The sequence below is a fragment of the Scatophagus argus genome, chromosome 19, assembly GCF_020382885.2.
Source record: "Scatophagus argus isolate fScaArg1 chromosome 19, fScaArg1.pri, whole genome shotgun sequence".
Lineage (NCBI taxonomy): Eukaryota > Metazoa > Chordata > Actinopteri > Scatophagidae > Scatophagus > Scatophagus argus.
The window spans coordinates 20,627,695-20,762,873 of NC_058511.1; the positions used below are offsets into that span (position 1 = coordinate 20,627,695).

The 135,179-nt window shown below is 42.3% G+C and overlaps 5 protein-coding genes across 5 annotated transcripts; 3 read left to right on the forward strand and 2 right to left on the reverse strand.

Annotated features, from left to right (window-relative positions):
- The first annotated feature begins 4,047 nt into the window (after positions 1-4,047).
- On the forward strand, positions 4,048-11,174 carry LOC124050975 (angiopoietin-related protein 2-like). Its single transcript, XM_046373977.1, has 8 exons — positions 4,048-4,170; positions 5,622-5,630; positions 7,885-8,008; positions 8,109-8,251; positions 8,348-8,560; positions 9,956-10,226; positions 10,316-10,466; positions 10,944-11,174. The coding sequence occupies exons 1-8, from the start codon at positions 4,048-4,050 to the stop codon at positions 10,975-10,977; spliced, it is 1,068 nt and encodes a 355-aa protein (XP_046229933.1). The 3' UTR covers positions 10,978-11,174.
- Positions 11,175-11,372: 198 nt separating this feature from the next.
- On the forward strand, positions 11,373-15,508 carry LOC124051032 (hemicentin-2-like). Its single transcript, XM_046374059.1, has 6 exons — positions 11,373-11,565; positions 12,869-13,150; positions 14,015-14,341; positions 14,440-14,676; positions 14,820-15,047; positions 15,145-15,508. The coding sequence occupies exons 1-6, from the start codon at positions 11,514-11,516 to the stop codon at positions 15,417-15,419; spliced, it is 1,401 nt and encodes a 466-aa protein (XP_046230015.1). The 5' UTR covers positions 11,373-11,513; the 3' UTR covers positions 15,420-15,508.
- A 3,952-nt stretch (positions 15,509-19,460) lies between these two features.
- Positions 19,461-81,548, forward strand: kcnk10a (potassium channel, subfamily K, member 10a). The gene is made up of 7 exons (XM_046373247.1): positions 19,461-19,972; positions 22,218-22,603; positions 45,808-45,925; positions 63,340-63,500; positions 64,146-64,338; positions 76,990-77,132; positions 80,339-81,548. The coding sequence occupies exons 1-7, from the start codon at positions 19,918-19,920 to the stop codon at positions 81,014-81,016; spliced, it is 1,734 nt and encodes a 577-aa protein (XP_046229203.1). The 5' UTR covers positions 19,461-19,917; the 3' UTR covers positions 81,017-81,548.
- Positions 81,549-91,624: 10,076 nt separating this feature from the next.
- Positions 91,625-111,600, reverse strand: serinc1 (serine incorporator 1). The gene is made up of 10 exons (XM_046373069.1): positions 111,061-111,600; positions 105,621-105,782; positions 105,332-105,525; positions 102,452-102,531; positions 99,328-99,465; positions 98,770-98,939; positions 97,519-97,609; positions 96,368-96,509; positions 95,954-96,178; positions 91,625-92,719 (listed from the first exon to the last, which is right to left on the reverse strand). Exons 1-10 carry the CDS (start codon positions 111,097-111,099, stop codon positions 92,581-92,583), a joined length of 1,380 nt encoding a protein of 459 aa, XP_046229025.1. The 5' UTR covers positions 111,100-111,600; the 3' UTR covers positions 91,625-92,580.
- Positions 111,601-116,413: 4,813 nt separating this feature from the next.
- On the reverse strand, positions 116,414-126,519 carry nus1 (NUS1 dehydrodolichyl diphosphate synthase subunit). The gene is made up of 5 exons (XM_046373467.1): positions 125,944-126,519; positions 124,031-124,162; positions 122,939-123,091; positions 120,397-120,496; positions 116,414-117,234 (listed from the first exon to the last, which is right to left on the reverse strand). The coding sequence occupies exons 1-5, from the start codon at positions 126,341-126,343 to the stop codon at positions 117,144-117,146; spliced, it is 876 nt and encodes a 291-aa protein (XP_046229423.1). The 5' UTR covers positions 126,344-126,519; the 3' UTR covers positions 116,414-117,143.
- Between the last annotated feature and the right edge of the window lie 8,660 nt (positions 126,520-135,179).

Here is a 135,179-nt window from a genome sequence, read left to right on the forward strand (position 1 = left end):
ACGGAGGACTCTGGTGTATTTAATTATTTATTTATCTATTTGAGTTGATAAGTTAATGGAGCACACAGTTCTTATTAGTTGTCCCTTTTGAAATTAAATGAGCATTTGTAACAGGCTTTTTTATTTTCTGCCTGGCAACAAAGACTACATGTAATCATATAACAGTATGATTTCTGCTTTCACCAAGTAAACTGGGCTTTGTGTCATGTAGGCAATTTGACTTGTTCTTTTTAGACTTTTAGACTCAGTATTTTTATTTTTGTATTATTTCAGTATTCTGCAGGTTGGTTACGTTTAGGCAACAAAAGTACTAGGTCCTTGGGATAGGTTTTGAAAAATATAGTTTCAATTTGCCCTTAAAATAACTGAACCCAAATGTCAGTCACTTTTTAATTTGAGTATTTTTTTTTAACTGAGTCTATTTTTTTTATTCTAATTTAAGACAAGTTTGATTTTTATGTTCAGCAACATTTGACAAAATTCAAAATTTGACAAAAATTGACAAAAAGACCCATGACTCATCTCATCTGTTTTTCCATTAGGACCAGCCATTTCCCAAATAACTGGAAAAAAGCAATCACTACACCGCAATCTTCAAAGCAGGGGTTTATGAGAATTGTGATCTGATGTCTAACTATCCTTTTTTTTCTCTTTTTCTTTTAACCACCACCCTAATATGCTGTGGGCATAGCATAAAATAACTCGCATACAGCCAGTAAATTCTCAGAAAAGGGAGGCTAAATTAGTAGATTTACTAGTTTTTATATGTTACAATACCATATTGTCGTATGTACTGTAGTTACACTCAATATCACTGCTATGGTTGAGAAACAGTAAATATAGTTTATCAGTACATTTAACAAGACTATCTGGCTATCCAGCCATGTCATTTTCACAGAAGCAACAGGATTCAGCAGAAATGAATAAAAATGTACCATGCTCTGTGCAATTAAACAACATAATTGAATGTTCAAATGAAATTGAGGATGACATCAATCCATTTTACAGTGTCTCCAATGTTGGAAGCAATAAAACATCTCTGACACAATGCTCTTCAACCTCCTCTGCACGTTTAAAGGCCGAAGCTGAGTTGGCAGCTTTAACCATGAAGAAAAAAAAATTGGAGGAAAAACAAGCACTGGAAGAAGAGGAGGAATGGCTGCGTAAAAGGAGGGGAAAGCTACAACTGGATGCTGAGAAAGCAGATAAAATGGCAAAACTTGAAATTCTCAAAACACATAGTACAACAAGTGGAAAAGGGACATCAAAGGTTTCAGATGGAATGTGCTCATATCTGGCAAGACGATCTAACCAGCCACTCAATGTCAATGCAGATGACTTCATTCCATCAGCACCTGAACAGAATGAAACAAATAATAATGGTAAGTCATCCAGGAGCAAAACCAAAGGTCAAATATACACCTGTCACGGAAAATATACAACCCTCAAACATCAAACCCTTACAATACTTACAATGTCATATGGTCCCAGTCAATACACAGTATCCATATGAGCAACATGAATTCAGAATCAGAATCAGAATCAGAATCAGAATTCCTTTATTAATCCCTGGAGGGAAATTCTTGTTTCTACAGACAATTGCACATGCAGTATTCCCGACCAAGAAAGGAGAAAAGTGCAGAGTATAAAAATAGGATAAACAAAAACTAAAATCTCAAGTACAGTAGTATTTACAAAAACTGTATTCAAAATTTTTTAAGAAAATTTAAAATACAGGTATGTACAATGTGTAAAAGTAGCCAATATGTACATTGTATATACAAGTGAGTGTGTCCGTCACAGTGCTGAGTTTAACAGTTTGATGGCGACAGGCAGGAATGATTTCCTGTGTCGCTCTGTGGTGCATCGTGGCAGTATGAGTCTGTTGCTGAACGAGCTCCTGTAGCTGATCAACACATTGTGGAGAGGGTGAGAGGGAAAGTCCAGTATAGTTCTTATTTTGGACAACATCCTCCTCTCAGACACCACTGTCAGAGAGTCCAGTTCCTCTCCCACAACATGGCTGGCCTTCTGTGGGAGAAGAATTCAATACAAATACAACACAAAATGGATTTGGAAACCAAAAATAATGTTACAAAATGAAGTAACAACACTGCTGACACAGAAGCAAGGCCTTTCAGCTCTACCAAAGAGAGAGATCCCAATATTTGACGGTGACTCATTAAAATACCACACCTTTATCAGAGCCTTTGAGAATGGAGCCGAGAGGAACACCACTGACAGCTGTGATTTTCTGGAACAACATACTAAAGGTCATGCCAAAGAACTTGTGAGGAGCCATCAACACATTAACCCCGAACGGGAATATTTGAAAGCAAAAATTTTATTACAGGAGTAGTATGGACAAAGTCTTTTTATGGCCTCCAATTATTTCAGCTTCTTCCTCAGAGGCTGCTGTAATACCATGGAGGAAGTGCAGTATCTTCTTGATTTGGACTTATCTTCCAACATGTAGAGCATCATTAAAAAACTGCCTTACAAGCTCAGAGATAGATGGAGGAGCCAAGCTTGTGAGCTGCAGGAAAGATACAATCGGCAAGTGACAGGCAAGTGAAAATACTGACAGAATCTGTGTTTGGAAACATACAAGATTTCCCATCAGTAACAGGAAATAAGTAAATGAACACACCTAAGTCACAGCTTCAATCTGGAAACAAAGGTACCAGCTTTGCAACCACTGTGGGCCCTGTGGAAAACAAATATCAGTCTGTAAAGAAAGAGAAGGAAATCAAACATACAGCAAGAAAAATGTTTATTTGCTGTGGAGGAGGACATACATTAGCTGTATGTGTGCAGTTGGGAAAAATGGCTCATAAGAAGAAGATAGGCTTCTTAAAGGAAAATGGCATCTATTTCGGCTGGTTGTGTACAGGACACAGCAGTAAAGATTGCTGTAAAAAGATTTCCTGTTCAAGGTGTAGCCTTAAGCATCCCACAGTACTCCATAAGCAACCTGGTAATGTTTGTGAGCAGGCTGAGAGGAACACAGTGGTGTCTGTTGACAATATACTGGTGTCAAGTGGTCTTACAGGGGCTGGAGACCAGCACTACAAGCTGCCCATTGTTACGGTCCAAGTGAAATCTAATAAAGGAAGAAAAATTGTTACAACTTGTGCTTTCTTGGAACAAGGGAGCACTGCAGTGTTTTGTACTGAGAGCCTTATGCACAAGCTCAACCTCACAGGGAGGAAGGGGCGAATTCTTCTTAGAACCACAGGGCAGGAGAAAGTTGTATCAGGACTGGAGGGATAATTTTCCTGAGCTGCCGAAGGCTTGTACACAAGAGTCCATGCCTGTGCACCAAGTAAATATTCCGACTAAAAAGGATATTAAAAAATGGTCTTATTTAAAATACATTCACTTACCTCAGATCGACGTAAGAATAGAACTTCTGATAGGAATGTTCCCAAATAACTGGAGCCATTAGAGGTGGTGTGTAGTATAAATGATGGACCATATGCCATTAGGACTAAGCTGAGCGGGACTGTTAATGGACCACTGACAGGAACAGTCACAGATAACTTTTAACAGAGTTCCAGCTGTGAAGCTGGATGAGCTCTGGCAGCAACAATTTAAAAATGACTTCCCTGAAAACCACCTTGATGATCAACCTGGAATGTCAAGTGAAGATCAAAAGTCCCTGGAGTTAGTGAGCAACTCAGCAAAACAGGTGGATGGCCATTACCAGATTGCATTACCTCTAAGGAACATCAGTGTCAGCATGCCAAATAACAAGAAAATTGTTGAGGAGCATTTGCATCTGAAAAGAAGGTTTCAGAAAGACTCAATGTTTCATGCTGAATATAACACCTTCATGAATGAGCTTCTGGTTAAAGGCTATGCTGAGAAGGTGCCTGAAGAGGAGACACCACAGAGTTTATCATCCCACTAAAGGAAAGATCATAGTAGTATTGACATGACTGTGAGCAAGCTATCAAGGAACTTCACTGAATGGTCAGCTCCTAGAGGGCCCTGATGGTACCAGCTCTCTGAGTGACCTGATTAAGGAAGGAGTCGGTTGTGATCATGGCTGACATTGAGTACATGTTTCACCAGGTAAGGGTCTCCCCTGATGATACAGACCTGCTCAGGTTCTTCTGGTGGCAAAAAGGGGATATGGAACAACAACCTGCTGAATACAGGATGAAGGTCAGTGGCGGTTCTACATTGAATTCCACATTAGGTTAATTGGTTACTCTAAATTGCCCCTAGGTGTGAGTGTGAGAGTGTGTGGTTGTTTGTCTTTGTGTGTTGGCCCTGTGATTGACTGGTCGATTGACTGGCGACCAGTCCAGGATGAACCCCGCCTCTCGCCCGTAGTCAGCTGGGATAGGCTCCTGCTCTCCCGTGACCCTGACTGATAAGAGGTATAGAAAATGGATGGATGGATATTCTAAATAGCGCAAATCCTTCATCACACAAATAACACACTAAAGAAAATCTACACTATTGCACTAAGAATAGAAAACACAATCTAAAATTAAAACCTGACCTTTCTGGAATTCCTTGGTGCAAAATCCAGTTCTCCAATCCTCCAATTCTATGCTTGGTACACTTTTAGTTATGACTGGTTACACTATGTTTTGTCACAAAATAGAGTTGTAGCAACGTTCATCTTTGAAACTATCTACACATATGAAAATTCCGTTGGCTAATTACAGGACCCAACGTGATGGAAATAAATAATAAGTGAACTTGTAACAGTTTTGTTGCAAAGCACAACCTTATGGTGAAATTAGATCTGGTGTTTGTTAAGAGGAATTACTGTTGTATAAGCATAGCAAGCATCGTAGCAAGAAGACTAACAAACATATACCACCGGTTAATATTAGCCCTTCATTCATGACATGGACACTGTAATCATACAGAGAGAACATGGCATACCTTTATCTTTTGCTCGTTTCACCTCTCCTTTTCTTTTTTTCTAAATTGGCCACCTGATGGCTTTTTCTGTCCATCTCTGCATTTATTTGGCACTCGACAATCAACAAATTTCCCAACGCTGTCACTCACGACCAGGGGCCTGTTTCATGAAGCAGGTTATGTGGAAACTCTGAGTATGTTAAGCGTGAAATTAGCGAAACCCTGAGTTAACCGTTTCAATAAGTGAGGTAAGTTAACCCTGAGATCGGGGTAAGTTACGGAGTAAGTTAAGCCTGGTTCATAAAGCGAAGTAACTCATACTCAGAGTCTGTTGCCACGGTAACTTAGTCTGTGAACATAACCTGGTCGGGAGCGAGTTTTATTCCAGAAACCCAGAGTTTGACTCTGACTTCTCCCTTTTACAGAGCACATAAAGCTGAACCGTTTCCTTATTCATTGAGTCTCCGTCGAACCTGCAAAGTTCACGAAAATGGCATGTCTGTTTCTGGAGGAGCCTGTGGACGAAGAGGCAATTCTGCTTCGCAGAGAATTGAGATTGCGTCGGGCGAGGATTTCCCAAGCACGTTTGGATAATTTTTCATACTCTCCCGACTTTTTGCCATGCACTCATCACTGAACAAATGCTTTGCGTTGCTCTACGTTTTGTTGCAAACAGGAGTGGTCTGTACAACATTGGAGATGCAGAGCACATAAGTAAAGCAACTGTTTGCAGAGCTGTCAGAAAGGTGAGCCTCGCTCTGAAACGGTTTCTTTCAGCTTTTGTTGTTTTTCCTGGCCACAAACCTGTGAGAGTCATCAAAGAAGAGTTCCATGGGATTGCAGGTAAAAAATTTCAAATGAATAATAACTTTTTCCTGTTAATAACATGTCGCTGTGACCTCTGGGAGCAAAAATTTGAATGTCTTTTAGGATTTCCAAATGTGATTGGCTGCATTGATGGCACTCACATCCCTATCACTGAAAATGAAGGAGATTATGTGAATAGGAAGTCCTCCCACAGCATTAATGTGCAGGTACATACATTGACTAATTGACATAATTGTGGCATGTGTTATTCTCCATGATATTGCGACTATTAGAGGAGAGCAACACCCTGCCCTACAATTAGAAGACCATGAGGAAGACCCCATCCACCTCCCAGAAAACCAGGATGGAAGAGAAATCAGAGATCTCATATGCAATAATCATTTTCCAGGTTAACTCAAAAGCACAACCACACTGTCACACATTCATTTTATTTAGTCTTCTTTATATCCTACAGACAAAGAGAACATTTTTCTGTTAGTTTTTTCATATTATTCCAATAATAAATTAAATTTACCTGTGACTGCACACCCATCTCTAACTTGTATTTAAGTATCTCGATTTCCAGATCTGCTTGTTGGATCTGGTGGTCCAAGTACATCATTTCCTTATCTGTTTTTTTAATCTTTTTACAGAGATGGACTCTGTACAACTCCTTGACTGGTAACTGGAAATCCATAAGAATGACATTAAGTCATATTGTTCTACATGTGCAATTGTACAGAATTAAACTGTGTTTACTGAAACTCTCACTGTGTCCATTTGTGCTGCAGGATTTGATGGACCCTCTTCATGCTGTCCAGTTACGCTCTGTTAAAAAAGGATAATATGTCAATATAAATCCATACAAGAATGTCACATGTACATGTAAAGCTGATCTAATATGATACCTCTGTAGGCTTTTCTGTGACAGCAGACACAGTGTCTTCATCTTCATTATCCTTTGAAGACATGCATTTTATTCTTTGTTGAGTTACTTACAACAGGCTGGAGTTGGGCTACATGAGGCTCCAATAGGTGGAGACTTCCCTCAGAGTCAAGAACAAACATCCTGTCTCTAAAAGAGGCTTCATAAAAAATAGAGGAGTGGACTTCTTACATGTTATGAAGACACATGTGTCCTGAGGGGTGACTGACTCAGATGAGCTGCCCCCTGGGATTCCCTCAGCCACTGGTCTTCCAGTAGTTTGGCTAAGGGCCATCTCAAAGCAAAAAACGAAACTAATAAAAGTAGTCTCCCTCTGTGCACTACTGCGACAAGAATCGACCACAGAAAACAAAACAAGCCTACTGCAATTACTACTGTTTAGTCATTGTGGTGACTATCCAAAATCTCAACTTAATTAGTCACATAATGGTGGGTGGAGGATTGAACTTGACTCATTTCCAGGTAAAACAAAGTGCTGTGCAAAGCTGTTCTCGTTTGGATGATGTTGCCATTTATAGCAACAAAAATAAATAAAAAACATTACATTACAAAACAGAACGTTACCATGAAAGTTGACGTGAAACTGAAGCTCAGGGCTCGCAGGGCCAACACACAAAGACAGACAACCACACACTTTCACACTCACACCTAGGGGCAATTTAGAGTAGCCAATTAACCTAATGTGCATGTTTTTGGTATTGTGGGAGGAAGCCGGAGTACCCGGAGAAAACCCACGCAGGCACAGGGAGAACATGCAAACTCCACATAGAAGGGCCCAGACCGAGATTCGAACCTGGAACCCTCGTGCTAACCACTGCACCACTGTGCTGCCCACCAATTAAACAGAAACAGAGATATACTACATCCTGGTGGTCAAATAAGGTGTTTGCACTAAACATAAATGAAGAATGGCTCCTACAGTCATAATTTATTTTAATTCTGTAACTACTATGACTACAGCTACTACCATTATTGTTACTACTGTTGTTATCATAATAGTACCTATGTACTTCATCATTATCATTATCCATAGTTCCAATACTTCTGGTTCTGTTTGTGTGTGCCTTTTCTCTCTCTATCTCTCTCAGTCTCTCTCAACCCAACCGGTCAAGGCAGATGGCCCCCCCACCTAGAGCCGGGGTCTGCTCAGAGGTTTCTGTTTTCTAAAAGACAGTTTTTCCTCACCACTGTTGGGAATGTTGGGTTCTCTGTATTACAAAATCTTTCTTTTACTTCAAGACTAACAGCAGAGTAACAGCATGAATTCTCGCATTGCCCAGCTCTATGCCCAGCTGCTACATGAAGTCATACACAAGAAAGACCAGGCTTTGGAGCAAAGAAGGGTGGAGAACCTCCTACTGAATGCTACAGCGCAGGAGAGCAGAGAACTGCAGTTCTTGCTGATTCATGCAGCAAAGGTTCTGATCATTATCAAACCCATCCTTATGTCTTGCTGTGGGTGGTGGAACGTTGCAGGCATTGCAGGTCTCCAGTAACTACAGGGAACTGGAGAAACAATATGGAGCCCTCACCTCCATCATGAGTTCCCAGAACCAGTTTATTGCTCGTTTGGAGAAGCAGTGCCGCTGCAGGGACTCCACCCAGTCCTCTCCGGTATGGAACAAACTATGGTCTATGTTTTGCAAATTCATCTAGGGATTTTACACAGGAAGTGAGAATGAACTGTGTTCTCTGTTTTGGTTTTCACAGGTGACGACAGAGCCACCAAAAAGCCTATCTAACATGCATCCTAATTACAGCTCTGAGGTCAACGAAATGACCAATGATGTTCAAAGAGACCAAAGTGCTCTTCCACCACAGCAGGAAAAAACAGCCCATCCTCTCGCCACCACTACCGCCAACACTCCTACAGACCCTCCTTTCATTAGTTTCCCTGTAACAAAGACTCCAGGTACATTAATTTAAAGCAGAAATACTCAATTAGATTTGAACCTGTGAGTATAAGCATATCAGTCTTGTGTTAGAGTTATTTAGCTGGCTAGATAAGGGGAGGCTGAAGGAGTCAGTGACCTGCTGGTAGGAGCCCTGTTTCTCTGGAAATGCCTAAACAAGGTCAATAGCAGCCAGCAGCGTTTATCAGAACAGGGAGAGGATTTTATAATGCAGACACACTTGTAAGCACACATATGACAAACAGCATTTGTTGGAGCCTCAAATGACACTGCTGCTGTGTATGTGCACAACTGGAATGTTTGAAATGAAAATGGGGATATTTGTATAGTTTCAGCACATCAGCAAACTTAAGTGGTTCCACCACTTCAGTGACTCACCGCTTTGTAAAGGGCCTGAGGAAAGACTTAGCATTGCCACATCTCGTTTGTGTGAGTAAGTGCATAGACTACAAACGCTTGTCAGAGAAGACCATTAGGCGTGATCACTATGTACAGGAGACCCAGTACCCTCGTCAAAGAGCCGGTCTGTGGTGTTTACAGGCATGAAATGACCCCCACATGGTGGTGGGATTGCAGATTGCAATCAAATGAACACCGCTAGTCACATTCTCTTCTGGTCATTTTTGTTTGTCTGCCTGTGCTTCTGTAGAAACATAAAGGACCTGCTCCATCTGTTGATAAATGGCTCATTTTAACGTTATGAAAACACAAAATACAACATTTTCATTTTTGCTCCTAACTTGGCCTAAATCCTACACACCGGACCTTCAACAGGCACTCTTTTGTGTTTTTTAAACTTACACTACCGAGTTAAAGTTGACGCAAAATAAATCCCCTGAAGCTAATAGCTCTATTTCATGTTTATTTTGAAAAAATGAAAAATTACAGGTTGGTAAGATCCACTCTGTCTTGATTGGACTCATTTAGAAAACTCGCTTGCTCCCCAAACTAATTACCACTTTCTGAGTGCTGTTGTCCATGGCGTCATCATTAGCAATGAAGTAACACATCAAAAACTGAAGCACTGAAACACTTTGCATTTCAGTATAACATCTTAATGGTTTGTAGTACAAAATTTCAAAATGTCACAACATATATGTGCATATTGTTTTTCTTTCTGACGTCTGCTACACCCTCACTTTTCTCTCACCTCAGGGCCGTGGTGGGACTGTCAGCATGTGCTGGAAAAGTCAAGGGACATGTTTACCAAAGTTTCCTATCATCATTAATAAAATTGCCAAAATTTAATGCCAAACCAACTTAGTTGGATGGACCAACAGAGTGACAATGCTAATTCTAGAGACGTGCCGCTAACTGGGCTAAAAAAAATACAATAAATCATCAAAAAGAAACAATGCAAAATCACAGATTTTCTTCAGATTATTCTTGTGTTGGTGTATTTCAGCAAGGCTTTGGAAACCTAGATGGGGAGTACTGGCTTGGCCTGGAACACCTCTACTGGATGACTAAACAGACCCAGTATAAGCTCCGGGTGGCTCTTGAGGACTGGCAGGGACGGCAGGTGTTTGCAGAGTATGACAGTTTCTACCTGGAGCCAGAAAGCGACTGGTACAGACTACGTTTAGGGCAATACCATGGCAATGCAGGGGACTCCCTTTCATGGCACAACAACAAGGCCTTCACCACTCTGGATCGAGACAAGGACAGCTACACAGGTCTGCACTCCCTCGATCCTGTTTGTCAGCCCTCTGTTGGCAGTTAGACCTTTTCAGTTAATCAGCCTGTTCTTCTGTCGTGTCACCAGGTAACTGTGCTCATTACCAGAAAGGAGGCTGGTGGTACCACATGTGTGCCCACTCTAATCTGAACGGTGTGTGGTATCGAGGTGGACACTATCGCAGCCACTACCAGGATGGGGTCTACTGGACAGAGTTCCACGGAGGGTCTTATTCCCTTCAGAATCAGAATCAGAATCAGAATTCCTTTATTAATCCCTGGAGGGAAATTCTTGTTTTTACAGACATTGCACATGCAGTATTCCCGACCAAGAAAGGAGAAAAGTGCAGAGTATAAAAAATAGGATAAACTTAATAAAGATAGGATAAACAAAACTAAAATCTCAAAGTACAGGTATTTACAAAAAAACTGTATTCAAATTTTTAAGAAAATTTAAAATACAGGTATGTGCATGTGTAAAAAGCCAATATGTACATTGTATATATACAGTGAGTGTGTCCATCACAGTGCTGAGTTTAACAGTTTGATGGCGACAGGCAGGAATGATTTCCTGTGTCGCTCTGTGGTGCATCGTGGGAGTATGAGTCTGTTGCTGAACGAGCTCCTGTAGCCGATCAGCACATTGTGGAGAGGGTGAGAGGGAAAGTCCAGTATAGTTCTTATTTTGGACAACATCCTCCTCTCAGACACCACTGTCAGAGAGTTTCCATGATGATCAAACCTATATAACGTAGTTTCATTATGGGCATGTGAGAAAACAATGCAAATGATGAGTTAAATTAGACGCACGCAGTATTTTCATAAAAGGCCATGATTTTTTTTATGACTAACATGCTGATATGTCTGTCTGCTGTGTTGCAACTTCCTGACAAAATTTGATGTTTTCCAATTTGCAATGTACTTTTCAATAAATTTATACCACATTAGCTCCTGAATGACAGTTTTTTTAAAAAATACTTTAGAAAAGATACATTGATTGATTGCACAAAGTATGGGAGGCTACTGGAATAACGGACAGAACTGTGGTTGTGGTGTCATACTTCCATTTTCTCTGCAGTTTCCTGTTCACCAGGGCGTTGAACCTACTTTCATTTGTTGTCCTCAAGCTCATGTAACCATCAGCAGCACATCATCATCATCATCAGGGTCGGCTCTGAGCCAGGATTTGTTTTATTCATGTACTGAAGCTGGACTTTTGTGGGACAATCCTGAAACGCACCTCACCTTCTTCCATTCATCTCCTTCTTTCCGCGTGCTGATCTAACATGCGGCATCTCAAGATGTTGGGCGCTCTCATGCTCATGCTTTTACTGTGTGGTGAGTGTTAATGATAATCCGCTACAGCTCAGTGTGAGTCTTACTGTTAAACATTAATTTATGTTGTAGTGTTGGAGTTTTCTTGCTTTCAAAGTTTAGTTTTGGTATCTCTACCTCAGTAGCAAATGGAAAAATGTATGTTCAATTATTATATTTTAAGCAATAATTAATCTCCTTTTGGTGATGTGTGGTTTGCCGTTGTAAAAGAGATGGAAACAAGACAGAGTAATTTTGATATATGTATATATTTCTAACAGAATAAACTGAAACATAAACAAGTGTGATATGTATGGAAAACTTTGAGCGTTGGGAGCAGTAGGTGCTACAAGTCTGGTAAAAACTTCTGCTATCTGTGACGGTTGACGCAGGTCAACCGCAGTAATTGCACAGGGTGTGTTTGTGGGTGTAGTGAATGAGGGACATCATTTTAAGTATTTAATTTTGATTTATCAGATCAGCTATGGTCCTAGAACATCACAGATGGTTTACAGACAGTTTATCACTGTTGGTGAGAAAATGTCTGTACTACAATGTTGAAGAAATTATGCTGGATCTGGACGTCTTACGCTGAAAGATTTCTTGAACTGGAGCGCTCAAGGAGAATCAGGAGTCATCAGTACAGGATGCTGGGTGTGATGTCCCCCAGTTCTGACCTGAGAGACACTGACACGAGTCTTTCTTACAACTTAGAGAATGCTCAAGGTAGTTACATCCATTCTTGGCAAAAACCCCAGAATAGATGATAAGGAAGGGACTGAGGTGAAATAACCAAAACAGGACAGCCTGATGCACATAGTCAAGACTCGCCCAGTGAGCATCCAATCATCTGCCACTGTCGAGGCCTTGGTATCAGCTGGCTCCCCAGCGCCCTCTGGGAAAGACACCTGGGTGTCTGCCATTGAGATTCTGGAACAACAGCGATGACTAAGCTCAACCGCTAACGTAAAATAGAATGAGAGAGAAGTAAAAGAATTCTCTTACAATCACTGGTGTGTATACTACTTGAACTGAATTTCTACATATGACAGGTGCTGTATAGCTTTTAAAATCTTAAAACGAGTTATCTATCTCAAGAGATCATTCCACCACATGACATTACTAATCTTTATCACATTTTTTAACCTTTCCCACTGTAGAGTAGAATCATATTTAATTTTTTATGTTTAAAAGCTTATTTTGAAATGGAGCAGGTGTGTTGCACTGTAAGCAGTATGCAGTAACAAACTGACCAGGGTGCAGTAAATTCTTTTTTAAAACTCTAATAAAACTATGTTAATATGTTGGGTTTTTATTTAATCTACAGATGCAGACAGTACATGCCCCGCTGATATGAACCCTCTCATCCTGGATCCTCCTGAGGTTATAGGAAAATATGAAGAGTCAGTCCCAGTAAACTGCTCAGGCACAGATCCATATCATGATGGGATGTACTGGACAGTTGGAAACACAACGTATGAAATGCGAGATGAAAAACAATTTTTCATGGAGTCAATATCACTTTCAAACTGGGATCAAACGGCTCAGTGCAGTATAAAGCTGGACGAAAATACTGAATGCAGCAAGGACCTGAAAATCACTATATACAGTAAGTGTAATTTCACATTATTATAATGTAATGGGGGAAAAAACATTAAAACAAGAGAATCTCTGTAAAAATAAAACCCCATCCTGGCAGCAAGCAAACATGTAATTTTTTTTTATAGAATGTTGTACCAAAAGGAAATATGGAGGATATGATGGTGTAAAATAGCTTGGAATAGAACAAATCCAAATGTTGGCATTTTTATGTGGAAATGAAATGGGCTCAGGTATAAAAAAACATTAAACAAACAAAAACAAAAAACAACAAGCTTTTTAATTTACAAACATTTATGTGTGCATATTTACAGTAGTGGAAGAGGTACTCAGATCTTTCGCTTATGTAAAGGTAGCCACAGCACGATACTATTACGAGTAAAAGCCATGTATTTAAAAACTTACTTAAATAAAAATGCTAAAGTATTATCATCAAAATATACTTAAATGAACAAAAGCACTCATTATGCAGAATGGCAGATATCAGAATAATATATATATTATTGCATTCTAATGCATTAATGTAGACACTGGAAATGTGGTAGTAATTTTGATTACTTTATATATTTCTGGGTAGCTTGATTTATAATAATGCTTCAGTTTATTAGCTGATTGTTTTTTAACCTCAATTAACTGAATCTGCAGAGTAACCACCAAATTACAATATTTGCTTTCAAAATGCAATAGAGTAGGAGTATAAAGTAGCATGAAATCAAAAATATTAAAGGAATATAAGTAAGTGAGTGAGTCAAGTATTAGAGTAAACGTACTTGTGTTCCCTCACTGAATATTTCTGGTCAAGTTGTGGTTACAATGTTAGGAATATCGACACAATCCTTTTTCTGCTAATTATTCCCCCCTGCTTCATTCACAGAGACTCCAGACACTGTGTCAGTCTCGACCCGGGATGATGGTCAGATGATGGAGGGCGGAGATTACTCGCTTATTTGTGATGTTGTCAATGTGGCTCCTGTGCAGAATCTCAAAGTGAAGTGGTACCACGGCAATGAAACGGTGCACACCGAAATGTTTGGTGGCACCAGTGTGACCCCAGTCAGTGTATCCTCCACCTGGAGCATCACCGCTCAGAGAGATTACAACGGAGAACTTTTCAGATGCGAGGCTGAGCTGCATCTTGGACCAAACGGACCGGAGTTCATCCCTACTGTGTCCTCGCCAAATTACACTGCTGTCGTTCTCTGTGAGTTTTCGACTTAGCTATTTATTATTGTGTTTACTCGCTAAACAGACCCCACTAATATGAATTTCTGATCGATTTTTGTTGATGTTTAATTGTAGATAAGCCACTGATGAAAGCTTGTGCAGACCATTATGTTTACGTGGAGCACGAGTTCAGTATGGACATGTTGCCCTGTAAAGCTGATGGGAACCCTCCACCCACTGTTCAGTGGTACCATGAAGGAGAAGTGATCGATGCATCTGAGCCTCTCACCAGGACTCAGTCAGGAACGTACACAGCTGAAGTTGTAAATGCACTTGGCAACAGCAGAACTTCTGTTGACATCATAATCGAATGTGAGTGCATGTTCATCCTATTATAATATCAATAAACATGTCATTGTTGATGTTTTCCACAGGCACTGTGCCAAAGTGCTTATGATTTCGTATTTCTTTATCCACTGATTTATTCTGAAATGCACTTTGCACAATGTTCACAGGTAGCCCTTCATTTACCTGCAGCAATCGCTATAAGGTTCGAGAGGGCGATAACCTCCAAACTTTGTGTGAACCGGAGGGACTGCCTAAACCTGACACAACGTGGTTTAAAGATGGAGAAATGGTGGCAACCTCACAGCACTTGAGAAAGCGTGATAGTGGAACATATTTACTGAGCGCAACCAACAAACATGGAGCAGCCAATCACACGCTGTATCTTAATGTTTTGTGTAAGTTTTATTGTTTGGAATTACAAAATGAATCTTTGCATGTTGTTTTGTAGACTGGGATTATAAATACATAAAATACATAACTTCTTCCCCACAGATGCCCCCGTGATGAACGAGAGTGATTCTGTTTTTAAGGTGGCCCCGGGTGGAAATGTGACTTTAAGTTGTCATGCTGAGGGGAACCCTGACCCTGTAATCTACTGGAACAATGTCTCTGCACAGAACGTGATGGTGGCCCGTAGGGGGCGCCAGACAGACATCAGCGTCATGGGAGCCACGTCTACCAATGCTGGTGTTTACATCTGCGTTGCCACAAATGAAGTTGGGAGTGTGACAAGATCTATCACACTGGCAGTGGCGGTCCTATCCTGAATGGCGCCCTGGGCGAACAGCCCCTGTGGTGCCCCCCCGCACTGGCTCACGCCCCCACCAACCCAAAGAGAACATCGGGTGAAAAGTATATGTATAAACTTTATTAAGATAGATATACAATAAAACAAACTAAACATTAAACAACCAATTTAAAGTGCACAACCATAAATATATGCAAGATATATATTGTTTTTACAGTGCTTTATAAATAAAGCTGAATTGAATTGAATTGAAAAAAAATACACATTTCATATCACAAGCATAGAAAAGCACGACAAAGAAATAAGGATAATTGAATATAAATAACAACAATAAAAATACAAGTCAAAATACAAATCCTTCACACACACAGAACTAAAACCTGACCCTTCTGGTGACAACATCTCCCATTAGGAAAAAAGAAATCTGATGCCACCTAACTTGGCCCTCTGTGTACCAACTCGGTCCTCATGCTGTGCATCAATGTAAACATGCATGAACGGCACACTGAAATACATTAGCTATCACTTAATGTCATTTACTATTACATGCTATTAACCTCCAGATTAACCAACGGGGAGAAATGCTTCATTGCCCAAATTCTATTAACATTATACTGAGACAGAAAATAATGGGCGAAATGTGGGCAATGTCCATCTTTTTAAGGCTAGCTTACTGCACGGAAAATCCCGACGTCCAAATACAGTACGCAGCGATAACCAAATGGCCACAAAGCAATGACAGCAAGGAGCTGATAGCTTAATTGTAGACACAGTTATTGGGATAATGTTCAGGTCAACTATAACTAGCGCACAAAACAGCAAGTTAATGACCGCTAAACAATTAACGTTAGCCCCTTTTCATAACGTAATTACAGTCGTACGCTACAGAGGGAACATTAGCTACATACCTTTGTCGTTGGACCGTTTCTCCTCTTCTTCTTTCCTTTTCTTTCTGAAATAAGCACCCGATAGCTTTGGCCTTTTTCTGTCCATTATGTTTATTACCTGTACCAGAGTCGCCTCGGGAATCAACAGGTTACGCTAATGCCAATGCCCTCTGACGTGACGGACAGCAGGGGTCAAGACTAAACCAACACATTGGTGGTGTACAGATCTCATACACTCATATCATTTTTGAATAGTAAGGCTGTATTATTGGCCTTCGCACAACCCACAGACAAAAAATAAGAGTGTATGGAATTTGAAATAGGCCTACAGTAGGCAATTATCTAGTGTTATGAATGAAATTTACTTTGAGTGCTTTTTGATTCCATAACTGTGGAACAATTAGGAGGATCCCCGTTCCCCCTCCTCCTTATTCCAGTGGTTTGACCTCGGTGAGTGACCCTACCTCCACCCCCACCCCCCTCTTGCAGAGATGCAGTAACTGCAGCAGCGCTCTCGGGGGCCGTAATTACAACGCCAGGGGGGCGCCAATTATTAATTATTAATCCTTTTTTTTTTTTTTTTGTGGGCGGGGCGGAGGTCCTCACATGCCACCCCCAGCAAAGTGCCGCCCTGGGCGGCCACCCAATTCGCCCATATGAGAAACCGCTACTGGAGCAGCGTGTTGATGATGATGTCACCTTTAAAGTTAGTTTTTAACATCTTCGCCTGTTCGCTCTGTTTGACTTTGGTGGCGTTTTGGCCTTTTGTAGCGTCAATTCCGGGTCCATTTGTAGCTGTTCAGATAAGTGTTTGTTCCACAGATCCACCACAAGCCTGTCCCTCACCATCTCTTCATGTAGAGCGTCAGACAGTGCAGCGCCACAATGAAGCTGTTGGCCGACTCGCCCGTTTTTTGATGCCACTGATTAAACTTTACCCTCTCAAAGATCATATTCCTGCGAGCTATGAAGTGAGTGTCCAGTTTCTCTTTGACAGTTGCGTACTCACTCGCTTCTTCCAGAATGAGGTGAAGGGAAACCAATATATCCTCCGCTTCCTCGCCCATTGTATAAATCAGCGCATTGACCCGATTCTCCTCTGCTTGCGACTCCAAACCAGAAGCAATGCGGAATCTGTCGAAGCGTTTAATCCATTTGGGCCGGTCTTCAGCCTTGTAGGTGAACTTTTCTGGCAGGGAGACTTAGAACTGGGCCATGACGTCGCTCTATTATGCTAACTGTCATAGGTTAGATAGCTCTGTAGACAGTCTTCCGGTATCGCAAACTTTCCCGACTTAAAACTAGACACGTTTGTGTCACTATATGCAGACTGGCTTTACTTCTGACACCATGTTCAGTTATTTATCAGTATAACCCGAACCACTCAACCACACAATTTGCATGTCTCGAGCAACACTTTAGTAATTTCCCCGGCAACACAATACAACATGACATCAGTTCCTACCAGAGTGGCTGGGACCTAACACTACACTCACGACCATGCTCCAGTCTTTGTCCTCTTGCTGTACTAGCGCCGTCCTTTCCAACACACCAATCAGCCACCGCGAGTCGTCGTACCCTCTACTCATCCTGAAGATTTCACCTCTGCTTGTACTGCTCTCATCCTTCACCCGGCCTCCACCTTGACTAAACTCCCAGCGACGCCTGTGGACCTGGAGCACAGGAGGTGGCCAGCAGTCTGTTCTACAAACACAGGATGCACTTCCTCTGGTTTCAGAGTTCGCCACAGCCTTCAGCTAACAATGCATCGGTCAGGAACTCACAGACTTTGTGCAGAAGCTCCTGCTTTTGCCACTTCGTGTCCAAAGGCCTCCTGCACCGTTGCTGGTGTCTCTGGTCGGCCATCGAGGTCCTCTTCCGCCACTGCTCCCCGGTGCATCACCGTCTGCTCGGAATCAGCCCCCCTCCCCGCAATGTATCAGTCAAGGACTCACAGCTTTTGGGCAGAAGTTCCTGCTTCTGCCACTTGGCGTCCAAAGGCCTCCTATACCGTTGCTGGTGTCTCTGATCGGACTTCAAGGTCCTCTGCCACCACTGCTTCCTGGTGTGTCAGCATCTGTTCGAAGAAAAAGCGCACCAAATACCATCCATCCATTTTCTATACCGCTTATCCGTCAGGATCGCGGGGGAGCTGGAGCCTATCCCACCCTGGACTGGTTGCCAGGCCAACACACAAAGACAGACACCCACACACTCTCACACGCACACCTAGGAGCAATGTAGAGTAGCCAATTAACCTAACATGCATGTTTTTGGTATTGCGGGAGGAAGCCGGAGAACCCAGAGAAAACCCACGCAGGCACAGGGAGAACATGCAAACTCTGGAAACCTGGAACCCCCTTGCTATGAGGCGACAGTGCTAACCACTGCACCACCGTGCCGCCCTGCACCAAATACCAAATACACAAAACACAACACAACACATATAAAATATAATATAAAAAGCAGTGTATGACCCTCAGCATGACAGACACTCTGAAATGTTGTTAAATCTAACACCAAAATTGTTGAATTGGTACTCAGTGAACAGCGATTCTTTAAAAGTCGATCTAAAAAATTTGTTGCCTAGCAATGAGTTATAACTGTTCCTTGAGCCTTTTGCACAATTTAATTTTTAGATGTTTCCAGAGATAATACATTAACGTAAATCCAGTGAAACTAGTAATATAGTCGAATTTAAGCAACATAACAGTAACCCCTGATCACCAAAGATTGGTGTTTATGCACTTTGATATTTAATGTGCATATCAACCATTTGAGAGAGGCTTACAAAGTTTTAAAAAAATGTTTGCAATAGTTACTGTCCAGGGAACTAAGAAATGCTAAACAGTTAACGTTTTGCTCCAATTTTTCATGGTGATACACATTTATGGAACAGCTAAAACACATAGAGCTACATTTACATTAATAACTTATTATATTGCTTTTCGGGTGTATTCTGTGTGATATATCATGTGCCAGTTTTAACCTTGAGATAACCCTCATTGATAACCCTCACCCTGTCTTTGTAGCCTGTATTAGACTTTATATTACAAATATATCTAATAAAAGAAGTGGGGAAAAGAGAAATGTAAAAATTGAAACACCAAAACATTATTGCCCAAATTATTCAATTTCCTTGTTCTCCTCTCTTTTCTCATCCAGACCAACTTTTATTTTGCAGGAACACGTAGCCGCCTGGCAGGCTGGTGCGCCACGGTTTTGAGACCCAAATAAGGCGCATGCAGTTTTGCATCGCAGAGGTGGATCCTGTCAGCTCGCAGTGCAGAGTCGCTGATCCGACGTAGAAAGAAATCCGTCATAATGTAGCTTTTTAATTCGTTTTTAATGGAGCTCTCCCGATGCGTGCGCCGAAGGTGTTTACTGCATGCAACGCAAACGGTGTTGCAGCGAGTAGTGGGTGTGTGACCTGAGGACTGCCGTGAGTGAAGAGACAAGAGGAGCTGCACTCAGCCAGTATAGCAGAACAATACGCCACGGTTGATGTGTTTTAGCCTCTGCCGTGCTCCACTCTCTCCGTTAAAGTCGACGGGATCGAGCGAAAACACCCGCAGATATTAAAGACGTTTATTTCAACCAATATAAGTACCAAGAAACAAGGGAATCAAGATGAAATTTCCGACTGAGAATCCAAGAAAACCTGGGAACATGAACCCCCCACCCGGTATTGTCAATTAGTCTTTTAAATTATCCATTTTTCTAAGGCTGCGATGTGTCTTTGGGCAAAAGATTGCTGTCCAGTCTGCATTTACATACTAGATTGTATCCCGATTTTGAGGAAGTTCATCTTAAGGTCATCTCGTCACTACGTGTTTTCAGCTGAAATGCTGCAGTCTGTTAATACAATCTTAATAGCCTTTACCTGGTCTGCCAGTGTACTATGAATGCTTTAACAGGGCTACCCCAATAGCCAATGAAATATTAATTCTGACCAGAGGGTGATTTTTCAGAGACATGTGTTTCAGTATAGTCTTATTTTGCATACTGAAGTTTACTATGGGAAAATACTGCAGCTGCGTTCTGAGGCAACTGTGGCGTCACCAGTGTTCAACAAAACATGAGGGGGGCATGCGTTGATTTATTGATAGGCCTCCTGATATAATCATTTATTCAGAGGAAAAGGGGGAAATGACAGCATTCAAACTCTAAGCCTACATCAAGGTTGTGTTGTCAGTCAACAAAACAATGTAATGCAGCAGAGAGACGTACACAGGGTCTTGTTAAAACGTTAACTCATCCGCCTCCGGGTATGCCCCCCAATCCTGCATGAATGTCACGTTCTCAGCATCAGGACGCGTTGACTAGCTCATACACCCTCCACATGTGCTCCATATGTTCAACACATGACCATTGAGAGAGTTAAGACAGCATTCTTTCATTTTCATGTGCTTACCCTACACTATTATATGTTTTCTAAAGGGTGCCGTTCATCACTGTTCCTATGTGACGAGAAGGGCACATAAAAACGTAGTACTTAGGCTTCATAAATCAAAGCAGTCGATTCTACTGTTTTTAATACGAGTTTCAGTGAGCTGTACAGCAGCCACGATTACCCAATCCTCTGTTACATAACGGTATTTAGTGAATATAGGATGTAAACATCTACCTCTTTCTGTTCTGCTGGTTGTCAGTCACACTGAGAGCTAATCAACACTTTGGCTGCAGTCTTAACTACAGTCAACAGATGGTTTTAAGAGATAATGGGCAATATGGCAGGAGGGCTGGAAATTAGCAATACTATTCCTTTTTTGTTTGCATTGAACAGTTTTCATGAAGTGAAGCCAGGTAAAACCATGTGCATCTTCCATATAAACAAACAAAATTCAAAAATAAAATTCTTTTATCTCAATGAATCCTGGGGGAAATGACTTATGGATGATTCAGTGATAAAATCACAAGTGGACAGCTCCAAGTACAGATAATAATGCATCCAAGATCCATTTAGGATGCAATCGGATCTACATTCTTTTAGCATCTGGAGCGTACTGAAGGACTGCCTACTCAGCTGGCAGCTAACTGTACGTGCCATAAGCTATTTAGTTCAGATAGTCATGTTAGCAGAGCTTGCGCAGGGTAGTGTTGGTGTTAACGCAGCTCGTACAGAAGCTGTGGACTGCTGGGAGGAGAATAATTCAATTTACATAAGTTAAGTTTTGTGGAAATGATTTGGGTTAAAATATTTCAGCTTCATATGGTTAACTAACTCTGGTCTGCCATGTGAAACTCTTCACCTCATCCCTATATGTACATTGTTGCTCTTAATAAAATATTTGTCAAAGCAAACTATGATTTTTTCCTAACCATAACCAAGTAGTTGTTGTGCCTAAACCCAAGCAAACAGTTTTGGTGTTGTAGATCTTTTCCTTAACCTAATAAATTGCAGTTTCACAACATTTCACAACATTAATATAATGTGCAACATGTTTGCTTGTTCACTGGTTCATGTACCATGTCCTTAGTACCTGAAATACCTCACAGCAGTTAGCTTTAGTTTTCGCCAAAGTAAACACTATTTGTTCATTAATCAGTGAATAAAGTTATAAAATTGTGATTTTTATACTTTAATAAGAGAGGCCAACACCGAAACACTGAAACAGGCTGTTTTTCTAAACCAATCCAAATCTTGTCTCACTGGTGGTCTTACAAACAGTACACTCAAATCAGTAAATTATCAGTAAATAAACAATCAAATTACAGTGAAAAAGAAGACATTTTGTGGAAATTTGTGAGAGAGCGGAAGTTTTAGATTATTAACAGACATATAATTAGAAAAGTATCCTTGCCAGTGCTCATGTAAATGGTCATTCATGCTGTTTACCTGTTGCACATCTGAGTATTCATCAGCAGGAAACAGCACTGTATCATGTACACACTGCAGCACACAGTTATTCTTTTGTCCTTTGTTTCAGTGGCAGTCCAGACCAACCTGGTTCCTCCAAAAAAGGTGCAACCAGGCATGCTTCAGTCCAGCCTGGTGCATGCCAGCGTGGCCACCATGCAGAACCCAATGGGCTGCGCTCTACCACGGCTCTCTGTCTCCTGCCGTCCCCCCAGCATGGTGGCCAGCATGGAAGCAGTGGCTGATGGCTCGGCCCCCTTCACCATGATGAAGTTGAAGACAGTGCTGGCAGTTTTTGTGGTGGTGGTGGCCTACCTGGTGGCGGGGGGCTTGGTGTTCCAGGCACTGGAACAGCCCTTTGAAAACAATCAAAAGATCACGATAACAGCAGAGAAGGCAGCCTTCCTGCAGAAACACCCATGTGTGTCTCCAGATGAGCTGGAGGCTATCATCAAGGTAAGAACAGCCGCTGATCAATACACCAGCCTTTTCTCAACCCTGGAGGTGGTTCCAGTGGGGACTTAGGTCTACTGAAATCTGAGCATCATATCAACGCTGTTCAAGCTCCACACATACTCTATGCTCTGCCAGCCATCCTGGAATTGGATACAAGCCAATTGAACTGTCTAGTACATACAAAGTGTAGATGTCTTAATGAGACTGAAACTTGAAACTGATTGAAGTTGTGTGAATCTGAAAAACATCTTCTCCTGGGTTGTTTTTGTATGCATGGAATAGAGAATTATAGAATATTATACTGGTTGCTTCTATGAAGTGGCAGCTTCTCCTATCAACTTCTCACATGAGGACATTTATATACTCCAAAACCATAGCTTAATAATACACAGCAGAGCCTACAAGGTTTTTATTTCTTGCAGCTGGGAAGATTTCCATCCAAGAGAATAATTATTGTTAGCAGCTTGTATCAATAGATACACGTTAAAACAAATAATTTTGTACTGTGCATAACCAGACCAATTCCAGACTTCAATTAGTATAACAGCGGAAGAAAATTCTGTGGAACTTAAAGCCGACAACACGTCACAGTCGATTTTTATGGGTAGGTGTAGTCTTCAATATCTGCTATATAGCTTTGATTATTTATTTGGCCACTAGATTTTACTGTTGACAGCTCAGTGGATGTGATATATTAACGGAGAATGTGCAATCATTTTAAAGCCAATTCATGTTGGAAAAATTTAGAGAAATTACATGGATGTAGGTAGACTAATAATGTTAGAACTAACTCTAACAGGTTCCTTATCAAGAAAGTAAATAAAAATAAAACTTGCTAATTTAAAAAAAAAACTGAATTGAGCCTTTTTTAAATATAATCAGAATAGAAAATTGAGCAAGATGATGATACACAGGTGATTTTCTATTGCTTTTGATTGCATGACACTACAACTTTGGTTCTTTTGATTCACAGACATGGACTTGGCTTAGGAATTTGTGTGTGTGTGTGTTGAAATCTTTACATTTGGGGGGAGAAGATGCTGAATGTTATTGAAACATCTTTGAATAAGGTATCAAGGAAATGGTAAGACTATTTATAAATTACTCAAGTTAGGCACAAGGTGCCATCTGCTCATCAGGAGTGATAACCATTCACCATTTGCACAGACACTCACACACTGATGAAAGAACAATTTTAGGTTCAGTGTGTGTTGTTGCCCCTGTTGTGTACATACTAGGAGGTGACTTTTTTCAGGTTCTGTCCTGTTAGTGAATCACTATTATTACCACTCTTTGTTAGTGGCATCGCGCGTATTGTCAAATTAAAACCTCACTTGCGGGCCTGATGTCTCATAGTCCATTACAGGTTGTCTTAAACCATAAAAGGTTTATTTAATCATATGACCAGCAACCACATTTAACATTATACTGTATATGACAGTATATATACTTTAACTGTTAGTGTGTGGTGGAACAAACACTAAATCCTTGTTCATGTTGCATGTGTGTATATGTAACATGTACAATCTCATGTTAATCTCCATATGTATGTATGTATGTACGTACATATGTATAGACACACACATACAGAGTCAGCCAAAATAATACACCAGGAAAAGAAAAACATGCATAAATATTTAATTTGTATAAGTACTTCTATACTTATAGATACCTCTTTAGAAGTTTGATCAAATTACGATAACTCTGTGTACTGTTGTACAATGTTTTCCCAACAGATGGCATTACCCCTTTTTTCTGATGTGTGTATATATAATATATATACATATATATTATAATATATATATATATATATATATATTATTTTTGCTGACTGTATATACATATACATATACATATATACATATACATATGCATATATATACGCAACACAACATTATTTGATGTTTTACACCATGAATTTTATTCATTTTTCAAAGTAAACACTTCAATTTTAATTTTGATTCTTGCAATACATTTCAAAAAAATAGTTGTGACAATAAAGCATTTGCCATTTTGTAATAATGTCATTCCTTTTCACAACACTTAAAAGACGTTTGGGGACGTTCAGGGACTGAAGACACTAAATGTTGAAGCATTCCAGGTGTAATTTTATCCCATTTTTCCTTCAAACAAGTCTGAAGATGTACAACAGTACAGGGTCTTTGTTGTCGCATTTTGCATCACATTTTCTGTTGGGCACAGGTTGGGACTGCAGGCAGGATAGTCTCGCACTCACACCCTGTTCTTTCGCAGCCATGCCTTTGTAATGTGTGCCATATGTAGTTTTGAATTGTCTTGCTGAAATATGCATAGACTATTCTTCAAGATGTTGTCTTGAAGGCAGTGTGTGAAGTTACCTTTGCCAAGGGCACTGACACAACCCCATACCATTACAGACGCTGCCAAGCAACAAAGTCCGAAAGATCAATCTGGATGATCCTTTTCTTCTTTGTTTGCTCTGAAAGGACTAGATCTTTTCTGATTGCTGCTTTTGTCTTTGCCATGTCTATATGGAATTTGATTTTTGCACAGGTGCATAGTCATACTCGAATAAAAAAAGGTCTTCTCCAAACTGCTGCCACAAAGTTGGAAGCATAGCACAGTTGGAAGCATTTCCCTTCAGTGGAAGTAAGGGGCCTTGCCCAACCCCTGAAAGACAGCCCCATTACAATACTCTTGTCTATATAGTGTATTGCGGATTCATCTTTTCCCCTATCCTCTCTGATGAAGCTTTGATCATTTCATCATTTCAGAATGAGAGAAATACAAAGTTAAACACGTAATCCAGGCCAAACATGACATATTTGCAGCTGCCAAATGTTGGAAAGACAGCTGAAAAATAAGAAAAAAAACACATACAACATCATTGGATAAATATTGTACTGTCTATATCACTGCCCCATAGGACACTAGTACATCTGTATAAATACATTTGTGTATTCCATTGAATTAATGTGCTCAGATGAATTCTTACGTTTGTATGACAATTTTAGCCTCATTCTTTCGGCTGCAACTAGTGGTACTTTAATATCGATCTATAAGCGCAACAAATGCAACTCAACAATACAATGAAATGTGTTGGATGAGAAAGTAAGTGGTCAGCTCAGCCACAAATTGCTCATTCTAAAATATATAGAGAGATAAAATGGTGGTATGATGGTATGTTCATATTTGAGAGTTCAGAATTTTGATATCCTGGTGGTAAAAACTGTCCTTTAATCTGGTGGTACTGCAGTTATGCTCCTCTGTCAACTGCCAAATGGTAGCAAGGAGAACAGTCTGTTTGCTGGATGGCTGTGGTCTTTGATAATGCTGAAAGACTTCCTGAATGTGTTGATGGAGTATCTCCTTGAGAATTGGAAGTCAGCTGCCAATTATGCACTCAGGCTTATGTATAGGCTGTCAGTGGTGCACCTGTAAAGGTTAATAAGGATATTTGACTTCATGCTGAACTTCTTCAGTCTCCTCAGGAAGTAGAGCTGTTGTGTGAAGAAAGCTTTCTTCACAGAGGTGTCCACATGTAGTGACCAGGAGAGGTCCTCTGCCTCCTGCAAACTAAGGATACTGAAGCTGCTGACTCTCTCCACTTCAGCAACTCCAGTCATGATAGGTAGGTGACTGACTCAGTGTTTCCTAAAGTCCACTATCATCTCTTTAGTTTTGCAGATATTAAGAAAGAGGCGGTCCTCCTGACACCAGCTGGTAAAAGTCTCCACCTCATCTCTGTAGGCTGTCTCATTGTTGTCTATGATGAGGCCCAGGATGGTTGTGTCATCAGTAAACCTGGTGATGCTGTTTAAGGTGTGGTTGGCAATGCAGTTGTAACTGCATAGATACTACAGGAGGGGGCTGAGCACACATCCCCATGGTGCGCCTGATGAGGAGGTGTGAGAAGAGGTGTGACTGTCAATTCTCTTTAATGAGGCCTGCCAGTCAGTAAGTAAAACATCCAGCTGCAGACAGAGGTCCCCGGTCCAAGATATGTTAGCTTAGATGTGAGTTCTGAAGGAATAATATTTTTGAATGGCAAGCTGATGATGAAAAACATTCTTATATGTGTATGTATTATTTTTATCCAGGTGAGTGAGTGCAGAGTGGGTTGCCAGAGCAATAGCATCATCCTTGGCCTTGTTTGTCCTGTATGGGGTATAAGGGGTATAAGGGAAGAACAAATGTGTGTTTTGATGAGCTACTCAAAGCAATTCGTGTTGACAGACATCAATGTGATGGATTGATAGTCATTTAAGCCGGTAAGCAGTGGTTTTTTTTTTTCACAGGAACAATAATGGATATCTGTGCAAATGGTGGGGACCTCAACCAATTTGAGGGAGACTTTGAATATATTGGTGAATACTCTCGCCAGTTGCTGAGTACAAGGGGCCTGGTGCCTTGTGGGGTTGACATTTGTAAAGGACCTTCTCACCTAGCAGGGGTAGCGTTAGCTGCATCGAACCAAGAATAGAAGTTGTTGAGCTTATCTGGAAGCATTGCAGTAGACTGAGCAATGATGCTGTGGATGATATCTAAATGTACACACTGCTACGTACAACAACAGGCTTGTCTCGGGAGACATGACACTGCCGCGCCCCTAATCTCAGACCAATGGCACAAATACAGAGGCACTACGATCTATCTAGGCTTGGGAGGGGTATGCCTTGGAAACACACAACAGATACGGTACAGTACTGTGTTTTTGTATAAAACCATAACAAAAATAGAGTCCTTTGTAATAAAAAAAAAAAAAAAAAAAGAAAATAAAGAGTAGTCCCCTTCAGGTCCGCCTCCTTGACTGCCCACAGTCTCTCTCTAGACTTGGTTCGCCATCACTGGATCATCTCATTTATGTCTTGTCGCTCAAAACAGTGGTGAAAAAAAAACAACCTACATAAATAGTGCAGGATTGTAAGTCACACTGTTCTCCTTCTGTTTCTAACATAAGCTATCATCAAGCATTATCTTCATTTACAAAACAGAAATAATCAAGGGTATTTTGACTGCAATGAAATTTACAACAATATATGAATACATCACAGTGATAGTTAATGTTTTTGGCACTAACAATTGAATTATTATCACATTTCGTTAACCAAAATTAGTTCAACACAATCAAACTTAGCCAACTCCACCATCTGAGTGGCTCTAATGCTCCACTTCACTATCCAGTTTCACTAAGCAGGGCTAAAAGTCAGCATAGCTATTCTTTCAGAGCATTCATACAATGACATAGTAAGTATCAAAACACATTAAACATGATACAATATTCCTACAACCTGGTTGGTTTTTAGAAAAAGTATCTGGACACAGACTAATAAACACTATGTATTTCACGCACCAGAGTTTCAACACAAATATCTCGGGAAAAACGTCTTCTTCATGCTGACAATTGAAACTTGCTAGTCAGCTCACAGCACGTTTTCAGAATGATTTTTGTCAGGAAGTGATACTAAGGGGAAAGAAGGGAAAGTAGATCCACTATTATCCCTGTACTGAAAAGACCAACCCAACCTGCTTTATTAGAGGCCTGGGCTAATTTTTAGGACTCAATTTCGTTACATTTACTTCAAAGGATTTATCTTAGTTATTCAGCATATATGCCATAATGTTATGTGGTAATACCATTTACCATTTAACAAAAAATATTTTGCTTATTATGGAATTCTTACATTCTCACATGTATCTCACTGCCAGTAGACATCTTATCACATTTGTGTAGTGGAGTCTCTCTGGAATCTGGTAATATAAGAACCCCGAGGGTGGGATACTTTATGACTTATCAAATCACAAAAGCATGTGGTTTTCATCATCATATCATCATCATCATCATAGTTTTTCATTCAGAGTGGGATCCAATGTTAGCCTTATATTGGACACCATGCAGGAATTTCCTCTGATTTCCAAACCGGAATATGGACATGTTTTGTCACAAAAAACACATGGTAGCTTTGGAAACATTAAGTTCTGTTGTTGTTGCTCTTTCATCTGTCTCTCTCTGATCTCTCTTTCAATTCAAACGAGAGTAATGGATGTGCAGATGAACGCAGAGCTGTATGCAGACTGTAACTATGATGAAATTTGAGATTAAATCATAACTTTTTTTCTCTCACTCTCTCAACACTTTCAGAAGCCCAGTTTGTGCAGTTTCATGTGATATGCATACTATGCTGCTACAAATAGTTAATTCAACAGAGAAAAAGAGATGTGAATTTGAACGCACTTTGCGTCCATCAGCCTCAAAGGGTAAATGACTACTGGCCTGTGAAACTTAGATCAGTAGTGATGAAGTGCTTTTAAAGGCTGGTAAAGGATTATAACTGTTCATCTCTGCCCAGCAGCATAGATCTCTCCAGTTCCCCTCTTGCCCAACTCAGAGTACTGATAATGCCTTCACACACATTCTCCACCCCACCCCTCTCCCCATCCAGACCCCGGCTGTAGATGGGTGACCATCTGCCTTGACCGGTTGGGTTGAGAGAGAAAGAGAGAGGGACAGGGGTGGGGCATGAGAGAAGGAGCACGCAAATGGAGACAGCAATAATACCAGAAGTACTGGAACTGTAGATAATGATAATGACGAAGTATACAGAAGGTACTATGGTGATTATGATAACAATAGTAGTAACAATAACAATGGTAGTAGCTGTACAGAGTAGTAAGAGAATTAAAATAGGTTATGACTAAACAGTAGTAGTCACAGCAGGTTTCAAGTAGGACCGCAGCAGGAAGTCCAACCACGATCCATGGGAACCTGCAAGATGAGAAAGTACAAGGACTCCAGGGAAGAAGCTGAGTTAGAGGGACATAAATGTGTGCAGAAGGAGAGGGAGAGGAATAAAGGACTCAGTGCATCGTGGGAGATCCCTCAGCAGTCTATGCCTATAACAGCATAATTAGGGGCCAGCCTAGGCCAGCCATAACTGTAAGATATCAGCTGATTGACTCTAGCATTGTGTATAGGGAATTCCAGCGAGTTTCTACAGAGGCTTTGAGAGTCTTTTTCAGGTGAACCTAGAGATTGGTCTGCTTGAAATATGTCACTAGTGACTTGGTTAGCTCTTCTTCATTCATATCCTCCTGGGGTAGTTTGTTGAAGGTAGTGGACAGGACAGTGTTTAATATATGGGCAGCACAGCTCAGTGACAATTGTTTTGTCACATCTCAGTCTTGTCACAGCACGCAGGGCTGCAACTATATTTGCACCCCTGTCTGTCACGCAGATCAATTTGAAGTTGAATTTGTCAATGCCAAATTTACGTAACGCACTGATGATTGCTGGTTTAATATAGTCTGCCATTTTACGCAGTGAATTTTCCCACCCTGAAGTACAGAGCACTTGTTCAGTTAGCTCCCACTTGTTGTCGATGTAGTGCAGAGTGACACAGAGATAGCTGATTTTTCTATAGTCATCCATCCACATGTCCATGGTAACTGCCCCATTGTTATCTGTCAGCTGTCTTTTGAGTTCCGGGATTATTTGTTGACAAATCTCCCCCGCATATCTGATCACTCCACGAGAAACTGTGGTAGGATCAGGTAGCAGTTGCTTAGCATCCGCATGGCCAGCCCGGGCACCAACATCTATCAGCCCCTGCGCTAATGCAAAAAATCCCTCACCATGGAATGCTTCAAAAGGTTGAATATCATTGCATACAAAGTTCACACACAATGTTATTATGGTGTCCTTGTCCTCTCTGCGAGGCACCCTCAATTTTGTTTTCTTTTGGAAGAAGTTTTTAATGGAAGTACTTGGTTTGACAGATCTAGCACAATTCTACACATGCTTCTTAAGCAATGAAGTTCCATGTTTGCGGCTGTCACACAAAAATCTTCAGGCATGTTTTACAAGTAGTGAAGTCTTTAATAACATTGTATCTGAGATTTTTTTCTGAGAATTCTGAAACTCCAACATGTCGGACTTGATTTTACTGGAGGTTTTGGCCACAACTTTTAACTCTCCACTTGCTAGTTTTCTTGCAGGAACTGCAGGAGATCACACGCATTGTTTGAAAATAACAGTGGCAGAGATTTCCGGGAATGCGTGTGCAGGCATAAGCTGATATTTTATCATCTTGAAATTTTTTGTGTGTCACTAAATTATAGCCCTAATTTTTTGTTGGTACATGATATTTTGAAAACTGCACCTTTCCTGCGCTTTCCTGCGTCTGACCTGACCCAAACCTGTACCTGACATACACTCTGTCCTATTCAATTCAATTCAATTCAGTTTTATCTATAGTGCAAATTCATAATACAGTTATCTCAGATTCCTAGATTCCTGACAGTGGAGCTTGAGGCCAGGGCTAACCCATCTAGCATTGCTATTTCATTGGACAATTTGTTTCAAAGGTGTTTAAGGCCCAGAACAATAACTTCAGTTTTGTCTGAATTTAGAAGTAGGAAATTACAAGTCATCCAGGTTTTTATGTCTTTAAGAGATGCCTGAAATTTGGCTAACTGATTTGTTTCATCTGGTTTCATTGACAAGTACAGTTGTGTGTCATCTGCATAACAATGAAAACAAAGTGTTTCCTAATAATATCACCGATGGGGAGCATATAAAGGGTGAATAGTATTGGTCTGAGCACAGAACCTTGGGGAACTCCATGACTAACTTTTGTGAGTATGTACGGTGCCTCATTAACATGAACAAATTGAAATTGATCTGATCAATAGGACTGAAACCAGCTTAATGCAGTTCATTTAATGCCAATAAGCTGTTCCAATCTGTGTAATAAAATAGAATGGTCGATGGTGTCAAATGCAGCACTAAGGTGTAACAGTACAAGGACAAAGATAAGTCCCTCATCTGATGCCAACAGAAGGTCATTTGTGACTTTAACCCTCAGGAGTCGACAGACGCGTCGGCGCGTCCTTATCACAAGACCACTTTAAGACGACGTAGCTGCAAGACGCAGCCTCGCTGAATCCCAGTTTTTTTTGTGTCGAAAGTGGGCACTTCAAACTATATACCAGTTTTTAAATTTTGTTAATATGTCAAGTAAAACCCGAGTTATGATAAAAAATATACGCACTGTTTTTTTCATGACCATTGCCATCACGTTTGGTGCGCGTTTGGGGCGCACATTTTATTCAAGAAGACGCAGTAAACACCAGTGCATTGAGCGCACTTCATTCAGCGCATTTCAGCGCATTTTCCCCAGTCGGATTTTAGAGTTTTGTGTGATTTTAGGTCCAGTGTGTCAATACAGTATGTCAAAATGAAAAAAACAACAGTAAATCACACTTGTGAGGTTGTGCTGATCAAAAATGATTCCAAAATGGCAAGATAAAAAAATTCTAAGTTGAAATATAAAATTAGAATCAAAAATAGTCAACAACTGACAATTATACATGACTTCAGAGGGTTAACTAATGCTGTCTCTGTGGTATGATGAGCTTTAAAGCCAGATTGAAAATCCTCAGATAAGCTATTACTGTGAAGAATGCCACATAGCTGATTGGCAACTGTTCTCTCAAGGATCTTGGAGAGAAATGGAAAATTAGATATTGATCTTTAGTTGCTTAAAACCTCTGGGTCAAGTGTGTGCTTTTTAAGGAGAGGTTTGACTACAGCTACTTTAAAAGACTGGGATACATAGCCTGTTCTTAGGGACAGATTGATCATGTCTAATAGAAAGCTGCTAAGTAAGGGTAAAACTTCTTTGAGCAGCTTAGTTGGGATGGGCTGCAAGAGGCATGTTGTTGGTTTAGATGAAAATATGAATGAATTTAACTGATGAAGATCAATGGGAGAAAATCAGTCACGATAATTTTCTGGTATGCTGTTTCTAAGGCTGCACTGTTTGAAGGTAGATCAGTACCAGCCGAGGTCAGTAGGTGTTGAATTTTGTCTCCAATGTTTAAAATCCTGTCATTAAAAAAGGTCATAAAGTCATTGCTGCTGAGGGTTACAGGGATACAAGACTTGATAACACTAATGCTCTCTGTCAGCCTGACTACAGTGCTGAACGGAATCCTTAGGTTGTGCTTGTTATCCTTAATTAATTTTGAGTAATAGGCTGCTCTGGCAGTCCGTAGGGCCTTACTGTACGATCTCAGGCTGTCGTGCCAGATTGAGTGAGATTGAGCGAGAGCAAGTTCAATTTCAGTTCAATTTAAACCCAGAGCCTGAACCCCCAAGCAAGCAGACAGTGCCAAGGAAAAACTCCCTTTAAACAGGAAGAAACCTTGACCAGGACCCCGCTCACAAGGGACAACTATCCTGCTGATAGTCGGCTGGGTGAAGGGTGGGAAGAAGAGGTAGACAGAACAGAGAGGATGAAAGAGAGAGAGAGAGACAAAGAAACATACATGCAATAAACATTATACATTACAAAGGACAAACATGACAAGTTGTTGTAATTGGAATTCTGAAAACTATGTATTGTATGTATTTGTTTTTTGGCTAAGTTAGCTATAATAGCACTATATACAGGAACGACAGGTACAGTGGCTTGCGAAACTATTTGGCCCCCTTGAACTTTGTGACCTTTTGACACATTTCAGGCTTCAAACATAAAGATATAAAACTGTAATTTTTTGTGAAGAAACAACAACAAGTGGGACACAATCATGAAGTGGAACAAAATTTATTGGATATTTTTAACTTTTTTAACAAATAAAAAATGAAAAATTGGGTGTGCAAAATCATTCAGCCCCATTGAGTTAATACTTTGTAGCGCCACCTTTTGCTGCGATTACAGCTGCAAGTCGCTTGGGGTATGTCTCTATCAGTTTTGCACATCGAGAAACTGATATTTTTGCCCATTCCTCCTTGCAAAACAGCTCGAGCTCAGTGAGGTTGGATGGAGAGCGTTTGTGAACAGCAGTTTTCAGTTCTTTCCACAGATTCTCAATTGGATTGAGGTCTGGACTTTGACTTGGCCATTCTAACACCTTGATATGTTTTTTGGTGAACCATTCCATTGTAGCTTTTGCTTTATGTTTTGGATCATTGTCTTGTTGGAAGACAAATCTCCGTCCCAGTCTCAGGTCTTTTGCGGACTCCATCAGGTTTTCTTCCAGAATGGTCCTGTATTTGGCTCCATCCATCTTCCCATCAATTTTAACCATCTTCCCTGTCCCTGCTGAAGAAAAGCAGGCCCAAACCATGATGCTGCCACCACCATGTTTGACAGTGGGGATGGTGTGTTGAGGGTGATGAGCTGTGCTGCTTTTACGCCAAACATAACGTCTTGCATTGTTGCCAAAAAGTTCGATTTTGGTCTCATCTGACCAGAGCACCTTCTTCCACATGTTTGGTGTGTCTCCCAGGTGGCTTGTGGCAAACTTTAAACGACACTTTTTATGGATATCTTTAAGAAATGGCTTCCTTCTTGCCACTCTTCCATAAAGGCCAGATTTGTGCAGTATACGACTGATTGTTGTCCTATGGACAGATTCTCCCACCTCAGCTGTAGACCTCTGCAGTTCATCCAGAGTGATCATGGGCCTCTTGGCTGCATCTCTGATCAGTCTTCTCCTTGTATGAGCTGAAAGTTTAGGGGGACGGCCAGATCTTGGTAGATTTGCAGTGGTCTGATACTCCTTCCATTTCAATATTATTGCTTGCACAGTGCTCCTTGGGATGTTTAAAGCTTGGGAAATCTTTTTGTATCCAAATCCAGCTTTAAACTTCTCCACAACAGTATCTCGGACTTGCCTGGTGTGTTCCTTGTTCTTCATGATGCTCTCTGCGCTTTAAACAGACCTCTGAGACTATCACAGTGCAGGTGCATTTATACAGAGACTTGATTACACACAGGTGGATTCCATTTATCATCGTTAGTCATTTAGGTCAACATTGAATCATTCAGAGATCCTCACTGAACTTCTGGACAGAGTTTGCTGCACTGAAAGTAAAGGGGCTGAATAATTTTGCACGCCCAATTTTTCGTTTTTTTATTTGTTAAAAAAGTTTAAAATATCCAATAAAGTGTGTTCCACTTCATGATTGTGTCCCACTTGTTGCTGATTCTTCACAAGAAATTACAGTTTTATATCTTTATGTTTGAAGCCTGAAATGTGGAAAAAGGTCACAAAGTTCAAGGGGGCCAAATAGTTTCGCAAGCCACTGTAAATGTTGACAGTAGACACTGGGTTTGTCAGAGGGCCGGATGCAGTTCAACATGTAGATCTGGATGGAGGGATACCTGCAGAAAGATACAGAGAGAGAAAGAAAGGGGAGGAAGAGACACAAAACTACAAGGAGAACTGGACACACAGTTAGTGTCATAAAATAATGAATTATATGTTGATCTGATGAGGGGAGAGGAAGAAGAGGAAAAGAGGTGGGGGAGTAGAGATGGTAGTGGTATTGGGGAGGTGGGGGAACTGCTCGGTGGATCATGTTTGTGTCCCCCGACAGCATAGGCGTAAAGCAGCGTAGCTATGATAGAGATTAAAGACAAGACAAAACAACTTTATTTGCATAACCCATTTTAAAAGCAGTTTGTCTCAAAGGGCTTTACATAACATCAGCAACATCCTCTGCCCTTCGACCCTCACATCGACTAAGGAAAAACTCCCAGAAAAACCTTTAACAGGAAAAATGGAAGAAACCTCAGGGTGAGCAACAGAGGAGGGATCCCTCACCCAGGACGGGCAGACGTGCAATGGATGTTGTACAGGCAGGAAAGCAGTTAACAACATGAGAACGACATTACTAAAAAGACAAGTAAAACAAAATCTCAACTCATAAAAATTTTTAAATTTTCATGTGATTCATCTGTTCAGTTTCACTTTTGATACCACCTCAATATGATTTTAACATTTCACAAGACTGAAATTATAATAAAATTATAATGAACTGCTGTATCATTCATGTATTTTTCATGTTCTGTTGAAAATCACTATCCTATCAATTCAATTCAGTTCAATCTTGGCCCGCAAGGGAGAACCACCCCGCCGATAGTCGGTGCACAGAAGAATGACAGGCAGATGTCAACGGTAGACATTGGGTTGGTCACAGAGCCGGCTACAGTTCAACATGAAGATCTGGATGGAGAGATACCTGCAGAAAGATATATATATATATAGAGAGAGAGAGAGAGAAAGGGAGGGAGAGACACAAAACTACGAGGAGAACTGGACATACAGTTAGTGACATAAAATAACGAATTGTATGTTTATCTGACAAGGGGAGAGGATAGAAGAAGAAAAGGAGGAGGGGGAACTGCTTGGTGGATCATGTTTGTGTCCCCCGGCAGCATAGGCCTATAGCAGCATAGCTATGATAGAGATTTAAAGATTAACAGTTAGACCTATTCTACCTGTGGCTATATATCATGAGGTGAGTGTAACTGTGCCTACCAGCCCTACACAGTGGAGGTGGTGTCTGCCTGTCGAACCCAGATTGGCAACGGGTTCCACAGCAGGGGTGCCTGATAGCTAAAGGCTCGTCCTCCCGTTCTACTTTTATGAACTCTGGGAACTGCAAGTAAACCTGTACTCTGTGATCTGAGTGTTCTATTGGGAATATATGGGACTATTAGATCCTGCAGGTATGGTGGGGCTAGTCCATTTTGGTATTTAGTAGTAGTAGTATTTAGATTAGAAATACATTATTGTTAAGCTTATAGATGATATCGTTCCCGTGGTGACTGTGAAGGTTTTTCCTAATCAGAAACCGTGGGTCGATAAAACTATTCGTGAGGCTCTGAAGGCTCGAACCACTGCCTACAATGAAGGACTCATCTCCGGCGACATGGTCCCGTACAAAGCAGCGTCCTACGAGCTCCGGCGGAAGGTGAGGACGGCGAAGCGGCGGTACAAGGACAGAGTGGAGGCTACACTGGGCGACCGGGACAGCAGACGGATGTGGCAGGGACTTCGGACCATCACTGACTATAGAGGACGGAAGGATTCACCGGCTGCAGCGGATCCTGCGATAGCGGAGGAGCTGAACTCTTTCTTCGCACGCTACAACACCGCTAGCGCCGCGGCTAATGCTTACGCGGAGGAGCCTGGCAGTAACTCCGGTGAGTCCCGCTTGCTGTCCGTCTCAGAGCACAACGTGAGGACAGCTCTGAGACGCGTGAACAGCAGGAAAGCTGCTGGCCCTGATGGCATCCCCGGGCGTGCACTGAGGGCATGCGCAGATCAGCTGGCTCCCGTCTTCACCTCTATATTCAATATGTCCCTGGCTCACTCTGTTGTCCCTGACTGCTTCAAACGCTCCACCATCATCCCCGTACCCAAAAAGCCCAACGCTGCCTGCAACAACGACTACCGCCCTGTTGCCCTCACCTCGGTGGTAATGAAGTGCTTCGAAAGACTGATAAAGGACTTCATCTGTACTTCATTGCCTGCTTCTTTCGACCCCCTCCAGTTCGCCTACCGCACGAACAGGAGCACCGACGACACCATCAATCACGTCCTCCACTCCACCCTCACCCACCTGGACAGCGGTTTGGGGAACTATGTGCGGCTGCTGTTCATCGACTACAGCTCCGCATTCAACACCATAGTTCCCCACAGACTGGTCTCTAAGCTCAGGGACCTGGGGCTGAACTCATCACTCTGCTCCTGGGTCCAGAGCTTTTTGACTGACAGGTCACAGGTAGTGAGGATTGGTAAACACACCTCCAGCCCACGCACCCTCAACATCGGCGCCCCCCAAGGCTGCGTCCTGAGTCCTCTGCTTTACTCCCTCTACACCCATGACTGTAAAGCCATGCACCCCTCCAACATCATTGTAAAGTTCGCAGACGATACAGTGGTGGTAGGTCTGATCTCCAATAACAGGATAACGGCCTACACGGAGGAAGTGGATGCTCTGGCATCATGGTGTCGCACGAACAATCTAGACATGAACGTCCACAAAACCAAGGAGTTGATTGTGGACTTCAGGAGGGAGAAGCAGAGGAGCCATCATACCCCTCTCAGGATTTATGGGACACTGGTGGAGAGAGTCAGCAGCTACAGGTACCTCGGCGTCCACATCTCCGAGGACCTGACATGGACCACCCACATTTCCACCCTGGTGAAGAAGGCGAGGCAGCGGCTGTATTACCTCAGGCGACTGAGGAAATTCAGGGTCTCCACAGCGCTGCAGAGAACCTTCTTCACTGCAGCCATACAGTCTGTGCTCACTGGGAGCATCACTGCCTGGTATGGCAACTGTACGGTACAGGACAGGAAAGCTCTGCACAGAGTGATCCGCTGTGCTGAACGGACTACCAGGACAGCATTGCCCTCCATGCAAGAGGTGTATGCCAGCAGGTGTACATCCAGTGCACAGAGGATTTTAAAAGACACAAACCACCCGCACAATAGACTCTTTCAGTGGCTGCCATCGGGGAAACGTCTCCGGTCCCGCATGGCCAAAACTGAAAGACTGAGGAAGAGTTTCTTCCCCCAGGCCATCAGGACACTGAACTCTCTTTCCCCCACTTAACTCACCCCCCCATACACACACATGCATACTTGTATACTATGTATACGATATGTATATTTATGTATATTTACATTCCCTCTGCCACTGAGGTTAGATCTCTATCTTTATTTTTTATTTTTTATTCTATTCTGTTCTATTCTATTTTTTTTTTAACTTTTATCTTTTATCTTATTATTTGTGTATATTTGTACATGTCAGTTGTATTTTTGCACAGTTGTTAAAAGGAGTGTTGTTTTTTCATTTCACTGTGGATGCACATCCACATGTGACAAATAAAGAATTCTGATTCTGATTCTGATTCTGATATATAAGTAGGAGAATTTTAAAGTCTATTCTGAATTTTAGCGGAAGCGAGTGAAGAGAAGCTAAGACAGGGGAGATATAATCCCTTTTACTGATTCCTATCAAAACTCCAGCTGCTGCATTTTGGATCAGCTGCAGGCTATTAAGTAGAGAGTAATTTGGACATCCTGATAATAGTGAGTTGCAGTAGTCCAGCCTAGAAGTAACAAAAGCATGGACGAAAGTTTTTCAGCATCACTCTGAGAGAGGATGTTCCTAATCTTAGCAATATTATGGAGGTGAAAGAAGGCAGTCTTAGAGATTTGTTTAATGTGATGGATAAATGACACGTCCTGATTGAAGATAACGCCGTGTTTCCTCGCAGTCGTACTGGGGGCCAAAGTAATGCCGTCCAGAGATAGAATATTATCAGCTATTCTAGTTCTGAGATGTTTGCGGCCTAGAACAATGACCTCAGTTTTGTCTGAGTTTAATAAGAAGAAATTGGAGGTCATCCAGTCCTTTATGTCCTTAAGACAGTCCTTCTCAAATAGTGGGGCGATGCCAGGGGGGGTGCGTGTGACCCTGGGGAACATGATTTTTTTGCCGTACTAGAATAAAGTGTAATTGCACATCCACTACAGTAGTTGGCAGTGGCGCTCTGATTGTCAGAGTATGCGCAGGGAGTATTGGCTCTATGGTGTAGCAGTTTTTTTGCACCGAGCAGGCGATATTAAGTGCAGTAAACAAACCCTTAAGAGACAACATGAAGAAATTTTTAACAGGGATGAAAAGAAAGGCGGAGAGAGACGAAGATAATGAGACAAAAGTAACTCACCCGAAAGCTAAGACGAGGAAATATGACGAAGCATATGTAGCGCTTGGCTTCACTGTGACTACAGTGGGAGACGAGGAAAGACCGGTGTGTTTACTGTGTCTAAAAATGCTGGTAGCGGACAGCATGAAGCCAAATAAATTAAGGCGCCACTTGAAGACATTACATCCCAACCATGCTGATAAGCCGCTGGAGTTTTTTCAGAGAAAACGTGCCAAATATTGCCAACAATCATCCCACTTTGTGAATGCTACTTCAGTAAACCAGCGAGCACTGTTAGCATCATATTATTACATATTATTACATATTATTGTAAATGTTTTCTTCTTGCTAGGGGGGGGGGCGTAACAGAAAATAATTGAGAAGCACTGCCTTAAGACATGCCTGGAGCCTGGCTAACGGCTCTGTTTCTTCAGGCTTTAAGGATAAATACAGCTGAGTGTCATCAGCATAACAATGAAAGTTTATGCCATGTTTCTGAATAATATTTCCTAGAGGGAGCATGTATAATGTGAACAGGATCGGCCCAAGCACTGAACCCTGTGGAACACCGGGGTTAACCCTTAAATGTGAAGAGGAAACATCATTAATGTAAACAAAATGAAATCTATCTCATAAATATGATTTAAACCAGCCTAGTGTTGTCTCTGTGATCATAGTCTCATGTTCTAATCTGTGTAATAAAATGCTGTAAACTACAGTGTCAAAGGCAGCACTGAGATCCAGTAGAATGAGTATGGAGACAAGCCCACGGTCTGATGCCATGAGGAGGTCATTTCTAACTTTAACCAGTGCTGTTTCTGTGCTGTGATGGGCTCTGAAACCAGACTGAAATACTTCAAACAGACTTTTCCTGTGTAGGTGATCAGTTAACTGCAACCACTCTTTCAAGTATTTTAGACCAAAATTGAAGGTTGGATATCAGCCTATAGTTTGCTAAGATGTCTGGGCCAAGTGAAGGTTTTTTAAGCAAAGGTCTGATAACAGCAGTCTTAAATGCCCATGGTACATAACCTGTTGTTAAAGACAAGTTGATCTGATCTCCACTGAGAGCATCTTGAATGGGTGCATCACCACATGGATGGGCAGATGCATAAAGCAGGACCTCTCGGCCCTTAGGAGGGTAGTCTGCTCAGCTGAGCGGATAATCAGAACAGCTCTACCTGACCAGCAGGACATTTACACCAAAAGATGCAGGTCGAGAGCTGAGAAGATGCTCAGACAGCCCCATCACCCCGGACACTCACTCCTCTCCCTGTTGCCATCAGGCCGTCGGTTCCGCTGCCTGAGAACCAACACGGAGAGGATGAGGAAAAGCTTCTTACCCCAGGCCATCCGTCTACTCAACAGTGAGCATTAATCTGAACAAACCTACTCCCACCTGCACTAGATGTAAATACTGTACATGTAAATACTGCACATTTTCACATTTTTAATTTATTATTTTTATAAGGTTCCTATTTTACAATATTTAATTTTACTCTTTCTATTTTACTTACCTATTTTTTGGTAGAAGGGACAAAAAGAGTTTCACTGCACATTGTACCGTGTATGATTGTATGTGTGACAAATAAACTTATCTTGTATCTTGTATCTAAGAAGGAAACGCTAATCAAAGGAAAGACGTCCTTGAGGAGCTGAGTTGGGATGGGGTCTAAGAGACATGTAGTGGGGTTAGATTTATTAATGCTGGAGGTCAGCTCAGGGAGGTCTATGGGCAGGAAGCTGTCCAGAGATGAAGTAGGACTAAAGGAGGTTTCTGGCAGTATATTGGCTATTGTGGGGATCTTCAGTGATTTTATTTTATTTTATTTTTCTCTAATGTTAGTGATTTTATTGGTGAAGAAATTCATGAAGTCTTCACTACTAAGAGCTGCAGGAATACAAGGCTCAACAGAGCTGTGACTTTTTGTCGGCCTGGCTACAGTGTTAAAGAGAAAACATGGGTTGTTCTTGTTTTGCTCTATTAATGATGAATAATAAGCTGTTCTGGCTTACGAAAGGCCTTTTTATATGTCAATAGACTATCTTTCCAGGCCCTGTGGGATTCAACTGATTTGGAGAAGTACCACTTCCTCTCCATCCGTCTTGATGTTTGCTTCAGTGTTCGTATATTTGAATTATACCAAGGGGATAGCCTCCTATGATTTGTAACCTTCTTTCTCAGTGGGGCAACCCTAAAATTGTGTGTAAATTGTATCCCTAAATCTGTCTACAGCATTCTCAAAGAGGCATTTGGTATAGTAGACCTTTTTGTTGTGTGCTGTAAAATCTTTAAGAGTTAGCTCAAAAGTTAGAAGTGAATGGTCTGAAAGGAGAGGGTTTTGAGGGACAACTAACAGGTTCTTAGTTTCTAGGCCGTAGGTGAGAACCAGATCGAGGGTGTGATTATGACAGTGTGTTGGTTCATTTATTATCTGAAGAACCTATTGAATCTTAAGAGCGAGTTAAAGGCTGTCTTATGACTATCAGAGACAACATCCATATGAATGTTAAAGTCACCTACTATAATGACTTTATCTGTACTGAGCACAAAACTAGATAAGAAGTCAGAAAACTCAGGCAGGAACTGAGTAAGCAGCAGGTGGGCGATACACAACAACTAATAAAACTGGCTTTTCTGACTTCCAGTTTTGGTGAGACAGGCTGAGAGTGAGACTCTCAAATGAGCTATAGATAGATTTAGGTTTGGGGTTAATCTGAAGACTGAAGTGGTAGATTGCTGCCACTCCTCCTCCTCAGCCTGTGCCTTGAGGAAAGCATAGCACAGCAGCCTCCCAGAACAAGAGCTATGGCAGACATCCAACAAAGAGCGTCAAGCATGATCAGCTAGAGAGCCAGGCCCTGATAAGATCCATGCCTACTGGCTTAAGAAACTGACTGCACTCCATGAGCATCTAGTAGCACAAATGAGCCAGCTGCTGATAGATGGAACTCACCCATAATGACTAACCCGAAAGTCTTTCTCCATTTCCCCAGTAGAACAATGGAATCTCCGATAGGGGCATCTTCCAGCACCTGTCCCAGGGACTCCAAAAAGGGTGGGTACTAAGAACTGTCATTTGGTGCATAAGCTCAAACAACAGTAATGACCTGTTCCCAGACCCAAAGGTGCAGGGAAGCAAATCTTTCGTTCACTGGGGTTAACCCCAACCTACAGTAAGAGAGCTGTGGGGCTATAAGTAAGCCCACTCCTGCCCGCCTCTCACGCAAGGCAACTCCAGAGAAGAGAAGAGTGCAACCCCTCTCAAGAAGACTGGTTCCACAGCCCAAGCTGTGCGTAGAGGGGAACCCAACTATATCTAGCCGGTATCTCTTAACCTCTCGCACAAACTCAGGCTCCTTCCCCACCAGTGAGGTGACCTTCCATGTCCCAACAGCTAGCATCACCAACTGGGGTTCAGACCACCAAGGTCTCCTCTTTGTCTGCAGCCTGATCCACACTGCACCGGGCCCCTTTGACTCCTCCTGCTCGTGATGGGCCCGCTGGAGGATAGATCCATGTCCTTGCTTTGGGCTGGGCCTGGTTGGGCCCCATGGGCGAAGTCCCAGCCAACGGGTGCTTGACGACAGGCCCCTTCTCCAGGCCTGGCTCCATGGTGGGGCCCCGGTAACCCTCTGGGCAGGGTACACTTGTCCTAGATTTTACTTTTCATCAAGGACATGAACCATACTTTGTCTCACCCTTCCCCCTGGACCAGTTTGTCTTGGGAGACCCTACCAGGGGCAAACAGCCCCCACAACATAGCTCCTGGATCATTAGGGCACTCAAACCCCTCCACCACAAAAAGGTGGCGGTTCATGGAGGAGCAGATGGTCAGGTATTATACCAATTTTAACCTGCTTTCACAGGCTTCTTTGTCAGGTTTTAGCAATTCAAAAAGGACCCAAAAGCAAAACACCAAGGGGGCAAGTGGAAAAATCAAAAGTGAAAATCTGTCATTTTAAAACTTGTGGCAAAAACTGCATTTTTTAATTGTTGAAATTAAAAAAATGATGCTGGTTGAACAGGAGTTAAAGATAGGGAGAGAGAGAGAGAAAGGGTGAAGGAGAGAGATAGATGAGGAGGAAGAAGAGGTAGAACCACAAAGAGGAACAGAAAAGAGAAACATAGTATGACCTCATGTGTCGCTGTGTGTGTAATTGTGTACTTGTATTTGTACTTGATATACAATGTGGATCAAAACAAGTTTTTAACCATGTGAGGATGTTTTTGGAATGTGAGGATGTTTTTTGCTTTCTCACTTCAAAGGGCTGTTTGAAGGTTAAGACCTGGTTTTAAGGGATAAATTGGAATTAGAATCAGAATTATTGAATGTTGGGTTAAGGGTGGGGATTTGGAATTTGGTTGTGATGGTTAAGATTAGGTTAGGTAGCGGAATACAGCATATTATGAGTGATCAGAAAGATAAAAGTACAATTACACAGTGTGTGGGTGTGTGTGTGAGGGACAAAGATATTGATATTGAAAAGCATTGAAGTGTGGACATTAAAAAGTGGGGTGGATCTCTTATAAAGTAGCTGGTTGGCACCTGAAAAGAATTTTGGCTTTAATTAAGTATGAAGATTCACCTGATAGCGTACAAATAGTGGAAAAGGGTTCACTTGCTCTGAATGGGACTGAAAAGATGAATAAATGTCATAATGCATTAAAGATGTGGAACAATGTAAGGTTTGAATTAGGTTTCTCATGCTGAGTCAGCATTCACACAAATAAAGGTGAGAAGAACAACAGTGTGAATGCTGAATCAGCTGATCCCACTACTTCTTGGCAAGGAGAACTCTCACTGGTCATCTGTCACTCTTCTCCCACTTTCAGCTTCAGCGCCAGATCTGCTCTGATACCCATTTGGTTGAGTTCTTTCATTTCCAGGACAGTCTGAGGATTTTACATCTGGCCAGGAGCTCATCAGTATGGGTGCTGTTGGCAGTTTGATGTTGTTAAAACTCTGCCATCTTATATCAAATATTCTCTGTTGTATCCTTGAATGCTAAGAGAATCTGTTTCCCTTTCATTGTGAATACCTGAGACCAAATATATTTTTGTGTTAATCAGAATATAATACATATTTTGGATAGCGGCGGCATGGTGGTGCAGTGGGCCCTTCTATGTGGAGCTTGCATGTTCTCCCTGTGCCTGCGTGGGTTTTCTCCGGGTACTCCGGCTTCCTCCCACAATACCAAAAACATGCACGTTAGGTTAATTGGCTGCTCTAAATTGCCCCTAGGTGTGAGTGTCAGAGTGTGTGGTTGTTTGTCTTTGTGTGTTGGCCCTGCAATTGACTAGCGACCAGTCCAGGGTGTACCCCGCCTCTCGCCTGTAGTCAGCTGGGATAGGCTCCAGTTTCCCCGCGACCCTGACGGATAAGCGGTATAGAAAATGGATGGATTTTGGATAGCTTAATTTAGAATAAAAAAGGTCTCTCTCTTTGTTAGCAGTGTGAGCCTGTGGTTATGTGCTCAGTCTTAGTTAACCTGCCATTTACTTCTTTTATGTTGTCTTTTATTTGTGCACATGTTTGTTTTTATCTGTATTGCTTGTGGTTATTGTTCCCCAGCCCCATCATTTTCTCTCATTTTTTGTTTTTTCTGACCTGTTTTTATTTCATCTCCATGCAAAATTGAAAGAGCTAAAGGTTTAAAGATTATTCATCTTAATTTTAGAAGCCCTGTTTCAAATATTGATGTCTTCACAGCACTATTTGTGATACATGGCTACATATCAATATTTTGGATAATAAAATAAAATTTACAATTTTGTTCCCTTTAGAGATGGTGTAGCCACATGTAATCAGAATCAGAATTCCTTTATTAATCCCTGGAGGGAAATTCTTGTTTTTACAGACATTGCACATGCAGTATTCCCGACCAAGAAAGGAGAAAAGTGCAGAGTATAAAAATAGGATAAACAAAAAACTAAAATCTCAAGTACAGTGTATTTACAAAAAACTGTATTCAAATTTAAAAGAAAAGAAAATTTAAAATAAAAAAAAAAATGTATTGCAAATCTTGTCCATGAATGTGTCATTCCTAATGTAGTGCAAATTAATCATGCCAGGTGAGCTTTACTAGCAAACAGCATTGACTTAAGCAATTTGATTAAGCAATCAACAGAGCAACCATGATAAATGTACTTGCTGTAGACCTATATAAACATGATTGCACATTACTAGCTACACAGTGAATGAGCCAATCATTATGCACCATATTGCAAACAGCTAATGCCAATATGTCATTTTCCATCTGAGCTAATACTATGGTTTTTCAGTAGAATTGTTTTTTTGATAGTCTGAATTAAAAGGGAAAAAAGTAAGATTTTCTGTTCACAAATTTTACTTACATCATACTATATACTGTAGATCACTCCTGTTTCCTGTTGTTTTGTCCAACCTTTGGGGCTACAGGTCCTAACATGTTTGGACTGTTTCTGTGATCCAATATATGAGGACAATAGTTAACATTATCCTCAGCTACAAAAATTTTGCAACTGTGTTAACACCACAGGAACATCAGCAGCAAACAGAACACTTGATAGTATATTTAGGAGTGAAAATTGTCTTTTCAGAGCAGACACTAAAGAGTGGAGAGTTTGTTGTTCCAGCAAGATGTTGAATCCAAAGCATAGTCACAGACAACACCCTCAACAACCAGCCCAAGCTTTTTTTATGTGCCTCTCTCTACTTCTCTTTGCAGCATTCTGTGGAGGCTGTGAATGCCGGAGTGAATCCTGTCGGTGATACCTCTTACAACTCCAGCCACTGGGATCTGGGAAGTGCCTTTTTCTTTGCTGGAACTGTCATCACCACCATAGGTACTGTGCTGATGTCTCACACTGAAAAAGTTCCATATAATTCAGTCTAAGGAATGCACTCTATATTGCATTGGTAGCTGGCATTACAAAATGATTTTCCCTGTTCTTTACTATGAAGTTATGCCTTATAATATTAGCTGGCTTTAGATGATGATACATGGCACATCTTAGACATGTTCTCAATGCTGCACAACAAAGTTTTTTTTTTTAATGAGAACATCAGCAAAATTGGCTTGAAGACAGAATCAGAATCACATTTATTGGCCAATATGTTCACACATACAAGGAATTTGTTGCTGGCTGTTGGTGTCACTCTCTTTTAGGAGCAGTAGAGACATTTTACAAAGAGCACACAGGGTATACAGAGGGGGAACATAATAAATACAGGGACAACATATTATATATCGTCGCTGTCCAATGAAAAAAACGTATCTCCACTTTTTACGTTTTTGACATTGTACGACATATCCGCATTCCTCCCTAGCAACTGATGTGTTGGGTATTTATACGACAAACTGATGTGTGCACATCAATATCAGATTACTATTTGCCCATGATTTATCTTGATTTCAACATAAAATGTGAACCAAAAGCTTTTGTGGTATACATGTGGTATGTTCCTCTGTTCCTCCTCTCCTCTGTTGACCTGCATTGGGTAACGTATTGCGTGTTACATCACTTCCTGTTCTTGCACTACTCATTCACTTGCTAGCGTTTGGTGTTCGGTGGCATCGGTTTACTTCAATCGACATATTTTGTGTTAGCTTTTATTGTGGTTGGTTCTTATAAATAAGTACACAAACACTTTAGGAAAAGTTTATTGGAAAAGTTTATTAGTGCTGCTTTCGACACAGTAGATCACAACATTTTATTACACCAACTAGAACATGAGACTAGGATCACAGGGACTGCGTTACGCTGGTTCAAATCATATTTAACAGATAGATTTCACTTTGTTCACATTAATGATGTTTCCTCTTCATATATAAGGGTTAGCCTAGGTGTTCCACAAGGTTCAGTGCTTGGGCCGATCCTGTTCACCTTATACATGCTCCCTCTAGGAAATATTATTCAGAAACATGGCATAAACTTTTATTGTTATGCTGATGACACTCAGCTGTACTTATCCTTAAAGCCTGAAGAAACAGAGCCATTAGCCAGACTCCAGGCATGTCTTAAGGACATAAAGGACTGGATGACCTCCAATTTTTTATTATTAAACTCAGACAAAACTGAGATCATTGTTCTAGGCCCCAAACATCTTAGAAATAGAATAGCTGATAATATTGTCTCTCTGGACGGCATTACTTTGGCCCCCAGTACGACTGCGAGGAACCTCGGCGTTATCTTCGATCAGGACGTGTCATTTATCCATCACATTAAACAGACCTCTAAGACCGCCTTCTTTCATCTCCGTAATATTGCTAAGATTAGGAGCGTCTCCTCTCAGAGTGATGATGAAAAACTTGTCCATGCTTTTGTTACTTCTAGGCTGGATTACTGCAACTCACTATTGTCAGGATGTCCAATTTACTCTATTAGTAGCCTGCAGCTGATCCAAAATGCAGCAGCTAGAGTTTTAACAGGAATCAGTAAAAGGGATCATATCTCCCCCATCTTAGCTTCTCTTCACTGGTTTCCGGTAAAACTCAGAATAGACTTTAAAATTCTCCTACTTACATATAAGGCCCTACATGGACTAGCCCCATCATACCTGCAAGATCTAATAGTCCCATATATTCCCAATAGATCACTCAGATCACAGAGTGCAGGTTTACTTGCAGTTCCCAGAGTTCATAAAAGTAGAACGGGAGGACGAGCCTTTAACTATCAGGCACCCCTGCTGTGGAACCAGTTCCCAATCTGGGTTCGACAGGCAGACACCACCTCCACTTTTAAGACTAAACTTGAAATCTTTCTGTTTAGTAAAGCTTATAGTTAGCCCCATTTAAAGTGTGTAGGGCTGGTAGGCATAGGTACACTCACCTCATGCTATATAGCCACAGGTAGAATAGGTCTGACTAACTGTTAATCTTTAAATCTCTATCATAGCTAAGCTGCTATAGGCCTATGCTGCCGGGGGACATTTATTACCTATTTATGATGGAAATAGCAGTAGCGAAGAAACTATTTCCACATCTAGCGGTTCTGGTATGTAGGGATCCGTACGGTCAGCCAGAGACGGTAACTGAAAAAGGGAATGACCTGGGTGAGTGGGATCTCTAATGATGTTCCCTGCCCATTTCCTTGTTCTTGAGACATACAGGTCTTGAATGGTGTTCAGAGGAGCTTCGATAATTTTTTCAGCTGACCTTTCTATGCCCTGCGGTCTGTTTCTTTCAAAACCTTGATCAGTAGCTTTTTTCTCAGATCAGTAGCTTTTTTTACCGTTTGATTAATGGCACAGGTATATCCTCTTTTTGAGTGTTGTGGAAATAGGTGTGCTATGTTCCCACAAGAACAGCTTATCTCTTTCTGATGTGTGTGAAGCTAATTCAGTGGCTTCACACACACTCTGCCTTTTCCATTCACCTCACCCAGCACATCTTCACCATAACATAAATAAAACATTTTATTTCTTTCAAGTGGTTGAGGGGTCCAGTGGGTGGCAAGTAGCCTGAGATGCAGTTGAGTATCTAACCAGAAGTTCAAAAACAAGTGAGAGTAATGTGCATGTATGACTATGCAAAACTATACAGTAGGAACGGTAGTAACCAGACGAACTGCATGAAGAGTGATATGAACAGATATATGTAACAGTGTGAAAAGCATTTTTTACTTAGTTAACAAAATTAGTTAACCTTTGTTTGTTGTTGTTACCAAAGTTTGTTAACCTTTGTCAGCTACTTGGTTAACACTTAGATTGTGGGGCAAGCAAGCATCTTATGGTCATATGTTCTTATGATCATGTGTTAGGTGAGTTCTACAGATAATTTGATTTACTTTCTTTAATGATACAGTATATCAACGGTGAGATACTGGAAAATACCCTTAAATGAGCAGGTTGTTAGATATGGTGTTATTTTTTGTTATTTTGAAAGTTTTGTCTCACAATACCATTTTGTACCCTATAGTTTCTGCTGGGAGATGAAGTTAAAGCTCACAAGTTCTTTCAGTGTTTAATAAGTGAACAAAACAAACTCATAACATTTTCTTACACCTCTTCTCCTTATCTAACAGAGGAAAACAAATGTACATCCCAGAAAATTATAATATCATGAAAATGTTCAATGTTTTTTGTCACACCTGAAAGTGAAACCCATATATTATATAGATTCATAACACATACAGTAAAATATTTCAAGCCTTTATTTCTTGAAACTTTCATGATTATATCTTACAGATAATGAAAACCCAAAGTTCAGTGTCTCAGAAAATTAGAATATTACATAAGATCAATAAAATAAAGGATATTTTAAGCAGAAATGTCAGGCTTCTGAAAAATATGTTAATTTCTATGGACTCAGTACTTGGTTGGGCCTCCTTTTACATGAACTACTGCATCAATGCGGCATATCATGGAGGCAAAATTTAATTCAGTTCAATTTATTTATATAGCACCTTATACAATCAAAATTGTCTCTATATGCTTTACAGAGACCCAGAGCCTGAACTCCCAAGCATGCAGACAGTGGCAAGGAAAAACTCCCTTTTAACAGGAGGAAACCTTGAGCAGGACCCGGCTCGCAAGGGAGAACTATCCTGCTGATAGTCAGCTGGGTAAAGGGTGGGGGGAGAAGAGGTAGACAGGACAGAGAGGATGAAAGAGAGAGAGATAATTTTCTGGTATGCTGTTTCTAAGGCTCCACTGTTTGAAGGTAGATCAGTAGCAGCTGAGGTCAGTAGGTGTTTTTTATTTTGTCTCTAATGTTTAAAATCTTGTCATTATAAAGTCATTGCTGCTGAGAGTTACAGGGATACAAGACTTGATAACTGTCAGGGTCAGACAGACAACAGGACCCACAGAGCAGACCAGAGACTGACAGGTGTAGAGAGGCGGTTTATTAACAGTCCGGATTCGGTACACAAAAAGGCAGTCAGCGGGGCAAAAGTACAAAATCACGAGGCAAAAACGGGTCGAGGAAACAAACAGGGTTGGTGCACGAGGAAACAATACAGAAAACGCCAGAGAGTTACTTACAGGGAAGAAGACAATCTAACAAAGACACACTGGGAGAGACTGGCTTAAATACACATGAGGGGAGGAGCAAACGAGACACAGGTGAAAACAATAAGTAATCATAGGGAGTAAAGAAACCAAGAATGAACACGAAAAGGAAGTGAGGGCAACCAAAATAAAACAGGAAGTCTGTCCACAAACTAAAAGCCTGACAGTACCCCCCCCTCAACGGCCGGCTCCAGAAGGCCCAGGATCATGCGGGTGGTCACGTTCAAACTCCCGTATGAGGTCTGGGTCCAAGATGTTCCGGGAGGAGACCCAAGACCTCTCCTCTGGTCCGTAACCCTCCCAGTCCACGAGGTACTGACGACCCCTCCCCCGGGGGCGAAAAGCCAACAGCTTCCGAACCGTGTAGACTGGGCCCCCATCGACGATCCGGGCGGGAGGAGGGGGTCTGGTAGGTGGGACCAACGGGCTGGTCCTGACAGGCTGGACCTCACTAACATGAAATGTGGGGTTCACACGAAGAGACCTGGGAAGTTTGAGTCTCACAGACACAGGGTTAATAACTTCTGACACAGGGAATGGTCCAACAAAACGAGGGACCAACTTACGGGACTCCACCTTAAGAGGTAGGTGTTTAGTGGATAACCACACCCGTTGTCCGGCTTGATAAGCTGGTGCACATCTCCTCCTCCTGTCCGCAAACTTTTTGTGGCTCTGGGAAGCCCGGAGGAGGTTCAGACGAGCCTGAGCCCAAATCCGACGGCAACGGCGGACCAAGGCAAGAGCAGAAGGAACAGAGACCTCCCTCTCCAGTGCAGGAAACAGAGGCGGCTGGTACCCAAAAACACACTGGAACGGAGACATGCCCACGGAAGTGCTGGGGAGTGTATTGTGAGCATATTCCACCCACATGACGTACTTGCTCCAAGATGCGGGATTCTGGGAAGCCAGGCAGCGGAGCCCTTTCTCCAGCTCCTGGTTTAACCGCTCCGTCTGCCCATTGGTTTGAGGATGGTGGCCTGAGGTCAGACTAACTGTGGCACCCAGGAGTTGGCAGAACGCCCTCCAGAACTGAGCCACAAACTGCGGGCCCCGGTCAGACAGGACATTCCTGGGAAATCCAAAAACTCGACAGACATGAGACATTAGCACCTCTGCCGTTTCTTTGGCAGAAGGAATGCTAGGTAATGGTATGAACCGGACCATCTTGGAAAAACGGTCTACCACTGTGAGTACAATAGTGTTACCCTCAGAGGGTGGTAGGCCGGTCACAAAGTCCAGGGAAATGTCCGACCAGGGCCGCTGAGGCACAGGGAGGGGCTGGAGAAGTCCAGCACTGGGGGCGTTCTTGCTTTTGTTCTGCTCACAGGTTGTGCAGGCTGCCACATAGTCGCGTACATCATTCCTCATACCAGGCCACCAAAACCTCTCTCGCACCCGGGTCAGAGTTCTGCGGAAACCAGAATGACAAGATATCAGAGATGTATGAGCCCAAGTAATCACAGGGCCCCGCAGTTCGGGGGTGACAAATAATTTGTTGGGTGGTACCTCCGGAGGAACCTGAATCCCTTGATTGGCCCTGTTGACCCGCTCCTCAATCTCCCAGGTGATGCTACCTACAACCAACGTCTCAGGGATTATTGTCTCCGTTTCCTTGGGAACGCTTTCACCCTTAAATAGTCTAGACAGGGCATCGGGTTTAATGTTCTTAGAGCCAGGGCGATATGAAATAGAGAAATTAAATCGGGAGAAGAAAAGGGCCCACCTGGCTTGTCGAGGGTTAAGTCTTTTGGCTGTCCTGATGTACTCAATGTTCTTGTGGTCCGTCCAGACCAGGAAAGGATGCTCGGCCCCCTCCAGCCAATGCCTCCACTCCTCCAAAGCCAGCTTAATGGCCAGCAGTTCACGGTCTCCGACATCATAGTTCCTCTCCGAAGGCGAAAACCTGCGGGACAAAAAGGCACAAGGGTGGAGCTTGTCGTCCTGTTCGGACCGCTGAGAGAGCACCACCCCTGCACCCAAATCAGAGGCGTCCACCTCCACCACGAACTGCCGTTTAGGGTCAGGAAGAATCAACACAGGGGCGACGATAAAGCTGCTCTTGAGTCTTTGAAAGGCTGACTCTGCCTGGAGGGACCAGCGAAACTGCACCTTGGAGGAGGTTAAAGCATGCAGCGGGGAAGCAACGAGACTGAAGTTCCGAATAAACTTCCTATAAAAGTTTGCAAACCCCAAAAACCGTTGGACCTCTCTTCTGGATGTGGGTGTGGGCCAATCTTGTACTGCCTGTACCTTCATGGGATCCATGCTGACCCTCCCCTCAGACACCACAAACCCCAAAAAAGACACAGTAGGCACATGAAATTCACATTTCTCAGCTTTGACAAACAGTTGATTACATAATAGCTGTTGCAGCACCTGCCGGACATGATTCTCGTGAGTCTCCATATCAGGAGAGAAGATCAGGATGTCATCTAAATAGACAAAAACAAACTTATTCAAATACTCACAAAGAACATCATTCACCAGTGCCTGAAACACAGCAGGGGCATTGGTGAGTCCAAAAGGCATTACCAGATACTCATAATGTCCTGTGGGAGTGTTAAAAGCAGTCTTCCACTCATCCCCCTCCCTGATGCGGACCAGGTGGTAAGCATTGCGTAGATCCAATTTAGTAAATACCTTGGCTCCCTGAAGGAGTTCAAATCCAGAGGAAATGAGTGGAAGGGGATACCTGTTCTTTACGGTAATGTCGTTGAGTCCACGATAGTCAATGCAGGGTCGGAGGGTCTTGTCCTTCTTCCCCACAAAGAAAAACCCTGCTCCAGCAGGAGATGAAGAAGGCCGGATAATCCCGGCCTTAAGAGCAGCTCCGATGTACTCCTCCATGGCTTTATGCTCTGGTCCCGACAGTGAGTACAAGCGGCCACGGGGGGGCGAGGTACCAGGAAGTAAGTCTATGGAACAATCATAAGGTCGGTGAGGGGGAAGTGTAGTGGCTTTAGTTTTGTTAAATACCTGCTTAAGGTCCAGGTAGCAGGATGGAACTGAGGACAGATCAGGAAACTCCTCTTCGTCCACCTCCTCGGGTGAGGTGAAAACCCCCTCCAGACTGGAAATGGGAGGACCTGCAAAACACTGCGTCTTACAGTTACCTCCCCATGACAGAACCTTGCCAGAGACCCAGTCAATGTGGGGGTTGTGCAGAGTTAGCCAAGGAAAACCTAGCACAAGTGGATGTTGCGGTGCCTCAAAAAGGTGGAAAGTTATCTGTTCTGTGTGAGAGTCGGGAAAAATCAGTGTCACAGGAGAGGTGAAGTGGGTAACCAGATACATCACATGGCCATCTAAGGCAGTGGCAGGCACGGGGGTGTCTAGAGGGACAAACGAGAGGTTAAGTTTCCTAGCCAAGTCTACATCGATGAGACTAGCATCAGCACCAGAGTCAATGAGAACAGTAAGGGGGAGAGACAGAGATTCAGAGGAGAGTGTGACGTGAGAGAACTGTCAGCAAGATCTGTTCTTACTAGGGGAGGCACATACCAGCACAGATGTTGGACGGGAGGAAGTGCTGCGGCGAATGGGACAATTCTCCAGGAAGTGACCCATCTGAGCGCAGTAGATGCATCGCCCCTCGTTGCGTCTTCGTAGGCGTTCTTCAGGAGTAAGCCGAGTGCGTCCAATCTGCATAGGTTCCTCCGTGTCAGTTCTGGTGTTGGTCGTGAGCTCTGGAGCCGGAATGCGTCCGGGTGAGGACCTCCAAGAAGGGTAGTTCCTGGACCGGTCACGCTCCCGTAATCTCTTGTCGATCTTAGAAGCTAGGGACACTAGCGCATCAAGCTCAGAAGGCAGGTCAAGAGGAGTCAGAAAGTCTTTAACCTGCTCTGAAAGCCCATTAAAAAAGGCATCCACCAAAGCTGGTTGGTTCCATCCACTCTCTGCTGCTAATGTTCTGAAGGAAATGGCATAGTCCATAACACTCCGCCTGCCTTGGCGCATGGAAACCAAGGCCTTGGCGGCCTCTCAACCCGGAGCAACAGTCTGAAAAATCAGTGTAAGAGTCTTTAAAAATAGTGGCAGGGAAGTACAGATGGCCGAACGGCGGTTCCATTCCGCTGTAGCCCAGGCCTTGGCTCGACCCGACATGAAAGAAATCATGTAGGCTATCTTGCTGCGATCAGAGGGAAAAGCTGCTGCATGAAACTCAAAATGTAGCTCGCACTGGGTAATAAACGGCCTGCAGTCACCAGACTCACCAGAAAACCTCTCAGGTCTAGACAGCTGTAAATGAGTCATTTCAGGAGATGCAGCCGCATGCTCGCTGGAGGGTGTTGTAGATTCTCCTAGATGCTGGTCGACCTTCAGCTGGCTTAGCTGGGCAGATAACATAGTAAATGCCGCCTCCTGGCGCTTGCTTGACTCGGTTACTTCCTGTCTCAAAGAAGCCATTTGTTCTTCATGCATACGAAGCCACTGGCCCTGATTTCTCAGTGCTTCGCAGACAGCCTCTGAATCTGCGGGGTCCATGGTTTGGTTAGATTGTACTGTCAGGGTCAGACAGACAACAGGACCCACAGAGCAGACCAGAGACTGACAGGTGTAGAGAGGCGGTTTATTAACAGTCCGGATTCGGTACACAAAAAGGCAGTCAGCGGGGCAAAAGTACAAAATCACGAGGCAAAAACGGGTCGAGGAAACAAACAGGGTTGGTGCACGAGGAAACAATACAGAAAACGCCAGAGAGTTACTTACAGGGAAGAAGACAATCTAACAAAGACACACTGGGAGAGACTGGCTTAAATACACATGAGGGGAGGAGCAAACGAGACACAGGTGAAAACAATAAGTAATCATAGGGAGTAAAGAAACCAAGAATGAACACGAAAAGGAAGTGAGGGCAACCAAAATAAAACAGGAAGTCTGTCCACAAACTAAAAGCCTGACAATAACACTTGATAATGCTCTCTGTCAGCCTGGCTACAGTGCTGAACGGAATCCTGGGGTGGTGCTTGTTATCCTTAATTAATTTTGAGCTCTGGCAGTCCGTAGGGCCTTACCGTATGATCTCTGTCGTGCCAGATTGAGTGAGATTGAGCAAGAGCAAGTTCAATTTCAGTTCAATTTATTTATTTATATAGCACCTTATACAATCAAAATTGTCTCTGGATGCTTTACAGAGACCCAGAGCCTGAACCCCCGAGCAAGCAGACAGTGGCAAGGAAAAACTCCCTTTTAACAGGAAGAAACCTTGAGCAGGACCCGGCTCACAAGGGACAACTATCCTGCTGATAGTCGGAATTTTAAAATCTATCCTGAATTTTACTGGAAGCCACTGAAGAGAAGTTAAGATGGGGGAGATATGTTCCCTTTTACTGATTCCTGTCAAAGCTTTAGCTGCTGCATTTTGGATCAGCCACAGGCTATTAATAGAGTAATTTGGACATCCTGAACTCACTCATAATAGTGAGTTGCAGTAGTCCAGCCTAGAAGTAACAAAAGCATGGACAAGTTTTTCATCATCACTCTGAGAGAGGACGCTCCTAATCTCAGCAATATTACGGAGGTGAAAGAAGAAGATCTTAGAGATCTGTTTAATGTGATGGATAAATGACACGTCCTGATGGAAGGTAACGCCAAGGGTAAGGCCAAAGTTATGCCGTCCAGAGAGAGAATATTATAAGCTATTCTAGTTCTGAGATGTTTGGGGCCAAAAACAATGACCTCAGTTTTGTCTAGTAATAAAAAACTGGAGGTCATCCAGTCCTTTATGTCCTTAAGACGTGCCTGGAGCCTGGCTAACGGCTCTGTTTCTTCAGGCTTTAAGGATAAGTACAGCTGAGTGTCATCAGCATAACAATGCAAGTTTATGCCATGTTTCTGAATAATATTTCCTGGAGGGAGCATGTATAAAGTGAACAGGATGGGTCGGGTTCTCGTGGATCAGCGGTTAGGGTGTCGGACCCGTAACCGGTGGATCGCTGGTTCGATTCCCCGTACCGGTGTCCATGGCTGAGGTACCCTTGAGCAAGGTACCTAACCCCCACTGCTCCCCGGGCGCTGCACGCGGTCGCCCACTGCCCCGGGTTTGCTGTGTGTGTGTGTGCACGTCACTTGGGTGGGTTAAATGCAGAGCACGAATTTCATTGGAGTGAGTTCCCTCCAATGACGAAATATGTCACTTTCACTTTCATCACTTTCATCTTTTTTCTCAGCGGGTGTGTCGCTGAGTGGGGAAAAGCGGTTAGATACACAAAGTGGTTGGTGGTGAACCACGGGCCTTTGTTTTGGACTACGCTTCTTTCGAACCGCTACCCAACCTCCCTGACTTCCCAGCTGCTCGGGGGCTGCCGGGGGACGATTCACAGAGGATCGTGCAATTAATAACCTTTTCCTAAAGTGCTTGTGTACTTATTTGTCAAAACCAACCACAGTGAAAGCTAACATAAAGTATGTCGATTGAAGTAAATCCACACCACCTTTACTCGAAAGAGTGGTTGCAAATCAGTTGATTGATCACCTACACAGGAACAGTCTCTTTGAGATGTTTCAGTCTGGTTTCAGAGCCCATCACAGCACAGAAACAGCACTGGTTAAAGTCACAAATGACCTCCTCATGGCATCAGACCGCGGGCTTGTCTCCATACTTGTTTTGCTAGATCTCAGTGCTGCTTTCGACACTGTAGATCACAGCATTTTATTACACAGATTAGAACATGAGACTAGGATCACAGGGACTGCGCTACGCTGGTTAAAATCATATTTAACAGATAGATTTCACTTTGCTCAAGTTAATAATGTTTCCTCTTCATATATAAGGGTTAGCCTCGGTGTTCCACAAGGTTCAGTGCTTGGGCCGATCCTGTTCACCTTATACATGCTCCCTCTAGGAAATATTATTCAGAAACATGGCATAAACTTTCATTGTTATGCTGATGACACTCAGCTGTACTTATCCTTAAAGCCTGAAGAAACAGAGCCGTTAGCCAGACTCCAGGCATGTCTTAAGTCAAGTCAAGTCAAGTCAACTTTATTTGTATAGCCCATTTTTACAAGCAGTTTGTCTCAAAGGGCTTAACATAACATCAGCAACATCCTCTGCCCTTTGACCCTCACATCGACTAAGGAAAAACTCCCAGAAAAACCTTTAACAGGAAAAAATGGAAGAAACCTCAGGGTGAGCAACAGAGGAGGGATCCCTCACCCAGGACGGGCAGACGTGCAATGGATGTTGTACAGGCAGGAAAGCAATTTGCAACATGAGAAATGACATTACTAAAAAGACAAGTAAAACAAAATCTCAACTGTTTAGTTTCACTTTTTGCTACCACCTCAATATGATTTTAACATTTCACAAGTTATAGGAAATTTATAGTATTGAAAATTATAATGAACTGCTGTAACATTCATGTATTCTTTTTTTATGTGATGTTGAGAATCACTATCCTATCAGTTCGATTTCGGCCCGTAGGGAGAACCACCCCGCCCATAGTCGGTACATAGAGGAATGACAGGCAGATGTCAACAATACACATTGGGTTGGTCATAGAGCCGGCTACAGTTCAACTTGAAGATCTGGATGGAGAGATACCTGCGGAAAGATACAGAGAGAGAGAGAGAGAGAGGGAGGGAGAGACACAAGACTACGAGGAGCACTGGACACACAGTTAGTGACATAAAATAATGAACTGCATGTTAATCTGACGAGGGGAGAGGATAGAAGAGGAAAAGGAGGAGGGGAAACTGCTTGGTGGATCATGTTTGTGTCCCCCGGCAGCATAGGCCTATAGCAGCTTAGCTAAGATAGAGATTTAAAGATTAACAGTTAGTCAGACCTATTCTACCTGTGGCTATTTATCATGAGGTGGGTGAATAATACTTAAGGACATAAAGGACTGGATGACCTCCAATTTTTTATTATTAAACTCAGACAAAACTGAGATCATTGTTCTAGGCCCCAAACACCTTAGAAATAGAATAGCTGATAATATTCTCCCTCTGGACGGCATTACTTTGGCCTCCAGTACGACTGCGAGGAACCTCTGTGTTATCTTCGATCAGGACGTGTCATTTATTCATCACATTAAACAGACCTCTAAGACCGCCTTCTTTCATCTCCGTAATATTGCTAAGATTAGAAGTGTCCTCTCTCAGAGTGATGATGAAAAACTTGTCCATGCTTTCGTTACTTCTAGGCTGGACTACTGCAACTCACTATTGTCAGGATGTCCAAATTACTCTATTAATAACCTGCGGCTGATCCAAAATGCAGCAGCTAGAGTTTTAACAGGAATCAGTAAAAGGGATCATATCTCCCCCATCTTAGCTTCTCTTCAGTGGCTTCCGGTAAAATTCAGAATAGACTTTAAAATTCTCCTACTTACATATAAGGCCCTAAATGGACTAGCCCCATCATACCTGCAGGATCTAATAGTCCCATATATTCCCAATAGATCACTCAGATCACAGAGTGCAGGTTTACTTACAGTTCCCAGAATTCATAAAAGTAGAACGGGAGGACGAGCCTTTAGCTATCAGGCACCCCTGCTGTGGAACCAGTTCCCAATCTGGGTTCGACAGGCAGACACCACCTCCACTTTTAAGACTAAACTTTTCTGTTTAGTAAAGCATATAGTTAGCACCAAATAAAGTGTGTAGGGCTGGTAGGCATAGTTTCACTCACCTCATGCTATATAGCCACAGGTAGAATAGGTCTGACTAACTGTTAATCTTTAAATCTCTATCATAGCTAAGCTGCTATAGGCCTATGCTGCCGGGGGACACACACATGATCCACCAAGCAGTTTCCCCTCCTCCTTCTCCTCTTCTATCCTCTCCCCTCGTCAGATTAACATGCAGTTCATTATTTTATGTCACTAACTGTGTGTCCAGTGCTCCTCGTAGTCTTGTGTCTCTCCCTCCCTTTCTCTCTCTCTCTCTCTCTCTGTATCTTTCTGCAGGTATCTCTCCATCCAGATCTTCAAGTTGAACTGTAGCCGGCTCTATGACCAACCCAATGTGTATTGTTGACATCTGCCTGTCATTCCTCTGTGTACCGACTATGGGCGGGGTGGTTCTCCCTACAGGCCGAAATCGAACTGATAGGATAGTGATTCTGAACATCACATGGATACATGAATGTTACAGCAGTTCATTATAATTTTCATTACTATAATTTTCTTATAACTTGTGAAATGTTAAAATCATATTGAGGTGGTAGCAAAAGTGAAACTAAACAGTTGAGATTTTGTTTTACTTGTCTTTTTAGTCATGTCACTCTCATGTTGTTAACTGCTTTCCTGCCTGTACAACATCCATTGCACGTCTGCCCGTCCTGGGTGAGGGATCCCTCCTCTGCTGCTCACCCTGAGGTTTCTTCCATTTTTTCCTGTTAAAGGTTTTTCTGGGAGTTTTTCCTTAGTCGATGTGAGGGTCGAAGGGCAGAGGATGTTGCTGATGTTATGTTAAGCCCTTTGAGACAAACTGCTTGTAAAAATGGGCTGTACAAATAAAGTTGACTTGACTTGACTTGACTTGTCCACCGAGCACCAAAGGCAGGCAAGTGAATGAGTAGGACAGAGCAGAAGTGGAAACAGGAAGTGATGCAACACGCAATATGTTACCCAACCGTAGATTGTCAATCAGGCTATGGCACTGCTCAGGTGTAATGGAAGCCCAGGTTGCTTTGATAGCAGCCTTCAGGTCATCTGCATTGTTGGGTCTGATGTTTATCATCTTCCTCTTAACAATACCCCATATATTCTCTATGGGGTTCAGGTCAGGTGAGCTGGCCAATCAAGCACAGTAACACCATGGTCTGAACCAGCTTTTGGTACCTTTGGCAGTGTGGGCAGGTGCCAAGTCCTGTTGGAAAATGAAATCCAATCCAAATGAAAAGCAAAATTTACTTTCATCTAAAAAGAGGACTTTGGACCACTGAGCAACAGTCCAGTTCTTTTTCTCCACAGCCCAGGTAGTTGTCAGGAGTCAGGAGTGGATTGACACGAGGAATGTGACATTTTTAGTCTATGTCGAGGATTTGTCTGTGTGTAGTGACTATTGATGCGCTGACTTCAGCCTCAGTCTACTCCTTATGAAGCTCCCCCAAATTCATGAATGGATTTTGCCTGACAATCATCTCAAGGTTGAGGTAATCCCTTCTGCTGGTGCAGACCACACCACACTTTTTCCTTCCACTCAACTTTCTATGAATATGCTTGGATAAAGCACTCTGTGAACAACCAGATTCTTTAGCAATGACCTTTTGTGGCTTATCCTTGTGGAGGGTGTGAATGACTGTCTTCTGGACATCTGTCAAGTCAGTAGTGTTACTACTACTACTACTACCTACTGACCCAGACTGAGAGACCATTTAAAGGCTCAGAAAACCTTTGCAGATGTTTTGAGGTAATTAGCTGATTAGGGTGTAACACCATGACTTTCCAATATTGAACTTTTTCACAATATTCAACTTTTCTGAGACACTGAATTTTGGGTTTTCATTATCTGTAAGCCACAATTAAAATTTCAAAAAATAAAGGCTTGAAATGTTTCACTCTATATGTAATGAATCTATACAATATATGGGTATAAAAAAATAAATCTCACAAAAACCTGATTTGTCCTCCTGCATCACTTTGGTTCGGTCAAAATAAACTGTCAATTAACCAAGCAAAATTTGAAAATATTTCAGCTCCCCATGCCTTTTGGCCCCCTGCTGATGTCTATCTTTATCTCTCTTCTATCCTCTCCTCTTTCCTCTATGATAGACCTGAAAGCTGAGCTACAGTCCTTGCTCAAAATGAAAATAACTGTTGTTGAAAATTGCATATAAGAAGTATATATGTAAATAACAATGTTATGTGAGTATGAAACCCTCTACAGTGCAGACTTCTTATACAGCTCAGTTAACTGTCACCTGCAGAAATTCTCTGATGATTCGACAATTGGATGGGGTTGACAGGGAATACAACTGATGACAACCAATCCAGGGCTTTGTGAACTGGTCCCAGCAGAACTGCCTCTAGATCAGTGCTGAGAAAATCAAAGTGCTGATGGTGGTGGACTTCCACGGGTGCAAATATTCTCCTCCTGCACCAGTGAACATCCTGGGATTGGTTATTGAGATGGTGAAACCTTACAAGTACCTGGCTGTTCATCTGAATAATAAACTGGACTGGAATGACAATACAGATTAGAATTAGAATTCAGTTTAGAAAAACGGACAGAGCAGACTGTAGCCGTTGAGGAGGCTCAGGTCTCTTGGTATGCAGGGGGCCCTCCTGAGGGCCTTTTATGACTCTGTGCTGGCATCAGCCATCTTCTTTGGACAGCAACATTTTGACTGCTGATAGGAAGGGGCTGTATAGGTTTGTTAGGAAGGCTGGCTCTGCCCTGGGATGCTCTCTCGCCCTAGTGGCAATAGTGGGTAGAAGGAAAATCATGGCTAAGCTAACATCTCTCATGGACAACAAGTCACACCCTGTGCAGGACATTGACAGGACTGAGTAGTTCCTCCATCGAGAGACCGCTTCACCCGCGGTGTGTGAAGGAGAGATACCACAGGTCTTTCCTTTCCGCGTCAGACTCTTTACTGAGTGTTACAAAGCCACAAAAGGAGGACCCTCACTGTAGACACTAACAGGAGAGAGGTCTGCGAAGGAAACTTTAGTAAACTTACTCAAAATGGAACAGAAGCAAACAAAACCTTGGAAACAGATTCCAAACCCTTTGCCTTTTGGGATAACCCAAAAGGCAAAGCAATTGCAGGGAACACAGGGATTGCAGGAAAACTCAGAACGCAGTGACCACAAGGAAGGCAGCAGAAAATCCTCCCAAAAAACAAAAACAATAAACAAAAAGACAAGGCCTCCTTGAATTAAAAGAAAGCTTAGTTTCACAAATTAGTCACAAGTAAGATGGGCTATTAATACACTTGGCAATGGGAAATCACCAGGATTGAATGAGCTGCCGGTTTAGTGTTTTAAACTTTTAGTGCCTTTGTTGATATCCTGCCTCCCATTATGATATACTTGTTTATGGAAGCTGTAAAAATTAGAATTTTATAAGCATCTTTTTGAAGATATTGAACATTCCAAATGTAATGTATGATGACCAAACTGGCTTTGTGACAAATAGGAATTCAGAAAATAATATTCACCTGTTACTGAAATTAGTTTGGCTGAGTAACTAATTATCCAGTTGCAATGTTTTGATTGAGTAGAAGGCAAATATGTAAAACACATTATATAGGTTTTGTTTTGGTCAGAACATTAAAAACTGACAAATGGGATGATCTCATCTGTCTTCCCCCTCAGCCAAACAAGGAGATCCCGTTTCTGAATTTTCTGTTATTGTGGGCTGTTTGCACAATCTGAAACTGTGGCTATTTCAAAACTTTTAATTTCAAAAGGGTGAATACATATATTAAATATTTAGGAATATTAGTAACATTCCATCTTGATAAGATGTAGTTAGGTCCATATATGCTGGGACAGTTATAAGTTTTTTGGCATTTAGTCTCTGCACCCCACCACAGTGAACTTGAAATGAAATACTCAAGATGTGAGTGAAGTGAAGGCTTTCGGCTTTAATTCAAGGGGTTTGACAAAAGTGTGGCCTCAACCATTTAGGTAACAGGACATACTATATTTTTTGTAACTGTTGTTGCATACTTTTTGCACTCTTCTTCTGTTGTTGTGAGCTGCCACAACAAGTGAATTTCCCCAATGTGGGATCAGTTCATCTTATCTTATCTTAGTCCATAACAAATCAAGCGGATACAGGTCTGGAGTTCTGAGTGTTACATTTGCATTTGGTAGTTATGTTGTCTATTTAGTCCTCGACAATTTCGGTGTGTAGTCGGTTGTTTGCTAATGACAACTCACATATCTTCCATTGCAAGCTTAACATGAGCATTCCGGTGAATGTATGCTGCACACAAGTAGATGTCTGGGCACATAGAAAGGTCTTTACTCACAAATGCACAGTTATCTACCTTTGACCTTACCAGAATCATCCTCTGTTCTGTCGTGAATGGGGTCCTAGAGGATTTAGGACAAAAAATAACAGTGTTGAATTGAGTGATCAACCATGGTGAACAACTCTTGAACTTCTGGTGGTCAGAGATTTAATTATTTTTATTCTAACCCTGATTTACATGAGCGACAGACCCTGTGTTACGGTTAGGTTTGAAGAAGATAATATCTGTTGATATACACTTAAATATACTGCCTTTGCTTGCTTCATGTAATCCTTAAAAACCCCTTATTGTCTCCCCTTTCTTCACCAGGGTATGGTAACATTGCCCCGAGCACAGAGGGAGGAAAGATTTTCTGTATTCTGTATGCAATATTTGGCATACCCTTGTTTGGATTCCTCCTGGCAGGTGTTGGAGACCAGCTAGGTACCATATTTGTTAAAAGCATTGCCAAGGTTGAGAAGATATTTCGGGTGAGTCACAATGTCCTTTTATCTATGAGTCAGCTTTGTGAAAATATGAAGTTAATGTATGTGATGTGCTCCCTTGATTTAAAACAACAGGACAAGACACCCAGTAATATTTAATTAAGTGAGACACACTAATTGTTCATATGTCTTCAGGCAATTGATATTTCCATGCTTAATATTAACTTGAAAGCTGCTAAAAGCTTTGTATCTAAATGGTGAAACATCTTGAGGTTATGATTATGGTGTAGCGCGGTGAGTTATTAAAGGAATGTAATTGTGGATTAACATTTACTGCCAGAATCAGTTTCAAATCTGCTGTTGCTTGTAGCCTGCATCGGTTATAACAATTTTGACACAAAAACAGACACACACACACACACACACACACACACACACAACAATTCAAACCACAAGGTAAAAGCTCTGAAGAGAGATAGTGGTATAAGTGACATAAACAGATATAGATATTTGCATTGTAATTATACCAGGTCTGCGCTTCTTGTAAGCATGTCTTTAGGCCTGAAGCATATACTTTGCTGTACTTGTGGATTGGGTTATTGAGGAGTCCAAATTAAAGGCCAGCTAAAAATGAAACAGATATTGAGCTAAATTGCTAATATTTTGTGTGGGTTTGACTTTCTCTCACAGAATAAAAATAACCAGATCAGTCAGACTAAAATCCGTGTGACCTCCACCCTCCTCTTTATCCTGGCTGGCTGCATCTTGTTTGTCACCATCCCAGCTGTGATCTTCAAACACATTGAGGGCTGGACGGCTCTGGAGTCAACATATTTTGTCGTCATCACTCTGACAACAGTTGGAATTGGCGACTATGTGGCAGGTGAGAGCTTTTTATTTATAGCCAAAATATTAATGAATGAAAATACCTGACCTGTTCTATTCATTACATAGTATTAATCACTAATAAATACATCACGGAAACACATCAAAAATCGTATCATATTTAAGTGAAATTTATGATGAAAACATGAGACAAAATGTCTAAACCTAGTGGCCCCTAAGCTGGGGGACTCATTTTACCAAAAACATGACAGTATCTACTGTAATACTACTGTAATAACACACTGATGACTGTGCTTCCCTTTCACCAGCAGTTGGAACAGAAAAAAATCCAATTGTAGGTTAAGCAGTTCAATTTTGATGGCATTTGTGATCATCAATTTGCACCTACATTATATAGAAAAAAGTATAGAATAGAATAGAATAGAAAGCTTTTATTGTCATTGTACAGGTACAACGAGATTTCCGCTTTCCCATAAAGTGCAGACAGCAATAAAGTAAACGATAAAGTACAGAAATGTAAACAATAAAGTACAAAAAAAATAATAAAGTATAAAAATAAATATATATGGCAGTATATGTCAGTATACAACAACCTCAACATACAGCAGAGCAGCGATAGTGCAGGTGACAAGAGTTCCAGGAGTTCCTGGATTTAGCAGCATTATGGTGTAGGTGGCATTGCCAGTAATGTGCAAAGCCTGTCAGTTCTTTTGTGCTAGACTTGTGTTGAGTCTAGTGACAGCTTTAGGAAAGAAGCTGTTCCTCAGTCTATTTGTTTTTGTTTTGATGGTCCTGTAGCGCCTGCCAGAGGGCAACAGGTTGAAGTGGTGGAAGCCAGGGTGTGTACAGTCTTTTACGATGCTCCTGGCTCTGTTGAGGCAGCGGGAGTCGTCAAGTTGCCCCCTCCTAAGCACTCTCAGGAAGTGGAGCTGCTGCTGGGCCTTCTTGACCAGTGCTGTGGTGTTGGCTGACCAGGAGAGGTCGACAGAGATGTGGACTCCAAGGAATTTGAATGTCTCCACTTGCTCTACACTTTCACCGTTGATGTACAGGGGGGCGTGGGCAGCTGTGTTCCGGCGGAAGTCTAGGATGAGTTCCTTAGTCTTTGAGATGTTCAGTGCCAGGTTGTTAAGGGCACACCACTCACTGAGTCTAAGGACCTCGTCTCTGTAGGTTGCCTCGTTTCCCTTTGTGATCATCCCCACCACTGTTGTGTCGTCCGCAAATTTCACAATGATGTTCTCGGGGTGGGTGGTTCTGCAGTCATATGTGTAGAGCGAGTAGAGTAGTGGGCTCAGCACGCAGCCTTGGGGGGAGCCGGTGCTAAGCGTGCGGGCGGTTGAGGTGTGGGGCCCCAGCTTCACGTGCTGGGGCCGGTTGATTAAAAAGTCCTTGATCCATGAGCAGGTGGGGAGTGGGAGACCCAGGTTGGCCAGCTTGGGTATGAGAATGTCTGGTATGATTGTATTGAACGCTGAGCTGTAGTCAATGAACAGCATCCTGACATAGGCCCCCCTTTTCTCCAGATGGCTCAGTGCGGAGTGGAGGGCAGTGGCTATGGCGTCTTCTGTTGATCTGTTGGCCCGGTATGCAAATTGGTGTGGGTCGAGGGTGGGGGGGAGACAGTCTTTGATGTGTCTCAGCACTAGTTTTTCGAAGCACTTTGTGATGACTGGGGTGAGTGCTACTGGGCGGAAGTCATTGAGGTCGGTGGTAGGTGACTTTTTGGGGACCGGGATAATGGTGGCCGATTTCAGGCAGGCTGGGATGCAGGCTTGCTCCAGTGACAGGTTGAAGATGTCTGTGAATACTGGTGTCAGTTGTTCAGCGCATGCCTTGAGCACCTTCCCTGGTACTCCATCCGGGCCTGTGGCCTTCTTTGAGTTGATGGCCCTAAGCACCCTTTTCACTTCATCCTCGTTTACAGTGAGTGGAGTGAGGGGGGTGTCAGGGGTTGGTATGGGTTGTAGCGGGGGTTGTGGTGAGGTGGCTGAGTGCTGCGCTTGTGACTCAAAGCGGGCAAAGAAGCTGTTAAGCTCCTCTGCCAGTGCTACATCTGAGTCCCCTGGTGTTACAGCAGAGCCCTTGTAGTTGGTCAGCGCCTGTATGCTCTGCCATACCTGTCTCGGGTTGCTGAGTTGCTCCTCTATTTTCCTTTTGTGGTCTGCTTTGGCAGCTTTGATGCCTCTCCTCAGGTCTGCGCGGGCTGTGCTGTAGAGTGCCCTGTCGCCGGATCTGAAGGCTGCATCGCGGGCCCGGAGTAGTGAGCGGACCTGGCTGGTCATCCACGGCTTCTGATTCGGGAAGACCTGAATGGTTTTCTCCACAGTAACCATGTCCATGCAGTACTTGATGTATGATAGTACTGTCTCTGTGAATGTGGCCAGATCTTCATGTTTGAAAATGTCCCACTGTGTTTGTTCAAAGCAGTCCTGCAGTTGGGGGAGGGCGTCGTCGGGCCAGGTGGTAATGGTCCGTCTTGTGGGCTTTGTTTGTTGGTACAGGGGGGTGTAAGCTGGGGCCATGAACAGTGAGAGATGGTCAGACTGGCCCGGGGGGGGAGGGGGATAGCTCTGTATGCGCATTTGATGTTTGAATAAACATGGTCTAGGGTATTTCCACCTCTGGTATTGCATTTTACATGCTGGTGGAATTTTGGTAATACAGATTTGAGATTTGCTTGGTTGAAATCTCCTGCGATGATGTGCGCGCCGTCTGGGTAGGCGCTCTGATGTTTGTTTATGACATCATGCAGTAGAGAGAGAGCCGTTTTAGCATTGGCGTCTGGTGGGATGTACACAGCTACGATGATGATGGCAGCTAGCTCTCTGGGCAGAAAGTATGGCCTACATCTGACCGCCATGAACTCTAAGTCCGGTGAACAATGTCTGTCCAGTACAGTGCTGTTGTTACACCAACCTTCATTCACGTAAATGCAGAGTCCGCCGCCTCTCGTTTTCCCCGAGTCGCTAGTTCTGTCCGATCTGTGTAGTGTGCGGTCTGTTAGCTGCACCGAAGCGTCGGGATTTGTTGATGTAGCCAGGTCTCCGTGATGATTATTGTGCTGCATTCTTGAACGTAGCGATTCCCTGCCAGCTGCAGTTCCAGGTCGTCCGTTTTGTTTACCAGGGATCTGGCGTTAGAGAGATAGAGGCTTGGTAGCGGAGGTTTGTGTGGCTGTTTACGTAGCCTCGTTAGCAGGCCAGCTCTGCAGCCTCTCTTCTGTTTCCTCTCGCGTCGCCGCCTCCTACGCTTGCTAGGCCCGATAACAATCCAGGGCGACCCCGCTGGTCTCGCTATCTCATCCGGAATGTTGTGAGTGCGGTGAAAGTCACTAGAAATGGTCAGTTCCTGCCAGAGACCGATGTCTAGTAGGTCCATACGATTGTAGCAAGTCCTGTAGTCCGGGTTAGACGAACAACACGCAAAAATACACACAAAAAACAATAAAAAGGTGCACGAGAAGGGAGAGCTTGAAGCCGCCGCATGCACACGCGCCGCCATCTTGAAGCCATGTCATGTATCAAGGCACACCTCTTCATAGGGATGTTTTTCAGGGCTTGGGCTAGGCCCCTTACTTCCATTGAAGGGAAAACTTAATGTTTCAGCATTCCAAGACATTTTGGGCAGTGCTTTGCTTCCAACTTTGTGGCAGAAGTTTAGGGAAAGCCCTTTTCTATTCCAGCACCTCTGGGCCCCAATGCAAAAGCATGATCTATAAAGACATGATTGGATGAATGGGGTGTGGAAGAATTTAACTGGCCCACACAGAACCCTGACCACAACCCCATCAAAAACCTTTGGGATGAATTGGAACAGAGAATGTGAGCCAGGCCTTTTTTATCCAATATGCCTGACCCCACTATTGCTGCACTGCATGAAACACTCCAAAATTGTGGAAGACCTTACCAGAAGAGTGGAAGCTGTTACAGTACAGTACAATACAGTAGCTACAAAGCTAGAATGCAATGTATATAGTGCATGATCAGTTGATCTTGACAGTGTTGATCTTTAAGGAAAAGACTGCCTGAAAGTCCAAAATAGAAAGAGCATATATAATTACTGTCACACTACCCAGTTTTATATAGATCTGGTTTATTGGACCAGATATAAGTGATAATTATCTGTACAGTGCAGGCTGCTTGACCACAAAGATATCATCTGAGAAGAACCTGATTATCCATCCATCCATTTCATATAAATAAAAGGCTGAAGCTTCAGGTGTTTACTCAACTCAGTGAGTGAGATACACAAAGATACAGAGAGATGAGAAGTGGGACAAACAACATAAGAAATAAGTGAGTCAGAGAAAAGCTATTGCACATGGTTTCCTCTAAAGACAAAATAGGAGAGCGTGAAAACAAAGCTGACAGTACCCCACAGTCCCCCAGTTTACTTTAGAGAACTAGCAGGAGTATCGGTGTCAAAAGTTAAGTAATAAATGTACCACTGCGGACCAGGGCTGATGGAAAGCATATAGGGCTCGAAAGGGCACGTGATCTTGAAATGCATTGTGTGCTGTGGTCGCCATTTTTGTGAGCAAAAGTTTTTGTTTACATCAGTTCGTGTTAGATATGGTGCTGCGAGAGAGAGAGACACACCATGAAAAAAATGGACCGTACAAAAGAGAACGACAATGGACCGTACCGAGACAAGCTGGACCCTGTTCCAAAAAATTTGTAAAATTGGTGGTATCAATCCATATGAGCACATGCAGTGATATTTATCTGGGTTTGCACATTGCATTTTTATTTAACTGTCTTTATTTGTGCTGTTACTGGAACTTTAACAGTGTCACTGCACTGCACAAGAATGTTTGGAATAAATTCAATTCAGTTCAATTCAGTTTTATTTATATAGCACCTTTTACAATCAAAATTGTCTCTAGGTGCTTTACAGAGACCCAGAGCCTGAACCCCCAGCAAGCAGACAGTGGCAAGGAAAAACTCCCTTTTAACAGGAGGAAACCTTGAGCAGGACCCGGCTCGCAAGGGAGAACCATCCTGCTGATAGTCGGCTGGGTGAAGGGGGGGGGGGGGAGAAGAGGTAGACAGGACAGAGAGGATGAAAGAGAGAGAGATAATTTTCTGGTATGCTGTTTCTAAGGCTCCACTGTTTGAAGGTAGATCAGTACCAGCTGAGGTCAGTAGGTGTGTAATTGTGTGTAATTTGGCAAAAACCATGTCGGACTCCGTAGCGTTCTCTGGTCCCCTCCCGAATCTGACCAGTGATGACATGTTTAGCCGCATGTCATTGCTCCGTTGCTGACTGTAAGAACTGTCAAAATTTAAAAACTGTCAAAAACTATCAAAATAACCTCATAAAAATGCAAACTAGCAATTATTTAGAACCAAAAAATAGGACAATCAGGTTCTTCTCACTTGAGACTTGGTTACGGGATGAAGAGTACGCAGCAGTTAGCCTGTGCGGACCGGCCTGCCTTAGCTGATGTGAGTGGTCCCCCGGCAGCCCCCGAGCAGCTGGGAAGTCAGGGAGGTTGGGTAGCGGTTCGAAAGAAGCGTAGTCCAAAACAAAGGCCCGTGGTTCGCCACCAACCGCTTCGTGTATCTAACCGCTTTTCCCCACTCAGCGACACACCCGCTGAGAACCCGACCCATCCTGTTCACATTATACATGCACCCTCTAGGAAGTATTATTCAGAAACATGGCATAAACTTTCATTGTTATGCTGATGACACTCAGCTGTACTTATCCTTAAAGCCTGAAGAAACAGAGCTGTTAGCCAGGCTCCAGGCATGTCTTAAGGACATAAAGGACTGGATGACCTCTAGTTTTTTATTACTAGACAAAACTGAGGTCATTGTTTTTGGCCCCAAACATCTCAGAACTAGAATAGCTTATAATATTCTCTCTCTGGACGGCATTACTTTGGCCTTACCCTTGGCGTTACCTTCCATCAGGATGTGTCATTTATCCATCACTTTAAACAGATCTCTAAGATCTCCTTTTTGTTTTCTAATATTGTTAAGATTAGGAGCGTCCTCTCCCAGAGTGATGATGAAAAACTTGTCTATGCTTTTGTTACTTCTAGGCTGGACTACTGCAACTCACTATTATGAGTGAGTTCAGGATGTCCAAATTAATCAGAATCAGAATCAGAATCAGAATCAGAATTCCTTTATTAATCCCTGGAGGGAAATTCTTGTTTTTACAGACATTGCACATGCAGTATTCCCGACCAAGAAAGGAGAAAAGTGCAGAGTATAAAAAATAGGATAAACTTAATAAAGATAGGGTAAACAAAACTAAAATCTCAAAGTACAGGTATTTACAAAAAACTGTATTCGAATTTTTAAGAAAAATTTAAAATACAGGTATGTGCATGTGTAAAAAGCCAATATGTACATTGTATATATACAGTGAGTGTGTCCATCACAGTGCTGAGTTTAACAGTTTGATGGCGACAGGCAGGAATGATTTCCTGTGTCGCTCTGTGGTGCATCGTGGGAGTATGAGTCTGTTGCTGAACGAGCTCCTGTAGCCGATCAGCACATTGTGGAGAGGGTGAGAGGGAAAGTCCAGTATAGTTCTTATTTTGGACAACATCCTCCTCTCAGACACCACTGTCAGAGAGTCCAGTTCCTCTCCCACAACATGGCTGGCCTTCTTGATGATTCTATTGAGTCTGTTGGTGTCCCTCACCCTCAGGCAGCTGCCCCAGCAGGCAACGGCATATGTGATGGCACTGGACACCACCGACTCATAGAACATCCTCAGCATCGTCCTGCAGATGTTGAAGGACCTCAGCTGCCTCAGAAAGTAGAGGCGACTCTGGCCCTTTCTGTAGACCATGTCCACATTCTTGCACCAGTCCAGTTTGTGGTCTAAGTACACCCCCAAGTACTTGTACTGTTCCACCCCCTCCACAGTGTCCCCTTTGATGTTGATAGGGGTCACTGGAGCCTTAGTCCTCCTCAGGTCCACCACCAGTTCTTTGGTCTTTGTCACATTGAGCTGTAGGTGGTTTTTCCCGCTCCATGTGACAAAGTTGTCCACTACCGTTCTGTACTCTCTCTCATCCCCCCCAGTAATACACCCAACCACTGCAGAGTCATCAGAAAATTTCTGAAGATGGCAGGACTCTGTGCAGTGCGTAAAGTCTGTGGTGTAAATCGTGAAGAGGAAGGGAGAGAGGACAGTCCCCTGTGGAGCCCCGGTGTTGCTGATCACTTCATCTGACAGGCAGCACTTCAGGCGTACGTACTGCGGTCTGCCCGTCAGATAGTCTGCGATCCAGGACACCAGTGGGGCATCCACCTGCATCGCTATCAGCTTCTCAGCCAGCAGAGCCGGCCTGATGGTGTCAAACGCACTCGAGAAATCGAAGAACGTGATTCTCACAGTGCTTGCCGGCTTGTCCAGGTGAGTGTAGACTCTGTTCAGCAGGTAGATGATCGCATCGTCCACTCCAAGGCGGGGCTGGTAGGCGAACTGAAGGGGATCCTGAAGCGGTTGGACCATGGGCCTGAGCTGCTCCAGGACGAGTCTTTCCAGGGTCTTCATGATGTGTGACGTCAGGGCCACAGGCCTGTAGTCCTTGGGGTCGCTGGGACGCGGCGTCTTCGGGACAGGAACGAGGCATGACGTCTTCCACACCACGGGGACCCTCTGAAGACTCAGACTCAGGTTGAAGACATGATGAAGTACTCCGCTTAGCTGGGGGGCACAGGCTTTCAGGACCCTGGGGCTCACACCATCTGGGCCTGCAGCTTTGCCTGCACGGAGTCTCTGCAGCTGTCTTCTCACCTGGTCAGCTGTGAAGGTCATCGTTGGGGTGATGGGTGGGGGAGGAGTGCTTGTGGTACCCAGGTGAGAGTGGTCCACCCAGGCTTCTGGGGACGAGGTGTGAGCGAGGCCATCCAGATGGAATGTGGGTGGAGGGAGAGAGGCTGGAGTGGCTGGTTGCTGCAGCCGTACTGCTGAGGAGTCGTTTGAAGTGTGAATTGAAAGAACAGTCGCCAATCAGTTATATGACTTTCTTCAAAATAATAACTTATTTGAAACTTTTCAATCTGGCTTTAGAGCTCATCATAGCACAGAAACAGCATTGGTCAAAGTCACAAATGACCTCCTCCTGGCATCAGACAAGGGATTTATCTCTGTCCTTGTACTGTTAGACCTTAGTGCTGCATTTGACACCATTGACCACTCTATATTACTGCACAGATTGGAACACCTAATTGGCATCAAAGGAACTGCATTAAGCTGGTTTCAGTCTTATTTATCAGAGCGATTACAATTTGTTCATGTTCATGATACATCGTCCACACTCTCAAAAGTTAGTCATGGAGTTCCCCAAGGTTCTGTCCTTGGGCCAATATTATTCAGCCTGTATATGCTCCCCATTGGTGATATTATTAGGAAACACTCCATACATTTTCATTGTTATGCGGATGACACGCAATTGTACTTATCAATGAAACCAGATGAAACAAATCAGCTAGTCAAGCTTCAGGCATGTCTTAAAGACATAAAAACCTGGATGACCAGCAACTTCCTACTTCTCAATTCAGACAAAACCGAAGTTATTGTTCTGGGCCCCGAACACCTTAGAAATAACTTATGCAGTGATATTGCATTGATAGATGGCTTAGCCGTGGCCTCAAGCTCCACTGTAAGAAATCTAGGAGTTATCTTTGACCAGGACATGTCCTTTAACTCGCACATTGCAAATATTTCAAAGACTGCATTCTTTCACCTCCGAAATATCGCAAAGATTAGGCACATCCTGAGTCAGAAAGATGCAGAAAAATTAGTCCATGCATTCATTACATCTAGACTGGATTACTGTAACTCCCTTCTATCAGGCTGCCCCAGTAAATCCATAAAGACTCTCCAGCTAATCCAGAACGCTGCAGCACGACTACTGACAAGAACCAGCATGAGAGACCATATTTCTCCTGTTCTGGCTTCTCTACATTGGCTGCCGGTAAAATTCAGGATAGATTTTAAAATTCTCCTCCTCACTTATAAAGCCCTGAACGGTCAGGCACCATCCTATCTTAAAGAAGAAGAAGAAGAATCAACTTTATTGGCAGTATATATATTTTTACATACACACACTGAATTCGTCTTCTGCATTTGACCCATCCTTAGTTGAACACACACATGCAACACCCGGCAAATTACATGCAGTGAAACACACACAGGAGCAGTGGGCAGCATCAGGCGCCCGGGGAGCATATTGGGGGGTTAAGTGCCTTGCTCAAGGGCACATCAGCCGGCTAATAGAGGGGGGGAGTATTTTTCGCATTAATCACTCCACCACACCCAAATTTTTCCTGCCCGTCCAGTGGGGGAATCGAACCGGTGACCCTCCGATCACAAGCCGCTTCTCCAACCTCTAGGCCACGGAGTTAATAGTACCCTATTATCCCACCAGAACTTTGCGTTCCCAAAATGCAGGGCTACTTGTGGTTCCTAGAGTCCTCAAAAGTAGACTGGGAACCAGAGCCTTTAGTTATCAAGCTCCTCTGCTATGGAACCATCTTCCGGTTTCGGTCCGGGAGGCGGACACCCTCTCTATATTTAAGAGTAGACTAAAAACTTTCCTCTTTGATAAAGCTTATAGTTAGGGCTGGCCTAGGCCGGCCCCTAGTTATGCTGCTATAGGCTTAGACTGCCGGGGGCCCTCCCATGACGCACTGAGCTCTTTCTTCCTCTCCCTCTCCTTCTGCACACATTCATGTCCCATTAATGCATATTACTAACTCAACTTCTTCCCTGGAGTCCCTGTGCTTTCTTGTCCCGCAGATTCCTAGCGATCATGACTGGACCTCCTGCTGCGGTCCTGCTGTCGTCATGCTCAAAACCTACTGCAATTACTACTGGTTACTCATAATCTGATTTAAATCTGTTAAGACTCAGTACAGCTACTACCATTATTGTCACTACCATTGTTATCAAAATCACCATAATACCTTCTGTATACTTCATTGTCATTATCATTATCTACATTTCGATACTTCTGGTATTATTACTGCTGCTATGCATCTCTGCTTGTGTGCTCCTTCTCTCACGCCCCACCCCCTCTGCCTCTCTCCCTTGCTCTCTCTGTCGCTCTCCTGCTCTCTCTCTCTCTCTCTCTCTCTCTCTCTCTCAACCCAACCGGTCAAGGCAGATGGCCGCCCATCTTGAGCCGGGGTCTGCTCCGAGGTTTCTGCCTTCTAAAAGGCAGTTTTTCCTCGCCACTGTCGCCAAGTGCTTGCTCAAGGGGGAATGTTGGGCTCTCTCTATTTTACAATTTAATTAAAGAGTTTGGTCTAGACCTGCTCTAATTGGAAAGTGTCATGAGATAACTTTTGTTGTGAATTGGCACTATATAAATAAACTGAATTGAAAACTGAATTGAATTGGGGTCCCTGTGTCGAATCTGTTAAAAAACTGATTCAACTCGTTCGCCCGTTCCACACTGCCATCAACTCCTCCGCTGTTTGGCCCGTAACCTGTGATGGTCCTCATGCCACTCCACACCTCTCTCGTGTTGTTCTGCTGGAGTTTCCACTCCAGCTTCCTCCGGTACCTCTCCTTTGCCTCCCTGATCTTTGATCTCAGGGTACGCTGGATAGCTCTCACCTCCTCCCTATTGCCTGCTCTGAAAGCCCTCTTCTTGTCATTGAGGATGGCTTTGATGTCCTTGGTTACCCACGGCTTGTTGTTGGGGTAACACTTTACCGTTGTGGTTGGGACAATGGTGTCCACACAGAAGTTTATGTAGGCAGTGATGCACTCAGTGAGCCCATCAATGTCCTGGCCGTGGGGCTCACAGAGTGCCTGCCAATCTGTCACCTCAAAACAGCCCTGGAGTGTCTCATTGGCCGCGTCTGTCCATCTCCTCACAGTCCTTGAAGTTGTGGGCAGACGCTTTACGAGAGGCACATAGCAGGGGGAGAGGTGGATCAGGTTGTGATCTGACCTGCCTAGTGGGGGGAGGGGGGAAGAGCTGTAACAATCCTTTGCATTTGCATACAGCAGATCTATTGTTCTTCCCTCTCAGGTAGGACAGTTCACAAACTGAGTGAAAGTGGGGAGTGTTTTGTCCAGGTTAGTATGGTTGAAATCACCCGAGATTGCAATGAATGCACTCGGGTGCTGAGTCTGTATCCGGGCTATTGCAGAGTGAATAGTGTCACATGTCCTGCTGGGGTTTGCAGAGGGGGGAACATAAACAGTTACCATGACAACATGTGAAAACTCCCTGGGCAGGTAATATGGACGTAGTCCAACGGCACAAAGTTCCACATCCGGGCTGCAGATGCGCTTCTTCACCGTGATGTGAGCTGGATTACACCACCGGTTGTTAACGAGCACGGCAAGCCCTCCCCCTTTGTGCTTACCGCTGGTAGCGCAGTCTCTGTCCGCACGGACCGTATGGAAGCCCGTTACCGTCACATTGTCGTCGGGTATGTCCTGGTGCAGCCATGTCTCCGTAAAGCACATCAAACTGCACTCCCGGTATTCCCTCTGACTCTGCGACAGTGCCGTCAGTTCGTCCATCTTATTCCCGAGTGACCTCACATTTCCCATGACGATAGAGGGGAGACACGGCTTAAACTTTCTAGTCATAAGCCTCCGCTGTTTCAAAGCTTCCCTCTTCCTCCGTAACTTTTTATTCCCCCTGCATCCCCTGTGCGTTTTAATCCAGCATTCAGCAGGGATTACTCTCGGTGTTTTCCCTGGAGCGGTGGCCGGCTTCAGGTCCATCAGCTGATCCCGAGTGTAAACAATGCGGGCAGCGAGGAGTTTCATCGCCGCTCCGAAAAGTGTAGCTCAGCGACGAACAAAACAAAACAAAACAAATTACTCTATTAATAGCCTGCAGTTGATCCAAAATGCAGCAGTTAAAGTTTTGACAGGAATCAGTAAAAGGGAACATATCTCCACCATCTTAGCTTCGCTTCAATGGCTTCCGGTAAAATTCAGAATAGACTTTAAAATTCCGACTATCAGCAGGATAGTTCTCCCTTATGAGCTGGGTCCTGCTCAAGGTTTCTTCCTGTTAAAAGGGAGTTTTTCCTTGCCACTGTCTGCTTGCTCGGGGGTTCAGGCTCTGGGTTTCTGTAAAGCACCTAGAGACAATTTTGATTGTAAAAGATGCTATATTGAATTGAGTATGTCTATCAACTATTTCCTCACATCTGGGTCCGTACCTGAGTATTTTAAAATCACTAGTGCTCAGCCACTTCCTAGAAAAACCCTCTCTCGACCAATCCTAAATACAGAACTACAGAGCAATCTCCAGATTTCTGTTTTTATCCAAAATCCTGGCAAGAAATTACAGTTCGGTTACAGATAATTCATAACATTTTTGACACTTTTTTATCTGGTTTCCATGATATGCACAGTATTAAGACAGGAGTACTAAAGGTAAAAAATGTCATACTCAAGTGCGCTGACACCTGATAAATATACCATCCTCATCCTCCTTGACGTAATTGCTGCCTTTGACAGCATTGATTATGCCATTTTATTAGACAGATTGCATAACTAGGTAGGCATTCCTGGTACAACCTTCAAATGGTTTCAGTTCTATTTGAAAAACATCTCATTTGATGTCTTCATGGAGGACAGGATCATATATGATGGATAAAGGCTTCACTGTGATGTTGTGATATTCAGTAATTTGTTATACATTTCTTAATTCATTCATATCTTGTTTCCCAATCAGGGGGCGACCGGAGGATTGATTACCGAAAGTGGTACAGACCACTAGTGTGGTTCTGGATACTCGGTGGTCTGGCCTACTTTGCTGCAGTGCTAAACATGATTGGTGACTGGCTGAGGGTGTTGTCCAAAAAGACAAAAGAAGAGGTATGCTTTCATAAGGAATGATTAATGTTGATATGATAAATAAGTAATACTTTAGATTAGAGAACAACTATATTAATCATTAACTAGGTTCTTATTTGCATCCATATTTGCTCTTTAGTACTTATTATAGAGTATTTAGTAACTCCTTATTCTGCATGCCTATAGTCTGTAGTCACTAAGCCATTAAACTGAGAGTTCTTCCTCAGGAACATCCTAATCACTGCTTGTTGATGGTAAGTAAGGCAGTTTTTGTACATGAATTCTGATCTTTGCTCAGTATGAGCCTCACAGTGTGGTAGTAACAAGGAATAATTATTCTAACCCAATAACACTTCATAAATATTTTATGTAATAAAACAAAAAAGCTACTATTTTTTAAATAAATATAAATAAAATATATAAATAAAAACTTTATTTCATACTAAGTGCTTTGGATATGAATTACTTTTTACTTACTTTTGGTTACTTTTTTTAAACTTTTTTTTTTTTTTTTTTTTTTTTTTTTACATATTTGAGCCATTCATAGCCCATCCTCACCTACATACCCAGTCTTTTCTTAAATGTTCTCACAATAGTCTATTGTTGTAAGAGTAGCGTGGTTCCTTGTAAAGACTATGGCAGTGCTCAGAGTAGACAAGTGTGTTTTGGAAAGGGCAAAGGGAAAGTGTCAGTGAAGTTATCTAGTAGTAGTGAGTATACAGTTTAGAGCACAGTTTATCCATTCAGAAATGCTGCTGCTCCTCAGTATGCGTCCTGCCTGATAGCTGCTGAATGAAAGTGAAGGGGATTAACCTGTCAAGTCAGCACTGACTTTGACCTGAGCAAAAAATACGGTCTCCCCTGAGCTTCGCTGGAAGCTGGAAGCTGCAGCAGGAAGAGTTAACGCTATGCTAGTGTGTCGGGGCCCAAACCAAGTCATATATTCCTAACCAAGATAGGGTGAGCTTTAAACTATACCCAATAATATTAATAATAGTACTTATTACACACATTGTATTTGGTTTGGTTTGGTTTAATTGATTAATTATTTAGCCTAATAACGTCAAACCTTAAACCAGAACTAACATCTTTCCACATCCTATCACAAGTTATCAACCTCTGCAGTTCTCAGAATTTTTGGTAGAATATTCTGGAAACATTTTTTGATATATATTTTCTCTGGATGAGGAAAAACACCTAAAATGTCAAACTTGGCCAGTATACTTTTGCATACAATCATACTTTCTCTGCATTTAATCCATCACTGATTGAACACACGCAACATGCAGTGAAACATACATGAGCAGTGGGCTGCTATGTCAGGCACCCGGGGAGCAATTGGGTGGGTTAAGTGCCTTGCTCCAGGGCACATCAGCTGACTAATGATGGGGGGATCAATCACTCCACCACAGCCAAATTTTTCCTGCCAGTCCCGGGTGGAATCGAACCGGCAACCCTTCAGTTACAAGCCACTTCTCAAACCTTTAGGCCACGGCTGCCTATTAGTGCTGGTGTAATTGCAGAATGCAGTTTGAATGCAATCAGATTAGTCTCTAACATACACTCATCTCTGTCTGTTCCTGTTCTCAGAAGCTGTGATCAAAAAGCCACAGTTGACATACAAGAAGGGAGTCACCTGACTGATCTAGCAAAACCACTAGCAAGCATTTCTGCGAGCTCTGATTACATTCAAACTGTATAATTAATGTTGGCCTAGTTTGAAATGCTGCAAAAAAGTTGCTGTCCCAGTGGTCCATTGATTATTCTTGAATATTATATTGATATATAATATGGTTCAGAAAAGTTATGCGTTTGGGTGGTGGTGACTTAACAGTCCTTTATTATTAGGAGCCAACAGGGCTTCTCCAAGGAGGAAGGGCAAAAAAGGTCTCATAGAAGTTGAATGCCTATACCCAGTCCAGAGCTCTTCCTCTGAGTAAGCCCAGGACATAATTAACCTTAGACTGATCCGTGGGGAAGGTTAATGATCTTTGTTTGAACACCAGGGTGGAGGGTCCACAGTGTGGGAATTCCTGGATGTGTGGTCAGCTGGACTGGAACCACAGGAGGTGGTGTGATTGTGACTGGTGTCCTGCTTAAAACTAATCAGACATTCTGCTTGGTTTTCATTAATTTTGCTTTCAGGTTCCTTTGCTGCATCAGTTTGGTTGCAACTAGAAGGTGTTGTAGAATAAGAAAGCTGTTGGCAAACAGGCTTATTGTTGCTGGTCATTTTGCTATCTACAGTGAAGAATCCACTATTTTCACACACTGCTTCTCAGATGCTTCAGTGTTGTGATTTTACACTCTACTCTGTTAAGTTTTAGTTGCTGAAGAAACTCTCCAAAAATATTTGCCTAACAGGGAAAAACTTTCCAAGTTAATTTTCCAAACAACAGTCACAAGATAAGTCACTATGATGTATCTTACAATGAAGATCCAGGGTGACAGGTAAGTGTGTGGTCGATTGTCTGAATGCAGAGGTCCAGTGGAGGGCAAGGGGAGCAGGGTGAGTTCACAGGCTGAATCCAAACGCCACGAGGTCCAAGCTGGTGGGACGGCAGGGTGAGTCAGTGAACCTGAACACAGAGACAAAGGTGAGTAACCGGGAAATCCAAAGTGAGCGCTCTGAGCAAAGATGGAGTGGAGAAGCTGATCTTATAAAAGGCAGCAGGAGGAGGTGAGTTGATTGAAGGCTGATGTGAAACAAGTGCAGAGGAGAGTGAACTGCTGATATAAGAAACATGACTGCCTGCTCTGCTCGGGATAATCTCAGAGACGACCACACGCACACACACACGGGGGAAGGAGGGGAGGGAAAGAGAAAAAAAAAAAAACACAGGCAAAAGGGGGACAAAGGACTACTGACAAACTAACATACTCAGCTTTGCTCACTAGTGTCCCCCGATATTTATGTATCAGTTTAGTTTACTGATAATTTTACTTTACAGACTGTTGGACTACAAAGCATACTTTAAATTACTTACACAGTAAATTTTGAATTCAGGCAGTTTATTACAATTTCAACTTTTACCATGTTTAAACACAAGTTCAAATATAGAATAACAGAAGAAGAAGATATATGTAAAATATTTTTTTTGTAACTTTGTGCTCCTTTGTGTTTCTTAAAAGATCTTATTATTTTGCTGCAGTACTATTTTTGTACAGAGTATACTGTACATACACTGATTGATGTACAGATTTGTACGTAATTGTTTTTGGTTCAGGTTGGAGAGATCAAGGCGCATGCAGCAGAGTGGAAAGCAAATGTGCGTGCAGAATTGCGGGAGACACGTCGACGTATGAGTGTTGAGGTGCATGACAAGCTGCAGCGAGCTGCCACCATCCGGAGCATGGAAAGACGGCAGCTCGGCCTGGACCAGCGTGCTGTGTCCCTGGACATGCTTTCCCCAGAGCGCCGTGCCATCTTCAACAGCCTGGATACCAACAACTATAAGACCTCTTCACAGGAGAGCATTGACACCAAGCTCAACAACCTTCGTCTTCGAGGTGCTGAGCAGTGTGATCAGCACTCAGACCACCAGACCATATCTGAGGACAACGTTTTCAATCGCCTGGGCTCTGTCACCAAGCTGGCCAAGCGTAACAGGAATAGGGATCTGAAGAAAAACATCTTAGATGAGTCTCGCAGGTCTCACAACGAGGCCTATGGCTGCACCATACCCACTTTTGACTGTAGCACACCTGCTGCAGATGAAGGTCAAAGGAAGGACGAAGGAGAGGATGAGAATGAAAACAAGGAGTGCAACACTAGTTTGTCTGATTTTCCACTGTTTCTGGAAGCCTGCAAGCCACAGAATGGGTTTATTCCAGAGCAGGCCAAAGAGAATGAGAGTGAGAAAATACTTAAAACAAATGAGCCACATATCCAGATGGGCCCATAGACAGTGTTCTCATAGAACATGAGGTTTTATATACCACTTTTAGTGCCTTAGGTCTCACTTATTCTTATGTGTGCTTAAGCAGGAACAACACCTGCCCCTTTGTGCTACATATACTGTAATTTTCACATATTCACTGTGCCCTATTTATGTTTGACACACATTGCCAGGTCTGGGAAAGGTGCAATCATGCTATGCCCAATGATGGTCATAGTTTTAACAGGTTGCCAACTAATCTACACTGATCAATCACAACATTAAAACCACTGACAAGTGAAGTGAATAAAATTAATCATACAGTATGTTTACAATGCAGTATTCTGCAGGGAAATCTTGGGTTCTTGCAATCGTGTGGATGTTCTTGGACAAACACCACCCACCTAAACATTGCAGACCAAATACATCCCTGCATGTTGTAGTCACTGAAATATTTCGGAGCTGTTTTGGAAATGTGTCAGGGTGCATTTTCTCCTCCAGCTGAGGAGAGACTGCTGCTGCTCGGAAGAACCGTTGCCATGAGGGGGTGTATTTCGTCTGCTATGTTTAGGTAGGTGGTGTGTGTCAAAGAACATCCACCTGATTGCCATAACCCAAGGTTTCCCCACAGAACATTGCATTATAAACATAGGATTAATTTCATTCACTTCACCTCTTCTGCTATCTGAGGGCAACTGGACATGCTTAAAATGTTGAAGACATGTCACCTCTCATCCAAGAGGCTTGAAAGGAGAGGTGAAATGTCTTCAGGAACTTCAAGCCAGCTTGAAGCGTCCAGCTGTCTTTGGATAGCATATAGACATACCATGACTTGGATGATTGAGAGTCTTCACAGATGTGATGACCGCTAATAGGTGTTTAAACAATAACAAAGTAGGTCTTAGTTTTGATAACATTGTACTCAATTTAAGTAATTGCTGAGATCTAGGTGCATAATCTCAAAGAGGGATGGGGGAAAGCAAAGTTGTTCCCTCAGTATTTGTTTACATAATATGTTTTTCCACCTCCAAACTATTCTGATATGTAGTATTCACTGTATACACCCCGCTTCATGTTCGGAAAAATATCAACCAACCACAATGAAGAATGACAAAGTTCTAAGTCATTTCTGTATCCTTTGCACAGATCTCTTATCACCAAGGATGTCAGTGTTTGATTGAAAGACTTTATAACTAATTTAAAGGTATATTAAAAGATTAACCTACCAGTGTGACAGCTGTTAATTTAAACACCATATGTACTTTTTCAATCCCATATAGCCCCAATGGTCCATATGCAGACAAAAACTTATGTACAACTGTACATATCAACTAACATGAACAAGAACATGTCTGCCATTGGGGACACTCAGTGTGGTATGAAAAGAACTGCGTATTTGTCCATTGTTCTAGTTCACACACTTTGCCTGTAAAGCATCTAGACAGATGCACTTAATCTAAGAGGCTGTATGATGATGACTTTTAGATGAGTCAACTAGTCTGACTTTGAACTTCTGTTTAAATGTCAGGGAAATTAGTCTTTAGAAAATCCCAATTTGAAACAGAAACACACCCACTTGAATGACCTGTTTGAAACTTGTTGGTGCACTGGTTCACACATTGTTTTGTTGTTCATACTTTATTGCTTTGTGTCTGGTGTGTTTTCTGTGTTTTACTGTCCTTTCAACATGTAGCAACTGGTTTTCCTCTTTGGAAGTGCACACAGCTGGTTAATGAGTTAATGAAGAGATAATTTTTCATACTTAGAAAAATACTTTTGAATGTTTAGTTTTTCCCCAAATTTGAGCTAGTGTAAGTGTGCAAGGCTTTAGAAGCAAATAGGATCATGGATGAGATGACTGGTTTTTTCTAGATGGTGTCAAACTATTATTAACTAGCAAAGCTGACTGACCTTCATTGTTGCTGTGATGCTGGCGTGGTTCCACATTTCAATAATTGACTTGGTGAGTGCAATGTAATCAACACTGGTAAAAATGAGGTCAGAAATAAGTTGTTTTAAGATTTGTTACAACTAAACCAAACTTGTAATAAACCTGAAATTATTCTTGAACATAGAAAAGGAAGTTGTTAGCCACATACAAGATGTCTTTACTTGCTGTAAACAGGAAAGACTAGATTCACAGTGATGTGAGATTTGCAGCTTGATAAAAACCGATAATGCAATATAAAAAAATAACTAAATTGAGAAATTAAAATGAATCAAAACATTAATGGACACCAAAGAGATGATTGTAAATATGTTAAATGAGCTCTGACATTGTTATGGACCCTCAGCTTATTGCTGCAACTCCATATGTGGCTCAAGTCAGATAGGAACATAAGTAATAGAAATAAAAACAATGAGAAACGAAAGAATCACCCCAAAAAATCTGCTGTACAGGAGTATAGTAACACATAAGAGCTTGATTTAAATGTTAACACTTCCACTATGTGTTGTCTTTCATGTTACCTACTGAAACTTCACATATGCACTTCAATGTGAATGAAAGTGATGCACAACATCCCACCTGGTCTGTGCATGGTCCCTGAGCTAAGCTGTTGTCTCAGTACCTTGTCCAAAAATACTACCTAGATCATGAAACTCAGGGCTTGTGGTCCCAATGTTTGTTGTTGATACTGTCTAACAAGTGCTGGATTTATACTTTGAGAGGATAAGGAAACAATGACTTGATGAAAATTTATGACACAGAATGGAAGATAAGCCATAATACAAGAGGAGGGACTGTTCCATACTCTACATGGAAAACAATGAAGTGATGGATGGATCTGAGATTATAAAGCGCATTTCTTTTGCTGTGAAAGTTTATTGTGTACTTGTTGTCTTGACTCAAGCATATCTTGTCTGTCGAAAAACATGGAATCATGAATCACCCAAAATTTCATTTAAATTTTGGAACTTGGATTTGGGTTTAACCTTCTTAAACAACCTGAGAAAATTCAAATATGAACAAAGAGTAAGGTGCTGGGATGCGCCTAAAGCAAGTGGCAACCATCACAGCTCACACATTTGATGAAACGAGACATCTGGCAGTCAAAAAACATGCTCCAAAACATATTTCTCCAGAAGCCTTAATACCTCTTTGATGGATTCTCAAACTTACCTTGATGACACCCAGAAAAAGGGAAAGTAGTTCTTGAGAACCAAGTTTAATTTTAAAAAAGCTCAGACATTTTGAATGGAATTCTATGCACCCGGAGTTTTTCCAGTCAGCATTTTGTGGCCATTCGTGGTACTGCACCTTAAGGCACTTAGTGACTTCGTCCATGGTAGTGGCTGCCTGAGCATCTATTATTCTGACTGAGTACAGTACATTTTCATTCTTGTGGTGTACCACTGAAGGAAACAACATTATATGCATAAAATGTAAACCGTACCACTGATTGTATTACAATGATATGATGCTCACATTGTCTTTATCACATACAACCCTCAGCCTAATGTTATTGTACATCTGTGTATCTATCTGGGCTAGGCTAGTTTTAATGCAAAAAAGCAAGGACTACATATGCTTTAGAAACGCTTCTAAGAACTACAAAAATGTCAAAGCTAAAAAAGAAAACAAGACATGGAACAACAAGGCATGCTGTATTACAAAACTATATTATGATGTATATGGTGTTGATTGTATACCACCACATGCTTCAAAGGATGATGCTTGCCATGTTTTTAACTGCCTGTGTTAAGATGCACAAGAAGCACATGCTCTGTATTTGGACGTAGCTCACAGTATGTCATTCAAGCGTCGCATTAAATGTAGTGATTGCCTTTTGGAATTCACAGTATTAAGTTCTATTTCTGTGGCAGTTCATTTCAAGGTCATTGAGGTGGTTTTGAGTCTCTTCTGTCTTTCACATCCACTATCAGTGGCTCTTATCAGGATGGAAAGTGGATGGATCAGTTCCACAGTCACTGCTGGGACCTCAGTGACACTGAAATCAGATAGATAGATAAGTGACTTTATTCATCCCCGAGGGGAAATTAGCTTGTCATAGCAGTCCGGGATATTTGAATACAAAAAAATCAGTAGAAAAATAGAATAAAAATACACTTAAAGGACACTTAAAAAAAACACACACACAAGATAAGATAAATAGGTATATAAGGTGCAGTGGCAAGGTGATGGTAATAATACTGATTGCTGAAGCTGCTCTTTAGCTTGTCCAGTGTTTTGTGGAGGGGGTGAGAGGAATCATCCATGATTGCCAGCAGTTTTGCCAGTATCCTCTCGTCCACCACCTCCTCCAACGTGACAATTTTACAGTCAACAACAGACTCTGCCTTCCTTTCTGATCAGTTTGTTCAGTCTGTTGGTGTCCCTTGCCTTGATGCCCACACCCCAGGACACCGCAGCAAAAATGATCCTGTTTTTAGCTGAAAAACACCTGGGAGAAAAACAGAACTATCAGCTTTAGGGGTACTTTGGGTTGAGAGAGAGAGAGAGAGAGAGAGAGAGAGAGAGAAACAGACAAGGACAGAGAGGGAGAGGGGGGTGGGGCGTGAGAAGGAGCACACAAGCAGAGATGCATAGCAGCAGTAATAATAGAAATATTGGAACTGTAGATAATGATAATAAAGTATACAGGAGGTACTACAGTGAATTATGATAGCAGTATTAGTAACAGTAATAATGGTAGTAGCTGTACAGAGTAGTAACAGAATTAAAATAGATTATGACTAAACAGTAGTAATCGCAGTAAGTTTCGAGCAGGACCACAGCAGGAGCTCCAACCACGATCCATGGGAACCTGCAAGACGAGACGAGAAAGCACAAGGACTCCAGGGAAGAAGTTGGGTTAGTAATATGCATTAATGGGACATAAATGTGTGCAGAAGGAGAGGGAGAGGAAGAAAGAGCTCAGTGCGTCATGGGAGGACCCCCGGCAGTCTAAGTCTATAGCAGCATAACTAGGGGCCAGGCTAGGCCAGCCCTAACTATAAGCTTTATCAAAGAGGAAAGTTTTTAGTCTACTCTTAAATATAGAGAGGGTGTCCACTTCCCGGACCGAAACCGGAAGATGGTTCCATAGTAGAGGAGCTTGATAACTAAAGGCTCTGGTTCCCAATCTACTTTTGAAGACTCTAGGAACCACAAGTAGTCCTGCATTTTGGGAACGCAAAGCTCTGGTGAGATAATAGGGAACTATCAACTCTTTAAGATAGGATGGTGCCTGACCGGCTTTATATTTGAGGAGGAGAATTTAAAAATCTTTCCTGAATTTTACCAATGTAGAGCAGCCAGTACAGGAGAAATATGATCTCTCAAGCTGGTTCTTGTGAGTAATCTTGCTGCAGCGTTCTGGATTAGCTGGAGAGTCTTTATAGATTTATTGGGGCAGCCTGATAAAAGGGAGTTACAATAATCCAGCCTGGAGGTAATGAATGCATGGACTGTGTGTGGGTTAAAGGACATGTCCTGGTCAAAGATGACTCCTAAATTCCTTACAGTGGAGCTTGAGGCCACGGCTAAGCCATCTAGCGTTGCTATATCACTGGATAATTTGCTTGTAAGGTGTTCGGGCCCCAGAACAATAACTTCAGTTTTGTCTGAATTTAGAAGTAGGAAATTGCAGGTCATCCAGGTTTTTATGTCTTTAATACATGCCTGAAGTTTGACTAGCTGATTTGTTTTTTCTGGTTTCATTGACAAGTACAATTGTGTGTCATCTGCATAACAATGAAAATGTATGGAGTGTTTCCTAATAATATCACCAATGGGGAGCATATACATGCTGAATAATATTGGCCCAAGGACAGAGTTCCTTGGGGAACTCCGTGACTAACTTTTGTGAGTGTGGACGATGTATCATTAACATGAACAAATTGAAATCGATCTGATAAATAAGACTGAAACCAGCTTAATGCAGTTCCTTTGATGCCAATTAGGTGTTCTTATCTGTGCAATAAGATGGAATGGTCAGTGGTGTCAAATGCAGCACTAAGGTCTAATAGTACAAGGACAGAGATAAATCCCTTGTCTGATGCCAGGAGGAGGTCATTTGTGACTTTGACCAATGCAGTTTCTGTGCTATGATGAGCTCTAAAGCCAGATTGACGAGCCAATGAAAGTAGCTTGTCTAGGTGCAGTAGGGGAGAGGACAGTCTAGGATTCAAGGATTCAAGGATTCAAGGAGCTTTATTGTCATTTCACACACGTAAAACATGAGTGGAACGAAATTAGTTTCCCCGGTCCCAGTATAAGCCCAGTTAACAAAATAAATATAAATATAAACAATGCTATATAATATAAAAACAGTGTAATATAAGTGAAAACAGTGGATGATATAAACACCAGTGTAAACAGTATAAACAGTAGTGCAAATGGCTGACAGGGTCTAGGCTTCCCTGCTGAGACAGTTGCCCAAGCGACCTGGGTAAGCGGTAGAAAATGAGACGAGATGAGATATTACTACAGTATTGCAGCTGGTAAAGATGGTGCTATTTATTATATACTGCTACTCAACTATATATAGTGAATTTAACAATAGGAATCATCTTCTCAGTAACATTAAAAATATTACTTCATTTATTTGATTATATTTTGTATTGTACACTCCAGATGTGAATCTGGAGTGTATGTATGTTATAAAAAATTTGCTAATAGTGTTGTAATAACCGCAATATATGCCACTAAAATGTAGTGTAATAGAAGTAGATAGGATCATAAACACATACGAAAAATGCTTGACATTTATAATTACAGCACTTGACTAAATGTACATCACTGTACACCACTCCTGTCATGCCAGAAGTCCCCCTTCCCTCTAAAATTAATGACAGAAAAAGTGATTACTTACCAATATATGCACTGAATTTAAGTAGAGGCAATGTATGACGCATTATCAGTGCATTGCACATTACTAATTAGCGATAAACAACATGGATTTGTTTGGAACTGTTGAGAGGTAGATGAACCATGTGACTGTGTGGTGATGAGATCAAGCAATCTTGCAAGGTTCACGTTCAACTGCAATGATCAGTGACTCATATCACAGCACAAAAAGACTAGTAGAGGAGACCTGAAATGTCCGTGCGTACAGGAAGAAAAAAAAACTTTGGGGACACCAACACCAAGCCATTATCTTTTCAGTAATGATTGATGAAGATTTGATTTTAGGTGCTAGTGTTTAGCTAACAGGTTTTATTTGTCAGATCCCAATCCATACTTACATAGTCCTTTAGCAGGGTTTTTAAATAAATAAAATTTCCATGAAGCAAACTAAAAAGGTCATGAGCCTTTCATTTTACTAAGGTGCCAGGATTGGAATAGTGAAGCTGCACCTCCTAATTGCCAACATCCATCTATCCATTTTCTATACTGCTTATCTATCACGGTTACGCAGAGCTATCCCAGCTGACCACGGGCGAGAGGCGGGGTACACTCTCACACACACTCACACACTCACACCTAGGGGCAATGTAGAGTAGCTAATTAACCTAACATGCATGTTTTTTGGTATTGTGGGAGGAATCCGGAGTACCCGGAGAAAACCCACGCAGGCACAGGGAGAACATGCAAACTCTACATAGAAGGGCCCAGACCAGGATTCGAACTATGAGGCAGTGAAACAGTGCTAGCCACTGCACCACCATGCCGCCCCAACATATTTTCAAGCAATTTGAGTCGCCAAACAAGTAGAATTATCAGATTACTGGTGAACCTAATTAATCTACCCTGTTTCAATGGTATTAAAACTTGTATTTTGTAAGACCGTCAATACATGTGCAGCCTCTTACGGACACTCCTGACTTTCTTTACTGTTTTATATTGTTTTTATTATTTTATATTACTTTATTACTTTTGGACAAAACTTTTCTTCCTTCGTTTTGTTCGTCGATGAACTACTCCTTTTGGTGTGGAGATGCAACTCTTCACTACCTGCATTGTTTACACTAGGGATCAGCTGATGGACGTAAAGTCTGCGACTGCTCCAGAGAAAACACAGAGAGAGAGCCCTGCTGAGTGCAAGACACACAGGGGATGCAGAGGAAATAAAAAACTATTGAGGAGGAGGGAGGCTTTGAAACAACAAAGGCTTATTATGAGGAAGTTTAAGCCGTGTCTTCCCTCTATCAGCATGGGAAATATGAGGTCTCTCTTGAACAAGATGGCCGAATTTACAGCACTAACAATGCAAAAGTGACAGGCTCCCATATGGTCTGTGCGGACAGGGACTGTGCTGGCAGCAGTGAGGGCAAAGGGGGAGGGCTTACCGTGCTTGTTAACAACTGCTGGTATAATCCAACTCACATCACAGTCAAGGAGCACATCTGCAGCCCTGATGTAGAACTGTGTGCGCTTATTACTTGCCCAGGGAGTTTTCACATGTTGCCATGGTGACTGTTCATGTCCCCCCCTCTGCAAACCCCAGCACAGTATGTGAAACTATTCACTTTGCAATAGCCCGGACACAGACTCAGCACCCAAGTGCATTTATTGCTATCTCGGGTGACTTCAACCATATTAATCTGGACGAAACACTTCCCACTTTCACTCAGTTTTTGAACTGTCCCACCAAAGAGGGAAGAACAATTGACCTGCTGTAACAGGTCAACAGCTAATGTAAGGGATTCTTGCATTAGCATACAGCAGGTATGCTGTATGCTAATACAGATGTATACCATGCAGATTATGAGATCAAGAATCAGGGAGGCCAAAGAGTGGAAACTTCAGCAAAACAACATGAGAGAGGCTGTCACTGGCTACAGGCCAAACAGCAGTGGAGTTGATGTCAGCGTGGAATAGGCGAATGAGCTGAATCAGTTCTTTAACAGATCTGACACAGTGACCCCAGTTCATGCTTCGAATGACTCCTTAGCAGTATGGCTGCAACTAGCCACTCCACTCTCTTTCCCTCCCCTCACATCCCATCTGGATGGCCTTGCTCAGACCTTGGCCTTGCACTGACCGCACTCTCCTGGGAATCACCTGCACCCCACCCGTCATTTCAACAATGACCATCATGACTGAGCAGGTGAGAAGACAGCTGCGGAGACTCCACGCAGGCAAAGCCCAGATGGTGTGAGCCCCAGGGACCTGAAAGCCTGTGCCCTACAGCTAAGTGGAGTACTTCACCATGTCTTCAACCTGAGTCTGATTCTTCAGAGTCCCCATGGTGTGGAAGACATCATGCCTCGTTCCTGTCCCGAAGACTCCGCATCACACATTATGAAGACCCTGGAAAGACCCATGGTCCAATCACTAAAGTATGCCCTTCAGTTCACCTATCAGCCCTGCCTTGGGAGTGGACGATAGCATCATCTACCTGCTCAACAGAGTCCGCACTCACCTGGACAAGCCGGCAAGCACTGTGAGAATCATGTTCTTTGACTTTTCAAGTGCATCTGAAACCATCAGGCTGGTACTGTTGACTGAGAAGCTGACAGCAATACAGGTAGATGCCCCACTGGTGTCTTGGATTGCAGACTATTTGACAGACAGACCACAGTATGTATGCCTACAGTGCTGCATGTCAGACAGTGATGAGCAACACCGGGACTCCACAGGGGACCATCCTCTCTCCCTTCTTCTTCACTATCTACACCACAGAGTTTACGCACTGCACAGAGACCTGCCACCTTCAGAAATTTTCTGATGACTCCGCACTGGTTGAATGTATTACTGGAGGTGATGAGAGTGAGTACAGGACTGTAGTGGACAACTTTGTCACCACCTACAGCTCAATGTGACAAAGACTAAGGAACTGGTGGTGGACACTCCAGTGACCCCTATCAACATCAAAGGGGCCACTGTGGAGGTGGTGGAGGAGTACAAGTACTTAGGGGTGTACTTGGATCACAGACTGAACTGGTGCAAGAATGTGAACACTGTCTACAGAAAGGGCCAGAGCCGCCTCTATTTTCTGAGGCAACTGAGGTCCTTCAACATCTGCAGGACGATACTCAGGATGTTCTGAGTTGGTGGTGTCCAGTGCCATCACATATGCTGTTGTCTGCTGGGGCAGCTGCCTGAGGGTGAGGGACACTAACAGACTCAACAGCATCATCAAGAAAGCCAGCCATGTTGTAGGAGAGGAACTGGACTCTGACAGTGCTATACTGGACTTTCCCTCTCACCCTCTCCACAATGTGCTGATCAGCTAAAGGAGCTCGTTCAGTAAGAGACTCCTCCTCCCATGGTGCAACACAAGAAATCATTCGTGCCTGTCACCATCAAACTACTGAACTCTGTATTGTAACGGATACATAGACATACATTTCCCTGGAAATGTATAAATGTATGTATATATACATAAATATCTGATATTTCATATTTTATTTTATATTTTTTCTTTTTATTACTATCTTTCAATTTCTTGGTTGGGAACATTGCAAATTGCAGTGTCTGTTTTTAAAAAAAAATTAAAATTTTAAAAAAATAAATAATAAAAAAAATTGCTGATTCTGATGTTGGCAACCCTATATAATGTTAACCAAAACTGTAAAATGATGTATTAATTTGTTGTAAGAATAGTAAGCTGAAACATTAGCTTGGCTATTGTGCTATCTATGGAGTTAATGCTATTTTAGTATATATAGTAGTTGCTCAGTGTCTGGAAGGAAAAAAAAATCAAAGTGGCCAAATTAAAAAAAAAACATGTCCAAGACACACTCCTGTGAAAACCGGCTGTTTTTTTGTCAGTTTTATTAAATGATTTATAATACTTGTACATGTTAAGAGAAGAAAAAAAAATCACATTAGAACAAAAGTCTAGGTGAGACACAAAATGCAGAGCCACAACATGTCTACCAAATTGGTGAGAAACTACATGACTAATGCTAAACACTACCAAATAACTTAGAAGTTTTCAAACAATCAGTCTTACATTTAAAGTCAAAATTCAATGCAAATACATTGTTACGTATGTGCTCAGGGGTGTGCAAGCTGCAGAGTAAACACTGAGCTAGTAGAGCTTTAACACATGATAGCAGATCACAAACATCAACCAGCACAATGCTACACAGTACCGCTCATGCCCGATTATTTTACTAGTTGATGAACAAAAATGCTCGACTGCTCTCACCTGTCAGTGCACAGCTGGAGTCATGCTCTTAGACAACAACTCAAATCCAGTTGACAGCCACAGAATCAAAGCAGTTTCTCCCTTATTTTACATGTAACAGCATTTCCATATGTAATCCTAGAGTAAAGAGTTCAATTGTTCCTTAGCGCAGGGGTCACTAAGCAAAACCATTATAATCTTCATAAAAGTTAGCTACTATTAATGTCACATCAAGTTTTAAAGGAAAAGCATGCAGCTATCTGTTCATTTAAAGAAAACAGAATCATATACCAGGAATACACAGGATATTTAAAATGACAAAACAACGGGAAACCATGACAACAAGCAGCTGAGGATTCACAATAACACTACACCAGAAAAGCTGGACTGCAGCAAGGAAGCGGCAATAAATTCTACAGACAGGCCAGTGCGGCAAACAAAACAGACCTGAATCTAGCCTAAATGCAGCCCCAGACTCGCCAGTAGTAACTGAAGCAGGGTTAGCAACCTATTGTTTTACCAAACAAAACACAGGTGAGGCTGGGTATTGATGTGTCTATCAGCTGTATTTCAGTCAAAGTCTCTGTTGACCAGAACCAGCGGAGCCACCAGTGTCCACACATACAGGGCGATGCAGATCCAGCTGGAGGAGATCTTCACCCACACCGATGGCCACTTGCTGGTCATGGCCTCATAGTTGGAGTCAGGGCTGCAGACAAAACAGACAACAAAGAAACATATCAGCTGACAAATTTATACTCTGCTACTGAAATGTAAAGAGCAAAACTCCAAAAATGTTTGTTAAGAAATGATGAAACCTCACTGAAACAGAAATACAAAACATTTGAGTGGCAGTTGATTGATTCATTGAGGCAGGAAAGCCATTAGCCTGGACTCAATTTTTATACATTTTTAATAATTGAGGAAATGCCAATAGTAAACGCATCTTTTTGTGTCATCACAAAGAGATTAAATGATTAAAAGATATACAGTACTGTGGAAAAGTTTTAGGTGAAAGAACAAAAGAAAAATCTAAATCAAATCAGTATTTCATGTTACTACCCTTCAAACCAGCATCAATTCTTATAGGTACACTTGCACAAAGTGAGGGATTTTGTAGGATTATAGTCAGGTGTGTAGTCAACCAATTATACCTAACAGGTGCTAATAGCTAGCTAGCTAGCTAGATAGATACTTTATTGATCCCAAGGGAAATTCAAACATCCAGTAGCCCATTAAAGCAGTGTAGGTTAGTCAATTTGCACTGTTTACCTCACTCACTTGCACTATAGTCCACCCTGCACCACCTCACTTTTGGACTACCTCCAGAAACATATTTATTTTACTTATCTTATTTTATTTTGTTTTACCTTAATCTATTTTATTTTATTCTTGTATTATATGTTACTTGTTACGTTCTATGTATGCACCAATCACCAAGACAAATTCCTAGTAATGTGAAACCTCTTAACTTACAATGGCAATAAAGTCTTTTCTGATTTCTGAAAAAAGTAAGCAAACAAACAAACAAACAAGGCCTAACTGTTAGCAGGAAAAATAGACTAATATAGCAAGGAAAGCAGGTCAAACAGACTGACTGTGTGTATAAAACAAGAGACTAAAAGCTACAGTGTAAAAATATGTGAACACATTGCTACCCAGAAATGAGATATAAAGTGCAGATTAATTGTGCAAAACATATAAGGTAAGGTGCATAGTGGAGTAACTGCCCTCAGATTTTTATGTCAGATGTGACTCAGGCACAGACTGTTGCTGAGATCGTAACTATTGAACACCCAGAGATGTGTTGTAAAGTCTAATGGCCAGGGGGACAAATGAGTTCCTGAGTCTGTTTGTGGATCAGGTCAGAGACAGCAGTCTGGTGCTGAACACACTCCTCTGACTGATCAGAGTCCTGTGCAGAGGGTGGGAGGTGTTGTTCAGGATGGACAGGATCTTATCCAGGGTCCTTTTATCTGCTACTGACACTACAGAGTCCAGCTCTGTGCCCACCACAGATCCTGTCCCCCGCACCAGTCTGTCCAGCTGTGTTGCGTCCCTCTTCTTGATGCTGCCTCCCCAGCACACCACAGCATAGGACCCTGGCCACCACAGTCTGGTAGAACAGCAGTTTTTTGTAGATGTTAAAGGACCCCAGCCTCCTCAGGAAATACAGATGACTGAGTTTTCCTGTGGATGATGTCGTGTTCACTGACCAGTCCAGTCTGACATTCATGGAGACCGGGGGGATGGGGTCTGTTCCTCCTGAAGTCAATCACCAACGCCTTGGTTTTGGATGTGTTGAGTTGCAGCTTGTTAGCCCTGCACCATTCAGCAAAGTCCTCCACCAGGCTCCTCTACTCCCCCTCCTGTCCATCCTCAATGCAGTCTCTCTGAAAGGTAATCCTCGATCCTTGATCAGGTGTGGGTCCACTCTCATGTTGTGCAGCTTGTCTCTCAGGAGGACGGGCTGGATGGTGTTGAAAGCGCTGGAGAAGTCAAAGAACATGATCCTCACAGCACTGCTCCCATTGTCAAGGTGAGAGTGGGCCTTGTGCAGCAGGTACAGGATGGCGTCGTCCACCCCCTTTGCCAATTTCACATGTAGGTTGAAACACAGTCATTAACCGAAACAGAAACAGCTGTGTAGGAGGTTTAAAATTGGGTGAGGAACAGTCAAATTCTGCTACCAAGGTGAGGTTGTGGAAGACAGTTTTATGTCACAGGTCATGCACCATGGCAAGACTGAGCTCAGCAACAAGACATAAGAAAGTTATACTGCAACAGCAAGGTCTCTTCCAGACAAAGGTTTCAAAGCAGACTGGGGTTTCAAGATGTACTGCTCAAGCTCTTTTGAAGAAGCACAAAGTGGGCAAATTCGAGGATCGTAGAAGCAGTAGTCGTGCAGTTAGATGAAAAACACAAAAATAAACAGATGAAAAACACATCAAGCTTATTTCCCTTTGAAATCAGAAGATGTCCGGCAGTGGCATCAGCTCAGAACTTGTAGAAACCAGTGGGACCCAGGTAGACCCAGACTGTCCGAAGACGTCTGGGCCAGAATTGGTCTTCATGGAAGAGTTGCAGGCAAAAAGCCATACCTCCGACATGGAAACAAGGCCAGGCGATTCAACTATGCACGAAAACATAGGAACTGGGGTGCAGAAAAATGGCAGCAGGTGCTCTGGATTGATGAGTCAAAATTTGAAATATTTGCCTGTAGCAGAAGGCAGTTTGAACACCAATAGCAGAGCAATAATGAGTGTCTGCAAGTAAAAGTGAAGCATAGTGAAAGTTCCTTGCAATTTTGAGCTGCATTTCTGCAAATGCAATACCACCTGGGAGGCATATGATTTGCATCAAATTTAATCTGCAGCAAGATAACAACCCCAAACATACAGCCAATGTCATTCAGAACCATCTTCAGTGTAAAGAACAACAAGAGGTCCTGGAAGTGATGGTATGGCCACCACAGAGCCCCGATCTCAACATCATCAAGTCTGCCTGGGATTACATGAAGAGACAGGAAGATCTATGGTTAGTTCTCCAAGATGTTTGGAACAACCCACCAGCCGAGTTCCTTCAAAAACAGTGTGCAAGTGCGCCTAGAAGAACTGATGCTGTTCTGAAAGCAAAGGGTGGTCACACTAAATATTGATTTGATTTTAGATTTCTCTTCTGTTCATTCACTGCATTTTGTTAACTGCTAAAAAAAAAAAAACCCTCCATTTTTGAAAGAATTCTTAGTTTACAGCATTTTTTCACACCTTTATATATAATCCTCCCTTCCCTTGAGTGGTAACTCTCCAGATAGGTTTGGTTTTAGATGATTTAGAAGATAAGAGGACTCTGTGTTTACGTGCTTGAGGACTGGTGCTCAGACAGTAATCGAAACCTGCTCACCGGATCTAATGGTCATGTCTGTCCAGTGTGTGAAGCCTACCTATACCAGTTGGTGAGTGTCATCATGATGTAGAGTGACGCCAAGAACAACATGAAATGGAAGAAAGAGTAGGAGTAGGTAACACCATCCTTCTCATTGTCCACAGCTCTGTGAAGACTGCTGCCCTCTTCAAAGTTGTCAGTCTGAGGCCCATCCTCAATAAGAGCTGACTCGTCACTTGTCAGAGTCAGCTTGTTCATCTGGGCATTGGATGAATTACGAATACTTATGGACAAACAGGGGAAAAGAGAGAACATCAGAGAACATGGTGCTTCAAATAATTTACCAAACAAAAACAAGAGTCATTTTAGACAACAACAACAACATCAGCCTGCTGGTTAATCATAACTGTTTATGAGTCTGGGTTTCTTCACAAGTCAAGAACTGTGCAGATAATTACAAGGACTTCCTCACCTGGAGTAGAGGACACACATGAGGAAAAGGATCAATCCCACAATCCCCTGGGCATCCCACCACTCAACCACATGGTCCTGAACTGCAGGACTAGTGCTGTTCAGTCCGATAATACCCAAAAGGCTTGGGTTACATTTCCTGTCTGTGAGACACAAGAAAGGAATCAAACTTACTGCTGGTTTTAAATACATGATATGTCACTGACAGATTAATGTAGACCACATTTACTTAATCCAACAGAACAGGTTTTAATAACATTCATAAATGAATTGTATTAACTAAATGAATATTATTAACTGAAAATGAATCTCATATATAATGAGGGAGGCCAGAAACAGGCCAAAAATTAGGTTTCCATTTCTTGGTCATGCAAACAGATAACCATGTTTCACACAGTTTACAAAATAAAACACGCATGAACAAAAAATATCATAGGCATACATCAACTAATTGTAATTTTTTTGAGCAGGTGCCCTGTTGGACTCTTTGTGTAACTTGAATTCTTTAATTCACGTGTATGTATACAAGTATTTTAGTGCTTTTCCGTATGCGCAGATCTCTGCTACTAACTTATTAATCTTTCATATTTCACCCAAAAGCTAAGCTCACAGTCAAAATGTTGAAAGGAGCACAGATTGTTCATGTAACTGGGGAATGGGAATGCATTAAAATTCTGCTATATATAATAGGGCTGGGTATCGATTCATATTTCAATAACTGATTCTGATTCTCAAGAATAGGAATTGATTATCACGATCCGATCTGTCGCAACATATGGTTCCTGAGGTTGGTCATATTTCCACAATACTTCCATTTGGCATTCTTTGCAAATCACTTTGCTTTTGCCAAGCTTATCTTTCTCTTTGTCGTCGTTTCTTAACTCAAAATGGTCCCAGATAGTAGCTTTGAACGTTTCAGGTGTTTGTTATCGCTAGTGTCCAACGCCATGTTCATTGTTTTGATATATTCACACTACGCACGCATGCGTGAATTCAAAGACGGGACTAGTGGGGTTTAAGTTCACCGGGGGAAAATGTATTAGAAAATCAATCTTTGGGCATAATCGATCTTTAGAAAACAATATGAAATTCGATTTGGAATCAAAGAATCGATTTTTTCAAGACATGTCTAATACATAATGTGAATCTTACCAGGTTCATTGGTCATGGCAGACCAAGTCAAGTACATGGTGTACAAGGTCACCAGGGAGGACTGCAGCAGGCCGGACCTGGGCTGGGACTCCTTCACACAGAACAGCAGTCATTAGCCATTATGCTTATACATTTCAGTACAGAGCTTTCAGGCAAGCGTTTTTTTGTGAGCCATATAAACATGGGAAATGTGAGTATGTTGTCCTTCTTGGTGAAAATAATTACTTGATCCCATGCTGATTTTGTCATTTTACCCCCTTACAAAGACATGAACAGTCCATAATTTTTATGGTAGGTTGATTTTAACAGAGAGAGAATAAACAAATCCAGACAAGAAACATTAAATAAGGATTATAAACTGATTTGCATTTGATTGAGTGAAAGAAGTATTTGATCCCCTGCCAATCAGCAAGAATTCTGACCCACACAGACCAGTTACGTGCACACGAGGAACACATTAGTCCTGTCCCTTCAGGAAGGTACTCCCAATTTCAACTTGTTATGTGTATAAAAGACACCTGTCACAGAATCAATCTCTTCCATTCAAACCTCTCCACCTCCATGGGCAAGACCAAAGAGATTCTTGAGCAGGGGGACAACGAACAACTGAATGATTCAGAGAAGGCTTTGGAGAATGTGACGAGGTCAGATGAGACCAACATTGAGCTTTTTGGCATCAACTTGACTTGCCGTGTTTGGAGGCAGAGAAATGCTGAATATGACCCCAAGAACACCATCCCCACTGTCAAACATGGAGATGGAAACATTCTGCTTTGGGGCTGTTTCTCTGCTAAGGGTACAGGAAGACTTCACTGCATTGAGGGGCCAATTAACGGAACCATGTACCATAGAATCTTGGATGAGAATCTTCTGGCCTCAGCCAGAACACTGAAGATGGTTTGGTCTTCCAACATGTTCCAGCAGCAAAATCCCTCCTGAGATGTGCACAAACCTGGTGACCAACTGCAAGAAATGTCTGACCTCTGTGCTTGCCAACAAGGATTTCTCCACCATCTATTAAGTTATGTTTTTATCCTAAAAATTATGGGCTGTTCATGTCTTTGTAAGGTTGTAAACTTACAAAATCATCATCAAGGGATCAAATAATTATTTCCCCCACTGTATACGCATAAAATGAAAATCCTTTGGAAAAAAGGTGAAATGTGGTGAGGGAACACACGGCTTGTTCCGTTGTCTAAAGCTTAGTCACACCCATCCCAAACTTGAATATAAAAGAAAACTTGTGTGAACCTGGATCTGTGGCAGGATGGACATGACAGAGGCTGCGATGCAGAGGAGCATGTTGATGCTGATGAAGACCTTGTTCTCGGTGCAACCATCAGAGTTGGTGTAGTAGACGTAGAACATTACCAGAGACACCAGAGACAGCAAGTAATTTACTGTGGTAACCGACAGCAGAGCTGTGAACACACATTAGAACATCATTACATACATTCCTAAGAAAATAGCAGGATAGGCTCTCAGACTTACAGATTTTTTTTTATTATTAAGAATTCAACATTATCAAAAAGCCTGTTCATGAGAAGCCCTTTACCTGAAAGCTATGAGACACTACAATTTTATTTGTGGGCATGAATTTATTATCAGCCCTCTTTAACGTCATTATCATGTGCTTTAACGCAAAATATTATGAATTTTTCTCAGTCCCTTTGTTGTCTCCATAAGAACTGTCACTGAAACAATTTAGGTATTGTTTATACTCATCTTACATAAAATAATTCTTTTAAGGTTGTTATTAATCTAGTTTTCATCCATATGATCAGCCTCATAATAACACTGTCACCATACCTGCATACCAGCAGCGAGAATTGCCTTCTTCCATCTTCTCTACCCAGGATTCATTCCAGGAATGGGCAAAGTCAATGAGTAAAACCAGCTGGATGAGAATGAAGCAGAAGGCACCAGCCATGCCAACATAAAACCACACTGTGAAAAATATTGGAAAGAAAGAAGATACTTCACTTCACTGTCACAACTGCAGGTTTTTAAAAGCCAGATGCAAGACATTTAAGTACCCTTTTACCACCACCTGAACTGAATGAAGACTCAAATCTACCGAAAACTTGCATGTCGCATATGTTTCTGACACAGAAACATATCATCAATGTCCAGTAAAGATAATGTATATCAACATTTGGTGATTTATGTATTCAGATAAAAGTTCTCTTCATTTTTAAGCTGATAAAACCATTTAAGAACCCACTGTTAACCCACCGTGTCACAAAATTAATTTTTTTTTTTTTGCCCAAAAGACTTCAGGTTTACAAAGAGGTTAACAGAAAAGGTAAAAAGAAAATTTCCAAAATGTTATAATTAAATGGATCAATCTGGCGCACTGTGAAGTGAAATTTGAAATATTTCTTCAACTGAAAAATGCATTTCACAGCACATTAAATCAGTAAATACAATAGGTGAGTATTGATTCCAATATGCAAAAAAGGTCAAATATATATTTATTCTTTCAGGACTTCACTTTGACTTAATTGTTTAATTAAGACAAGTCAATTCAAGTATTTGAAGTAAAAATAATTCACAAAGTAAATACATACAAATAAAAATGTTTAATGTATAATATTGTATTTCTGTATTTCAGTATTTTTTATTTCTATACAAATGCTGCACAGTAGTTGTGCTTTATGTTACAGTGAGGCACACTGAACAGAACTAAGAATCCAGCCTCTTCCCACCAAACACAGAAAGAAACTTTTAATAAACAACTGTTTCCTCTTCTGACACAGACCACACCAACCTGGATGGCCTGGTCTTATTCTAAAATTATTTTGCTTTGTTAGTTTTCTTAGTTATTCCCTGTATGGCATTTTTGACTCATTTTTGATGGTTTTGATAACATTTACTCCTTAATTAATTCTGTTGGCAATAGCTTGTTAATAAGTTGTTAATTAATCGACCTGTTCACTCATGTATTCCTACACTCAGCCAACCATTTTTGTTTTACATACAGTGGTATGAAAAAGTTTGGGCACCCCTGATCATTTTCAGGATTTTCCTTTATAAATCATTGGTTGTTCGGATCAGCAATTTCAGTTAAATATATCATATAGCAGACAAACACAGTGATATTTCAGAAGTGAAATGAAGTTTATAGGATTAACAGAAAGTGTGCAACAATTACTTAAACAACATTAGGCAGGTGCATAAATTTGGGCACCACAACAGAAAAATGACATCAATATTTCGTAGATCCTCCTTTTGCAGAAATAACAGCCTCTAAACGCTTCCTATAGCTTCCAATGAGGGTCTGGAGTCTGGTTGAAGGTATTTTTGACCATTCTTCTTTACAAAAAATCTCCAGTTCAGTCAGGTTTGATGGTTTCCGAGCATGGACAGCCCGCTTTAAATCACACCACAGATTTTCAATAATGTTCAGGTCTGGGGACTGAGATGGCCATTCCAGAACGTTGTAGTTGTTCCTCTGCATGAATGCCTTTGTAGAGTTTGAGCAGTGTTTGGGGTCGTTGTCTTGTTGAAGTATCCAGCCCCGGCGCAACTTCAACTTTGTCACTGATTCTTGAACATTGTTGGCAAGAATCTGCTGATACTGACTGGAATCCATGCGACCTTCAACTTTTACAAGATTGCCAGTACCTGCACTGGCCACACAGCCCCACAGCATGATGGAACCACCACCAAATTTTACTGTGGGTAGCAAGTGTTTGTCTTGGAATGCTGTGTTCTTCTTCCGCCATGCATACTGCCCCTTGTTATGTCCAAATAACTCAATTTTACATTCATCAGTCCACAGCACCTTATTCCAAAAGGAAGCTGGCTTGTCCAAATGTGCTTTAGCATACCTCAAGCGACTCTGTTTGTGGCATGTGCGTAGAAAAGGCTTCCGCCGCATTACTCTCCCATACAGCATCTCCTTGTGCAAAGTGCGCTGAATAGTTGAACGATGCACAGTGACACCATCTGCAGCAAGATCATGTTGTAGGTCTTTGGAGCTGGTCTGTGGGTTGAGTTTGACCGTTCTCACCATTCCTCGCCTCTGCTTATCAGAGATTTTTCTTGGCCTGCCACTCCGGGCCTTAACTAGGACTGTGCCTGTGGTCTTCCATTTCCTCACTATGTTCCTCACAGTGGAAACTGACAGCTTAAATCTCTGAGCCAGCTTTTTGTATCCTTCCCCTAAACCATGATGTTGGACAATCTTTGTTTTCAGGTCATTTGAGAGTTGTTTTGAGGCTCCCATGTTGCCACTCCTCAGAGAAGATGCAAAAGGGAGAACAACTTGCTACTGGCCACCTGAAATACCCTTTCTCATGATCGGATTCACCTGTGTATGTAGGTCAAGGGTCAATGAGCTTACCAAACAAACTTTGTGTTCCAATAATTAGTGCTAAAGGTACTCAAATCAATAAAACAACAAGGGTGCCCAAATTTATGCACCTGCCTAATGTTGTTTCAGTAATTGTTGCACACTTTCTGTTAATCCTATAAACTTCATTTCACTTCTGAAATATCACTGTGTTTGTCTGCTATATGATATATTTAACTGAAATTGCTGATCCGAACAACCAATGATTTATAAAGGAAAATCCTGAAAATGATCAGGGGTGCCCAAACTTTTTCATACCACTGTATGTATATACAAGTTTTGTTGCCCTTATTCATACCTATGCCTTAGTAGTTCAACAAATCTTAATTTCAGTCACTACATTTGTGTTTTCCTGTATAATGGAGATGGACATCATTATAATCAGTTTACAGCATTCAGATATAAGATTCATCTGATGTGATTATTTTTTCTCCCAATTAATCAGTGGAGGTGGAGACTCATAATAGTGCATAATATTAATTTACAGGTCATTTACTGTCATAGAGGTACAGACATTTTTTTGCTACAATGTATTTATTTGAGAGGAAAAAGACAACAAGGGAAAAGAACAGTTACCAGTAGTGAAGGGACCTTCTGAGATGAAAAATGATCCAATAGTCATGGCAGTAGCTGCAACAAACTTAAAGAACCAAAACCTGTAACAGAGACAAATAATCTAAAAATGATTAAATAGTTGCCTGACAATCACTTTCAACAGTTCTTGTAGCAGTTTTTGGCAAGAACTGCAGGATTTAATTCTTGCACACATCAATCGTTTTGAATTATTGCTCAGATATAACAAGTACTTTAAAAGATGCCTACTTGGGTCTCAGGTAACTATAACAGACACTTGTCAAGATATTTACACATTTTATAGACTAGGAATTCATTATTCCAAAGAACACTTGACAGAGTAATCAATGACAAAAATAATCATTATTTACAGCCCAAGATCAGATGCTTCAAAGTAGAGGTGACCTTTCACTATACTGTGCTCACTGCATGGTAGTAGAAAAGCCCCTCAAACCATTGGAAACCAGGCAAGTGCATGCTCTGGTGCAGACAGCTGCTCAATCACACATATAACAGGAGGTCAAGTTTGGTGACTTTTCTCAAATAAAATATGATCAATCAAAAGCTGGTATTGATAATTGTCATGCAGACTTAAGATAAACGGTTAACACAAATTAGTGGACACTTTATCACTTTCTAAAATGTAGGTGATGAGTCCATAACCACCACCTTATCGAGGTGGAGGGGTCTGAGTGCCCTAATGAGCTATGTTGTCGGGGGCTGTGTGCACCTATTAGGGTCTCCCAAGACAAATTGTTCCTGGTGGAAGGGTGAGACAAAGCGTGCTTCACAGAGACCTCAATGAAAAGTAAAATCAAGGACCCTGCCCGGAGGGTTACCGGGACCAGGCCTGGAGAAAGGGCCCGTCGGTGTGCGCCTGGCGGCCCGGGCCTTTGCCTATGGGGCCCCGCTGGGCCCAGCCCAAAGAAAGGACATGGGTCTCTCCTCCAGTGGGCCCACCACCTGCAGGAGGAGTCAAAGGAATTTGGTGCAGTGTGGATTCTGCGCCAGTTGGTGATGTTCGCTGTTGGGACATGGAATGTCACTTCACTGGTGGCGAAGGAGCCTGAGCTTGTGTGAGAGGTTGAGAGATAACGGCCAGATATAGTCGGGCTCACCTTCCATGCACAGCTTGGGCTATGGAACCAGTCTCCTTGAGAGGGGTCTTCTCTGGAGTTGCCTTGGGTGAGAGGCGGAGGGCAGGAGTGGGCTTACTTACAGTCCCACGGCTCTCTGTCTGTATGTTGGGGTTTACCCCAGTGAACGAAAGGGTTGTATCCCTGCGCCTTTGGGTTGGGGAATGGGTCATGACTGTTGTTTGTGCTTAAATGCACCAAATAACAGTTCAAAGTACCCACTTTTTTTGGAGTCCCTGGGACGGGTGCAGGAAGATGCCCCATGCTAGGGATTCCATTGTTTTACTGGGGGACTTCAACACTGATGGGGCAACAGCCTGCCTGATCTGAACCCAAGCGGTCTTCAGTTATTGGACTTCTGTGCTAGTCACATTTAGTCCATAGCTAACACCATGTTTGAACATAAGGGTGTCCATAAGTGCACCTGGCACCAGGACACCCTAGGTCGCAGGTCGATTATCAACTTTGCAGCCGTATCAGCGGATCTGCGGTTATATGTTTTGAACACTCTGACCAAGAGAGGAGCAGAGCTGTCAAGTGATCGACGCCTGGTGGTGAGTTGGATCAGGTGGCAGGGCAGGACCTAAACAAACAGTGAGGATCTGCACGGAACATCTGGCTGAGGACCCAGTCAGAATCATCTTCAACCCCCACCTAAGGCATAACCTCGACTGCACGCCGGGGCTGGTGGGGGACGTGGAGTCTGAGTAGGTCACGTTCCACACTGTTAGGCCACTGCAGAGGTGGCTGTTTGCAGCTGCGGTCAGAAGGTCTGGTCTTTGAAACTCAGATCAAAGAGGAACAATGTGGTATTCATCCCAGTCTTGGAACACTGGACCAGGACCAGCTCTACAGCCTAGTAAGGCTGCTGGAGGGGTTGTGGGACTATGCAAAACCAGTCCTGTGGCGGATGGTGTCAGGTTTGGTGGCCTTTGGATTCCATCTCTGCTTTTTGCAGATGCTGTGGTCCTACTGGCGTCATTGAGCAGTGACCTCCAGTTCGCACTGGGATGGTTTGCAGCCGAGTGTGAAGCAGCTGAGATGAAGATCAGCACCTATAAATCCGAGGCCATGGTTCTCAACCGGAAAAGGGTGGATTACCCACTCCGGATCGGAGAAGAGTTGCTGACCCAAGTGGAGGAGTTTAAGTATCTTGGGGTCTTGTTCATGAGTAAGGGTAAAGGGCAAACTTCTTGATTTACCAGTCAATCTAAATTCCAACCCTCACCATTAGTCACGAGCTGTGGGTGGTGAAGGAAAGAACAAGATCACAGATACAAGCGGCGGAAATGAGTTTCCTCCGCAGGGTGGCCAGGCTCAATTTTACAGATAGGGTGAGGATCTCAGACATAGGGCAGGAGCTCAGAGTAAAGCCACTGCTCCTTTGCATAGATAGGAGCCAGCTGAGGTGGCTCGGGCACTTGGTTAGGATGCCTCCTGGACGTCTCCCTGGGTAGTTGTTTAGGGCATGCCCAGGAGACCCTGGGACAGACCCTAGACACAATTGAGGGATTATATCTCTCATCTGGCCTGGGAACACCTTGGGATCCCCCCGGACAAGCTGGTCGAAGTGACCAGGGAGAGGACAGTCTGGGTTTCCCTGCTGAGGCTGCTGCCCCCCACCACCCAGATTCGGATAAACGGAGAAAGACAAGATGAGATGAGACAAGCCCACAAAGTGTTAAGCAAAGTCTGAGTTTATGTCCTAGCAGACAGAAGAAGTTGTGGATGGAGGATTATGACTCACCCATTGTGTAGTGCAGCTCGGGGGTCCTGGCTAGTCTTGACTTTGATCATGAGCAGCGAGAAGAGCAGGAAGAACATGGCCATGCCGAAGCAAACGCGGTACACAGCCTTGTAGCCAACCAGCACATCACAGTTCACATGACCTTCAACACCAGGAATAGATGAACCTATCCCTCCTTCACAAAAACCCGGAATCTGCAGCAATACACAGAGCAGAAGTTATGATCCTGTACTGTAATAATTTCACACACAATTTATTTTTCATGTCTGTTATGAGCAACTGTGTGTACCTTCTTTAGCTGCTCTTCCATGCCAGGCATCAACATAATACAGGCAACACCCACTCCCAGCAGCAGGAAGAAGGCATAAATCAGGCGAGTCACTGTAGAGTTATTTCCACTGGGGCAGCATCGGCAGAGGAGGCAGGGTGCACTGCCACACAGGCATGGGATCTGCATGCACAAATCAGAATTTTATTCATTATTATAATTAATGGAAGGATGGAAGGGTAGATATCATCAGTACATACCAGTGTGTCAAAAGTATTGATTTTAAAATTATAAAATATCTAACTTAACTGGCACTGAAAGTGAAGAAACTATATGTAAAAGCAACCTTTTTGGTTTTGGACGGATCAGAAAATCAGTCAGTATCTGATGTGACCACTATTTGGCTCATGCAGGCAGACTTAATCAGGTTTGTTAAATGTTCATAAACTCCTCTTCAATGGCTGTGCAAAACTGCTGGAACTAGAACACACAGGTGTATATGTTGAGCCAAAGCATCCCGAACATGTTTAGCAAGTGAAATATGTGGTGAATATGCAGACCATGCACACTGTCCTGTATCTGTCTACAGATACTTGCAACAGGGAATTGTACATCATTAAAAATGTAGAATTTCCTTTATTTGTCCCACAGTGGGGAAATCTGCATTTTCACAGCAGCACAAGGACAGCAATAAGGTACAAGGAGTCAAATAAAAACATAAAAATGTGTAAAAAAAAAAAAAACATTATTAACATTAATATTAACAACTAGACTGAACTAAATTCCTTTCCAAGGAGGAAAAACCACACAGACATAACACATAACATAAAGTGACTACCTGTCACTTTTGTACTGCTTCAAAACAGTACAAAAAAGTTACAGCAAAGGTTACCGTATTGCACGTGATCTGTTGAAGTTATTGCACATATAGCTATTGTGGTGGAGTTTCTGCACGGAACATATTGAGATTCAGACTGTAGTTGAGTACATGGGTCTGCCAGGAGCAGTGCTGGTTGTACAGTCTCACAGCAGCAGAAGGACCTACAGAAACGCTCCTTCACGCACTTGGGGCAAAGCAGCCTTGAGCAGCTGTGCAGTACCCTAACCCGGACCCCAACATCCGTCTCTCTCCCATCACCTGCACTTGGTCAAGAGGGCTCCCTAGGACAGAGATGGCCTTCCTGAAGATTTGGTCAAGTCTCTTCCTGTCTGCAGTGGAGATGCTGCTGCGCCAGCAGACCACTCCATAGCAAAGGGCTGATGCCACCACAGAGTCGAAAAATGGAGTGCCCCCTGCACTCCAAAGGACCTAAGTCTCCTCAGCAGGTACAGTCTGCTCTGGCCCTTCCTGTAGTGCAGTGGAGTTGTCTGTCCAGTCCAGTTGCTGTTGAGGTGAACATCCAGGTACTTAAAGAAGTCCACAATCTCAATGACCATTTCCTGAATGTTCACCAGTTGGGGGTGAGTGTCCACATCTGTGGAAATCCACCACCAGCTCCACCACCATCAGTTCTCTGTATTCTGTAGTCCGCAGTTTAGAGGGTGAAAAGGGACGGAGCCAGGACCATTCCCTGCAGGATCCCCATGCTACAGACCACCACGTCTCACACACGCAGTTCTGTGTCTTTATGTACTGTTGGTGGTTGGTGAGGTAGTCCAGTAGCCATACTGTAAGATGCTGGTCCACCCCTGAGTGCTTCAACTTGTCCCCCAGCAATGCAGGCTGCATGGTGTTGAAAGCACTGGAGAAATCAAAAAACTTGATTCTCACAGTGCTTCCAGGGTTGTCCAGGTGAGAAATGTCCCTGTACAAGAGGAAGGTGACTGCACTATCCACCTCAATGGCAAGCTGGTAGGCGAACTGGAGCGGGTCCGTTGATGGGCTCACCAAATGGCGAAGATGTACGAGCACCATCCTCTTCACAGTCTTCATGAGGTGGAATGTCAGTGCCTTGGGTTGCAACATCTGCAGTGCTGACACCACACATTTTCCACAGCTGTGGTACTCTACCCAACTTCAGGCTCATGGTAAAGATGTACTGCACTATCCCGCGTAGCTGGTTTGTTCAGGACTTCAGGAGCCTGGAACTGATGCCATCTGGACCTGCAGCCCTCCTTATCTTTATTCTCCTAAGCTCACCTGGTCTGTGGTTAGGGGCACGTTGGAGCAAGGGTGTTGTGTGCTGGTAGAAGTGGAAGATGAGTTTGTGGCAGATGAAACAAAAGGGGGTGGTTGTGAGCTAAAAGTTGTGGAGAAGTGGCTGGGAGTAGGGGTGGGGGTTGCCGCAGAGATGGCTGGGTGGGGGCAGGAGGAGGTGACTGATCACCCTGTTATTCAATTTCCCTGAGGGAGCCATCTTAAAGGGATCAATAAAGTGAAGTCTAAGTCTCTAAGTCTTAAAGAATAGATTCTAATCATTCACCCACTTCAGGTCCCCAGCAGCCTGGGAGTCAGTTTCCTTGTGGCCTGAGATGGTTCTCAGGCTTTTGCAGACTCTGCTTCTCCAACATCTTCCTGTAACAGGCTTTCCCCTGCCTGATCTTCCTCCTCAACTCTCTCTGAATAGGTTTTAGCTCTTCTTTCTTTCTTGATTTAAAGGCCCTCTCTTTCTCCTCGAGAAGGGTGTTTATGTCAGGGGTGATCCATAGTTCATTGTTGGAGAAACACCGCACAGTCCTGTATGGTGTTCTCCACACAGAAGTTTATATAGCCCGTTGTGCAGTGTGTGAGACTGTCGATGTCCTTCCCATGAAAATCACACAGTAGAATCAAAACAGTCTTTCAGAGCCTCTTCAGTCTCCTCAGACCATCTCCACTGTGGGGTGACAGCTGGTTGCCTGTATACAATGCAGAGACAAGTAAGAAGGCCCCTGGGTGCTGAGTCTGCAGTCTGCTTGCGACGGAGTGGAGGACATCGCAGGCAGTGTCCGCGTTAGATAGATAGATGACTTTATTCATCTTAATTAACTGAAGGGAGATGTACACAGCCATTGTGATGACGTGGGAGAATTCTCTCAGCAGATAATCTGGCCTCATATGGCCTCAATGGCCAATGTCCCTACACCAGATCTGCTCCTTAATAGTGATGTGCCTAGTTACACCATTCACAAATACTGCCAGCACTCCTCCTTTTCTCCTTTAGATTTACTTAAAAATAATAATAAGAAGAAAAACTAGCTTTCAAGTCTCCCAAGGTCACCTTACAGGCTGAAACCCAGCTACTGCAACTGAATTTTGTGAGTGGCCGATCTGGAGGCAGGTGTTATCTTTGAGGCAGTCTACGCCACCAACCACTCTATCCCTCCACACCTCCCTCGTCCTATAAAACCAACATCTCGCCACTTTGCCAACTGTTGAGAGTTAGGAGCAGTTTGAGCGAAGGTAGATATTCTAGTGCTAATTTTATAGTTAGTTCTGTGTTTACGGTACTTAGAAGACAAGATTAGTTAGTGATTTTAGACAGTTGTTAGGTTGTAGACTAGCTTTAGTTCGTAGTTTAACTTTGTGTGTTTTAGAAAGTTGTTTGATTTAGCATCTGTTAGTTTTAGTATTCATTAGCTAGTGGCGAAATGGGTTAACATTGCTTTCTCAGCTGTAAAAACACCACTCGACTGGGCAGCTTTCGTAGCCCCCTCCTCCAAATTATGTAAACACTACAGGCTTTCTAAATACCATAAAGTGTGTTTTGCTTCTGTCTTAGTCCATGTCTTCACATCTCTGAATTAAAATGTTCTCACAACTTGTAAATACTTAAACTGTAAATCTGATTGTCTCCCTCCCCTTGAAAAAAAAATAACTGTCATAGCGTGCACGCTATGAATTTAATAGAATAGACACAAACGCAATCAGATCTACTAGTGCACTAAAAACGAAGAGCCAGCAATGCTAAGATCAGGAAACAATAGAGATCTGCAGACCATAAAGCTCTCTTTGAAAGAACTTTTATTCACTGGTGCATGACATTTCAAGCACACGGCTCTTCCGCAGACTAATACTGGGATGAGTATTTTTTTATTATCTTTGCAGTGATATTAAGGGTGCCTTTATACATTCCCAGTTGTTTTTTTGTTTTTTTTTACCAGTCATCCCTTCTACAATTGATATCTTTAATTGTCCTGCTTATTATGTGTTTAACTTCTTCATATTTGTCTAATACTAAAGTTTGCTCTGGCTTTCTAAAATATGCCGCTTTGCTATCAGAAGAGTTTTTCATGATTCTGACTGTTCATATGCTGCAAGCACCGCCTATTTCACGCGAATGTGCTTATGAATACATTGAGAAATTTTGAGTTTCCCTGATAAGCAATTTCATGTAACTGGTTAGCGTACCGCAGTTGCTGAGGTTAGTGAAAACAGATAACAAAAACTATGCTGAACTTTATTTATATCGCAGGCTGCAGCTCATGTGGAAACAAAAAAAAAATCCAAAAGTTAGAATACAGAAGGAACACAACTGTGAAGGTACAGAATAATACAAAAACCATAACACAAAAATAAATGTCTCACCCTTAATAAAATAAAGGAGGGTGTGCATTTTTGATGGTTTTGAGAATCATTCTAAACCATGACATACCATAAAACCTTGATACCAGCCAAGCCTATTCAAGTCATCTGTGATCTGGTGTTCAATTTTTCATAATCTGCTTGTTTTTTTTTCTTTAAATATCTTTGTTGAGTTTGTCATTCACATTTATAACTTTCGATTTATATATCCCCGTTCTTAAAAAGATGTGTAAGTACACTGAAAGGAACTTAAAATTCCTTGTAGGTGTGATTCTGACTCCAACTGTGATCATTTCTGAACGTCGCTAAACAAGCCTTCTTGTGGGGTCGCCGTCTCTGACTAAATCTGTAGATGCCTGCCTTCACAAGACGCAATAACAGCACCCTGATGACAGCTGGCCTCTCTGTTTACATGGCTGCAGTGATGTAACAGTAAACGAGAAACCGAGGCTGCTTTGTTGACATCTTCGACGGCTCCGTGTTTACACAGCAAACACATACGTGTTCACGCACATGGGTGAAACCACCATACACTTCAAAATGCTTTACTGAAATTTCGCTGTGGTACATTTTCATCAAAAACTCGCGGAGCCGTGGCGAGGCTCTACATGTTTGACGCTGTTTAGCATAACAGCTAGCCAGTTTCCACTGTATATATATATATATATATATAAATATGTGTGTGTGTGTCATTTTAGTTCTGCAGTTTGCTTCTGTAACTAAAGCTACACGAGACTACAACCTCTGAATGAGGATTGAAGATCGACAAGTTAATGCTAACTGCCTATATTGTGTTTAATAATGTTTTCATGCGCCACTGTGTATCGCCCTGTTGATAGCGGCCTGATGTTTTGTGTTTTTGCGCAGTCATGACAGCACATGAAAGTCAAAGCAGCTAATTACAACAATACCATATAAACCGCTTGCCCGGTCGACATAGATGCGTGTGTTACTTACCCAGCTCGCCATGGAGCACAATCCCAGAACGGCTCCCATGATGGCTGTTGTTTTTTAATTTGGTAATGTATTTTGATGGCTGATAGTTCTTACAGGATGTAAGCTATGCTTCCCGATATCTTCTTCTTATACAGTTCCGGTAGTTTAAATGCAGATAAGCGTTTTGCTGCCCTCCATAGGACGACTGCAGCACTTACATCTCAGTCTTAAACCACATGGGCTACAAAAAACAAAACTTACAAAATGTATCCACCTTATTCTGATGGCGGCTAATGCAGGTATGGTTATGGGAAGAACTTCCCGTAAGATAGCGGAGAGAGCAGTACGCTGATCAGTTCCAGGGTTCCTGTGTTCTTTTTGAAAGTCATTTACTCCTAATTTACCCCGTTTTATATGGAATTATATTCATGCCACAATTGAAATTATTCCCGCGAAAAATTAAAATCGTACGCGCAAAACTTATGGTTGAGCAGACAAAAATCAATTCGGTGCTCAAAAATAGCTTCCTCCGCGCTCAGGTACACTGCTGCATGCTGACAATAGCTTTTTCCCTCACTCTGCCCCAGTTACACACGCTCAAGCTTTGCACGTTATAAATGTGCCACAAAAGGTCAACCAATCAGAGAACTTGGATGGCGAAAACTTGTGATTGGCTGCTTCTGTTCCAATCACATCGCAGCATCCACGTGGGAAGTTTTACCATAGAGTTTTACAAGACCGCAAGGTGAACCACGAAAAGTTTTAGAAATTGATTTCCGCCACGCAGTCTGGGGGCTACACAATCTTTAGTTCAATAAAAATAGTGAGTCTTGTTAAGCTAATAGCAAAAAGGACATGGCTATGTATACGGCACTGTTTAGATTCCATTTGTCCCACTTCAGAGGACTTTTGGGTGTTTTTCTCTTTATTCGGTAACGTTGAATAAGGGGTTGGAGGAGGGGCATGTGATCGGAAGGTTGCTGGTTCGATTCCCCCACCTGAAGGGAAGGAAAAATTTGAGGGTGGTGGAGTGATTAATGCGAAAAAAAATTCTCCCCCACTCCATTAGTTGGCTGATGTGCCCTTGAGCAAGGCATTTAACCCCCAATTTTCTCCCCGGGCGCTTGATAGTTGCAGTCCACTGTTCCTGTGTGTTTCACTGCATGTAATTTGCTTGGTGTTGCATGTGTGTTCAACTAAGGATGGGTCAAATGCAGAAGACAAATTCAGTGTTTGTATGTGAAAATATATATACTGTCAATGGAACGATTCTTCTTCTCTGAATAAAATCATGGAGGTGGCCATGTTGCCGTTGAGTAAGTAAGTACTCTATTGGTGCAGCATGATCACGTGTCGAACTGTACCTCGCGAATCAAAATCTTATTATGCTCTGAAGGAGCTACTTCTGCATTAAATGCCTCGACAAAGAGAATTGACTGGATTTTTAGCGATGAACTTTTTGCTGTTAGCTTAACAAGACTCGTTACCTTGCGGTTTAGTAATACTTCCCATGTGGATTTTGCAATGTGACTGGATCAGAAGCAGCCAATCAAAAGTTTTCGCCATCAAGTGCCCTCAACACCATCTAGCCCTGGCTTCTGGGAGAGGAGCTAGTGGAGAGGATGGACTCATACAAGTACCTTGGGGTGCAAATAAACAGTAAACTAGACTGGACAAAACAACATGGATGCTTTCTGCAGGAAGGGACAGAGCAGATTGTTCTTCCTTACGACACTCCTGGAAGCTTTTTATCAATCTGTGGTTGTAGCGCTCTTTTCTTAGCCTTGGTGTGCTGGGGTGGTATTATAAAAGCAGGAGTGGCCGACAGAATGAACAAGCTGGTGACGTAAGCTAGCTCAGCGGTCGGTCTGGAGCTAGACAGCCTGGAGTCAGTGGCTGAGAGGAGGAGCAGAGACAAGTTCAGAGCCATTTGGATATCTCAGCTCACCCTCTGCATTCGTCCACCAATTCATAGCACCCAAGAACAGGACAGAGCGCTTTAGATGCTCATTTGTGCCGATAAAAAAAACTCAAAAAACGATGGAGTGAGATTTTTCTAATTTCCAACGTGGAAGCAAAGCCAAAGACCTTGAATCTGTGAGCTAACAAAGAGACACCAAATGGCCTGGATAGCAGCCGTGAGACGACCAAACATCACTTTTATCACATGTTGGTGTGTTTACGGCATTTTCACACTGGTGTTGGTGGTGTTTTTCTGAAAATAAAATGAACAGCTGTTAACTTTCCTCTGCTTATTTCTATTTATCCTTAACATGTCATTGAAGGCGATCATGTGAACGATTGTGGCAGTTAACGACACAGCACGTTTGCACCACGTTTTCATTTGTTAAAACAACAGAACACAAGAGCAGCGTCACGCATGCAGCCGGCGTTAACACACTTTTGTCCGCAAAGCCCACAATGCATTGCAGTTTCCCCACTCTTCTACGTCACACTTTTGAGCCCGCATCACCGATGACAACCTCCCCGTTGTTTTGCGGATTGCCTCAGCACAGGACCTACAGCCAGACATTGACACCTTGTCCAAGGTAAAACAGTGTCAGACATCCGGCCAGAAAAAATAGGTTTTTGGTTTGGTTGGTTTGGTTTTCACTTTTATTTAATAAATGAGTTTTATTTACCAAGACTAAGAACATTAGAATATGTGTACAATTTAGTGATTGTGCTTGCATTTTGTTTTGTGTCTGTTACTTCCAGAACATGATCTATGAATGAAGATGTGTGAGATGGTGTCTTGGGATGAGGAGGGATCTACTTGTGTGTGTTCAAGAACAGGCAGCATTACCTCATTGTTTTGTAAAATGATGCTTCTGTCGTATGTTGGTTGTGCCATAGCTGAATACATAATACATACAGAAACAGTTATCTAACAATATAATAAGGTGTAGTGTCATTTATTTTAAATTACCTTGCATTTTGTTACATTTATACTGTTAATCTGGCCGTTCGAGGCCAACCATTATGCTGATGTGGTCCTTGGTGAAAATGAGTTTGACTCCCCTGCCATAGACTGACATCATCATCACCAGACTGTTAGTCACACCCCCACCACCATAGCACCACCCTTTCGCTGTATACTGCACTATTGCATTAACCACTTCAGGACAATACTGTACCCCTCTTGTATGTATACACTGTGTTTATATTCTTTTTTTAAGTACTTCATATTTTATAGTCTACCAGTATATATGTGTGTGTATTTTGTTTTTATTATGCATTTTGTCTTGAGTATTTATTCATGTACTTATTCTGTTCTGAGATGCTTTAACACCCAAATTTCCCCTTTGGTGATCAGTAAAGGGTTATACTATCTTACCCTCAGATGAGCTTGATGAGATGCATCAAACTACATCAGACAACTGTCAACCTAAAATACATTTTGCAGTTGCAAATTGTAATTACAGTACACACTGAAAACCAATGGTAAAGTTATTAGAAGAGTTTTTATTTTTACTGTCCACAGTATTGCAGCTGCATGGCTACAAAACTGCCTTGGTCCCACAACGCATGACCATCCACTTGTTTGAATCTGCCACAAAAATCAGTAGCTTGCATGAATTATGGGCACCAGAAGTAGTGCTCATAATTCATGCAAGGTTTCATGGGGAATAGGAATAAGGAGGATAAGTTCAGTATTTTTCCTCAAAGATAAATGGTTCGATGCATTTGATGTGGTCAGTAAAGACCCATGAAAGGGCAAGAAGGGGTCCTTACCGTCGACACATGAAACTTTGGCTTCATTTGACTATGGTAAGTTTCATGTGAACAAATAAAAACATACAGAATTCTTAAAAATATAGTGAAGTATTTAAATAAGTAAATCATCAAATAAAATAGTAAGAAAGGGGAATATTTAGAATTGTAATTGGCTATTGGATCTTTCAAACTATCTCTCAGTCCTGCATTCACATCTTCTAGCAGACTTTCAGATGGTACTTTGTCACTTAGGTAATCGACCACGGGGTGCCAGGAGTCCAGCTTTGCCATGATCTTCAGTCTCAGGTCAGGTCATGTTGCACCTCATCAGTCTAGTTGTGTTTGCAGTTGCCGGAACACTGTGCTAGAAGTTGCTTCTTTGTCAGCACAGATGCTGATTTTTGAATCATCCATACGTCTCAGAGCCTAGTTATGTATCCTCTCTCACAGGGATTGTTTGTAGACCTTGTTTGCTCATGTCAGATGTAGGCCAATAGCATTAAGGACCTTGCCTAAGGGTTCACACTGGATATGGTCTCCTGCATCAGTCAGTGGTGTCACCCACTGAGCCTGGGTCAATATATATATAGTTATGTAGATATAATAGATAAACTAAAAAATCCGAAGTATTGGGCCACCTTACCATTACACCAACAGGAACTTCAACAACCTGCATGTCAGATAAATGTAATTACTCAAAAAACATTTTGTGCCTGCATTTCATTCAGGTTTATTATCAGTATTTTTTTTCAGTTTCAATTTAAAAAAAAAATGCTTAGGTTTTACAAAGGAGAAGCTCCTGATGCCACTGTAGCTGTAGCAGAAAACCCTCAGTGTGATGTCACAGCATATACTGCATGTCAGCGGTTACCAAACTTTTAATCAACTTCTAACAACACAAACTGATGTTTCTCACTGGTTTCTGTTGTGCAAACTAAAATTCAAAAGAAAAAATGATTATACTGACATTAACGAAAGATATGCTTCTAGATTTTTTTTTAAATTTGACTGACATGCTTGTTTGGTGAGCAAGACCTTATTGTTCCCATATGAAATACATTCTTTTGCCCTTTTAAACAGCAGGCCTTTTGACTCCTCATAGCAGGAAAAGCATAGGTGAAACGAATACCAAGGATGGTTCTGTTAAAGTGAATGCTGGAATTCAACACACCAACGCACATTTTAAAACCAAGGTTTTGTGGACTGGGTTGGATGAGGAAAAAAACATTAGCCGTTGGGTAAGTAGAATAGTTTGCATGTTTACAGCTGGAAGTTCAAGTGATAATTTCACCTTTGTTTTCTCCTCCAAAGAAGCTTGTGTAACTTGAAGTTTGTTTCCAACCCCAAACTGAGCCTAAATGATTGCTCAAATAGTTAACAAAATAATCTGAACTCAAGGCCCACTTGTAAGTTTTTTGTGGCGTTTCACCATTCATCAAACATCACCTCATTGTATCAGCAGATGGAGATCTCAAGTCATCAGCATGGGATACAGTTATGGACATATGGTTATGTGATAGCTGATGATTCAGTTAAGGAAACTATATTAGTCAAGATTTGTTAATATTTGGGGGGGGGGGGGGTTATTTTCTCACAGAATTATTTTTTAAAATGACACAAGATTGACTTTTCTATAAGAACTGTCAGCAGAAACACATACAGTGCATTTCTTTATTTCAGAGCTCGGCCATTCTAATAGGAGCCTAAAACAAATCTCTGCATTTGCCTGAAGCAACACTATACATGAAGACATTACAGTAAGCTGGAGGCCACAGGGACAAACACACAGCCACATGAATTTGTCATATTTACACATCAATCACTCTGTCTCTAAGATCATTTCAGCTGCTCCACTCAGGTGTTGGTAATTGAGCTTATCCCAAAATATGCAGCTGTATTTCCCAAGATTAATCACAAGGACTGGCTCAAAGCTTTGTTTCTTCTTTGTTATCGGCTAAGTGAAGGCAAGTTCTCAGCAGTAAACAGCAGCTGGAGAATGAATGACAAACAGTGAGCCTGGGGGTTTGGAGGACAGAACAGGGTTTGTGGAACTCTGAATATCTAGAGACAGTCTTCTCATGTCAGCGTGTATCTCTGTCACATTATTTTCGGCTTGGCTTGCAGAACATGTTCCAGAAGTCCTGGAATACGAGTTCATCAAGTATCATCAAACAATAGGTGGTGGCAGGAAGTGAGCTCTCTGGCTAGGTCTCCTGCTTTGTCTTTGAACTGCCTTAGTCTGTTAGCAGTTCGGGATATGGACAGAGTTGGAAAGAGGAGTAGTGAGGGACACAGCAAAGCATGGAGGGGTCACCACCTGTCCAAACTCTCTTCTGACTGTGTAAACCCCACACTTCCGTCTTGAGAACCTTATGCTTGACTTGACTTCACTTGCCGAGTCGCTGCTGGCAGGCACCATATTGCTGCAGGGCACCTAACAAATCCTTATAAGAGACATTTCTGTGGGAGGGCAGGGAACTGAGGACACAGAGCAGGACAAACAGGAAAATTAGATTGTACACAAGTGAACACATTCAAAGAGAGGAACAAACCTGCACTGAAAGCCCAACAGTGCCATCTACTGTTCATGTTGAAGGGTGTTTTTTGCTTTGACAATGACTAAGAGACTAGTCTATGGTATAACTCTCAAACCTCCAAATTAAAGCTCACATTGATCAATTTTTTAAGCCCTATGCAATGCTCACCATTCAGCTTTAATAGAGGAAAACAAGAACAACCTCAGGTTTCTTTTTAGCATTGTAGCCTGGCTAATAGAGAGCCATAGCATTATTGAGCCTCCCCTACTGCCCTCAACTGGTTGGGACATGTCTTCAAGCACAGGAACCTTACTACCAGCTGTAGGACCAGGTATTTATCTGGACTACTGGATCTAATTAAACTTTATTCAACGTTTGCCAGATAACAGTATCTCGCCAGCAGGGCTCAAAAGTGTGACATAACGGAGTGGGAAAACCGCAATGCATTGTGGGCTTTGTGGACAAGTGTGTTTACGTCGGCTGCATGCGTGACGCCGTTTTTGTGTTCTGTTTTGTTTCAACAAGTTAAAACATGGGGCAAACATGCTGTGTCGTTAACTGCCACAGTCGTTCACATGATCGCATGACAGCTCAGCGGTCGGTCTGGAGCTAGACAGCCTGGAATCAGTGGCTGAGAGGAGGAGCAGAGACAAGTTCAGAGCCATTTGGATATCTCAGCTCACCCTCTGCATTCGTCCACCAATTCATAGCACCCAAGAACAGGACAGAGCGCTTTAGATGCTCATTTGTGCCGATAAAAAAAACCCCAAAAAACGATGGAGTGAGATTTTTCTCATTTCCAACGTGGAAGCAAAGCCAAAGACCTTGAATCTGTGAGCTAACAAAGAGACACCAAATGGCCTGGATAGCAGCCGTGAGACGACCAAACATCACTTTTATCACATGTTGGTGTGTTTACGGCATTTTCACACTGGTGTTGGTGGTGTTTTTCTGAAAATAAAATGAACAGCTGTTAACTTTCCTCTGCTTATTTCTATTTATCCTTAACATGTCATTGAAGGCGATCATGTGAACGATTGTGGCAGTTAACGACACAGCACGTTTGCACCACGTTTTCATTTGTTAAAACAACAGAACACAAGAGCAGCGTCACGCATGCAGCCGGCGTTAACACACTTTTGTCCGCAAAGCCCACAATGCATTGCAGTTTCCCCACTCTTCTACGTCACACTTTTGAGCCCGCATCACCGATGACAACCTCCCCGTTGTTTTGCGGATTGCCTCAGCACAGGACCTACAGCCAGACATTGACACCTTGTCCAAGGTAAAACAGTGTCAGACATCCGGCCAGAAAAAATAGGTTTTTGGTTTGGTTGGTTTGGTTTTTACTTTTATTTAATAAATGAGTTTTATTTACCAAGACTAAGAACATTAGAATATGTGTACAATTTAGTGATTGTGCTTGCATTTTGTTTTGTGTCTGTTACTTCCAGAACATGATCTATGAATGAAGATGTGTGAGATGGTGTCTCAGGATGAGGAGGGATCTACTTGTGTGTGTTCAAGAACAGGCAGCATTACCTCATTGTTTTGTAAAATGATGCTTCTGTTGTATGTTGGTTGTGCCATAGCTGAATACATAATACATACAGAAACAGTTATCTAACAATGTAATAAGATGTAGTTTCATTTATTTTAAATTACCTCGCATTTTGTTACATTCATACTATTCTATGCTCATGTCATGATCCACCTGCTGACCATTTGTACTGTTTACCTCACCTACTTGCACTACTTCCACTCTGTTTCACTACCTCTGTGGAAGTAGTGCAAGTGCCTCACCTGCCTCACTTATATGTTACTCGTTCTTACATTCTATGTATGCACCAATCACCAAGACATATTCCTAGTAATGTGAAACCTCTTCACTTACATGGTAATAAAGACAATTCTGATTCTGATTCTGATTCTTAATCTGGCCCTTCGAGGCCAACCATTATGCTGCTCGGTGAAAATGACTTTGACACCCCTGATCTAAACTGTTGATTTGTTTCTTAGACACCATCCTAAAGCTTAAAGTTTTACTCTTTGTTAGCACTTGTCTACTGGATATGATCTCTTAAAAAGTTCTTCTCTTCTTAAAAAGCTCTTCTCTTCTTAAAAAGCCTGCTCTTCTTAAAAAGCCTGCTCTTGATCCCAAGGTTTTAGTTAACTACAAAACTATATCTAACCTTCCCGTTCTCTCTAAGATTCTTGAGAAAGTAGTCGCCAATCAGCTATGTGACTTTCTCCATGGTTAAAGTTACAAATGTCCTTCCAATTGCATCTGATGAGGGACTTGTCTTTGTATTCATACTGTTAGACCTTCGTGCAGCATTTGATAACACCGACCATCACACCCCATTATAAACACTGGAATTTTAACTGGCATTAAAAGAACTGCATTAAACTAGCTTAGATACTATTTATTAGATCATTCATCACTTATGAGCAATACTAAACAAAAAATTTTGGGTTGATGGTTATTTCACGACCTGGGAAAGAAACTTCAACAACCAACTATCTTTCTCAAGCACCACTTACTGGGGTGTTTACAAACAGCAACTGAGAATTCTGCATAGTATGCCTTTAAAGAATAATTAAACCCCTAAACCACTTCTGTCTGCTGAAAATCAATTTAAATAGATATTTAGTTGTGTTACTGATCGATTCAGGTCCAAACCTGTGCGCAGATACAAATGACACAACATTAAAGTAAAATTCAGCTACCGGTATACACTTGTGAATCTGATCAGTGGTTGCCTGTGTATTTGGTGGAGTTGGAGTTTTGGAGTTGCTGTTACTTTCTCTGCTGTGAAAACACCACTAGACACCAACCCCCAGGAGCTGCTGACCACCTGCCAAAGCTGATACTTTCTAGACTTGAAATTTCAAAAAAAAAAATAATTATTATTATTTTCAGGATAGTGGAAGTTAAGCCATGACTCTGGGGTTTAGTTAGTCTTTAAGGTCTTTAAGGACATAATAACCTGGATGACGGGCAACTTTCTGCTGCTAAACTCAGACAAAATTTATAGGCCCTGAACTTCTTTTTAATATCATTTTATAATCATATCTATAAAATAAACAGACAATAACTTACATGAATTCAGTGAGTCTGATGTGCCAGGGTAGGAAGCCCAGGGTGCTGTCCACAGGACCAAACTTCACCACCAGCTCTGGGTCTGGAATGTTCTTTGACTCTGGAACAAGCATAAATCATAAATTCATCATAAATTCTCTTAAGCACTCTTTTAAAAAATCTAACATGTGAAACCTTCATTTAGGTAGCCCTCACAGAGAAATGGTGATGAGGTTGGGTAGTTTTCCAGTCTTACCAGTGGGGTCCAGTGTACGTGCTTAAACCAATTTTATGTGAACCAACTATACCAGCGTTTGTTAGGTGTAGAGAGCAACCAGCAGGGCCACAGGGTGGTGCTTCTCTGTGTTTTAGAGTTTAGTGCTGGGCACTCCAGAACCATATTTATTTTACTTATTTTATTTTGTTTTACCTTATTCTATTTTATTTTATTCTACTATTATATGTTACTCGTTACGTTCTATGTATGTACCAATCACCAAGACAAATTCCTAGTAATGTGAAACCTCTTCACTTACATGGCAGTAAATACAATTCTGATTCTGATTCAGTGCTGCTCTACAACTCCAACTGACATCCACAACAGAGACATAAGTCATAAGCAACAAGTTGGTGCAGGTTATGCTATCTTTGTTACAGTACTTTAGTACAAAGCTTAGTTTTGATCCATTCCCATTTCCTATCCTTTCCTCATTAAAGTACTGCTTTACACTGTTTATGCAAATCAACACTTCTTCTGTATGCAGTTTAAAAAGCAGCATTTCAGTCGACTGAACTGTGAAAAATCTGCAAGAACGTGTTGTGGAAAACTCATTGACTTTCAAGGTTCCCAGTTGCAGAAAACATGAAAACTCTGTAAAAAATGTGTCATAGTTGCTCTGATGGATTGTGGGATTGTGCCACTACACTGGTTTATGGGAGCAGCAGCTTGACTCACCGAGTGGTTTAAAAAAAAAAAAAAGTCCAGTGTTTTTTGTGCAGATGTGGATCACACAAAATTATAGCAAGATTCAGTTAAACACTAATGAATCTGGTCAGTGGTTTTCTGTGGCATGTTAAAATAAATTGAATTTTGATTCACACCGTTTCTGCTGTTTTCAACGTTAAGTTAGTAATTCCATAATACATTTCATTTTTCCATTTGTTCATGTAGTGTACTACCACCTACTGACATCAAACACTCGAATTTTTTAAAGAACTGTCATGTTAAAATAAACATTTCTACTGTTTTGGTAAAACATTGTGCGTGTGTAATTCTTACCTATTATATACAGGTTTATCTTATGTACTTATCTATGTTCTCTTACAAACCAGAACAAAAGTGAGAGGCTTCAGTAAAACACAAGAAAATTTGAATATTGTGTGTTAATTGGAGTACTTTACTGGCTGTCTAGCTTTGTACAACAGTGGAGCAAACTACTGCTGAAGCACATAATGTGTAAAAATCATCTTTCATTGGTTGCTTTGTTCACTACAGTTCAAAGCTGTCTCTGGAAGCAACATTAGCACACGAATAGTGTGTTGGGAGAAGGGCTGTGCTGTAAAACACTGGATGCACTGCAATGTGGTTACTATCCATATTGATTTCCAATACCTGTTTTGGCCTAAATGTATTAGTTTAAAGAGAGAAAACTAAAAGTTGACTAAAATGTCATGACTTTTCATCAACTAAAACTGGAACAAAACGTATTGAATTCTTGTTGACTTGCATGTTTGACATATACTCAGTTGAAAAAGTCAAAGAAGTTTCAAAGAAGACTGAGACTGAGACAACAAAATATTACTTGTGGAATGCCCCAAAAATACCAATTTGGAACAGGTATAGGTACAACATGTTCATCACTAACAAGCAGCAGTATCGTGGATTGGGTATACATGATTGTAGAAAGGATATCATTACAAGGGGGGCAGCACGGCAGGCCAGTGGTTAACGCTGTTGTCTCACAGCAAGAGGGTAGCAAGTTCAAGTCTGGACCCTGCTGTGTTGAGTTTTCATGTTCTCCCTGTGCTTGCGTGGGAACTCTGGCTTCCTCCCACAGTCCCAAAATAATGCACATTAGGTTAACTGGCCACTCCACATTGCCCCTAGTAATGCATGTGTGACTGTCTGTCTTTGTGTGTCAGCCCTGTGATTGACTGGCAACCAGATCAGGGTGTACAACACCTTTCACCCATTGTCAGCTGGGATAGGCTCCAGCCCCTCCAGCGCTCCAGCGCACCCCCAAATTACATTTTATAAAGCATCTCAACTTTTTAGGAATTTGTGTTGTATACTGACTATAACTGACAGACCATCAGTCACAGTAAACATATTTTCTTCTTTAGTACACACATAACTGATAAACAAGAATGACTGCTACAACCTTTTTAATTGTGAGAATGTTTACACATGTTGGAAGTTCCCTGAGCACTGCATCCTTAACTAGACAAATTCATTTTGAGAGATATGTGCCTACCAGACAAATGAATACAAATACAGAAAAAGTAAATTTTAAGAAATTAAGGACTTGGGAAATTTTACACACACACAGGCATGAACTGGTACCTCTGAGTAGTATGTCCAGCATGGAGACGCTGATGTCTTTGGAGCTCCTTTCTTTGTTCTCCACAGAGCGACAAAGCTGCTGTGCGGCCTGCACAATGTGCTGCTTCCCATCCTCTGGAGACAGCACCTTCACTGTCGGCCTGCAGGAGACCACTGACACACAAATCAACATATACATGATCACCTTCCACTGCCCATGACTGAGAACTTGAGCATGATATACCTTCACTGGGACCTAGTGAAAAAATGCATATGCATATTTAAAGACAAACTCCTCAATTACATTAAACAGACAACAGCTTTATTGAAATCAATGAGCCTTAATTCCAACCACGTGAATTCTATAATAATTAGGGGAGGAATATTATCATATTGAGCCATTTCAATCCTGACTTTCTTTAGTAATGGAAAAATATTACCAAAACCTTGGTTACTGACGCTCTGATATATGTAAGAGGTTAAAGAAACAATTTGATGACTGAAAGACGGTAAATGTCCAAAACTGGGTGGACTACAAGGACAAGATCATAAACCCCTTTGTTTCATCTGGCCCAGTCTTGGCTGCATGGAGTTTCCAAGATGATGCCATAGAGAGCTGGCTTGGTGTGTTGGTATGCACTGTTTTGTCCGGTTTTGTTTGATCATTCACAGCATTGGTGTGGCACCCACAGTTCTCTCTAACACTTCACCTGTGAAATTATTTGTCATTCTTGTCAAATGACTGTGTGCTTGCGCAGCTCCAGCTGCACTTGCAACTTAGCACACAATTAACGCACAAAATTTTACAATTTTTTTTGCCCCCCCAATTTTATATGAATCTTGACGTTTGTGGGACAGTAATTATCTCTTACTATGTTTACTGTCATGAAATAATATATCACGGCAAATTGCAAGAAGCTACACAACAGTAAACCTGATTCCAATACTAATGAGGCAATAGTAGTGAGATTTCCAAACGGAGTAAAGATACAATAACACTACAGGTAATTACAGAGGTAAAAGCGTGCATACAGAAAGCAGACTGTAACCTGATAAAATTGAAGTGCATGCATAACATAATGACTAACAATAAGCAGAGTTAGCTGTGCTTACCATGGTGCTGATGTTTGCCAACGCCACTGCTCAAGAACTCCATATTGTATTTGAATCCATCTACACCCAGCAAGTCTTGCTGCTGCCTTACTATCTCCTCCAACATACGGGAGTTGTTCTTCCGAAAAATACCTATGGGAAGAGAACAATGAGGATTACGAGAACATCATTTATGGCATAATGGCAGCAGGCTAAGCAGAGAATTCTAGACGTCTCTCTCCCTTGCAATGTTTTCCAGCTATTCCTGGGGGATCTCAGGGCATTTCCAGACCAGATAGGATGCGAAATCCCTCCAGCAAATTCTGGGTAAGCAGAGTGAGGGAGCAGCAGCTCTACTCCAAGTCTAGGCTCTTGACCCTGTTTTTCAGGCGGAATCCAGTAACCCTACAGAGGAAGCTCATTTCAGACACTTGTTACCTTGAATTCATTGTTTTGGTCGCTACCCTGAGCTCATAACCGCAGTGAGGGCTGGAGTGAAGACTGACTGGTCAATCAAGAGCTTTGTCTTCCAGCTCAGCTCATTTGAGAATAACATATTAATTTCACAAACATACTGGTGGAAAAAGTACCAAAGGTTACAAGTCAAAGATGAAACATTACAGCTCCAGGCTTCATTAAGACCAAATCAGAAGCTGTGGTAATAATGCCATTCTTTTCATTTATTTTGAGTGCGGTAGTGGGATTAAGCTGCAGGATCGTGGGCTGCAGAGGCTTCTGGAAAAAAAGGGGCCTTATGGCAAAAAGTTGAGACAGACTCAACTTAATAAGAAAAACACGATAAGTTGTCCTTTTCATCCACAATTGAAAAGAATGGCACCAACATGCACAACACCAACTCAAAGAGGAAACAAATGGCTTTGAGAGCTTAGAGATATTGCTGTAGTTTCTTTTCAGTTTTAATTAGAGTCTACAACAATTTAAGAGACTGAGCAGTACGTGCTCTAGTTAATATCACACGCTAAAATGGCTCAGACTAAGAGAGATGCCTCAATTAAAAAAGAGAATGCAAACAACAGGACAATATTACAAAGAAGTGTTTTACTAAATTTAAAAAAAGACATAGATACCCACAAAGCAATAAAACAGGGGTTTGCTTCATTTCACTAGATTTCAAACTCCTGGGATCTCATTTATAGCAGCTGTGTATGCACAAAAACACAGCCTGAAAGAGGAGTACGTCACTTTCCAAGCAAAGGCTGTGATCCATAAAACAGACTACATGTAAGACTGCATGCACCGGGATGTAAACTCTGACCCACCCCTGAAGACGCAGATTGTGAGGTGGTGAACTGAAGAAAGATTGTATAATGATGTCTCATTCACTCACACATTTAATTTCATTTAATATTGTTAAAAATATTAGAAATCTACTTAAGAATGTTTAAACCAGCTGTGGCATTTATACCTGTGTTTGCAGTGAGTCTCTGTATAAATCTAAAACGCAGAAACACAACCTCTCTTGTCACATGACATTACTGAAATAAACCACTGGGTGGGGAGGGGTTTTTTTATATTTTAAGAAATTGTGGTCAGATAGCTATGAATCATTACGAAAGTTACACAAACAACTCAAATATATTTAATCAAACATAAGGGATGCCTAGAAATTACGAGATAGAGGCAGTGTGTGTCTATCTGTTGCCGTTAGCTAAAAAGTGCTGGCTTTATTTCATTTAAAATCAATCAAACAAACAAAACACACGAGTTCTGAATATCTACAGAGGATCGACACGCCACTAGATTTAACACTGTTGACGATAAAGTAGCTGTCAGCAGAAAAAAAGATTGTTAATTCAAACTTGTATAAAGATACATTAAATAGCGATGGAGCTTCATTCAGCCAGTACAACCAAAATACAAACCTAAGAATAATGTCCTTGATAGTACAGCAAGCTAAAATGTAAAATATTTACCGTGATTATCATAGATGCTGACATACGATATGCCGACAGCCATACACCAGACCACTAAGTTCGCTATGTCGGTATAGCTAGGCTCTTCTTCCGCTACCAACAGGCCGACGTGGACTGGCAGCTTCTCCAAAGACCTGCCGTCAGAAAGCCACCGTGTTCGGCGACTGGCAGTGCAGTTTCCGGTTACCGGGTTAGCGTTAGCGTCAGGGTTATGATTTAACTTTTTCTGATGGTCTGGGAACCCGGCCAGGGCTAGAGGTAGTAGCAGAGCAGCCATCGCCCGCTCCCACAGACGGCCCATCCAACTCCGATGCCGGCCACGGAGCCAGGAGATGAGCGCTCTGTTGACGTGGACCAGAACCAGCAAGAGCCGCCAAAACAAGCCGTACAGCAGCGCCATTAGTGTTGTTATTACTTCTAAGTAAAGTGGTAAGGGTTAGTGGTCTGCAATCGCCAGGATTATCTGTCTCCTAGATCAGTTTCAGCGTTGCCTATCGCTCAGCCTGCCTGTCGCCATCTTCCTCTCCCCTTGGCAACCCCTGACCTGTGAACCCCCAGCGTGTTACACGTAGCACGTTGATTGGACAATACAAAGGAACGCACTGAAGGCAGGGCTTCGTCATTCCTATGAATGTTTTTCTTCGTTTCTGTTTTTGCCGCTTTCGTTTCCATATCTTCGAGTGATTTTCGAAGGATTGTGTCTTATGCATAAAAATTCGTAAAATACGCCTGAAAAAGAAATTCAGTTTTCTGATCCTTAATTATGGTTCCAAATGTAATGGTAAAATGGGTTGACAAGGGGTATGAGAAGTTGAGTTCATGTTAAATTGCACGATTACTAAAAACAGTTCTAAATGGACTGTTGCCGGAATCTTAGGGGGACATCATGTCTATCACTTGAAAGTGAAAAGGGATGAGGGGCGGGGGGTTATCATAAGAAGATGAATGTTTTAGCTATCAAAATTAAGTCAGTTGGCATGCTTTTAACAATGTATGTATTGTTTATAGCTGCACTGGAAATTAAATTTCATATGGAATAGCTCAAAAGGAAAGATGTTGACAGAATCATTGAACAAATTAATGACAGACAATGGAGCCAAATCGGGGCTAAAAATTATTAATTCCTTTGAAAAAAGATCTGAAGCTGAAAGTTGAAATTTTGATTTTGAACTTTGAAAAATACAACATTGTACTCAAACCAAAAATTAACTCAGCTAACAGGTAGCCTTCAGGGAACGTTCTCTATGGGTTCCCTAAAACTTAAATATTTTTAAACTTTTAGGGAGTGTTCCTGCAGTGTTCCCTAAAGGTTACCTAAAGAAAAAGAATCTCTGAAGATTCCCTAAAAGTTTAAAAATAATTTTCAGAGAACCCCTGAGAGTTCTTTAAAAGTTACAAAATAACCTTAAGAATACATAACCTTCAGAGAACGAAGATAGAAGGTAGGTAGAGGATGATGATGATATAGATCAGGGGTGTCAAACGTACGGCCCGCGGGTCGGATCAGGCCCGCAAATGGGTTTAATCCGGCCCGCGAGATGATTTTATAAAGTATAAAAATGAGCTGCAATTTTTCAATGAAAGAAACTGCTGTTCCAGTTGCATCCACTGAATGGCGCAATAGCAATTGTGTTAAGCAAGCAAACTGTTTATACCGGGGCAGAGCAAGTAGGTCAAGCAAGTGCAGCCAGTCTGGATGAGCTACTTTGTTTTGCCCGCGGTATTTATTACGGCTTCTACTTTTAACCTTATGTGCTTTGGCACAATCATTGCCCCAATATGTTTCAAAAAAGAGAAACGTCAAAAAAGAGAAAAGTGGACGCAGAGTGCAGAGTCTTCCAAGAAAAATGGTCATACTCCCATTTATTCACAGAGGTGAATGGGAAAGCTGTGTGTTTGGTGTGTTCACAGCATGTTGCAGTGCTGAAAGAATATAACCTTCGTCGCCACTATGTGAGTCTTCATGCCGACAGATATGACAACTTTCAAGGACAGCAGAGAAGAGAGAAGGTGAATGAACTGTTGACGGTCTGAAGAAACAGCAGTCTATGTTTACTCACAGCCGAGACATCAGTGACGCTGCTACCTCACTGCTAATGAAATCGCAGTGGCTTCAAAACCATTTAGTGAGGGTGAATTTGTAAAAACATGCATGATGAAGGCAGTGGAGATTGCGTGCCCTGAAAAGCACCAGGCTTTTGCAAATATCAGCCTGACAAGAAACACAGTTGCAGACAGGATTTCGGATCTTTCAGTGGATTTGGACAGACAGTTCAAACAAAAGTAAAGTTATTTATTGCGTTTTCAGTTACAATTGATGAAAGCACGGACATTACAGATGTTGCACAGCTGGCCATTTTCATCCGCGGAGTTGATGACACATTGACCGTCACAGTTCGTGGAGTTGGTGCCGATGACAGATACGACAGTAGCTGATATTTTCATCGCACTCGTCGGCGGGCTGGACAGGGTTGGAGTGGACTGGTCCTGCACTGTCATGTGCTGGTGAAAGCTAAAAGATGCCAGGTATCAGGAGTCAAATAAACTATACTAGTGCTGCATGAGACACCTTGATACAGTTCTGTGATCTGTGATATACTTATGTGAATCACTGAGGCATTGTGTGTTTGTGTGTTCTTTGTCCTCAGAATTTTCAAATAACTTGAGGTGTTTTATGATTAATAGTGATGTTGTGCTTTTGGACACACTGTCCTCAGCCTCCAGCTTCATGTTTTATGTTGATCGTATTAAAACAAAGAAAAACGATCTAAAGTTGTTGTTTTTAAGTTATATATACTATGATTTTACCGGTCTGGCCCACTTGGGAATAGATTTTCCTCCATGTGGCCCCTGAGCTAAATTGAGTTTGACACCCCTGATCTAAGTAAAGAGGCCAAGAGAGGTAGAGTGAGAAACATATTAAACAATGAGGAGATAATTTAACAAGGAGAACAGTGACAAGGTCATAAATGTTCCATTTGTAAAGGAGTTAAATCTTTGAGAAAAATGTCAGCACCAGGAAATGATCAAATTTGCTATGTAATGATAAGTAATCTTAATGATCGGATGAATCTATAGATACTTTATTAGAACTTTATAACAAAGTTTAGGAAGGAGGAAAACAGCCTGCAAGCTGAAAGGAAGCTATTGTGGTACCAATGCGCAAACCAGGAAAAGACTGCACAAATCCAGAAAATTATAGGCCGATTTCCTTGACATCTAATGTATGCAAACTCATTAATCTGTCTGATGATTAATGATGTTTTCAAATGGAAGTAGAGATTGGGTCAGGTGTTTGTCTTTTTGCAGACAATGGGGAAGTGGAAGAAATTTAGGTTTCATTATAAAAAAGATGCAAGAGGCCATTAACAAGATTTGAGAATTGTCCTATAGATGGAGTTTCAAATTCTCATAAATTGACAAAACTAAAACAATAATCTTTACAAGAAGAAGAAGAAGTAATGAAGTAAAACTAAAATTATATAAGCAGGAGCTTGAAAGTTTAAAGCAGTTTAAATTTTTGGGAATATGGTTTGATGAAAACTCACATGGGCTGTGCACGTTCAGAAAAAAAATAAATGTAAATGTAAGAGATAAGAGATAAATGTAAGAGAGTGCTGAATGTTATTTAGTGAGGAGAGAACGAGGGGCAGACAGACAAGCTCTCAAAGCCATAAAAACAGGGCTAATAAGGTCTACATTAGACCATTGTTGTGCTGCGTATGGATCAGCTGCTGGCAAAAAAATGAATACCATTCAGAACCAGGCTCTACAATTAATTACAGGTGCAATTAAAACAACCCCAATTGCAGCATTACAAGTTGATGTGGAAGAAATGCCTCTAGACAGGAGAAGAATGCAGCTGTCATTAAATTACTGGATTAATTTAAAGGGTCACAGTCAAGACCAAACCCACACAAACTATTAAAGCCATGCTGGGAAGTGGAAAAGAGTTTTCGATGGACAGTACTACAGAGAGCATCCAAATTAAAAATAGATTGTTGCTGCAAAGAAGTGGCAAACGTAAAAAACAAAACAAAACAAACTACACAACAATACCTGATATTACAACTTGACAGTACTGTCAAGTATGAATAAATTGAGATTTCTTTGCATTTGAGTGATTTTCATTGGTGGGGATACTTGAGCTGGCACATCAGGGTGGTCATCCCATCCTATGTGCTCACCTGCATCAGGAGTACCCAGGAAATGGGGAAACCTATAAAGGTTTCCGACTCCCACCACTTGATTAAAATAATTTTTTAGTTCTATCATGTCCACAGCAGTCCTTTATTTCAAAATACACTACTCACAAAAAGTTAGGGATCTTCGACCTTTGGGTGAAATTTATGGAAAATGTAAAAAATTCATGCTACAGTGATATTATATCATAAAAGTAAAGCATTTAAGTAGAAGCATGCACTTGTCATGACTGAACTACGGACCTGAACCCAGTAGACTGGGAACCAGAGCCTTTATTTATCAAGCTCCTCTACTATGGAACCATCTTCCGGTTTCGGTCCAGGAAGTGGACACCCTCTCTACATTTAAGAGTAGAATAAAAACTTTCCTGTTTGATAGTTATGCTGCTATAGACTTAGACTGCCGGGGGACCTCCCATGACACACTGAGCTCTTTCTTCCTCTCCTTCTGCACACATTCATGTCCCATTAATGCATATCACTAACTCAACTTCTTCCCTGGAGTCCCTGTACTTACTTGTCTCGCAAGTTCCCATGGATTGTGGTTGAACCTCCTGCTGTGGTCCTGCTTGAAACTTACTGCAATTACTACTTTTTAGTCATAATCTATTTTAATTCTATTACTACTCTGCTGCAGCTGCTACCATTATTATCGTTACTAATATTGTTATCATAATCACCGTAGTACCTTCTGTATACTTTATTGTCATTATCTTCAGTTCCAATATTTCTAGTATTATTACTGCTGCTATGCATCTCTGCTTGTGTGCTCCTTCTCTCACACCCCACCCCTCTCCCTCTCTCCTTGTCTGTCTATCTCTCTCTCTCTCAATCCAATCCAACCGGCCAAGGCAGATGGCCGCCCATCTTGAGCTGGGGTCTGCTCCGAGGTTTTCCTCGCCGCTGTTGCCAGCGTGCTTGCTCAAGGGGGAATGTTGGGCTCTCTGTATTACAATTTAATTCAAGAATTTGGTCTAGACCTGCTCAAATTGGAAAGTGTCATGAGATAACTTTTGTTGTGAATTGGCACTATATGAATAAACTGAATTGAAATGCATGACTTTCAAAGTTTCAAAATGAAACTTTTATTCACAAAGGTACAAACTGAAAATCGCTCTTCACAGAGGAAAAACCAACACTTACCTAAGAAACAAAAAACTCCCTTGCCTCAAGCTAGGCTAAGAAAAACAAAACTGAAAATCACTTGAACACAGTAACAAAATAACAATACCTGGCAGTGGCAGGGACAATGGCAATGGCTGTGGCAATGGCCATAGCAGGGACAGTGGCAGGGACAATGGCAGTGGCAACGGCAAAGGCATGGAGATGACACTAGTTGTCTGACACAAGGAACAAGACAAACTGCCACAGGACAAAGGGAGACGAGGACTATATATACACACAAGGTAAGGGCACAGGTGGTAATGGTAATTTTTTCATCTCAGTTTATTGAAACAAAAGCTAACAACGGTTGTGGGTATACCACAACAAAAATGTCAGTGTCTCAGTAACTTGTCATGTGTCCTTGAGCATCAATTACAGCTTGACAACAACATCTCCTGCTTTTCACAAGTTGACTTATTGTCTGCTGAGGCATGGCATTCCACTCTTCTTGACGAGCTGCCCTCAGGTCATTGAGGTTCCGGGGTGCATGGTTACGACCCTCTACATGACGATTCAGCTGATCCCATAGGTTTTTTTTTATGGGATTCAGGTCTGGAGAAAGTGCAGGCCACTCCATTTGAGGCGCCCCAGCCTCCAGCAGTCGTTCCCTGATGATGCGAATTCGATGAACTGGGGCATTGTCATTCATTAGGATGAAATCAGGCCTGTGTTGCTCGTGCAGAGGCACAATGACTGGATAAATGATGTTATTCAGGTAGTGTGATGCCTTTTGGTGAAAGTAGTTCATGATGGAATTAAGTTACACAAATAAGTTTATGAATAAGTTAATAATTAATAGTCTAAGTGAATTCATGCTTTGATTTGAAGTTTAATTAGAGTGAGATATCCCTAGCAGAAGCGGTCTTTTGTTTTGTTTTGTATATGCGGCAACACGAACGAGTGAGCGCTCTTACAATGGATCTTTGACGTACTTTCTCCGGTAATGTTGTGAAGAAGTGCTTCGGAGAAATAAAGGAGAAAAGGCTCACGTACATGCTAAATGTGGCTAAAAGCGCTTGTGCCTTGGGGAAACTTTCATCTTTGTGAGTACTGATGTGTTCAGAAAGCACTTGGTTATGCGTTAGTTATTTTGGTTGTTAAAATGTAATGTAGTGCAAACGGATAATCATTAAGTGTAGTACTGTGTATTAGCTAGAAATTTATTTTCTCCTTCTGTATATTTCATTTACAAGAAAAAATACTAAACTTTATGAAAGATCTTCAGTAAACCCAAGAAAAGCAAGCCTTGTTTGGAGACCTTTATTTTTTAGTTTGTTCGCTGGCTGTCTAGCTTCACATAGTTACGTGGTGTGAGGACAGCACAGGTAGTGTCGGCTTGTCACAGTACCAGTCACAAGGTTGTAGGGGAGTTCTGTATTAGCTATACACACCTGCTCAGACTGTAACACCACCACCTCTAAAGGCTCATCTCGTAACAACAGTGGCTGATGCATGGCATGCTCTTTGACTTCTCCAACAGCGTTGGTGGCCATCATTTCTGCTCAATGTGAATCGACTTTCATTAGAGAACAGTACTGAGGCCCAAATGCTCCCTGGCACATGCAAGACGATGAGGCCTGAGCCTGGTGGTGTGGTCAGGTACCTTTGCAGGTCGTCTAGCACGCAGACCATGCTGATGTAAGGGTTTTCGAATTGTGGTTAAACTACAGACCCGGAGACACTATACAGCTCTCATGGTGACGACATCAATGGCCTGACCGAGTGCATCACAGACTACATCAACTTTTGTGTGGAGAACACTTTGCCAACCCGGAGGGTACGGTGTTTCTCCAACAACAAGCCCTGTGTGACCCCTGAGCTGAAAGCCCTGCTGAACCAGAAGAAGAGGGCTTTCTTTTCTGGGGACAGAGTGGAGCAGAAGAGAGCTCAATGTGAACTCAAGTACGCAATCAGGCCAAGAACAGCTACCAGAACAAGCTGGAGGAGCGGCTGGAGCAGAACAACACACAAGATGTGTGGAAGTGCCTGAAGACCATCTCAGGACATGGACAAAGAGGAGCCAGAGGGACAGCTGGAGGCAACCAGCGCTGAGCAAGTGAATTAAACCTGTGTTTCAACAGATTTAATTCCAACCCCACCCCCTCTGCAACCTCTCCTCTCCCCTCTTCACACAACTCCAGGCCAGGAAACACAACTACCATCACCTGACCATCACTGTGGGGCAGTCGTGGATCAGCGGTTAGGGTGTCGGACCCGTAACCGGTGGATCGCTGGTTCGATTCCCCGTCCCGGTGTCCATGGCTGAGGTACCCTTGAGCAAGGTACCTAACCCCCACTGCTCCCCGGGCGCTGCACGCGGTCGCCCACTGCCCCGGGTTTGCTGTGTGTGTTCACGTCACTTGGGTGGGTTAAATGCAGAGAACAAATTTCGTTGGAGTGAGTTCCCTCCAATGACAAGATATGTCACTTTCCTTTCCTTTCCTTCCTGTCTTCGTCTTCACCTCTCATCACCCCCCTGTTTTCACACCAGCCCCCTCCACCACTATCGCCTTCTGAGGAGACTGAGGTCCTTTGGAGTGTGGCCCCTCCTAAGGACTTTTTATGACTCTGTGGTAGCCTCTGCTATTCACTACGCTGTGGTCTGTTGGGGACTGGGCAGCACTGACCCGGACAGGAAGAGACTGAACAAGCTGGTCAGGAGGGCCAGCTCTGTCCTGGGCAGCCCACTGGACTCCGTGGAGCAGGTGGGTGAGAGGAGAATGTTAGCCAAATTTACATCCATCATGGACAACACCTCTCACCCTCTGCATCAAACTGTGGAGGATCTGAGCAGCTCCTTCAGAGGCAGACAGCCTCCTCAGTATAGGAAGGAGCACTACCGCAGTTCAATAAAGTTCATCTTATCTTTACCAGCCCATTGACTGACCTCATAGAGCAGCTAACTTAAGAAACAGGTAATTGCTTTAGACACACGTTACAATGGGACACAAACCTGACTGCACTGCATGGATCTCTGACGGTTGCTTAATGTAGTGTGTATTGCGTCACTTCCAGTTTCTGCTCTGTTCTACTTATTTACTTGCCTGCGTTTGGTGCTCTGTGGTGTGGATTTATTCAATCAGCATACTTTGTTTTAGCTTTCACTGTGGTTGGTTTTGACAAATAAGTACACAAGCACTTTAGGAAAAGTTTATTAACTGCACAATTCTTTTTTTTCTTTTTTCAGTTCCTTTCCCGATCCCCTTTCTGTCTCTGTCACTCAGCTCACCTTAGCTTAGTGCTATCATGGCACCTCTCCTGTCTTCTGCAAGGTGTGTGAAATGTTTAGCTATTCCTCTGCCTCCTTTAGTGAGAGTGAGATGTGTAGAAAGTGTAGCTTATTCATAGCCTTGGAGGCGAGGCTAAGTGAGTTAGAGGCTCGGCTCCGTACTGTAGATCATAGTACAGTAGCCCCGACAGCTAGCCAGCAGCAGTTAGCCTGTGCAGCCCAGCCTACCTTAGCTGATGTCAGTTGCGCCCCGGCAGCCCCCGAGCAGCCAGAAAGTCAGAGAAGTTGGGTACCGGTTCGAAAGAAGCGTAGTCCAAAACAAAGGCCCGTGGTTCACCACCAACCGCTTCATGTGTCTAACCGATTTTCCCCACTCAGTGACACACCCGCTGAGAAACCCTGGTTATTGGCAATTCTGTTTTGCGTATTGTGAAGCCGACACCAGCGACCATAGTCAAATGCATCCCGGGGGCCAGAGCAGGCGACATAGAGGGCAATTTAAAGCTGCTGGCGAGAGATAAGAGTAAATATAGTAAGATTATAATTCAGTATAATTCGGCACTGATAACACCCGGCTATGCCAGTCGGAGGTCACCAAAGTTAACATGGATGTCGGACTACGTAGCGTTCTCTGGTCTCCT

What these genes read in the sequence shown, in the direction of transcription:
- LOC124050975 (XM_046373977.1), top strand. Translation starts at nt 4,048, where the DNA reads ATGGCTGACATTGAGTACATGTTTCACCAGGTAAGGGTCTCCCCTGAT. An exon ending in AGACTCCAGGTACATTAATT is followed by an intron (nt 8,561 to 9,955) that starts TAAAGCAGAAAT and finishes GGTGTATTTCAG; the next exon opens with CAAGGCTTTGGAAACCTAGA. An exon ending in AGACAAGGACAGCTACACAG is followed by an intron (nt 10,227 to 10,315) that starts GTCTGCACTCCC and finishes TCGTGTCACCAG; the next exon opens with GTAACTGTGCTCATTACCAG.
- LOC124051032 (XM_046374059.1), top strand. Translation starts at nt 11,514, where the DNA reads ATGCGGCATCTCAAGATGTTGGGCGCTCTCATGCTCATGCTTTTACTG. An exon ending in CCTGAAAATCACTATATACA is followed by an intron (nt 13,151 to 14,014) that starts GTAAGTGTAATT and finishes CTTCATTCACAG; the next exon opens with AGACTCCAGACACTGTGTCA. An exon ending in TTACACTGCTGTCGTTCTCT is followed by an intron (nt 14,342 to 14,439) that starts GTGAGTTTTCGA and finishes GTTTAATTGTAG; the next exon opens with ATAAGCCACTGATGAAAGCT.
- kcnk10a (XM_046373247.1), top strand. Translation starts at nt 19,918, where the DNA reads ATGAAATTTCCGACTGAGAATCCAAGAAAACCTGGGAACATGAACCCC. An exon ending in AGCTGGAGGCTATCATCAAG is followed by an intron (nt 22,604 to 45,807) that starts GTAAGAACAGCC and finishes TTCTCTTTGCAG; the next exon opens with CATTCTGTGGAGGCTGTGAA. An exon ending in CCAAAAAGACAAAAGAAGAG is followed by an intron (nt 77,133 to 80,338) that starts GTATGCTTTCAT and finishes TTTTTGGTTCAG; the next exon opens with GTTGGAGAGATCAAGGCGCA.
- serinc1 (XM_046373069.1), bottom strand. Translation starts at nt 111,099, where the DNA reads ATGGGAGCCGTTCTGGGATTGTGCTCCATGGCGAGCTGG. An exon ending in TGGAAGAGCAGCTAAAGAAG is followed by an intron (nt 105,526 to 105,620) that starts GTACACACAGTT and finishes GTATTGCTGCAG; the next exon opens with ATTCCGGGTTTTTGTGAAGG. An exon ending in ATGTGTGTCCTCTACTCCAG is followed by an intron (nt 96,179 to 96,367) that starts GTGAGGAAGTCC and finishes TTTGTCCATAAG; the next exon opens with TATTCGTAATTCATCCAATG.
- nus1 (XM_046373467.1), bottom strand. Translation starts at nt 126,343, where the DNA reads ATGGCGCTGCTGTACGGCTTGTTTTGGCGGCTCTTGCTGGTTCTGGTC. An exon ending in CAGCATCTATGATAATCACG is followed by an intron (nt 124,163 to 125,943) that starts GTAAATATTTTA and finishes CTCTTCCCATAG; the next exon opens with GTATTTTTCGGAAGAACAAC. An exon ending in GCTGGACATACTACTCAGAG is followed by an intron (nt 120,497 to 122,938) that starts GTACCAGTTCAT and finishes TGCTTGTTCCAG; the next exon opens with AGTCAAAGAACATTCCAGAC.